Raw genomic sequence first — 107485 nt, forward strand, 5'->3', positions numbered from 1 at the left:
GGATTGATCTGTTTATATTATCACAGGCATGTCTAAGCTGATTGCACTTAGAGGATAGGCACAAACCTGCTGAGTGCTAATGTCTGAGCTCTGTAACACTTTAAGTAAACAATTAATTTTATGGCTGAGTTTGGTAATTATTTAGGATTTTTGAAAGCTGCAAAACAGAAGCCTCTTTTTACAACAGCCCAAAAGTTTATTTTTGTTAATTTTTTTTTCATTTATAGGACTGTAAATCAATAAAACATTCAAAATGAATTACAAACTGATTGCAGATTAATAACAATTAGGCTACTGTAAATAACTCTTTTAATTAATTTGTCAAATCGGTTTAATCAGCCTTATTGCATGATACCATATGGAATACTTGAATTGAATCTTTCAATTGCAACATTATTCTCACCAAATAGGCTATTACTTTGTCTCTTTTTGGGATGTGAAGCAAAGAAGAAAAACTTGAGACTTATATGCATACACTTACTATAAAACAATGCTTCAATTAAAAAAAACTTAAAATTCTCATATCTGAAACTTTATCCCATTTCCCGTTTTTACTTGATAGATTACTGATGATGTCCCTTCAAAGATGGCCGACGCATCAACTCGTGCACAAGCTGCACAAATGTATGGCGATTCGCGTTTGTTTTTGCCGCCATCTTGTGTCTCATTAGTAAACGATTGGATTGAACAATCACCTGAGATTATTTTAAACTTTGTATAGTGTCCGAATTCGTGCTATACAGTTGTTGTTTTTTTTACTCTACATAAGTCTGACTAATGGCTGTAAAGTTCATACAGGTAAGAACAGTTCCTTCCTGGTTTTATTTTCATTTAGTTGGTTGTAATTTAATGTCATTAGACATTGTTTTGGGTTGAAGACCCATGGAACACCAGTTTACCTATTAATCAAAAGGTTAAAGCATCTGAGACTTGAAATGAGTGAAAGTTGTAAATGTAAATGAACGTAAATAATCAAATCTTTGCTTTGAGTAGAATGACTACTAATAATTCTGTGAAAAAGCAGCTAATGTCTGATGTTGTAGTCACTCCAGATGTAGGCCTGTTTCTTCTTTGTCTTTGTTGACACATGCACAAAAAGAAATCCTTTATAATTTCTGTACCTGGCAGAGAATGTTTCTATTGTCTTGAGCCTTATAAGACTTAGGCCTACCTGGCACTATAATCACTGCACTGTCTGCCCTACTGATTTTTCTTTTTCATTCATCATCTACATGACAGCAGAGACTGTGTGCAAACCTAATCCTTGTTATTAATGCAGACTTGGTGATCAGTACCTTCAATGTCTAGATTTAGGGTCTTCTGGCACAACGGTGTATTTTTCCATCATTAAAAGACGTGTTGGTTCTGTCACTTCATTTGAGAAATATGATTTGGAGTTTGGTATGGCAGCTGGCAGTAGTTTTGAGGGATACAGAATTCAGTGTTGTGTGGCAATTGGCAGTAATTTTGAGGGAAAGGAATATGACACATTAATATATTGCTTTCCTTCAAGACTATTTTGAGGTTGTGCCGTGTATTTCTGTCAACTGGCAGTGAAAACGCCGTCATTGGAACATTTGTGAAGATCCGAGCAAGGCACCAGGGCAGGATTTATAAGTCACTCAGCTGTTAACATATGAATATCAGACTTTGCTGTGGTTGCAAAATTTATTGGACATAATAACTCAGCATCATAGATCAGATTATTTATTGTTACTTTTATTTATTTAATAAATACATAAATATACCTGTAAGAAAAAATATTATATTTGCATATTTTTGCTTCTGAAATAATTTAGTTTTAATTTCCATCAGAAAGTAAAAATCAAATGTGGCCATATTTTGAAAACACAGAGTTCAGATGAAAGGCCAAAGCAGCATATCCAGTTGTTATAAACAACATAAAGCAAACATTTTAGTTAAGACAGAAAAATGGATAAATAAACTCGGAAAACTTGACCACCCATGTAAATATTGAAAACAGTTTGGAAAGGTTATTTTGTAAGAATGCATTCAAGCAAATATTAGCATGTCTCCTTTTACCCTTAAACAGTCAAGTTCTCGACCTGAAACATTTTCTAATTACATTACACTCAGCGGCCACTTTATTAGGTACAATTGTTTCTAATCTGCCAATGGCAGCAACATGGTCAAGACAATCTGCTGCAGTTCAAACAGAGCATCAGAATAGGGAAGAAAGGGAGTTTAAATGACTTTGAATGTGGCATGGTTGTTGGTGCGTGACGGGATGGTCTGAGTATTTCAGAAACTGATGATCTACTGGGATTTTCACGCACAACCATTTCTAGGGTTTACAGAGATTGGTAAAAAAATTAATAATTCTGTGAGCGGCAGCTCTGTGGGCGGAAAAGCCTTGTTAATGTTAAAGGAGAAGGGCCAGACTGGTTGGAGCCGATTGAAAGGCAACAGTAACTCAAATAACCACTCATTACAACCAATGTATGCAGAAGAGCATTTCTGAACACACAACTGTCGAACCTTGAGGCGGATAGGCTACAGCAGCAGAAGACCACATCGGGTGCTACTCCTGTCAGTTAAGAACAGGAAAATGAGGATACAATTCACACAGGCTTTACAAATCTGGACAATAAAAAACTGGAAAAACGTTGCCTGGTCTAATGAGTCTCGATTTCTGCTGCGACATTCAGATGGTAGGATTAGAATTTGGTGTCAGCATCATGAAAGCATGGATCCATCCTGCCTTGTATCAATGGTTCAGGCTGGGGGTGGTAGTGTAATGGTGTGAGGGATTTTTTCTTGGCACACTTTGGGCCCATTATTATCAATTAAGCATCATGTCAATGCCACAGCCTACCTGAATATTGTTGCTGACTATGTCCATCCCTTTATGACCACGGTACCCATCTTCTGATGGCTACTTCCAGCAGGAAACAGGATCCAGCAAGTAATAAAGCACCCCAGACTGGTTTCTTAAACATGACAATGAGTTCACTATACTCAAATCGGCCTCCACATTTACCAGATCTCAATCCAATAGAGCACATTTAGGATGTGGTGGAACAGGAAATTTGCATCATGGATGTGCAGCCAACAAATCTGCAGCAACTGTGTGATGTGATCATGTCAATATGGACCAAAATCTCTGAGAAATGTTTCCAGTACCTTGTTGAATCTATGCGATAAAGGATTAAGGCAGTTCTGAAGCCAAAAGTGGGCCCAACCGGTACTTGTAGGTGTACCTAATGAAGTGGCCAGTTAGTGTATTTTCGAACATATTCATGCACACTAAGTATTTGACTTAAAGCATTTAAGTTTTATTAAATTATGTTATGCTGTATTTGCACAATTCTGCTGTTTTTGTGCAAACATAAAGCAAAACTGGTTAAAAGGCGTGCACGTGCAGTTGTGTATGTATGTACACTAATAGTGTGTGTGTGTGTGTTTCTCGCTTTACGCTTTGTTGCATCAGTGATGATAAGCTTTTTCCTCTTGTCTTCTGGCCTGAGCTCTTGTGACATCATCATTCATCGCCATCAAGATCACTGGGTCCAACGTGGGTGGGCTGGACTAGGCCAACATCTGCAGGCAGAAAGCTTCCAGGACTCTTTTCATCTTTCTTCTGTCTCATTCTCTTTTTTTCTTTTTCTCTTAATTTTCTGTTTCACTGAGTTTATATCAAATCAGAAGACATTTCTGTTCAAGCACTGGGCAAATGTCTGATGGCTTACTTTGTTAAAACTGGTTTAATGTATTCATTGAGTAATATGTGAGGTCTATTTTATTGATTATTATATTGTTTTTAATCTTTGTGACAATTTATTTATATACTTGACTGCATGCAAAATAAGATGCGCCAAACACAGACATGCAAGAAGATTTATTCCGAGATTCTTCATCCAAGACATTCTGAAACAATACATGAAAGCAAGCATAAACAATTAGTTCATTCATTTTCCTTTAGCTTAGTCCCTTATTTATCAGGGGTCACCACAGGAATAAATCGCCAACTATTCCGGCATATGTTTTATGCAGGAGATGCCCTTCCAGTCGCAACCCAGTACTGGAAACACCCATACACTCTTGCATTCACATATGCACTCATACACTAAGGCCAATTTTTATTACTCAATTCACCTATAGCACATGTCTTTGAACATAAACAATCTGTAGCGTTACTTTTAGTCATAACATGCATTGTTAACACAACTGTTTTGACATTCCTTGCAGTGCTTTGATGTTGTTACTCTGATGTGTCATCAGGTTTGGTTGTCCTATTGGTTCTTGAATTGGTGATCATTGTAGTTGAAGTCACATGAAGAAAAGTGTCTCAAATGATCTGAGCCTTGCAGAACTTTGTAGGAGGGATTTTTTTTATCACACAATAGCCATTAATCAGCTGTCGGTGAACATGCCAAACTAACGATCAAAGATCACAGATTTTAGCCTTGGATTATTGGAATCGTTAAAGTTTTAAGTAGAACCAAATTGTGGCTGAAATATACTTTGCGGCTGGAAGACTCGAGGCACTCCTCTTTAAATCGGGACATATATCAGCTTTGTGGTGCGTCATTTGTCATGTTGTGTTTGTGTGGTGTATAGGGGCACCATATGCTGATTTGCCAACTGTCATTAAATAGGAAAAAAGAAGGGCATGTTGATTTCATACAGTCAAGTGGACCATATAGTGTGTGCATGTGAATTATGAGCTTCTTGTTGAAACTGCATCCAAATCACACAGAGTCTGCCCAGCCTAAGGTATTCTTTTGTTTAGAACTCTGAAACTGTAGCATAGTTACTTGCTAGACAGCTGACTCAGCAGGCACATGTGATGAGAATGTTCTTGGTTATCTCTTTATCAAGGCCGCAAACTCTATTACAGTTTAGGTATCAAACAATCACATCTTGTAAATAATGTGTCGGATGCAGGAGAATAGGTTTGGAATAATGAGCTGAGTCACTTTGATACAGAGTTGACAACTGTCACGCATTCGGCGTGAGAGTCACGCAATTGACCGTATTCTCACGCTCTCACGCCACACATCACTTTTCTCACGCAGTAAAATCATCTCAGTTAAATATTTATTCCATTATAATGAAGACGGTTTTAAAGACTTTTATCATTATATAAAGATGTTATTCTCTATGTGCTACCGAACCAACACTGGTGAAAACAATGTAATCAAAAACAAACTGACGCATGCATGCAGAAAACATACCCGCACGCCTCTCTCAACGCTCCTGCTTGCGTTCCCTCTCCTGATATAAATACCGGTTGTGAACATGCATTTGGAAAAAAAAATATGTGCTGCTTATAGGTGCTGCTTATGCCTTGTGCTACAGGTGTTGTGCCGAGAAACGCATCCCTGCAGTAAGATGCACCCCTTTCAAACTTTTATTGAGATTCTCAGTCTACATAAAAAACAATGTAGGCCATAATTGATTAAAACGTACTGTGAATATCTTGATGGATAAAGCAAAAACAACAAGTGAAACGCATTTTAAAACGCACTAGGTTTACAATAAATGTAAAAAAAAAAAAGAATTCTGTAACCTTCTGCAAGGGAAAGGTTTACTCCCACTGGTTCACTCTCATAATGCTGGTATTAAAAAAATGTAAATTTAAGTTAATAGATTCACATTTCAGAAGGGGTGCATTTTATGGCAGAGGTAACAGCCTTTTATGTACAGTTGTCGGCACGCAGTGAGTTTTGGAAGTCATCAAAACGTCAGGAAGTTTTGACTTAATAAACCTAATTCTTAGCTATGAGTCGGGTCTAAGACAACACACAACAGATGATTTTACAAAACATATTTTTTGCGTACTATACTATCTAGAGAATTTCATTCTAATGAAGTAAATTTTAATTCATTCATTTTCCTTGTGGGGGCGTGGTTTGAGTCATAGGGCGGGGCAAAAGCCCTGCTTTGACTAGAGTCAGAGCAATAATGAAACTGATAGGCTTGTTGGTTGCAGAGGTCACAAACCGGCATATTTTGTTCATGTTGACATTTACGGTGGCCGAGAGAGATTAACGTGCTGCAATTTAAGAAAACGGGTTCAGTTACAAAAAACACCAGCAAATAGAGAAAAGATCCTCATTAGTTTGACAGCACACATGATGCAAATCGTCACAAAGCAAACATTTTTTAAAAATACGCTACATTTTTCCAGAAGATGTAAAATGTAACTAATGTAGGATATTTAGGGTATGGATATTAAGGCTAATAAATACTAAAGGCACAGAAATCGGCATACTAAAATAAACAAACAAAAAACTCACCTTTCAAAGATCACCTACAACTTCACTGAGCAATAGAGTGGAGGAACTATGATGTCAATATGTTTGCAAAAACACGGAAACGAGTTAGCATTTCAGCAATTCCAGTTCTCTCTCCCCAAAGTCGATAAGTTTTTTTGAATGAATAAACAAACTCAAGATACTTTCACGCTTTATTCTACAACATAAAACGCATCAGTTACATCACACTCTTGATTTAAAAAAAATAATGTATGCTTGTTTTAAAAGACGGTTGCTATCAAGTTGCTAAATGGAACTACAGGCGATGTCAGAGACATGATACGTCATCCATCTAAACTAGTCTATAATGCAGTCTTCGAAAAGCCTATATGGAAAAATCTTAAAGGGATTTTATTGAGGGAACAGTTTTGTGCTAGCAGCCGATTGGCCTACAAGGTGACGTCATAGTTCCTCCACTCTATAGTTGCTGCACAGCGTCACATTTTTGGGTCCCCTTGAAATATTTCCATTGTGTTCTGTTCTTTTTGTGTTGTTAGAAAATGCAGTCTGTTTCATTAATTTGTTTGCGTTGTTGCATAATGTTTCATTAATTTGTTTGCGTTGTGAGAAAATGCAGCACATTTTTTTAAGCCTATGCTTTGTGAGGATTTGCAGCACGTGAGCTGTCAAACGGATGAAAATCTTTCCTTAATTTGCTGGTGTTTTTTGTAATTGCAAATGTTTTTTTTTTAATTGCAGTACGTTAAGCTCTCTCGGCCACCATACATATTTGACACAAGCTACCTACCCAACAGTCTTCCAGACAAGTTAATACTTACACGCACATACGCACAGTGGAAGAAAGAAATTGTGTGATTACAGGAGTCGTGAGCCTTGTCTTTACATCACATGCGATCTTCCCGTATACAGTGCAAGTTAATATCATGCTGTAATCACAAAGAAGTATTGCAAAGATAATGATGTTCCCTGTTTGGATTGGTTGTGACACTGCAAAAAATTTGCATGAATAATATGATGAGGAGTTCATAGGGTTAGCCTGGCCTTCAGATTCCGCATGTAGTTCAGCATCTGTGGGATCTTGGAGTTCAAGAAGTTCGATCTCCAGCTCGCAGCCTACAAAAGGGAAAGGATTTGCAGATAATGTCTTTGTAAGATCCACCAGAGTCCATGCCTTCATGTGTCAGTGCTTTCTTGGCAGCATGAATGTATATGAGCTGATAGAAAATAACCTATTAGACCATTATATTGGAAATTTAAAACCAACATTTCTTGAATTAAGATAAATTTATGTCTACACATTCATACGGATTTAATTTTAAGGACTGATCAATAAATTATTTTACCAGTTTATCATGAGATGCCGAGCAGCTGTGAGATCAAGCATCCTGGAAGCGGGAATTTTTGCAGGCTTTTACAGTAATAAAATCAGTCTAAAATCTTTTTTTTTTTTTGCAACATATGGACCATAATAGAAAAATCATGTGCTTGTAAACATGGTCATTCTTTATAGAAACCTTTACCCAAACATTAGTTATTAGATTTAAACCATTTTTGTGAAAAATCAATCGTAAAACAGGGAGTAGAGTGGAAAGCTAAAACAAGCTTTATGTAGCAGATCTTTTTTTAATGTACTTTTCCCATAGTACAGTCACAGTGCCCCACGGTCATTGGTGAAGTCTATAAGCTGCTTTGTGAAGCCGCTTTTAAGTGCTGCGAACCCACTTATCCTCTGTATCTTGGGTAATGATGAGACTACTCATCACGGCAAATGCACGAGACTGTTTTTTGTTGTTGCAGACATTTGATCCAGGAAGAGAGGAAATGCAGTTGAAAAAACAGCACTATTTGTTCCTCATTAAGTATTATGTGTCAGCGCTGTGTGTATGGAACCACATGACACCACTGTTTCTCGCCCTGTGACCTCATGTTTGGAGCCATGCCTTTCTTTGGCTATCTGTATTGCATCACTCTCTGAAACTTGTCTGAATGGGATCATGGCACAATGAGACCGTGGCTCTTTTCTTTTTTCGCCCCATTAAAATAGGGGTATAACTGTTGTCACTCTTGCTCCATAGAGATGAGAGTAATCCATCTTTTTTATCCCTGCCAGGAAAGACATCCGTTGGCTTGCCAGTTATAGTCAGTCCTCTGTTTACACCTAACATTAAAGCTTAAGGAAGCCTCTAGTTTGTATGCAGTTAGAATGATGCATATTTTGTTTTCATTACAGTTTACATAATCTAAGCATGTAGCCTGCTTATTTTGAGTACAATATAAGTGGAGTTGTGTTCTCCATGCTGTCACTCTCTACACACGGTGTACATGTGACCATCAATTCCAACCCAGGTTATTGGAAATACGTGCTTAGGACTACATTTTTGAGAACCAACATACAGTTGAAATCAGAATTATTAGCTCCCCTTTGATTTTTTCTTTTTTTAATATTTCCCAAATTATGTTTAACAGAGCAAGAAAATTTTCACATTAATATTTGTTCTTCTGGAGAAAGTCTTATTTGTTTTATTTTGGCTAGAATAAAAACAGTTTTTAATTTTTTAAACACCATTTTAGGGGCAAAATTATTAGCCCCTTTAAGCTATATTTTTTTCGATAGTTTACAGAACAAACTGTCATTATACAATAACTTGCCTAATTACTCTAACCATTCTAGTTAACCTAGTTAAGCCTTTAAATGACACTTTAAGCTGTATAGAAGTTTCTTGAAAAATATCTAGTCAAATATTATTTACTGTCAGCATGGCAAAGATAAAATAAATCAGTTATTAGAGATGAGTTATTAAAACTATTATGTTTAGAAACATGTTGAAAAAAATCTTCTCTCTGTTAAACAGAAATTGGGGAAAAATATAAACAGGGGCTAATAATTTAGGGAGGTAATAATTCTGACTTAGGCCAGTCACGATATCTATTTTTTGTTGTATGATATATTGCACCAAAATATATTACAATAAACAATATTATTGTAATATTAAGACCTTTTTATGTCACTCATTATATAATGCCAGAATGCCAATATAATATCATCACCATGCAAGTACACTCTTCCATAGAACATATATTTCATTATTTTTAATATTTCATTTATACCCTAAATAAATAATAATAAATGTTAACAAAAAAGTAAGCAAGATAAAAAAGAAACAGGCTGCGATAACTGCTACTTGATCAATTTTCAGTTGTATTATTTTAAAATAATAAAGTAATTTATTGTAAGTACTATAGTATTTTTTAACCATACTGTCATCCCCAATATATCCAATCAGCTTAAATGTTGATAGAATTGTTTTTTTATGTATGGCCGATATTTATTACATCACCAAAAATGATTGAGGTCATGTCCATGTGTTGTGCGATAAGTCGATCTATGGATTATTGTGACAGGCCTAATAAACATTTTTTTTTCATATATTATACCACATTGATATTGACTGACCAACCCACCCCCTTACCTAAACCCAACCAATAGTGTTTCAAAAGCAAGCTAGAAAAGAAAAGCCATCTCTGTGTGCTTTTACTGTGACCTTACGCTGATTTTTGTGGGTTTCGTTTTACCTCGTTTATGAAATTGTGCTTCGCTGGACTCTTAACTCCAGTCTGCTCCACTCCACACCGCCTCCCAAATCTAGTGTCATTTGTTGTGATCTACTGAACAAACCAAGCACAATGGAAAAGCCCTGTAGCATTCATTTCACATATAAAATGCAAAATATGTACTCAGCACATAATTCTCGGTTCTCAAAAATGAACACCAGGGCACATTTTCTGCCAATGAGCCTGTGTTGACAAATTCAAAAGTAAAACCAAGTATGCATTTAAAAGCAGCTCCTTCCTTTATTTGTGGTTTATACACTATATCATTATATTAAATATAATTGCGTTACTTTGATTTGAATGAGTATGCAGAAAAGTCAAGTACACAAGCGGTGCATGTAAGTACAATGACTGGGGAGTAAAGTATTGTTTAGACGTTTTTTTAATGCTTTGTCAATATTTTATATCCACTAAGGGATACATTCTCGAAAAGGAAGGTTATATTAAATAAATCTAAAAACAATTGGCCTAAGTGCTAGAAATTGTTTTTCAAAATGACAAAAGGTAAACTAACAACTGGGGAGCATTCAGTGTGTATTGTGGAAATAAGTGTCCACAATGTTAGTGACCAACTCTGAGATTTCTCTTCTAGTGTAAGAGTTCTCAGAGTAAATCAGTTCATTCTTCTCTTTATTTCTGCCATTTACAAATCATCATTGAAGACATTTATCCAGTCAGGATGTATTATTTGATTAAAAGATTAAAGGAATAGTTCACCTAATACATTTTCTGAAGTTAAGTGTTGTTTTTTGTGATTTCTTCCGGCAACTGTTATACCTGGATTCACAAGTTGAGTTATGATGTATGAAGTGGGCTAAATGGGAAGCTGAGTTAACAATTTATATCCATACTTTCTATATTTATTAATTTGGAATTTATTAATCCACTGAGTCATGGATTACATTTAGAAAGCTGGATGTGCTTTTTAGAGCATCAAAACTGGGCACCATTCACTGCCATTACCAACAAGGGAAGAGCCAAGATGTTGTTAGTCCAATTTTGTTTGAATGAAAGAAGAAATAATTTAGGGTGAAATACTTTAGGGTGAAAAATTTACCAGATTATTTTATTATTTTATTTTGTGAATTCATTGAAGATCTAATTTCCGACGCATCAAAAAAAAAAAAAAAAGAAGAAGCAAATTTAGATTTTAAATAACCATAATTTTCTGTGACTTTTCAATTTTGTATTGATTGTTTACAAAGGGTTTACCGCAGTTTAAAGTCTGTCCTAGAGTCTTTTTACTTTGAGTGTTTTTGCTTAGTTTTTATTTTTTTAAGAGACCCTGAAAACTTATTTAGGAACTTGTACAATAGTATTACTGACACTTTCAAGGAAATTTTACTTAAAAAAACAAAAACATGTTAAACCACATTTTTAGGACTGTTACAAAACATCAGACATCATAATTAGCTAACTCAGCCTCAGCTTGGTCAAAACCTGTTTGTTTGTTTTGTTTTGTTTTTGTTGAAAACTAAAGAAGATATTTTGAAGAATGTTGGAAACCAGTAGCTATTAACTTCTTGCCGTTTATTAATTTTTTTATATTGTTGATGTTGATGGCAGTGGTTTTGAGTATTTCAAAATATCTTCTTTTGTGTTCAACAGAAGAAAAATCAAGTCATAAAGTCTGCAATTACTTGAGGAAAGGGGTGGAGGTGGTGGGTGGGTGTGGGGGGTGATTTTTTTAAAAGCTTATAAAATTAAAAAAAAAAAAAAAGAACGAACAGACCAGCACTAAAAATGCTGTTATTTAAAAACAAATACTCCAAAAATGTAGTTAAGACTATTGCTATTGTTCTTAGTGAATTTCTTACTTCCCTTGCAATTTAGGCTTAAACACTTATGTGTGAGTAATGTATGTATTCACAGGACCATACTGTAGAAATCTGATCTCAAGTGGTCAACGGAGACTCAAGATAAATGTTACTACTACCAGGTTTAAATGGTGTTATCTTCACTGACCACACATCTTTACAGCAGGTGTAAACAAGGCCTTTTTGAAGAGCCAAACCATTAAGTAAAAAGCTGTGATGTTTACATGTCTGACACTTGCAGCTGGTCAAACGGTTAAGAAAAAAAGCCTTAAACCTGATCTGTTCGAAGAGTCTCTGGTTTCAGACGGATCTGAGGTCAGCTAACCTGCTCACCTCACCCAACCTTGCTATCCACACTGATATTTATGAAAAGACCCAGACGGAGAAAAGTGAACCCTAACACCTCATTAGAGTGTTTTTTAAGGTTTAGGAATGTGTTCAAAGATTGCATTCAGAAAATATTTGCAGTATTGCCTAGAATAGATCTATTCTACAGTGAAAATCAACAACAACAAAAAAGTTATTTATTATTTTTAATTAAAATATTTTATTAAAAAAAGTGCAATCTTCTTTTGAGGTTTTTAGTTTTAGTTGTGATTCATATACTATGTTAGTAGAACAAAAAAAAATAGGTTAACAGAATAACCATTTCAAGACACTGAAACCTTTTTTTTCCAAAAAGAATCAGAATGAAAATGAGAAATAATCAGAATGAGAATGAGCAGGAAGTGCACAGAACCATGCTTAGAATGAGAATTCTGCACATCTTTTTTTTCATAATCTTAGTTCATTCTTCAATTTTGTTCGAAGTATAAGGTGTTTAGTGCCCTGCAAAGTGGACAACATAAGAAATTCGGTCATAATTCCAGTTTGAAAGAAGCTTGTTCAGTTTAAATGGTGTTAATTGTGTGAGGTGTGACTTTTTTACAAATCTCCTGATTACAATTGAAATAGCCCTTCACATGTTTGTAACAAGTTTTGCCTGCAGACACTGCATAGAGCTTCAAGTTCAGCAGAGTAGTACTTTAAGTTCAGCCGGTTGCCTGGAGAGCAGTGAATACTCTGTAGGGAGCTTGTCAAACTGAACATTTCTTCATGGAGCCGTCTTCTAAAGAGATCTAAATCTGGTCTATTAAGCTAAAGAGACATACAAAATGTTTAAATGATTTTGAATCTTTCTGCTGACAAGAGGTTTGGTTACTGTAGATCTTTCAGTCCATGTTCTCTTAAGCATCAAGATGCTACATGCTGAAATACAGATCCTTACAAGTAGGGATGCAACAATTAACCGATTTCACTATTAACCGCACTTTTATTCGTCACGGTTAATTAATCGTGAAGGCTTTTCAACACTGTGATTCTGCATGGAACAAAACTGCTGCAACTTAACAAAGTTATGCCAACTGTGTGCTAGTTTGAAGTTCGGAGCTTGTACACCACGCACACTGGATTAACTATGGCTGAGGCTATTAACTAAGAGCCAGTCACATATTGCGTTTTTGCGTGCAAGTTCGTTATTTCCAATGGAGGCGCGTGACTTGCATATATTGAGCGACGGACTCGTGCTTTCCAGACGCACCTAGTAGTTGCAAGAATGCCGTAAGTTTATTTATTTATTATATTAATTTATTTTAAAATAATTTTAAAATAATTTATTAATTTATATTAAATTAATTTATTAAATTTTTATTTATTTGTATATTTTTGTTTTTTAAATTTATTTACATTTAAGATAATTAATTAATTTAAATTTATTAAACTTTATATAAATTTATTTACATTTATTTATAGTAATTTATTTTATTTTTATATAATATTAATTATATATATTTTAATACATTTTATTTATTTATTTTCATTTTTATTTATTTTGTTAATTTTCAGTATAAAATTTTTACGTTTAAATGGCAAAACTTTTTTCACTTATTTTTAAGTCCAAAGAGAATTGGACTATTGTTTGTTTTTTATTATCATTTTGTGCCGTATTATTTGGTTACTGAGCAGCAACAAACAACACTTTAAAATATAAGGAGTTTTCATGTGATTTTCTAAACTAGCAGTATTTTGAAATGAATGCATGCATAATAATCGTGATAACCTTGATTATACCTCAGACTCAAATAGCACAACCAAAGTCTATAATCGTTGCATCCCTACTTACATGCAATTTCATCCCTTTGTCATTCAACTGAACAATCTACTGTCTGAGGGTTTCAGTCACTTTAGAACAACCGTTTTACAAAGGGAGTAAAAACTGTAAAGTTTGGCTGCCAGTTAAACAGTGTTAAGCCCAGCTCACACTGTGATTTTTAATAATCCTAAATGATTGCTGCATTTCAGACTGCATGAACATGGCTCCCTTGTCACACTGTAAGATCACAGTTGTCATTATGTCAGAATGAAGGACAAAAACACATCCGGAGTGTGACATCATCATCCCCGACACTTTCACTATCTTGGTGAAATGTTACCTCACAGTAGTATAATTTTGCCAACAGCATGCCTCATTAAAAAAAAAAAAGCTGTTTTGAAAGTTAACCACGGTGGTTTGAAGCTGTTGTATCATCAGATTTGGTGCTCCTATTAGTTCTTGGTTTGATGCACGTCACAGTTGAAATCTGTGTGAATCACAGTGAATATCTAATCACATAATCGCATAATGGCCATAATCAGCTGTCGGTGAACATGTCAAACCAACAATCAAAAACCAAAGATTTTAGCCTAAGATTAAAGGAATCTTTTATAGGTTTTCCCAAATGTGTCTAAGACAATCAAAACGTGGTTAATCAGTGTCAGGATGGCTTTAGTCAGATAATTAAGGAAAGTACCAGCAGTAACAGTAATTTCTGTGTTGTTTCATTTTTCTCAATGTTTTTCAAATATCTAATTGAAATGGTAAACAGAATATAACTTATGAAATATGCATATTATTCCCTCCTGTTTGCATGACTGCATATATGACCAAGTAGAAGTCTCAATGTAGGAAATTGTAGGTTGTTCTCTAATTTTGATCTCCACATGATTAAAGAATGTATTTGAACATAGTTCTTTCATCTCAGTGGGATCGTTTGTTTAGTTAAAATGTCAGTTTAAAGCACATATGATGGGCTGGGAGGTGAATCCTTTCCAAACCTTACAATTGGGAAATCATGGGAAAGCATTTCCAACTGTTTTCAAAACAAATCTTCAACTGACAGGTTTGTAAATATCTGTTTGATTTCATGTAGGGACTGTGTTTGTGTGTTCGCTACACACTTTGTGACCACTGTGTGATCACCTGGCTGTATCTGATGTTGTCGAATGGTTTGACCACCCACAGAGGTCATGGATAGGATTTCTAAGTCTCGGCCCACTGCTCTCCTGGAAGCAGACAAGAAGAGATTGGCGAGGACACTTTGGCTGATCTTTTTTCGTTTTATTTCCTTGAAGTGTCAGTGATCTCATTGATTTTTTTTCTACTTCTTTGAAAACATTAAATCACTTTGCACTAAAAACTGTAAATCATAATGATTATTTTCAAATGTTCCTGTCAAAGAGCATTCATTTTAGAAATGCTCAAAACAGTGTGTCAACCATACGGTATCAATAATGTTAGATAAAACAACAAAAAAATAAGAGACATAGAGTTATGGTTTGACTGTTGATTGCTTTTATAAATACATATATATTTAAAATAATACCATTTAGAAAAACTATTAAAGTGTAAACTGAATAAAAGAAAATATAATTAATAAATTAATGATTTTTTCTGGGACAATGGTGCTATAGCAAATATATTCTTGGGAAATATTAAATTTTTATTACTTCATATTTAATTGTAACAAATGTCCAATTGTGGTGTATTTATAGTTTTACTTAATTCAATTTGCATTAAAATATATTCTCAAATATTATTTCTATTTTTATAAAGTAGTATTAAGGTAGTATTAAAGTAGAAGCACCAAATTAAATTGCCTATAATAACAGCTCGTAATCAAAACAAGGCGTTGTCAGTGTTGTCACCATTTTCGGATAAAGTTAGTAGAAAAGGAATAAATCTCTGACATTAAGTTACTTCCATTGAAAGCATTATATAGTTATTTGTCTTTTAGATCTTTCAAGGTGCTTGAAGTTCAAAGCAATTGAACATGGCTGTGTTTTCTGAGCATGCTCAGTCGTTGTGCGCAGTGTTAGTTTCGTTGATGAAAAATTTCGTCATGATTTTCGTGCACATGCATTAAGTAACTGGTCCACAGTAGATGCGGGATGTGATTGCATCATCATTCATAGGGATGTCAGTCTGATTAAAATAAAATAGCAACAGCTGAGAGAAAAAGAAGATTCACATTTGATGTCAAGATAAAAAGACCGTTAACCATATGGCGAGGTAATACCTGATAAAAACAACAAATCTAAAGTGATATCAGCATGCCAGGAAATCATCCCAAAATTCATGCAAAGGTAAACTCAGACTCAGATGTTTTTTTTACCTAAGTGTCTGCTTTTGCTTAACTGAAATGGTTTAGCCACTGGCTGATTTTAAGAGAATGAACTCTGTTAGATTGTACATTAAAAGTCATTACATTGGTAAGTCTTAAATTCAAGTCTTAAAATCTTTAATGTAAGTCTTTACATTTTAATGAGACTGTTTTATAAAATTTTAAGTTAGACTATTTTGTGTAAATAAATGTATACAATATTTGAATTAAATTACACTTAAATTAAACCAAACATATTTCAGTCAGTAAATCTAGAGTAGATTTAGTCGATTAAAATCTTATGAAATTTAGTTGACTAAAACTAAAATGATTCAGAAGACTAAAATATGACTAAAACTAAAATGGATTTTTAGACAGAAGACTAAAACTAAATCAAAATTTGCTGTCAAAATTAACTGTTGGTGCCAATATAAAAATAGAGATGTGGGTTTTTTGTTAATTGCTACACCTGATCAGAGATTGTTGTCCATTCCTGTTTTCATAGTGTGGAACATCTGTGTATCTGTTGCTGAAATCTGTTTATCTAATCCAGTTAGGTGATTATTTTTGATTATGTTTTCCATTGTTTCGCTGAAAAGTAGTGCACATCCTCTCCTTTCAAAATAAATTGGTAAATGTTCTGGCAACGTAATGAGCATATTTGATTGTACTGTGCCAAGTGTGCTTGTGTGTGGCTGTCTCGCTTTGTTTATTCTTCAAGAAGTCTTTATACAGTTGGGTTAAGACTACCTTCTATAAATTCTGTGCAAATACACAACGAAGCAAACATATACTGTACAAGTTTACCAACCACAGTCACTAATATCAATCACATCAGATGCAAATTTATTATGTTAGGTCATATAAAATCAGAAGGCAATGTTGTCATTGCCAGACAGACTGTATATTTCATGCTCTTAGCACCGTCTTGGTTACTGTCAACACCTCAAAAGTGATTGAGAGATTTAATAAACATTCTCATACATTTCCAGCAGCACGAACATGTTGTGTGGCCCCAAAACCCATATACACTCACCAGCCACTTTATTGGGTACACTTTGCTTGTACTCTGCTTTAATTGTTTGTGGCATTGAATCAACAAGGTACTGGAAATATTCCTCAGATATTTTGATCCAAATTGTGATGACAGTATTCCACAGCCTCTGTAAATTTGTTGGCAGCACATCCATGATGTTAACCTCTTATTCTACTCCCTTGGATCGAGAACTAGTGACTTAGGATATTTGAGCTATGTTTATGAAACCAGTTTCAGATTATTGAAGCTCTGTTTACACCATGTGGTCATAAAGGGTCAACAACACCAAAGTCCTTTTAAGGCAAGTCATTTCACTCTGCGGCCATCATTAAAACACCTCTCGGGCAGTATGCTCGGGTTAATAAAGGACACATCAAATTCTCCAAAACTGCTTGCCAAGCTTACCATTAAATGTCATATCAGCAATCACTAATACAATTAAACAACAACTGTCACTTTAGTTTAATTTCTAAACATCCAAATCACGCAAATTCTGCAGAAACTCACGTCTGGTCCAAGCCTTTCCCCGGAGTATCGTCAGTCTGTAGCAATCGATGATTGGCTCCTGTACTATTAGGCGGGGCTTTATTCACCATTTTGTCTGTTACACTTTTCCAGATTCACAAAGATACGAGTGACACGTCTTGTGTATTCTATAGTCTTTGACAACGCTCACATAGACTCTGCATGTTTAAATAATGCTCATTTGATATTAAATAGCCGAAAGTGTGCTAAGAAAATATTCACCATGCCATTACACCAACATTAACATCCTGAAAAGTAGATCAAGTTATAACAGTTCAATACTTTCATGTTTTAGGTGTTTTTGCCAGGTTGTGACCCTAACATGCAAATGTTGCTGCTGAAATTTTCTATTCAGACGACAACTTTTTTTTTTTTTCACCTTTGTGAATTGTAGTCTCACTTTGCTTTTTTAAAATTTAGCAAAAAAAAAAAAAAAAATAGTAATCCCAAATGTGATTGTAGATGCTTTTCCTTCAGTTTCCATTAGAGCATCTTCAATCAGTGAATCCAGGTATTTTTAAAAATGATTTGATTTTCTCAAGAAAGGCTTCAAAATGCACATTAACAGCAGTTTCGGTAGGCAGCAACTATTAATCCACATTCACACAAACCACCTTTCTTCTCTATATTGATGCTCGGTTTGAACGTCTGTAAATTGTCTTGACCACGTCTATAGACGTGCCTTATTGCATTAAGTTGCTGACTTGATTGGCTAATTACACACACTCACCGACCACTTAATAGGTACACCTGTCCAACTGCTTGTTAATGCAAATTTCTAATCAGCCAATTATATGGCAGCAACTCAATGCATTTGGTCATGTAGACATGGTCAAGACGATCTGCTGCAGTTTAAACCAAACATCATGGGGAATGGGGAAGAAAGGTGATTAAGTTGACTTTGAACGTGGCTTGGTTGTTGGTGCCTGACGGGCTGGTCTGAGTATTTCAGAAACTGCTGATCTAAATGGCCGAAGAGAATGAGAATGGCCGGACTGGTTCTAGCTGATAGAAAGGCAACAGTAACTCAATAACCACTCGTTACAACTGAGAATGCAGATGAGCATCTCTGAACGCACAACACATCCGACCTTGAGGCACACCGGGTGCCTCTCCTGTCAGCTGAGAACAGGAAATTGAAGCTGCAATTCACACAGGCTAACCAAATAGATTGGAAAAACGTCGCCTGGTCTGGTGAGTCTCAGTTTCTGCTGCGATATTCAGATCGTAGGGTTAGAATTTGGCATCAACAACATGACAGCATGGATCCATCCAGCCTTATATCAGCAGATCAGGCTGGTGGTGGTGGTGTAATGGTGTGGGGGTTATTTTTTTGGCACACTTTGGGCCCATTAGTACCAATTGAGCATCATGTCAACGCCACAGCCTACCTGAGTATTGTTGCTGACCATGTCCATCCCTTCATGACCACAGTACCCATTCTGATGGTTACTTCCAGCAGGATAATGCACCATGTCAACATGCCAAACGTGAATCATTTCTTGAACATGACAATGAGTTCACTGTACTCAAATGACCTCCACAGTCACCATATTGCAATCCAATAGAGCACCTTTGGAATGTGGTGGAACGGGAAATTTGCATCATGAATGTGCAGCCGACAAATCTGCAGCAACTGCGGGATGCTAACATGTCAATATGGACCAAAATCTCTGAGGAATATTTCCAGTACCTTGTTACAATTACCATACCTATGCCATGAAGGATTAAGGCAGTTCTGAAGAATAAAGTGGTGAGTGTATTTGCATCAACAAAGCTGAACAAAGATCTTGTATCTAATAAAGTGGCCAGTGACATGCAGTATACCTTTTTTTTCTTTTTTCAATCCTGTCTGCTGCTAAGTTTCCTATCCATTTGCAATTTGCGCATAAATGAAAGCCAAGCCTAATTACTGTACAAATTATATGTTTGATATCTGTTTGGTGCTGATATGTTCATATGTGCCATCAGACATATCAAAGCAAAACTGCGGAAAGACTGTTCGTTGCTATATAATTAATATAATTAGGTACACATGTCTCCTAGCAACTAAAGACCATTTTGCACAAACATTTGGAATAATTTCACAAGTGAGTGCGAGCAATAACAGGTGAGCTCACTGGGTGTTTTTGCAATCCATGGATTGTGTTTTAGTGTTGTTTACCAGGGTTATTTCAATGCCCTGCAGTTTAGCTTAGGTTTGTCTAATGAACCAAACAAGCAATGATCTCTATGTTATAGTTGAATAATACAATTCATTAGTGAAGCGTTTCCTCACAGACACCTTTACAAGTCTATTAGGAAGGATCAAATTCATTTTCATAAAATATATGCTTACACAGAAACATTTTCAACTAAAAAAGGGAAATGTTGATGTGTTTTGGTTGCCTGAAAACAGTAACTTTTCAACATTTAGTACAATAAAAAAAGATTTATGAATGATTTTTATGAATTTATATGGGTTAAATTTAAAACAAACAAATTCAATTTTAGTAATGTTCAACTTAATTTGTTTGATTAAATTCAGTCTAAATAAATTATTTACAACCACTTAACTTAAAAAAATGAGTAAATCCAAGTAATCATCTTTGATTAATATTTTTTTCAGGGTATAAAAAAGAATGTTTTTTAAAATTATGTTTTTATTATGTCAAACAAAAATGTTTAGTAATAATTTTAATGCCATATATGTGTATCAGTCAATGTAATGTGTGAGTATTTGACGACTAAAGCAACAGTACTATACTTCAGTACTGTATATGTGCAGATGCATGGTGTTTTTTAACAAAGTGACATCTCCAAATACTGGACTGACTTGCAACACTTTAAAGGTAAAAGACTTTTTCAGCTTTGCAATGGACGTTTCATTTATTTGTGTTTTTTTTTTTTTTTTTTTTTTTTTGCTCAGTATTGTTATGGTTATAATTGGTTCTAAAATGGACTTGCACACACACACAAAAACATGTAAGATGAATGAATGGCAAATATGGGTTAATTTGTCATAAGATTTCTGCCGTCATTTTCATTCATACAAAGGAGGTTGTATTTTTTGGAGGTTGTGATCTGTTTGGTCTGTAAAGGAGTGCAAACCTATACAAAGGCACAACATAATTCTAATGTTTTGTAGATATGATCCACTTATAGCTTCAAGCAAGTTTGGCCCTTTGCTTTTTTATTATTCTGATAAATTAGTTTTTAAGGTAAATGCACTGTTTTGAAGTCAAATCTGACAAATCTGTAAAACTGACCACAATTTTTCACACACAACATAATGGGGACACCTCGTGGGCTACATGTATATTGCAGTGAATTACAGTCTCAAGCAATGCTCTATTAAATCAGCAGATGGCAGACTAAACATACACAATGAAGCATTCATAGGCACTTTATAGGCACTTTATATTCTCTATTCATAATATATGAATTTGCACTGAAATTCTTAAAAACTAAATGTGTATAAAGAAATATATGAATTGTTTAATTATATTAATTTATTAAACTACATTTTAGTAAATAACATGATTATATTACATTTTGACATTCACTCAACTGATACATAATTCATTTAATAAAGAGATGAAATTATAATAAAATACGATTCAACAACCTTTACGTATGTGTATATGTATCTGTCCTTTTCGATGGACATCAGGTCAGAACAGTTGTACTTCCCAAAAATTATGCCAACACAAAATACACACACACACACACACACACACACACACACACACATGATTGCTGGTAATCTTGAAATTTATTTTCAAAATCACAAACATTTAAGTTTCTAACATTTTTACTTTAATTTTAGGGTTTTGGTTTTATATAGAGTGTTTATAACAAACTTTCTTTATCTTCCTTGTCGCTCCACATAATGTCCACATCTGAGATATTTCCATCTGCTATATGCTCAAGAACTTCAAGATCTGTATATTTTGCGTATGAAACTTTTTCAGCAAAGAATTAGTACATTCAGTTCAAGCAGCATTACTGAAGATTTACTTTCAGTAACAGATTTTGAACCTATTGTACATTCTAATGGACAGACATATTTGACATACCAATAAACCGGAATCAAAACATTGTAAACGTGGCTTGCGTTTGTGTCTGGAATGAAGGGATGCCATGTTGGTTTTCAGTGTTCAGTTGTTGTTGTTTTTTTCCAAAATACAACATGCCGAGCCTGACTGCCATTTGATTGGATGACAATCGTCCACTCTTATGGACTGCAGGCTTTAAATTAGATGAAATGCTCAGGAACCATAGAAAACATGAGCTGTCATGCGATGTTCATTGTAATGGACACAGGGTCCGATTATTATGTGATTTATTATTCATGAATGCATTTGTTCTTATCCGTTTAACATTTGTATCTTTATTTAGATTTTCTATCAAATATTTCTATACATTTTTGTTCACTTTCAACTTTGCATATAAGCAATTTCTGTAGATAAGAATTTTTTAATGGTTAATTTTTGTTTTAAACGTCCCCATTAATATTCTGAAGAGTTATGAGTCACAACAGACCAACTCCAATGGTTCATTAGCAAATATAGTTCATTTAGAAAAATAAGCAGCAAATTTACAACATCAACCATATAATCCATATAAAGCAAGTAAGTAGTGAAATGAAGAATTCTTTGATATTTTACTGTGACTGCACCTTAAAATTGAGACAGATCTGCTGTAAAACACCTTTTATTTTGTATTATATAATTTCATCTGTCCCACATCCACCTTTCTAACCCATCTCATGGTGAATTATACTGCCAATTATACCCGCAAACCTGACCTTGGCCAAGTTACTAGATTATGATCCACAGTATCGCTCTAACTGCCGGTCCGCAGTGTTGACTAATGGCAGGTTGACCTTGTGGTGCCAATGGGCATCTGGTCAAGGCTGTGTGCTTTACCACAGATGTCTGGGATGGGAAGTGTGCAATAAATCTATAGGCTCAAAATTAGTTCAGTGAAATGCCAACCTACTGCTCTGTTTGGTTGGGCCCATTTTTTTTCTAACCGACGCTGATGTCATATCCTGGTTTGAGGTACATTTGGATATATGAATTTGGCTTCTCTATGTGTGTGTGTGTGTGTGTGTGTGTGTGTGTGTGTGTGTGTGTGTGTGTGTGTGTGTGTGTGTGTGTGTGTGTGTGTGTGTGTGTGTGTGTGTTTGTGTGTGTGTGTTTGTGTGTGTGTGTGTGTATGGCCAGGTCTAATTACAGACTGGGTAAAGAGGCCCGTTGAGGGACATAAGTAAGCTTCTAGTAGGCCTAAGGTCTCCCAGATTTACCACAGCATGAAAAGTGAGAAATAGACAGTGAGAGAGTGAGAGAGACGAGCCAAGAGAGAAAGCTGAGGAGAAATTTAAGGACTTGTGGGCGGAAAAAGGAGGAGTGTATCAGTGTCTTTATGTGTGAATCTATTCTGATCTTGTCACAGGATTCAGCACCACTGAATCAGGTTTTCTGAAACATGTCAGTATTTAAAAAATTGTTTTCACATGAAATATATATATTTTTTTGTGATATTTGTGTATACACTCTCAGAAAAAAATGGTACAATGTTGCACCAAAGAATGTACAAACCCTTGTCACTGGGGCAGTACCTTTTTTTGGAACAGAATTGCACTTTAAGACGAAGAAATAAATTTGTAACTTTGCAGTTTGTACCTTTTAAGGACATGATTTGTACTATGGGAAACCAAAATGTACCTTTGGTTTTTAAAACCTGCAGATACAATATTGTACCTTTTATCAAAGGTACAAATCTGATCCATAAAGGTACCACTGTGACAGGACACTTTGTACTTTTACAGTGTCAAATGTGTTTCTTCAAGAACTATTCAAAGGCATTTTGCTACATCCAAAATGTGTCAATTTATTTTCAGCAAATTTAAAGTTTCTTTAATTTACAATTAAAAATAAAAACAAATAATAAAAAATGTTCTCCCATTTTCTCACAATATCTTTATAATCACTCAAATATTCATTCAAATTGCTTAATTAAAAAAAAAATAGAATTATGCAAAAGTCTTGTAACGAGTTATGCACAATGTCTGATTAGCTTTACAATACTAAAATTTCTGCATATGTGGGACTTTTGCCAGCTCCCATGTTTTAATATGAAAATTATTCGTAAAATCACTTAATCCAGTCATATTTATTTTCATGGTATTGTAACAAAGAAGGAGTTGTTGATGTACCTTTTATATGAGAACAATTGTGTACCTCCATTTCAGTTGTACCGAAAAAGGTACAGAACAGTATCATAAGAGGCCTTTTAATAATTTAATATAATAAGGTACAATTTTTACAAAGGTACAAAACTGTTCTTAAAGGAACACTTTTTGTACCACTGTGAACCTTTTTTTCTGAGAGTGTTTACAGTTGAAGTCAAATTTATTATTATTATTATTATTTTCAAATATTTCCCATATGATGTTTAACAGAGCAGAAGGAAATTATTTCTATAATACTTATGTTTTAATTTGGCTAGAATAAAAACAGTATTTAATTTTTAAACGATTTTAAGTTTAGTATTATTATTTTTTTGATAGTCTACAGAACAAACTATCGTTATACAATGATTTGCCTAATTATCCTAACTTGCCTCGTTAATCTAATTAAGCCTGTAAATGTCACTTTAAGCAGAATACTAGCATCTTAAAAATATCTAGCTAAATACAATTTACTATCATCATTGCAAAGATAAAAAGAGATTGATTATTAGAAATGAGTTATTAAAACTATTATGTTTAGAAATGTGTTGAAAAAAGATCTTCTTTACATTAAACAGAAATTGGGGAAAAGATATACACGGGGAGGCTAATAATTGTATATGGAAATAATTTCACCAGAGGACTTAAATATTATAAAATTTGACTTGAATAAAATAGTTTTTTGGATGATTTGGTGATTTTTATATTTCTATCTAAAGGTGGACATCGAAAATTACAAAAGTTTACCATTTGAAAACCAACCCAGTGACAGCTCTTGTACTTTTATTCCTAAAAGAGCGTATGGAAATTGAATGTTCAACTGTAAAGTAACACTGCATATAAATAAAATCTTCCTTAAAGCTGTCTACACTGTAAACGATTTCTGTTGTTTTCACGGTATTATACTGCATTTCTCAACAGTTGTTTACTGTATAAGCTGTGCACAGTGTGTTACTGTATATATTGCTGTTTTCACAGCATGATAATGTATTCTCAACATTTCCATACTGTGAACATGATTAACAGTATGCTACTGCAGATTTTACAATGAATTTTGGGAAAAAATCAGTTACTGTGCATCTAAATACAGTACTGCAAATGACCATGAAAAACTCTACACACACTTTATATTATTATTATTATGTTTATTTTATTTTTTGACAAAGTATTTTGAGAAGAAAAATAAAATAACCAGTTTCTTCAGACTGTTCAGTGCATAAAGCTTTCCCCTGGTTTTCCATATTTGGGTGTACTGCACCTTAATTTTATAAGGTTAACATGAAAATATTAAATCATTTTTAATCAACATAACTTTGTGCTTAACCAAAACGTAAACTGGAACAAAAGTAATTGATTCATCATGAAACCAAAGTCAGCTTAAATGTCATAATGACCAGCCTGCTTTAGACGGATTCATGAGGTTAGGGCACCCGTCATCACCATGGAGGTCACATATCTCCGCATTTTCAAAACAATATTTTAAAATACCCACCATCTCTATAAATAAACCACAGACTTGAGTTTAAAACAATTACATTCCCGCATGAAAAACGGTTAAAACTAAATTTTATAACACATTCATTATAGAGCCATCTAAGACCGGGGCAAGTCTCACATGTCTAGCCGATTATAACCTCGTTTCGCCGGATACATGAGTGATGATGGACACCCTGGAGGTCAGAATCTCCGCTATCGGCAAAGCACGCTTAAAATTTATGATAGCTATAAATAAACCACAGATTTGAGTTTGTAAGAACTACATTCTCGCATGAAACACTGTTAAAATTTCATTTCGTGACATATTAAACGCAATATTTATAATATTAGCTGGGCTTTCTCATCCGCCATTAACATTTGCTTGTTGATGTGAAATGAATTCTGGGAGAATTTTTTTTTTATATATTTATATATAATTCTCAAAACACTTCAAACGAACTTTATTCTTATTGTCAAGGTCAGATATATGCAATAATTTCGCTGGTAAAGTGAATAAAAAACAATGTTACTATATTGTAATCAATATCACGTTTGCACTGGTTCGGTTCAGCACTCGAGCAACTCTGAATCGTATTGAACCGAATTGAACCGTTTGCTCGGGAATTATTTGATCACACGTGTTCACAAGCACATTCAGCAATATGCAATTAGTGTATAATTAGTGTATAAATGAGTGTGGCCAAGCAGTATAACGAAATAGTAATGAATCATATACAAAAAGGAATCGGTTTTAGGCGGATTCGATTCTTTACTGTTCACTAATGAGCCGATTCATAGAACCGAACGGACACGACTCGACATGCAGGCAACGGCTCTCCTAATTTGAAATTCACCTGTCGTCTTTCATCCAGCGAATTCATCCTCGGTAAGTGTTTTAAAGTCAAATTCTGTCCGTTAAAGGATTGTTTTGTATGTATTTCTGTGTATTGTGTGTGTAATTTAAAAGAATTAACCAAGTGACATTAGTTGTAGGTTCTTATGTTTTGTCACGCTATCCGTTAACAAACGGTATTTTAAACAAGAAATAACAGACGCCAGGCGGTCATTGTAGTGTTTGCGAGGTATTAGATACAGTGAGTTTATCTTTAGTGAGTTATTGACCATACGCTAAGTTACCTGAAAAACATAACTTTAACTTGTTGTAACTGCATTAATGAATTCTCTATTTCAGCACAACACTGAGATGAAGGCGAAGTCACCATGAAAAGTTAAACGTTTACCGTTAAGGTAAGCTCTGGTCTTCACATAGTCATTATGACTAAGCTATCATTATGGTAAAAATTTTTCAACTGTAAGTTAGTTATTTAAACTAAACTCATAATGAAATGAGTCTTAACTGTTTTATTAAATGGAGCTGAAAATTAAATGCAGTTGAATTATTTTAAGCTAACGTTAATATTAACAAAATACATATTAATTGTCTATTTCTCAATAATGTTAATGAGCTTGATGTATAATGTGTCATTAATTGTACATTTAATTTTTGGTGTTCAGGTGTACCTGAAGTGAGTGTACGTTCTGAGTACACAGATATAAGCCAAAGTCATTATCACTATATATATATATATATATCCATCCTATTCTAAGAGAAATTGATGGGGTCAGGGAATGATTTGTGTACAAATGTATTTTAACCCCATACAGATTGGTATGGTTGTACCATAGATTTAGATTAATTAATGTTAAGTCTTATTTTACTCTTATTATATTTATCTGTTTTTCAGCTACAGTAATTGATGTTGAAAAACTGATGCTACCAATCTCTCCTCACTTGATTATTCAAGGTAATGTTGATGTCTTCCTCATTTTGATTAGATTTTTAAATGTCAAGTTGTTCACAGATTTGTTGTGAGGAGTTTCATGTACAACCTCTTTTTCTTCTTCCAGCAGTTCCTAAGATAAAAAAAATCTGGTGTTAAAACAGCCACGCCTATGCTATCTGCCTACCAAGTGCTGAGTAAATATTAGACAAACATTTTTTTCTATAACTGTTGTCTTTGTGTTTATTAGCAATTTTACTGGGCGTATGTGTTTTTTTTTTTCAAACAGCCTGGAAACTGTAAGTTTAGTTCAAAATGTTATTTTATGCTATTCATTTTTTTGTTAACATAGATTGCATGGTGAAGCTATCGTTTTATAGTGGGAAAATGTAAAAGAGAATCACTGAATACAATGGCATAATGATTCTGCTTGTTCAAAGAAAGTACTTGATTTAGTTTTCCTCAAGCGATACATCAGATTTTATGACTATTGCTTGACACTTTAATTGAAGGGACAGTTCACCCCAAAATGAAAATAACAGCATCTTTGGCATCCTCCACTTGTTTCAAAATAGTTATACATTTAATTTGTTCCGTTGAACACAAACTCGTATTTTTTAAAGAAATTTGGTTCAAATATGGATGTCAATAGTTACTGTTTACTAACATTCTTCAAAATATCTGCTTTAGTGTTTAACAGAAATTTAAACGGATTTAAAACACATGGAGTAATGGTGGCAAAAAAGTAAACTATCCTTTTAAATATTTTATTCTGAGACTTATTTATATGTGTCTTGTCTTTTGCCATATTGTCTTTCTAGCTCAGATTGTGATGAACCTGGAATGTGACACCAGTTACTCTTAAGACAAGAACCGAATAAAGCACAGATGTGGAGGGATTTGCAGCCAAACTAACTGGAGGGAAGGAACCTTTAGGTAAAAACACCTACTTTATTTAGATCTGAAGTATTTTATTTGACATAGAGATTTATTGTTTTAATTCTAATTTAAAGCAAACAAGGTTGAGCACCCCTGGTCTAAAAGCTCAAAAATGCTGTTTCCGTGATAAGGTTAAATGTAGTTGAGAAATAGATTCATTAGGATCAATGCTTAAAGTAAACATTTTCTTCTCTCTGTAGACCAAACATGTTTACTATCCCTCACATTTTAATAAATTGTTTCTGTTTTTGTTTCTTACAGTGTGGGTGAACATACTACCTGGATGTCCAACAAAGGCTGCACAAGAGCTCATTTGATAGCACACATTCTGTCCTGTCTACATCTCTGATGACCTGGAAGTGCTTCGACATCAGTGAGTAATACATCTTTATATTGTCATGCATACAGGATTTCTGTAAGCTTAGCTTTAATGTTAGTTTCTAATCAGCAGTGACTGTTTTAAAAAATTAAGTATTTAAATTATTCTCAACGTTTTACTGATGCTGTGCACAGTAACGTTATGATGATTTAGTTTGAGGAAATGTCACTAGAGGGTTTGTATAAAAAAAAAAAAATAAATAAACTGTATGAAATGACTCGATAAAATGTTTATTTGTCTCGCTGACATGCCATCACTGCTGCATATTAAAATACAGTAATACGAATTGACAGCAGAATATTACCACAAACATTTCATGAAGTAGGCTAGACTGCTCTTTAGTTCTCTACTCAACTTTAACACATTTCCTCTTGTCGCTGAGCCTCTCTGCAGATTTTGCCAAAAATGAATGCTTAGTGATTTCTTTGTTTTATGCAAACCAAATATCAGTAACTCATCTTTAGCATTATTTTAAAAAATCACCCACGGCTTTCATGTTCTCTAACGCAATCTTATCTGTAAGTTAGAAGTGGATTTATACGTGTTAAAAGCCTAAAAGTATTTAATTAACATTAGTCACGTTAAATTAGATTATTTTTATTTATTTAATTTTAAATATGTAGCCTCTTAAAGTGAGAATGAACTGTGTTCACCCCTCTTAAATCCGTGGAAGCACTAGTAGTGTGATCATGGAATCAGATATTCGAGCTATACAGAGTCGGACATTAAGTTAAGATGAGACTTTATTTTTTACACACCTGTGTGGACACCTGACTAGCGATCTTCAAGAACAATGCCCGCTGATCTTTTCCCCATTAACGTTAGTGTAATTGTGAATTGACAACAAACTGTATTTCACCAACAAAAACAATTAAAAAAACTGTTATATATATTATAACTGTTATATATATTTATATATATATATAAAAACAACAGTGCAGTGTTTCGTTTCTGAATGAATTAAATGGTTTGAGGGATGATTAGTTTTTACTTCAGTGATTGATTTTGCTTGTCATTTCTGCAGGATCATCAGAAGTGCTCCTGCCCTTTTTCACTGTCCCTTTCCACATCATTTGGCCTTCATCATTTCCTGTCTTGTAGCAGTATTTTTACCTGTTTTTAAAATTGTAATAATTTTTGATGCATTAATTGTTGACTGGTTTTTATGATCAATTGTTTATTAGTGTTCTGTTGCTTTGTTATATTGAATAATTGCTACTGTTTTAGCATGGTTTACACAATAAACCTTTATTGTGAAGTTAAAGTTTCAATTTCTTTATTTTTCTTGTATTTCTTGAACAGTTAAAATAACACTTTTGCAATTTTTGAACATTTTTACCCATTATAAAGTAGCACTATTAAATAAAATAAAATAACATTTAATAACTGTAAAATACTATACAGTAATAATGAAAGTAACGTTAAAATACCGTAGTTCTTCATGGTAAAAATGTACAATAAAATACTGTTTTCAGTTTTGCAGTATGTGTATCACTACTGTAATTGGTGTTACAGTAAAAATCAACAACAGTAAAATGATGTATTACATTTTACAGTAAATGTAATACTAATGTAATTAGTATTACAGTAATGTTACTGTTTTATGAAATACAGCAGCTACTGGATAATTGTTGCCAGTAACTTACTGTTAATTTAACAAGAAATCGTTTACAGTGTATGGTTTATTAAACCTGAATGTTTTAAACTTGCTTTTTATTCCCTTTCCTTTCTTTTCTTTCTTTTTTTCCTATTTTTTTATGCAATGCAACATGTGCAAATTATATAAACATATTATGGTTAAACTTTTCGAGTAAACCACAAATCACGTTGCAAATTATGATGTCAAGTAGGAATCACGTCAATGCTGAAAAAATATACTGTGTAGTACTATGATGGTTTGACTGAGTATAATAAGGGCTTCACACCAGTGGTCAATAATTGTAATTATTTTGCTATAAAAAATTATTAGAGTTTTCATTTGAGAAGCATACGTTTGCATTTTTATTATTATTATCACACTTTCATGGAATCGCAGTTTGCAAAATATCAACTCAAGAAGTTAGATTTTTACCTTGTTTTCTGATTTATTGCATTTATCATGAAAAAGAGCTCTCACATAATGAAAACGGGTCATGCAATGCACTAAAGAACATTTATTCTCCCTCATGTTGTTTCAAATGCAGAAGAAATTGATTTATATTCGGAACACAAGTGAAGATATTTTAAATCAAATCTGAGATTTCTGTTCCTCCACTGAAGATGTGTTTGGTAAACCTCTAACGCTTCAAAAGTTCATAAAGAGATTAAAAATTCATCCATATGATTTAAGAGATTAGTTCTAAATCTTCCAGAGATATGCAATCACCTTTAATGATTAAGATTTATCTCTATTCACATAACCAAAAATAAACCATCATTAGCTTTCTGATTTTGACATGGATGCTCAAAGCTTGCTTAGGTTAGGTTTGGTTAGGTTAGGTTACTTTATTTATACCCGAAGGTGGGTTTGCAGTCAAGAGTCCTTATTTCATAACAGTTCCACACAAAAAAACTCACATGGTAACAACAACAAATGGACATAAAGACATAAAACATAAACATACAGAACACTCTTAAAAAAAAAAAATTAAATAAAACTAAACGATAAAGAATAAATAAATAATCACTTCAAGTGTCCCTCCCCCAAATAAATGTTTAAAACAATCTATAAAATGTAAAATATACAAGTCACAGAACTTGACATGAGAACCAATGAAAAACATTATCATAAATATAATTTGTTCTCTGAAGCTGAATGAATGTCTTATGAGTTTCAGTATGCATATCAGAGATTTATCTCATAGCCAAAACATAATCTCATTTACAAGTCATTTTAATTGCTGCCATTAATTTTAGGTCATTAAAAGTTATCAACTTAATTTTAAGTCATCAACTAAACACGCATCTTGGCAGTACTCTTCTTTACTGTTCCAATATACAACCTTTATTTTAAAAAGTGTGTGGGGGAATTTTGTTGGCAGGTTTTGCATAGTTTCTTATGGAATGAGGCGCCTGAAGACACAGACAATGCATGTAAATGAGTCCCACAATTCATTCTTTGTGTAATCCACCCCAGAATGCTTTGACATGGTTGTGTTTGCACACACCATATGAGTTAACTTGCTAGGCAGATAAATGACCGGTTTGTTTATATTACTTGTTTGGCACATTGACTCTACTGCATGAGAAACTGATCTCTGGTTTCAGTTTAATGTTACAGCATCTCAGCTGTGTACCGCAGCTCAGACTCAGCTCAGTAGCGCTGCTTCTCGCTAAATAGCTTTAGGGTTGGTTTAGTTTTGAATTTGGGTATTAAAGGTTTCACTGTGATTTAGATCTAACTTTTTTTTTTAATTGCATGCAGTGCATTTTCATATCATGATGCATTCATTAGAATAAAAATGCATTCAAAGCAACAGAAAAAAAGTAATTTGCCCTTGAATTTTGTACTTGTTGCAGTATTTACATGTTGTTTATTTATTTGTTTAATTGTTTATTTATTTATCTTTATTTGTTGTTTTATTGTCCTAACTTGCAGGTCACTTTTACAAAAACGAATGGTAAATGGTTAAATCAAAATGTAAAAGTATAGTATGTGTTTGTGCTTGGCATTTGCTCAATGTTAATTTTTATAAGATTTATTTTCATATATAAATTAAACCTAATTAAACCAATTTCAGCTTGCTGCCAATGTAATAATTTCTCCATTTAAATTTAGGTTAGCTTTATGTACTAAAAAATAAAAAAAAACATTAATTTGTTTTTATTAATAAATAAAATCCAACCAAAAGAAGTTAAAGAGCCCATATTATACATGAAATAGGGTCATATCTAGGTTGTAAGGGTCTCCAACAACAGTTAAATATGCATGCAAGGTCAAAAAACACTTTCATGGTCTTATAATCTGCATTTATTTTTACCTAATTATCCCAGCGACTCCTGTATGAATCGTCCAGTGATTCATTTGTTCCCAAACCCCTGCTTAGCGCGAAGCTAATCTGCGCTGATTGGACCAATGACAGTCTGTTGCGATTGGTCGACTGCCTTCAGTCAGAGAGTGAAATGCACAACAGCTAATCAGCAATATAAAAGTAATCACAGTTCATACACGCTCGATAGTTTAGGCGTGGATTTTAGCTGCCAGTGGGTCAATGTAAATACAGACTATGGACTTGAAAATACAGACGACTAACTATTTTATTGAGCAAAAACTACAAAAACAGTTGAGGAGATCTCCTAGCTTCTCACTCTGCTCTTTTCACAGACACACACACACACACACACACACACACACGCACTTAACCCTGCCCCGGACGACAACGCGCGCGCGCACACACACACACACATACACACACACACCTCCGGACGACAGCGCGCGCACACACAGACACAAACTACTCCTCGTCCACGGAGCTCCGTTAACAAAGCAGCACGCGTCACGTTTTTAACGTGACTTTGCACGCGATAAGAGAATATAGCCAGTTAACCTGATACAGTACACGCGGTTACAAGTAACAAATACCAACTAAATACATTTGCAAGCTAGAGTCAACGAGGCAACTTTAATCGCACATACTTACACTTGAGAAATGGAGGAAGAAAAATCCATCCTGACGTCCATCAGTAAGTTACTCTTTACTGATCCTTCCTTTAACAAACGCTGATGAAGTATTCTTTGTAGCATGTAGTTTCCAGAAGTTTCCAGTAGTTTCCAACTGCTTGGCTATAATGCTGAGGTTTCATCTTTGGGTAGAGACTCAATATATCCATCTGCAGTGTGACTTCAATCGACCGGCATGTTTGTGTGTGTGTGTTTGTGGGTGTGTGTGTGTGTGTGTGTGTGTCTGGGTTTCTGCGTCAGAGGGCGGGGCCTCAGGTTTGAAATCTCCCGGGTTTGCGCGTGCACGTGAATAACTTGGTTTCGTTCGTACGTCATGGCGAAACACCTAATGAATCGGTATCAAGGCGACTCGTTTGAAGCGCTATGAGTCGACTCTTTTATAGATGAATCAACCGTTTTAAACACTGTACACTAACAGATTTAAGCCTTAGCTGGATACTTCACTTCACTTAGAGCTGTGTTACACACTACATGGAGGGGAATTTTCAAAAACCCATAATATGGGCTCTTTAACAGTTTTTGTAGTTCAAGGCATCAGATGAAATACAATCTAACAAAAAGTTTTATTATTATTAATTTACTCAAAATTATTAAGCATACATTGTTCATTCATGACAGTCGCATATTCACTATGGGATTTCTCTCTATAGGAACCAAACAACAGCACTACAACAGGATGCAGCTGGAGCCTCTCTCTTTTTTTTACTGCTTTGACAATCCATTGAACAGAAAGACACACTGTAAGATGGAAGAAGTCGGAATAACGTACAGTAGATATACCATGATGCCAGAGGTTGGTGTTTTCTGATATTTGCTTAAACTAAACATAAACAAAACAAAAGCAGACTAAACCCAAATCCTGCACTTTTGACCTCCTGGCTTTAATTATATCTTTAAGCAGGGAAATTCAGTGCAAATTGTATATAATTGCTCAACAAATTATATGTTTGTCGTGCATTTAACAGTGTACACACTCACTGCTCAACAAACACAGCCAAGTGTCAAACTCTTGGAAAGTCTTCCCCTAAGCAAACTAACATAGCCACGTTTTAGTTTTAACCCAAAATACAAGCATGTGGATTTGTGGTCGCATCATGCATTCAGAGATTGAGTTGTAGACATGGATGTAATTATAAGGGAAATTGCATTGACTTGTACTAGCTTTTCTCACACATTATCAATGGCAAAGCAGTTCAGTGCTGTGATTGGTTACTGAGACTCGCTGGATCATTAAGGCATCAAGCCATTCATGAATTTAATACTTTGACGAAATGAATGGCTCGTAGATGCAGTCTGAGTGCAATTCTAGAGCTGGAGCAATTCAGGACATTTACAATGTTTTGGATTATAGTATTAAAGGAAAGCTTATTCATAATTATAAACATATTTTTTTCAGAACGTTTGAGACAGAAAGACTCAAGACAACTGTGTTTTTCTTATTGCACATGAATCAAATGTCTCATTAAATGTGTAATAAAATCTAGTCCTCAGTCTCTGCATGAAAAACATGTTCTGACATGGAGGGGCTTGCGAGGGGGTTTCTGAATCATTCAGATATACTTCTCAGGATTACAATTTCTGTGTTTTCCATTTGTCTGGAATACTGTTGCTTTTTATTTTTTTCTGTGTGCAAAAAAAAACATTTTATAGATGATATATCTGACCAGGGGGGTTGTACAGCAAAGCTAGTGTGTGTGTACAGTATAGAGCATGCATATTGTATGTATTTGCTGAAAATACTTGAACTTTTAAATATGTTTTACCTTAAAGGGGTGGTCCATAGTGTATTTTAAAGGCTTTTTTATGTTTATAAGATGCAAAGCAATGTGTGCTCATGCTTCATTTGTAGAAAATCACCTTATTTTTCATATATCTACTTTGATTATACATAGCTACTCAGCTAACAATGAAAAGACTGTCATATTTCCTAGTTCCTCTGAAAAGCCCACCCTCAAGAGGGTCTGATTGGTCAGCTAACACATTGTGCTGTGATTCGCAAATTGGCTCCATGTCACCACATCACGCACCTACAAGCACACACTTTTGCGCTGTGTAAACTGTCAGTCACTGACAAGTGTCTTTCACATAAATTCAGAATAAGCATGTGTAAGTAATATGAAATGCTATATCATTTCTTTTGCGAGTGAGTGATTTGAGATCTAGAACGCACGGAAATTGGCTGCATAGAGAGACACTGCAGCGCTGGTGAAGATTGTGAGTGTTTACAGCGGTTTGAGAGATAAATATAAATTTGTAGCTAAATTATTTGTGATGCCAAACAGCATTTCCTGTTGTTTGCATCCTCGCTACAACATACCATTAACGCTAGAAACTGTGCCTGTAGTTGATCATTCATTCATTCATTCATTAATTTATTCATTCATTATCCCTTCGTCTGTCCCCCTATTAATCTGGGGTCCCCACAGCGGAATGAACCACCTAATCATCCAGCATGTTTTTAAGCAGCGCCCCTTCCAGCCACAACCCATCACTGGGAAATGTAGTTGATCAATTTTAACTAATTAAAATACTTACAGATCGTGGCTCATAATCCACAGCTTCATCGGTTGGAAGAGTTTTTAGTATAATCCAGCACTGAACTGGGAGAGATTCTTTGTCAAATGCTAGCTATATAATTCTTTGAAACATGATTAAAATTAAACTGTAAGCACTTCTCTCTTTGTGTCGTGTTCTTTGGAAGCCCAAATACAGAAACAAAAGAAGCTCTGTGGAAAAGCAGCGTTTGGACGGCATTGTAGCTTTCTCTGCTAAAAATTTACAGTGCCTTTGGCCACACCCCTTTGCTGTGCTGGGTTTATGCACGTCGTAAATGTGCGTAACCTAAAGTGTGTGGTCACACTAGCTCGGACGTATTTTTCCGTAGTCCCCAAACTTTGTTCGTTGTAGGCTTTGCTAAGCTAACTCTGTAAAAGTTAATGTCCCTCTTTGCATTGAACTTTGAGCGTATTACATTCAGAGATGTTGCTTATGTTCATACAGCTACATTACACATCAACTAAAGTTTAAAATATAATATGGACCACCCCTTTAAATCGCTTGTCACAGTAATTTATTATTATTATAAGTTTTTGAGGAAATATCAAAATAATATCAAAGTTGCTGCTTAACTTTCTGATCCTGGTGTTCCCAGCATGCACTGCTGCATTCTTTATAGTTTTCCTTATGTATTTACTGTATACTGTTTTATTATTGCATTTTTCACTGTTAAAAATCATAAAAAGCTGATAACTTGTTACTTTAACTTCATTTAAAAAGTTGATTGGGTTTCAACTTAAGTAAAACACATTTTAACTTGATTTAAGTCAGCTTAATTGATGCAAGTTAAAATGACTATTAAAGTTACATTGGGTCAACTTAATAGTTTAAGTGTGCAACATATTTTTTAGTAAAAAAAAAAAAAATTTATTAAAAAAAACAAACGCATCAAAACAACAAGTAGTGTTACTATTGTATTGATTACAAAACATTGATTCTCCATGTTTGGATTTCTCATTATATATGTTGCATTGTTATATTATATGGTGGTATGGTGGCTCAGTGGTTAGCACTGTCACCTCACTGCAAGAAGGTCGCTGGTTCAAGTCCTAGCTGGGCCAATTAGCATTTCTGTGTGGAGCTTGCATGTTCTCCCCGTGTTTCCTCCAGGTGCTCGTGTTTCCCTCACAGTCCAAAGACATGCACTATAGGTGTATTGGGAACACAAAATTGTCTGTATGTGTGTAAAAGAGTGTATGGTTGTTTCCCAGAACTGAGTTGCGGTTGGAAGGTTATCCACTGTGTAAAAATATATGCTAGAATAGTTGGCGGTTCATTCTGCTGTGGTAACCCCTGATAAATAAGGGACTAAGCCGAAGGAAAATGAATGAAAGAATGTTATAATGTAATTTTATTTATGATAAGAAATCTATACTGTTCACTTAAATGTTTTATAAAACACATACTTTACAAGCAGTGTGTAGTTCCAAGCTACATTGTTGGAGTAAAGCTGTATTTCATTGTCGTAGTAAAACATATACAAGCAGTAAAACACTAACAAAAAACAAACAAACAAAAAAAGAGTATTGCAAAGTAAACTTCAAATGAAAGTGAACAAATAAAAACTTACTTTAGTGATTCAAATTAAACAACAAAAACAGAAAACTCTTGCGCTTATGAAATTGTTTTTAAAAATACAACAGGCATTAAATTTATAGTTAAAGGTGCAGTATGTTTGACACTTTAGGACAGGAGCGAGTGATTTAAATTGTATTGTAAATAAAAGCAACAGCACGCGATAGAAAGAATATTTACCATATTAAAAGGAGTTCTTGTTCTAACCAACACCTCGAATATATATATATATATATATATATATATATATTAAAAAGGGCTTTAAGTCTTAATTTCTTTAAGCCGAACAACAGAAAAGTATGACAATGATCACCTTAGGTACACCTCATGTGCTTTATTCAGTGTTAAAGGCTAACAATGTGAGTTTTAATGCCATTTTAGATGACATTTATTGCCATACTATTGAAAGCAGCAGCAGATAGTTCACCTCAGATCTTGAAATTGAACTTTAGAACTAAACACGTGATTCAGCATTTACGTTAAAGAGGGTTAATATGGATTAAATAGATTATAAACCTTTCCATTTCGTGAGTGAGTGCATATTCTGTCCTTCTGAATGGCTGTATTTACATTTCTGTCATGATCGTCTGGTGCCAAATTGCTTATGGCTGCGTATTATGACACGCGGTTACAGTGTAACCTGCTCACCTAATGTTTACGTTCGTGATATTTATATTATTAGTTAATTAACAACCTCTTGTGGAACTGAATCGTTCATATGTTCATATGATATTGTCCAGCCGAGGTCGCATTTCCGTCACGGGTGCATGCTTTCAGATCCTTTCTGAATGAATGAATGAATGAATGAATGAAGGAAGGAAGGAAGGAAGGAAGGAAGGAAGGAAGGAAGGAAGGAAGGAAGGAAGGAAGGAACAAACGAAGGAACGAACAAACGAGCGGTTTTCTACCAAGGCAACCCGGAGTGCTGAAATATAATTGGCTAAACTGGCATTGGACAGGTTAAAAGAACATAAACAAAGAGAGCGTTAAGGCACAAAAGCAGAATATCTAACTTCAGCATTGTTATTAGATAAACAGGAATGTTCACTCGGCATGGTTCTTCAATTTCTGCAAACATGTTATTGTATTTTTATGCTTTAAAAGAGTCAAAAACTTACATACAGCACCTTTAAATGCTACACTTTTAATTAACTGTTAGCATATTTTGCGATTCCCAAGTTATTTCTGTTTTTTTAAGGTTGTGAATTTCATTATGGGACCTTGATCTGTGCTCTGTCGAATTTTTTTTTAATGTTTAATGTTTACATTTAATGTTTACATTTACCTTTACATTTAATGTTGACAATTAAATTCTACAGTTTAACAAATGGGAGAAACGCAATTTCAGTCTGCTGTGTAATGTACTGTTGCATGGTTTGATTGACAATAAAGTTGACTTTATTGACATTTTAGTAGTTTGAAATAATAAAATGTAAGCAATAATATATAGAGAAATAAGTCTGTAAAATAACAGGAAATATACTGACAACACAGACTCAGACAATGTATCACTTCAAACTATTAATAATGTTAAAAAAGTCACTTTTTTGAACTTTTTAAGATTAAAAGTTGTTGGTAGAAAGATCAAAGTCTTATATTGCAATTCAAATGCATAAATAATTAGATATTTTTTAGTGTTTAATTAAAGTTTATAAAGTTATTAGGTAAGGCCGTGCAGATTTTCATTTAAACACATCATCAGGTCATTTTTATTCTTTTCATTCTTTTTTTGGTGTGTGTGTTCGTGTCTGCAACTGATTGCTTTTGCATTGACAGACTCTAAAGGAAACTGTATAGAGAAGGCATTGGCAGATATAGAGAGACTGTTTGTATACAGTCTAAAAAAGACAGAGCATGTGTTACACTTGTGGTTTGCTCTTTCCAATTTTTTTTCTTCCAGATTAATCAGCGCCCACAAGAGGTGAACCCTTTTCCACGTAAACATGGCATGGTGGTGCGACACGGCTCATTAGCAAAGAAAATGGTGTATCCAGAGCAATGTGATTGTGGCTTTCTGTTAAGAGCTCACATATTTACAGGCCCCAGCATCGCGGTGCCAGCCGCAAATAATGTTTACACTTAATCATCCAACAGAATTAGCGCTCACAGGGCTAAAATAGTAAATTACGGGCTGATTACAGAAGGACTGAACATGTGGAGAAAAACGCAAGCAGTCATTAGCTGGACGAATGGAGCATTTAGCTTGTGTTGGTGTGCTGTTTGAAAAGGCATGATTTGCTTGAGTTTAACGTGTAAACACGTGTTGTTGGATGAGGAAAGTGTCTGTCATTATCTTCTGCTAGTTTTCTTTCACTAGCGATACATGCAGAGTTTGTTGATTTTGTCAGATAGATTAGCAATTTTCATGGAAAATATTTTGTTCTGATTTGGAACATTTAAACATGGTTTGTTTTTTGGTAAATATTTACAAATAATCATTTGTTCTATGCCGAAGGATACTCTGAGTCTGCATAATGTGTAATCACTATCATATTTATGTGTATAAACACTATTAAATTACACGATTAAACACTATAAATTACAATATAAACACTATTGATTTACGTGTCTCACGCTGGGAAAGGAATTAAACTTTCAATTAAATTTAATAATGTTACTAATTATGTTGGTTTTGTTACCAATTATAACACACAATGTTTGAATTAAAATGTAAATTATATATGTACTGTGAAATAGGGAGCCTATAGTGCACGGCTGCAGTATTATAACAAAAATCATTGTTGATATTGTAATAATAATCCATGCTGGAGTTATGCAAAACTTCTGGTATTGAAGAAGTAAAATGAATTTCTTTTTTACAATGTTTCAGCACTTTGTTGTTTATAATGAGAGGATTCAGGAGAGTGCAGGATTCAGTCAGTAAGTGTAAACACTCAACACTTCAGCGGTTTAATTTTCAATGACTAATCAAAACAGTTCTAACTGGCCCTTGTGTTCATAAGCTCAACAGAAACATATCTGATTGGATAATCATCAATTAGGGATGTAACGGTATCAGAATTTCACGGTGCGATAATACCTCGGTATGAATGGCACGGTACGGTATTTATTGAATAATTTACAGGAAAAACAAAACTAATGAAAAGACTCGGAAAAAAGTGCCAAAAGTGTTTATTTACCTTAGCACTGAACATATCAATGACATACAAATTAGCCATCTATCTGTAAGTTTCGAAACAGGAACTTCAATTTTTCAATTTTAATATCAAAAACTATTAAACCATATAAAAAAAAATTGTTTCAATTTAGTATTGTTGAAAACTCATCACATTCAACATTTTATCACTCACTCACTTAGATAGAGATGGGTTATTTAAGGAAAATTATCATATAACTATAATCTGGTAAAAGCTGGGATCTCTGGGCATGTCCACTGTTTTTTTTTTTTTTTTTTTGCAAAAACAAAAACCCTCTCATTTGGGACTGAGGTTTCTGGGACAGAGAGTTATGATTTAGCCAAGGTTGACAGCAGTGGGTAACGTTGTGCATTGTTTTACCACCACTTGAGAGGACAAGCCATGTGTGAGATAGAGGTCTCTTTGCGCTACAAGTCAATGTCTGCATCAATCTAACAAGTGTGCTGTGTTCGGCAGTCCCCATGACTGTTTTTAGTCGTATTCCCTGACTTATATTTCACCACAGTCTGGCAGTGTCTGCATATTATTTTTTTTCTTTGTCTGTAACCTTTTCTCCTTTTTCATATCTTTTTAGAAAGAAACCGAAATGCTTTCACATATCCGATTTAAAACCCGCTTTAGGTTCGATCATTTCCAGCTCTTTTTCTTCCCTGCTACTAGCGACACACTCCATTTCTGCATTACTGGTTCTGTAGTGACAACAGATCGCAAAGGATGATGGCCACGCCTAGGCTGATGGGAATTGTAGTTCCCGCTACCTCCTGTTCGCTTCATTCGCCTTAGCAAACTTTTCTCAGAAATATAGTTTTATTGAGTCATGTCCCTACGGTAATATTGAAAAAAATTACTGTTGCGGTATGATGGTATTTACAATATTATTACATCCCTACAATCAATCAATCAATAAATCAATCAATCAATCAATCAATCAATCAATCAATCAATCAATCAATCAATCAATCAATCAATCAATCAATCAATTGAACTTAAGGATGCAACATAATAGACATAAACTTATTTTGGCATATTAACTATATATCTAAGACATTCACCGGACACTATATTAGGTGCACCTGTCCAAAAGCAAATTTCTAATCAGCCAATCACATGGCAGCAACTAAATGCATTTAGGCATGCAGACATGTTCAAGACGATCTGCTGCAGTTCAAACTGGGCATCAGAATGTGGAAGAAAGGTGATTTAAGTGACTTGGCATGGTTGTTGTTGCCAGACAGGCTGGTCTGAGTATTTCAGAAACTGCTGAACTACTGGGATTTTCACGCACAACCATCTCTAGGGTTTACAGAGAATGGTTTAAAAAAGAGAAAATATCCAGTGAGCGGCAGTTCTGTGGGCGCAAATGCTTTCTTCATGCCAGAGGTCAAAGGAGAATTGCCAGAGCGGTTCGAGCTGAAAGTAACTCAAATAACCACTCGATACAACCGAGGTCTGCAGAAGAGCATCTCTGAGCACACAACACGTCAAACCTTAAGGCAGATGGGCTACAGCAGCAGAATACCACAATGGGTGCCACTCCTGTCAGCATAGATACATCCTGCCTTGTATCGACGGTTTAGGCTTGGGGTGGTGGTGTAATGGTGTGGGGGATATTTTCTTGGCCAAAGTTGGGCCTTTTAGTACCAATTCAATTTGCCACAGCCTACAGCCTTGAGTATTGTTGCTGACCATATCTGCCCCTTTATGACCACAGTGTGCCCATGTTCTGATGGCTACTTCCAGCAGAATAACGCGTCATAAAGTGCAAATCATCTCAGACTGGTTTCTTGAACATGACAATGAGTTCACTGTACTCAAATGGCCTCCACAGTCTCCAGATCTCAATCCAATAGAGCACCTTTGAGATGTGGTGGAATTGAAGACAAATCTGCAGCAACTATGAGATACTATCATGTCAATATGAACCATAATCTCCAAGGAATGTTGCCAGTACCTTGTTGAATTTATGGCACGAAAGATTAAGGCAGTTCTAAAGTCAAAAGGGGTTTCACAGTACTAGTAAGGTGTGTCTAATAAAGTGGCCAGTAAGTATATATGCTGTCGATGAGAAACTGTTTTTCTTTTCTTTTTTTTTTGTTTTTGTTCTTGTACAAACCCAAGGGGTCTTGTTTATGAGCTTTTTTTATTTTATTTTATTTTTTTAGAAAAAACAATCGACAATTTTAATTGCTGTTTTTTTTACCCTAAATATCTATCTTGGACCTGGCTACTGGGGTTGAATGCATTAATTTGACTTTAACGTAGAGTTTGGACCGTCACAAATGCTGTACGGGATGCAATGCAATGTATGGGATATTTTCATTTGCATTAGATGGAGAAAAATCACAGTATGTTTTACTCCAAAGCCTTAATTCATGGGAAGGAGTAAAACAAAACATGAACTATGAAAACTGCATCACAATTGTTGAGCATCAAATCAGCTTGTCATCTTGTGACTGAAGACTGGAGTATGAGTATTTTTTAAAACTGTATTTCAGATCAGGCTAGATGACTATAAAATATATATACTTATTGCAAAAACATTAACATATAATAATTTGAATGGGATACACAAAAGTTAAAGTTAATATTAAAGGATGTTTAGGCACCTATTTAAAGATTACCTAGGTTTTAACCAATATGTCATTCTTTTAAGTTTAAAACCTTACCATTATAAACATTTTTATTTTAGCAGTGAATATCAAATTATGTCACTAAATATTCAATTCAGCCTCAGGCATAATCGGCAGTTTGACAGTGTTTGCCCTTCACAGTAAGCAGACTTTTTTTTTTAACAAGCAAATCCTAAATCTGTAATTCTCTAAGGAAAATTTTTCCATAGAACAGCACTGAGATAATGTGTCCTTTATGGTTTGGTATGTGAGTCTCGGTGCCTGTATTTTAGTAATGAACAAGAACGATCCAGAAATTGAGATTGATGCCGCCCTGAATCCCAGCAAGGAATATTCTGAGATTGTGTCTGTTAAAAACATATGCATGAAAATCATTAGCGTCAACTCTGTGGCTAAAATGTTCAGAGATGAAACAGAATAAAAAAAGGTTATGCCAATACAAAACCCATAGGCAAAGTAAAACGTAGTTTAAGATGTCGGCCATTGCTTGAAGAATTTAATAGGAGAAGGAAAGCCATTAAATCATAGGATGTCGACTTCACTTTTCTGAATTATTTCTAATATTAGAACAACATGTCGTGCTGGAGGTACAGAGCGAAGCTGGAGTAGCCGGCAACAATTCTTCATTTTCAGCGTCTAACATATGCCAGTACTACTTTTTTTTGTGGCCACCAGAAACAAATTCGAAGACAAAGTCTATAGACTCTGCATGGAATACATTAGTCTCAGCTTGTGTCATGAGCGCAGTCGCTTTGTCTGTACAGTCTCAATCAGATACTCTGAAATGTATTAAAACACATGCAGGGAGCTCTAGACTGGATGCTATTGATTGAGACACTGATAGCCACTAAACTTTGTGAACAAGAATTTAATTTAAATTTATTGTAGCACAGCTAAACTGATATCATAGCTAATGATTTAATAAATGGATTTTTCAATGTAATAGATGGCATTTAGTGAATTTAATTATAAAGTAGATCAGGAAAGAAATGAAGTAGTACTGTACATAACAGTATAAAGGAAAACAAACAAAGGTGGGGAACCTTGATATTTTAAAACTATTAAGGGTCCAAGCATTAAATGTTTTTAAAAGTTACATACAAATTAATATTCATTTAGTTACAGTAATTGCAATTAGGGTAATTTGCTATCGAATAAATGCAAATTTAGAACAAGGTTCTATTTATTAAAACTATAAAACTACATTATTTAACAAGAAAAAATACATTTCAACTTAATGTATTAGTAAATGTTAAATGCATTAGAGCAATATGACAATAATCAGCTATGCTTTTTATCTAATCTTATCAAACCTTAATGAACACTGAAACAAATGAATTGCTTTTTGATAATGTTAAATATTATAAAATGGTATTTTAGGGCTGGGTGATATGGCAAAAATGGAATCTCCATAATTATTTTCCATATTGCACGATGATGATGATGATGATGTGTGTGTGTGTGTGTGTGTGTGTGTGTGTGTGTGTGTGTGTGTGTGTGTGTGTGTGTGTGCACAATTCCATGCAAATGTCAACCTTGCCATGAAAAAAAAAAAAATTTCACCAAAATATCGACACCGTTTCTGCCTTTTTTTTTTTGTTGTGCAAGCAAGTATTTTACAGTGCTTTAAAAATACTAAAAAAGGTCTCTGTTAATATTTTCAAACTATTATATTTGATTTACCAAAATCACACAAGTGCTAATTTCACATATGTCACATCCATAACGGAGAGGTGTTACATCTATAACGTCACTTTTTCCTCATAATTGTATAAAAAATGTCAAATAAAATAAAATCAATAATTTTTGTTCTATAGAGAGAACGCATCCTTTTGATGAACATTGTTTGTTTTGGGTTTTGCAGTTTAATTCGCAGAATTTCTACAAAGTATGTTGTAGACTGTAAACTTGCGTACTTTTTTTGTCGCATCCATAACGCATGTTTATTTCCCTCATTTAAAATAAAAATAACATGTTTACAGATTGAAAATTTTCTGCTCCCATAACTCTGTGGTTAGTTGTTTTGGAAAATATAAACAGATATTTCAATATAATGTTCACATTTACTTTCATTGTGAATTTATGTTTTGAGATTTTACTGCAAATGCCACATACATAGCGCTGGAATTGCTCATTGGCTCTTTGATCAAAAGTCCAGAGCTATTGACATAATTTTTATTGTGATTCAAAATAATATCGTTTATTACTCCAGACCTAAGGGTATTTGAAACAATTACTCAATTCTAAATGCTTAATTTTAAATCTGAATAGATGGTTAGATTTAGTGGTTGAACAAGCTATTTTAATTATTAAATAAAATCAACAATCAGCATTAACACATTGAATTAACCATACCATGGTTAAAACACTGAAATAGTATTATAATATTATTGTTTTATTTGCCGTTTTGAAAGTTTTAGTATTAGTATTTAATTTTAGAAATTAAATCATTGTACATGCACACACAACCCTCATGTATGACAATAACTTAAAAGAATCTCAAAGTGTTCAGGAATTAATCATGTGACACCATTTTTGTTTTTTAATAGCTTCACAAAGACTTCTATAAAGTGGCTCAAGCATAGCAGAGATTTCTGAGGGCTCTATATTCCCTCAGTCTTTGTGTGTTAATATGAAACGCATCACTTCCTCCTCCTTCGACTCCTTTTATCCTCTCATTACAAAGCAGCACACATTACACTGAACCCACTCGTAGTATCCTATTGGAAATGTCTGTCTGAGGTCTGGCATTAACAGATACCAGAGTTAGCGGTTTCGTCTCCGTGCTCCTTTTCCACTGCGCTAATGAACGTCACGGGGCCTTGTAAAAATAGAACGTGTTTAAAAATGAACAGAATGAAATGACGTGAAAATGACAATGTATAGCATGACAAACAGATACAATATGGTATTAAACATATAGTTCAGTCATCTTCATCTTCTGCTGAACACAAAAGAAGATATTCTGTTGGATATCAATAACCAGTGATATCTGTAGTCAATGTCTACCATTTCACAAAGTTCTTCAAAATAACTTTTTGTGTTCGACAAAACAAATAAGAAAAATACTAATATCAAATTCTGAAAAAGAAAAACATTTTAAACAAAGATGGTGAACCTACAATATATATTTTTAAGTACATGTTAGTTATGTTAGTATTTATATTTTGAAACAAATTTGGATGCATTGAAATGTTGCAATTGCAGTGGATGTAATTTTTGACAGAGTATTGATTACACTTTAAAAAAATATTAAAACATTAAAAACATTATAAAACATTATAAAAAATATTAACAAATACATCCTCTGATTTTAAAAAGGTCTAGTAAATACACTCTTTTTTGCTGCTTGTTCAAACTACTTACAGTTGAAATCAGAATTATTAGACCCCTTTTGAATTTTTTTCTTTATAAATTTTTCCCAAATGATGTTTAACAGAGCAAGGAAATTTTCACAGTATGTCTGACAATATTTTTTCTTCTAGAGAAAGTCTTATTTGTTTTATTTCAGCTAGAATAAAAGCAGTTTTAATTAAAAAAAAAAATTTAAGGTAAAAATTGTTAGCCCCTTTAAACTATATATTGGTTCGATAGTCCACAGAACAAACCATCGTTATACAATAACTTTCCTAATTACCCTAACCTGCCTAGTTAACCTAATTAACCTAGTTAAGCCTTTAAATGGCACTTTAAGCTGTATAGAAGTGTCTTGAAAAAATCTAAATATTATTTACTGTCATCATGACAAAGAGAAAATAAATCAGTTATTAGAAATGAATTATTAAAATGAATATGTTAAAATCTACTCTCCGTTATGCAGAAATTAGGGGAAAAATAAACAGGGGAGGTAATAATTCAAGGGGTTTAATAATTCTAATTTTCAACTATATTTAAAAGGAGCTGAATCAATACAAGTCTTCAGTTTTTTTGAGGACAACTTAATTGTTATGTTCAATCCACTTAAATTTGTAAAAACAATTTAGTTAACTTAAACAATTTATGTTAGGAGGACATGAATGAATTGTGTGCAACCCTGCATTTTTACAGTGTAATGCACTTGAGTTATCAATTAATGTTGACAAATTAATACATGCACTAAATTAGCTAATGTTAACTAATGCTGATATAATAAACTAATGTTATAGACATAACTATAAAAAAGATGATATTTTAAAGAATAATGAAAACCTGTAGTAATTGTCATTAATTTAAAAAAAGTAAATACCATGGAAATCAATTGCTGCAACATTCTTCATAATATCTTCTTTTGTGTTCAATAGAAGAAAAAAAACCTCAAACAATTCTGAAACTAATAGAGGGAGAGTAAAAAATTACAGAATTTTCTTTTTTTTTTGCCTGAACTATCCCTTTAAATAACAAATATGTGATGCTAAGCTATCATTTAAACTCCCAATTATCTCCCAAAAACAACGGTAATAAAATCCCGGAAAAAAATATCGCTCTATTTTAACAATCATCTGTCTGGTTTTCCTCTCGTTCATGTCTGATTGACTCCGACAGGCTGGAGAGGCCTCTTCGAAATCTGACAAAAATCTAATAAGCATTAGGCTGTCAGACAAGCTCAACCTTCTGTCACACATTTAAGAACTGGCCACCAGGTGAGAGGAGTCACCTGCAGAAAATCCCTTCTCCTTCGGGACCTGTCAAATTAGCGGTTCACTATTACAGAGGCTTACGGAGGAGAAAAGGAGAGACTCTTATAACCGCTCGGAGGCCGGAGGGCAATGACATGGCGCAGGGTCTGAGGCAAAAACCGAAACCATATGAACATTAATACGCACCCGGGGGCCATTCTCAGAGATTACTTTACATAACGACTAATTGGCCTAATTTGTTAAATAAACACTATATTTTCTTTTGAAGCTTAATACAGGACCACTGGACATAGCAGTCAGTCTGAGCCGAGCTGCAACACCCACATTGGATTTTTGGTGGTCTGTTAAAGTCATTTCCCCTCGAAATGAAGCTAATTTCCTTTCTGGGTTCAGGCTCATGTGCGTGTTTGGTTCACCGCAGTCATCTAAATGTAGAGATAGTGCTGAATGTAAAAGACGCTTGGTTGAGACGGTGATGTTTTTGAATAGCAACATTCAGGGGTGAATACAGAGCCGCTAATGGTGTATTGTGTGAAATATGGTGGAAGGATGGGTGGAAAGTCTACAGCTTTTTTTATATATTTGATTTATTTTTATTATATTTTTGCACCAGCTGAGCTACACCAATCATAAAAGTGCTAAATTACCAGTCTGAGTTCTGGATTCAATAAAACTGGGGGGAAAAGTGTTTTTATCTTCAGAACAATTGCAATTTTTTAATTAAATGTACAGCAAAGTAATCATGTACAAAAGATGAAATGATTCTGATAAACAATGGACTTGCCGCAAGCCTATATTAATGATTATTTTATTAGACTGTTGAAAGAAGATTAAACCGTTTTATTTCCATTCTGTCAGCTTTTTTTGTAAGTGCAGTGCATTCACGAGTGGCACTTTCTTCAAGTTTCCACCACATAAAAAACAAGATCCTTTATGATCTCTGCATTGCTGAGAGTTGTTATTTCATTGTGGTTAAAATCTATAAAGTGAAATTAAAAAATAAATGGTTCTTTCAATCATTTTATTTCGCAGCTTGAACACTGAATAAAAGTCAATAAAATAGGTTTTGTTTTCAGTAATATGTTCGTTAAAATATATCATTTTCCCTGTACTGTTAACTTGGAGTTTTCACGACAAGCAAATATGCCTTTTTAAAGGTCCTGGGAGAGAAATATGGTTTTCCATTTAAGAAATACAAATAGGAATGAACAGCATCTGTGTTCTCAAGATTTTTATTTTTTTATTTTTTTTTTGCAAGTGACCAGCGTATCTATTTCTAGACAGATTTATAGAAATCTGCATATAGTTTTATGTCTGTTACAGCAAGTCCAGCTTGCCATTTGGATTAGTGACAGATTTTTGCAACACATTCTGAATTATTGCAGAGTAGACAGACTGTCAGTATTGAATTTGATTAACTGTTTTAATTTAAAATAAAAATTGCCATTTTATCCAAAACATAAAAATATTTCTTTTAGCAGTTTTACGTAGACAAGAAGTTCTGTTAAATGCCATTGGATATGCCTTTTTGCAACATTTTTTTGCTGGAAAATAATCCTCTTTAAAGTCATAAAGCATTGCTTGGATTTCATGGTGCACTGTAAAACCTAAAAAGTTAAGGTAACTCAAACTGTTTGAGGAAACAAATTGCAACAAACCATTTAAGTTCAAAAACTAATCCTTCTGAGTATTGTATACTTAATCCATTTCAGTAAACGAAGCAATCTGAGCACCTTAAAACCCAATAAATGAACAGAACTCAAACCAACTGAGTACTGTGAAACCCAATAAGTTAAGGCAACTCAAAACATTTTAGGAGACCAATTGCTACAAACCATTTGAGTTCTATTTGAGTACTGTGAACTTACACCATTTAAGTTGAAGTAATGACATATTTAAGTAACTCATTACATTCAACACTGATTTCAAAACTCGTTTCAAATGAGTATAATGAACTTTCAGTAAATTAACTAAATGAGTTAACTACACTCATTTCATTTGATAAAGTTCACTGTTATGTTTTACAGTGTGCTAACAGGTGAGTGGGCTTGACAAACCACCTGTAGACAGGGGCGTACTTTACCAATAAGCTAGGTAAGTGGCCGCTTAGGGCCCCGGGGAATTAGGGGGCCCCAACCAATGCCAAGAAGCTTGTATTAATCATATAGCTCTTTTAGTAATTTTATATCATATGTTGTAAAGTCCGTCTATAACCGTTGAAATTTTAACGTTATTACTTCTTTTTAAAATCGGGTGCCTCCATGAATAGTGGATCTCTCCTTCCATACTGCACATACAAATATTAAAACATAATCACAGATATGACTAATTAACTGTACATAGTTAGTTTTAATAGTTTGTTCATAGTTGTTTTTTAATTGTGAATTTATTGGTTAATTTTACATTAAGAAGATTTCCAAAGACATGTGCTAGGTGAATTAAATAATATAAATTGGCCGTGCGTGTGTGCGTGTGTGTGTGCGTGCGTGCGTGCGTGCGTGCGTGTGTGTGTGTGTGTGTGTGGAAGGCCATACGCTGCATAAAACAAATCCTGGACAAGTTGACGGTTTATTCCGCAATTGTGACCCTAGATTAATAAAGGGACTAAGCTGAAAAGAGAATGAATGAATGAATGAAAGAGAACATTTTGAGTTTCAATGCTATAGGGCCCCATACCTGGAATTGCTTAAGGCGCCATAATCACTAAGTCCACACTTTTCTGTAGAAAACACAATCTTTCATCTCTCTGACATTATAACTGACACTTGCACCATCTTTGCACATTTGTATGTTCTTACAATCAACACATGCACAATAAAAAAACACTGTGCATTTATGAAGTGTGCTTCACACAGGTTAGTGGGCTTGACAAACCACCTGTACAAACTTCTCTTTCTCTTTAAAAAAAAAACACTCGCCATTTACACTAGCAGCGACTTTGTAGCTGCCTGTCGCTCTTGGTGGCGATCTGCTGAATACACAGGTCTTTGTATGTTTATACAGCACAAATACAACCGGCATCTGAGCGAGCTGAGAGAGCATCACATGAGCTCTACTGGTGCTCCTATTGGCTTTTGCGCAAGAAAGTCGCTCCTCATTTGCATAAAGTTGAAGGATTGTCAACTTCTCAACACTGTCGCTCACGTACGCAGAGGTTGTCGGAAGTCGATTGCTCTCCTTTGAAATGAATGGTCGCTTGTTGCTTTGCCACTGCGAGTCACTCGTAGTGTGAATGATTCTTTACTCTAACAGTTTGTGTGTATAATTAGCACTTCTTGTGTGCGCATTGCCTCTTATTGAATCACTGAATGCCTCCTCGTTTTTTAATCATTTTAAACAAAAGCGCCTACTAAATGACTAAATGTAAAGGTAGCTAGGAAGATGATTTTAGGTAAACACATTGACACCAGATAGCACCCCTCACCCCATCCTCCATCCCTTCCTTCAAACCCCCATAACCCCTTCCTTCATGCTCACTCTTTAGCTGCTTATGCAACTCCTCATTTCTTAGAAAAAGCATCCATGAGATCGAATAGCCCGAGTCCAAAATATCGCACCCCCCTTCCTCCATTTTCGTGAGCCCGGAACTACTTGGCTGGCCTCAGATTTATTGTACCTTGCTGTTCTAGAGGAAGATTGTATGCATGTGGTCAGTAGCGACCCAACCTCCCTCTCATGTTACGCCCTATATATAACATCCATTCCTCCAGCACCGCCGTTCAACCCCCCCTCCCTCGTTCCCTCGCTCCAACTCCACTTCTCCAGCAGTGCAGTCTCCACTTGGGCCCCGACAGCTCTGTCTATTTCTCTCTTTCTCTCTCTCTCTCTCTCTCTCTACCCTCGTCTGTCACCCGAGCTTCCTCTTTCGCAGGGTGTGTGTGTGCGTGTGTGTTTACCCTCTTTTTCGGCCTGGCAACGGGGCTGCATGCTCAGGATTACCGGAGGCCTTGCCTTTCATCGCCCTCTTCCTTTCGCCTGGACTACGGCGGCCACGGGTGCGAGGCTGTGTGTTTTCTGTGGATCTGTAGATCATGGATCACTCTCTGTTCGGATGCCTTCGAAACCCGCATGCCCCGTCTCAAGCTCTGCACCCGGCGTTCACCCAGGCACTCCATGGCCGCTCTGATCACATCTCCTACCCCGACCTCCCGGGACCTTCACCGCCCTGCAGCTACGCCGGGGAGGAGAGCAGTTTTGGAGGAGCTCATCACAGAGTTCACCCCGCTCCGCAGCATCCACACCACCCGCAGCATCATCAGTGGCACGTCCCACAGATGCCGTCTATAGAGAGTGAGCGGCACGGGCTCTGTCTGCCGCACCCGGACGCTGCTGCTCCAGAACTGTGCGGCACTGGAGCGGGTTCGCAGGGCATGTGCGCCGGTAACCCAACACTCACTGGAAGTGACCCTTCTGGGGTGTCATGCGTGCCTGGAGAGTACGGGAGACAGAACATGTCACCTGTTGAGCCGGAAAGAAGGAGCAGCAAAGGAAAGAGCGACAGTTCAGGTACGTGGACCACAGTGTTGTCTTTCTCGTTCTTTTGCATTCAGAAGAAAAGAAGTGGTTTAGTAAATGTGAAATATTTAGCGTCTTTTAAAATTTTTAGAAACTTGTTACATTTATTATTTATTATTAGTGTCCAAGTCATGACTCGAGAAGTGAATTTCAATTCTAATTAAACTTGATCAGAATAGTTTAGGACTCTCATTTTGGTCAGGAATTTGATTGATTTACCAAATATTTATGATTCTAAAAACAATTTCCAAAAGTATAAATTATTACAGAAAAAAATATAAAAAAAAATATTATCGAGTGTTTGCTCAAACATTTGCTGCTTTTTTTTCAGGAAACTATGGATGCACTATTTCATATCATAGTTAAAGTCAGAATTATTAGCCCCCCTAATCATTAGTTTCACTGTTTATTTTTCCCCAATTTCTGTTTAACAAAGAGAAGATTTTTTTCGACACATTTCTAAACATAATAGTTTTAATAAAGTTTTAATTTTTATTAACTGAATTCTATTATTTTTTGCTAAGATGACAGAACATGATATTTGACTAAATATTTTTCAAGACACTTCTATACAGCTTAAAGTGACATTTAAAGGCTTAACTAGATTAACTAGGCTGGTTAGGGTAATTTGGCAAGTTATTTTATAACAATTGTTTGCAGACAATCAAAAAAATATAGCTTAAAGGGGCTACAATTTTTGACCTTAAAATGTTTATTAAAAAATTAAAACTACTTTTATTCTAGCCGTAATAAAACAAATAAGACTTTCTCCATAAGAAAAAATATTATTAGACATACTGTGAAAATTTCCTTGCTCTGTTAAACATCATTTTCAAATATTTAAAAAAGAAAAAAAAATCAAAGGGGGAATCCATATTCATTGTTAATGTTTCAAAAATGTATAAAATATGAATGGAAAATGTATACTTTTGCTAAATTATGTTTAATATAACAGAAACATTAGACAATTGTGTTTAGTTTAGTCAAGTTTAGTCAACCTTTATATTTTGACATCAAATTATTTTGAATTATTTAAACGAATTGTAACGGATTGAAGTCTACTTTCAAAATTTAAAATTTAAATAAAATATATTTTATATATTTGTTCACAATTTGTACAGTATCTAGACACACTGAAAAATTATGTTGCAAACTATTTATTTTTGTTGAATTTAACCAAACTAATTAAATTTAGTATTGTTCAACTTAATTTGTTCGTTTAAATTCAGCCCAAATAAATAGTTTCAGCCACTTAACTTAAAAAAAGGTAAATCCCAGGAATCATCTTTGAATAATTTTTTTAGTGCAGTTAAGCAAAAATGTTAAATAGAGTAAATAGATTTGTTTTAATATTAGAATATTAAACTCACAATAAGTAGAGAATCAACTGTAGCTTTTAAGTCAAATTTAAAGTTGTTAAAGCGAAAGTCAGCATGTATGAAATGAAACTGCAATTCATTTTACATATCTGACATAAGGATCATATTTACACACACACACACACACACAAACTGTTCCACACATTTGCTCTATAGCGAAGCGTGCAATGTTTAAAATGAATTGAATTGTAGCAGTTTTCTCAGTTAGGTTTATCATTTATGTATAGATATTGTTTCTTGAATTAGAAATATCAAATTTAGCCAAAAAGAGAAGAAAGTTCTGTCTGTGCGGGATGAGGCGCAGTGGTGTTTTAATGGCAGGGTCTGGTGCGCCGAGGCAGCCTTGGTTCTTTCTCTCATCAGTCTCAGAGGTGTAAGTCACTCTGGCATTTACCCTCAGGTCTTTAATAGAGCACAGGTGAAAGCCGCTGTTAAACTCTCTCACTGCCCGCAGCTGCGCTTTTGATACACACACACACACACACACACACACAGCATTTACGGCTGGAGAAAACAGTCAGATCTGCAGCTGGAGACTTTTTTTTTTTAATTGTGACCCTTAAATTTCAAGAACAATAGAAAAAGTAACACCTGGTGATCTATGTGGCTTAAAATTGATATAATTGATAAATTTATATAAATAATAAACCTGTGTTGAACACCAAGATTTTTCCTTAGGAAAAAAAATGAACAGTTTTTCTGTTTAAAGTCAATAGATTCTGAGCTAATGAGTGATTTTTGCCGTCTTTATACTGTAGTTGAAGTAAATTACTCTAGCTTCTCCTGTACATCAGAGACGAGTCCTGCATGTAGTTTTTCATCTAGGTGTCTGTAATTTATTACATGATGGCCTACTAATGGATATGCCCAATGGTTGTTGAAGTTTCCAGAAGGCTCCTGTTGGAAGTTGCTGTGCCTTTATACCAAATCCAATTTCCTCCAGTCTGTTGGCAGTTATCAAAAGCAGTGTGGTTTCCATTTAGAGTGGTGTCACGTGTCGAGATGTAGCAGCGATAGGCCCAACAGATCTTAGATTATTATTCCGAAAAGTGATGTCGGATTGAAATATGACTTTCAAAGCTCATAATCTTGTGTAATGTAAAAACACTTGGATTTCTAGGGCAGCTGTGTTTTTAAAGGAGACAAAAATTTGATGTCTAAATCACACCCATCTACTGAAAGGAAAGCCAAAAGATATTTATTGGAAACTCTTACAGATAATGACCTTTTTATTTTTAAAATATATTTATTTAAAATTTTACACTGTAAAAGAAATCATGACAAAAAGTCAAGGTTACAAACATTTTTACGTTGCTTTAACTTATTAAAATAAGTTAATCAGGTTTTAAAGTTACTTAATGTTAAGTTTGGCTTAATATTGTGAGTCAGTTTGATTGATGTAAGTTGAAGTGATTAGAAAAGTTCATTTGATTCAACTAAAGAATTTAAAGCAGCAACTTTTCTATTTATTTCTACTTGATAGATTCTTTGAATTTAGTTTTGTATAAAACTAAATGTAAAAAATAGAATCAAATGATTTGAGTGTTTTTTAATAATTTGTTGTTGTTTTAACAGTAAATGATTTGGCATAATTTTGTTTAATTAAATGAATACCAAATAAATTCTTTGCTCTGGATTTTACAGTTGAAGTCAGAATATTAGCCCTCTTTTATTTTTTTTCTGTTTTAAACAATTTCTAAATGATGTTTAATAGAGCAAGGAAATTTTCACAGTATGTCTTATAATATTTTTTCTTCTAGAGAAAGTCTTATTTTCTTTATTTCAGTTAGAAAATTTTTAATAATAAAAAAAACATTTTAAGGTCAAAATTATTAGCCCCTTTAAGCTACATTTTTTTCGATAGTCTACAGAACCATCGTTATACATCATTATTACTTGGCTAAATATTTTAACCTGCCTAGTCAACCTAGTTAACCTAGTTGAACTAAATGCCTTAAAATATATCTAGTAAGTTATTATTTACTGTCATCATGGCAAAGCTAAAATAAATCAGTTATTAGAAATGAGTTATTAAAACTATTATGTTTAGAAATGTGTTGAAAAAAATCTTCTCTACATTAAACAGAAACTGGGAGAAAAAATAAACAGGGTGGCTAATTATTCAGGGGGGCTAATAATTCAATTGACTTCCACTGTACATACTGTGCTCTCCTAAACTATTCAATTTCATTATTACTTAAAAAAACTGTAAAGAAACTGGCCAGGCTGTATAATTTTCTATTTCGTTTCCTTTTAAATTAGTCTTTAAAATCCTCTCCTGATTTTGCAGATTACTTGCATTAACAATACTAAAGACAATACAACTTTATGTACTGCTATAACTGCTATAATGATTTAACCTTGATATACTGTATAGCAAGCTTCAATCAATTGTGATCCAATTTTTGAAAAAACAAAATGTAATAATAGACACACCATAACTAAATATTGCTGTAACTTTATGTACTGCTATAACTGCTATTGCTTTAACTGTAATATACTGTGTAACAAACTTCAATCAATTTGTTCTTATTAGTGCATTTTTTAAAAACCTCAATTATAAAGACACATCATAACTTCAGAAATTGCTACAACATGTAATGTGTAATAAGCTGTTTTTAACTTTTCCTCAGCAATAAAGACACACAATAATTTCATATTGTACTTTTAACTATGATGTATTTTAGAAAATAAAATTGGTTCCTATTTTTGCTGAATTTAGTTGTACCTCATAATATGATATATCATAACTATTTCTGTAACTATAATAAATAAAGTAAGAAACTTTAGTCAACCCGGTTACAATGAGGGTTGAAGTTGACAATTACTGGACCAATCAGAAATGTTCCTTCAATGAATTCTATTAAAGGAGCCATGTGTGGAAATCGAAGGGTAAATTGATCTGATTGTTGGAGAGTGTGAACGAAGCCCTGGTGATTCAGGCCAGATTTGAGAGCATGTGCTGGGCTTTCTGGCTCCGTCTCTGCTTGCTAAAAAACCCCACCGCCGTATCGCCATAATAAAGCCTGATTGGCAGGCCAAATTGTTCCGCTTTCATTTTTATTTTTGTTCGTTTATTTTATTTCAGAGCCCTGCAGTTTATCACACCATCTTATTTTTTTCACCCTTTTTTTTGCTTTTTTTCCCCCCTTCTTTTTCTGTGCATTTACAGCGGCTGGAAAGTGATCTGTTTTTCATTTCAGATTCCCAGGATGGGAGCTATAAGTCAGACGTGAGCAGTAAACCTAGGAAGGAGCGCACGGCGTTCACCAAGGAACAGATTCGAGAGCTGGAGTCAGAATTCGCTCACCACAACTATCTGACACGGCTTAGACGTTACGAAATCGCTGTCAACCTTGACCTCACAGAGAGACAAGTACGTTGAGCTGCTTTTGCATGTTATCTGGAGACATAACACTGGCACTTCCATTGGCTTTAAAAATATGGAGGAATAAAATAGGCTGACTCCTGACAATAGGCTGACTTGAAGTGATTAAGTTGTACAAAGTGATAAACACAATGCTTTATGTTATACTGTAAAAGCAATTGCTTTCAATCGTGAAGTTGGATCAAGTTACCGTTGAACAACTTTTAAATTGCATTGCTTTAAACGGACTTATCACCTCTTATATGACTTAAATTGTTAAATTGAATAATGATTAAAGGGATAGTACACCCAAAAATGAAAATTTACTTATTTTCTCACTCTCTTGTGCCAAACCTTTGAGTTTGTTTGTTTGTTTCTGATGAACACAGAAGAAGATATTCAGAAAAGTTGGATACTTGTCACCAACGACATAAAAATATTACACAAGTCAATGGGTAATGGTTTCCGAAATTCTTCAAAGTATTTTTTCTGTGTTCAACAGAAGACAATCAAATAGGTTTGCAGTATTGGATGAGCAAATGATGACAGAAATGTAAGTTTTACGTGAAGTATCCCTTTATCTCATGTCTTTAATAGTTGTTTTTGTTTAATTATTATCATAGGTTTTATTAGATAAGAGAGAGGGAAAATGACAGAGAGAAAGAGGGACAACAGTACTGAAAAATGCTTCAAGCAGGAATGTCAAAAATTTAATTCAGAGGCATCAGATTTTCCCATCTGCCAGTTAGCTGCAATGATATAAACCTTTAAAATAGTGACTTTAAAATGCATACAGAGGAGAAGTCACTTGGTAAGTTTAGTGTCTTAGTATCTTGCTAAAATGACTTTAATATAAATCAAAAGTAAAACAAATAGGTTTAAAATAACTGAGTATTGCAGTATTTGTTGTTGCATTTTTCAATTTATGTTGAAAAGCCAGAATTTTTTCAAACTTTCAGCTTTGCTGTAAAAATATTACAATATGTCTGATTAAGTTATATGTCTAATCTAACCTTTTTCTTCTTCAAAAAAAAAGAAGAAAAAAATTATGAGTATCCTGATTTACAAAATAGGTCATCTTTCATTTTATTTTGTTTTGTTAACATTTTTAGAGAAGACCTCCTCTAACATGTCATTCGGTGTAGAAATAGTACCAACACATCTTGTGAGGCATATAGAGAACCATCATGTAATAAAATCCATTAATCAACACAATGCAGCCCAAAAATACTAACTAATACTCATTTTGCATCTCTGTACTTTGTCACTATCTTTTTTTTTTTATTTAACTATTTTTCAGCAAGGAGGTTTTTAATAATTCAAAATATAAAAACATTTAGCATGATAACCTACTCTATAACCTATTCTTGCTTTTAACTCCTTAAAAACATTTAAAACTAAACCATGTTGAAGTTCACTGTACAAATGCTTTCTTCAAAATGGCCCACAGATCCCACACACCCATTCCTGAGTTTAAGATCATTCAAGCTGAGTCCTGACCTAAAATCAATCCCTACTGCATGTTCAACTCACATAAGATTTGCATTTTTGTGTTTCATTCCCATTTCTTCTTTGTATACTCCTCCACACAAATGCTTCCTATCCAAAGACTCAAATCCAATAAATCTGTGGACGTGGGTTGATCTTAGATCCCAAAGTATGAAAAACTTCCCTTTTGGAGATGTGCTATTTTGGTAGGGGAATCAAATAGGTTTACAAATCTGTATTTTATTAAAAGTAAAGCTTATTAAATGCGAATAATGCCTAAATTAATGCTTCAAATAATGTTTGTGAAAATTAAATGTCAAAACAAGAGTAAAATGTGTGAAAATGTAACAGATATATTCATGTAAAAATTAAACTACGTACTTACTCTAAGCTGTGCTTTTTAAATATGCATAAAATAAAATGTGATGGTACTGAATTTTCTGATTTTTTTAGTAATTAAAAACTGACAAATGGGATGATTAAATGAAGTCTTTTAATATTTTATCAAAAAAAAAAAAAAAAAAATATATATATATATATATATATATATATATATATATATATATATATATATATATATATATATATATATATATATATATATATATATATATATATATATATATATATACACCAATGTTCCAAATATACACATTTTTCTAAATATGTCATTCTCCTTTTTTTTCTGCCCAAAAAATTAAAGCAAATTACACTTTTTGATACTTAAACCTGTTTTATTTTTGTTTTTTAACAGCATATTTAATAAGTATCTATTTTGTCAAAATAATTGTGTAAACAATTACGAATTCCATTAATATCTTTGTATTTGTTGTTTATTGTTAAATAAATTGGTAACACTTCATCATAAGGTTGTATTAGTTAATGTTATTTAATGTATTTACTAGCATGAGCAAACAATGAACAATGCATTTATTACTATATGTATTTATCTTTGTTTACATTAGTTAATGTTTTTATAGTTGTTTAATGCTTGATGTGTTAACTCACAGTGTGTATTAGCTAATATAAACAAGCATGAATTCGGGTTTTAATAATCCATTAGCAAATGTTGAACTATCTTTAATAAATACTTTACATGCATTGTTCATTCATTAACAAACATTAAGTAAAATTAACTGATGAAATATTATGACCAATAAATGTATCTGTAGGACTGAATAATGATAATGTTATTTCACCAATATCTTACCATTTTACATGATTTTAAACATTAAAGCAGATCTTTTAAAATATATGAGTAAGTATTTGATGCTCACAAGCCTCATTTCACCCTCGTTATTCCTCCAATCAGCTGAACAGAAATCATTTCTCACCGCTCAATCAAAAAAATGTGTCATGTAAGGAAATCTGCTGACTCATGTAGGAGCTCGGTCTAAAATACCTGCGCTGCGCTTCCTAAAATAACCCCATCAGGCTTGAAATATAATATAAATATAACTGTCAGGCGCCGCCGCTCGCTCCACATCCCATCAGCCCGTTTTAGGCAGCAGCTCGATCATCCCAGAGCCGACCAGAGTGTCAAGTCAGGATCTGGAACGAGGGCCAGCGGGTCACCAGGAGCTTCACATCAGCACATTACTGACCAGGTGGAAATAGACCAGTGAGCCAATGCTGGAGCCAATCATCTACAAACTTCCCAGAAACCTGCTTCAGAAAAGAATAACACTGATCTGCAGTTACTTTGCCCATGCAGTAAATAAAATATACTTTCAAATACATTTCAAACAATACAAATAACAGCCCAAAAAGATTATATTTGATAAATTGTTTTAAAAATATATAATTATACAGTGCTTAGCATATATAAGTACAACCCTCACAAATCTATCTTTTAAGTTCTTTTTTTTTTTTTTACTAACCCTAACACAGGGCTTCCGCGGGGTCTTAAAAAAACTTAATGTCTTAGATCCCAAAATCAAAATTTTAGGCCGTAAAGGTCTTTAATTTACTGAAATATTGTGTTGTAGATCCTAAATCTTTTTTAAACAGGTCTTAATTTTTCCTTTATTCATGTACAGCTACTCAATCTGGCAAAACCCATTCAATCACCAACAATCCATCTCAATAAATTTAATTAATTTGCTTACAATAACATTTGTTTAAAAGTGCTCCATGTATTTACTGCTGAGGATACCGACCTGGGGTGCGTTTCCCAAAACCATCATTAGCCAACTAAGGTCGCAAGTTCTGTCGTTACAAACATAGTTTGTGTATTTGCCGTTTCCCAAATCTGTCGCTCCAACAAACATTCGCAAACTGCGTCGCAAACTTGAGCACTGGCAACTATACCTTTAGGGCTGTAGTTCGAAACATAGTTCCTGCCTGTGTTCTATTTCCACTTATCCACCCTATGCCCTATTCATTTAAAACATTCTAACATTCAAAGTTGTAATTATGAAAAGTAAAAAAGCATTAATGTCATCTCTCTTAGGTGTAATTTGCTTTATAACTATTTTTACAGTTCAGTTTTAGCGATCTTCATGTTTATAATTGTGCTCCCTTCGCAGTGCACTTTGAAAACATTGATGTCATTTTGAACACAGCCTTATGACGAAAACTATAGGTGACCTGTTATTTAAAAATGGAATTTATGTTACGTTAAAAAGCATATACGTTAATTCTTTTAATTTATAGTGGGTTATTCATTAAGTATCTGTACTGTTTATGACATGGGCCTGCTGGTTAGAACTTTCTGCAGTGGTTTAAAAGTGTAAATTGTAAAAGTAGACTTTTCTAAAAAAAATAATAAAATAAACAATATCCTACTTAATAATAATAATATAATAATAACAATCATCATCATTAATATTAAAATCAAAAAATAATTTTTCATGTCTAATACATAATAATTATTAAATTTTATTTCTTGATAAATCGCCTTATTATTTAGACATATTTATTTATATGATTTATATATAATTTTAGAACGTGTTTGCTTTTGTAAGTGATTTTATGTTTTAGAATATGATATGTCATTCTCAATAATATTTGTAAAGCAAACATAGGCCCTATATGTGCCATCAATTTGAATTAATATGGAAAGCGAGTGCATGTTTTTTACCAAATCTATTATTGGATTTTATTTTAAATGCATGTTTGTGTAAAACAATATAATTTGCACAAAGAAATGATTGGGTTCTTCTCTAAAGAAGTTACTCCACCCAGTTTAGAGCATCATTATGGTCGTTTTACTTTATAACTAACATGGTTCAAGCGATGGATCTGCGACAGAGAAACTATGCATTTTGGGAAACACTAGTCACTACATCGTTCTTTTCCCAAACGATGCATCGTACCATGATAATTCAGCTGGGAGTTAAGTCGTTGTTTGGGAAACGCATTTCTGGACAGATTGTTGTGTATACATTTAGTTTATTCTGGTTTTTAAAACAGTTATTAGGGACCGAGCACCGAAACGGTGCGTAGGCCCTATTGGAATTGCTCTGTTTATTAGGGACCGAGCACCGAACGGTGCAAGGCCCTATTGGAATTGCTCCGTTTATTAGGGACCGAGCACCGAAACGGTGCGTAGGCCCTATTGGAATTGCTCCGTTTATTATTATTATTATTATTATTATTATTATTATTATTCTCCTCCGGAATGAATCGCGATTTTGAGGGGCTAAACATGCCCGAAAACTCACGGAACTTTGCACACGCCTCAGAAGTGGCGAAAATTTACGTTTATTATGGGTCTCGGTAGTGGGTGTGGCAAAATGACTCGACAGCGCCACCTAGAAAAATTAAACGGACGAGCCCCCGATCTACGAATCACGCACATGCACGAAAAATGGCACACACCTCAAACATGCCAAAACATACGAAAAAGTCTCTTGGAGCCATATCTCAAACCCAACAGGAAGTCGGATATTTTTGACTTCCTGCGGCGAAAAAGTGGCGTTTTTGCCATTTCCAGGCGTTGTATTTTAACGAACTCCTCCTAGGGATTTTATCCGATCGACACCAAAATTGGGTTTTGTCATCTAAAGGCCTTGGCGATGTTAAATTGCGAAGCTTTAGAGTTTTCATCGATGGGCGTGTCCGTGGCGGCCTCGCAAAGTTTGACGATTCGCCACAAAATAGGAAGTCGTTATAACTCAGGCATGCATTATCAGATCTGCCTCAAAATTCACACGCTTGATAAGAGTCCTGACCTGAACACGTTTACATGCGGATATCTATATACAGATATAGCGCCACCTGCTGGCCACAGGAAATGTAATGATTTACAGAGTAATAAACTCCTCCCACAAATTTTTTTCGTATCAGCACCAAATTTGGGTTGTGTTATCTGAAAGCTCTAGCGATGATATATTGTGAAGATCTAGAGTTTTGGCAGAGGGGCGTGTCCGTGGCGGCATGACAAACCTCAACGCTTCGCCATGGAATAAGAAGACCTTATAACTCAACCACACAAAGTCCGATCTGCCTGAAACTTCACATGGTTGATAAAAGTCCTCTCCTGAACACATCCCCATAACAATATTGAAGTGGGCGTGGCAAAATGACTCGACAGCGCCACCTAGAAAAATTAAACGGACAAGCCCCTGATCTACGAATCACGCACATGCACGAAAATTGTCACACACCTCAAACACGGCAAAACATACGAAAAAGTCTCTTGGAGCCATATCTCAAACCCAACAGGAAGTCGGATATTTTTAACTTCCTGCGGCAAATAAGTGGCATTTTTGCCATTTCCAGGCGATGCATCTTAACGAACTCCTCCTAGGGATTTTATGCTATCGACACCAAAATTGGGTTTTGTCATCTAAAGGCCTTGGCGATGTTAAATTGCGAAGCTTTAAAGTTTTTGTCGATGGGCGTGTCCGTGGCGGCCTCGCAAACTTTGATGATTCGCCACAAAACCGGAAGTCATTATAACTCAGGCATGCATTATCCGATCTGCCTTAAAATCCACACGTTTAATAAGAGTCCATACCAGAACACATTTACATGCCAATATCCAGATACAGTTATAGCGCCACCTGCTGGCCACAGGAAATTACATGATTTACAGAGTAATAAACTCCTCCCACAAATTTTTTTCGTATCAGCACTAAATTTGGTTGGTTGTTATCTGAAAGCTCAAGCGATGATATATATTGTGAAGATTTAGAGTTTTTGCGGAGGGGCGTGTATGTGGTGGCATGACAAACCTCAACGCTTCGCCATGAAACAGGAAGTCCTTATACCACAACCACACAATGTCCGATCTGCCTGAAACTTCACATGGTTGATTAAATTCCCCTCTTGAACATATCCCCTACCTATATTGAGTCACAGTCATAGCGCCACCTGCTGACAGAAGGAATTTTACCTTATAACTTAACCACACAATGTCTGATCTGCCTGAAACTTTACATTGTGGATAAAAGTCATCTCCTAAACACATCTACATAATAATATTGAGTCTGTCATAGCGCCACCTGCTGGCAGAATGTAGTTTGGCTTATAACTCAGCCACACAATCTCTGATCTGCCTGAAACTTCAAATGGTTGATTAAATTCCTCTCCTGAACACATCCACATAACATAATTGAGTCAGTCATAGCGCCACCTGCTGGCAGAAGGTAGTTTGGCTTATAACTCAGCCAAAAAATGTCCGATCTGCCTGAAAAATCTCACGGTTGATAAGACTCTTCTACTGAAGGCATCTACATAACAATCTTTAGTCACAATTATAGCGCCACCTGCTGACAGGAGGAAGTTCGGCATAAATCTGTGATTTTCTCTGGTTATTTATATATATCGGCTTAAATTAATGTTGTTCGCTGTTCTCTGTCATCCTGAAGCCACCGGGCGGCGGTGAGCCCGGGTGCGAGGTCCCTATCATCGCTGCTTGCAGCTTTAATTATTATTATTATTATTATTATTATTATTCCGCCCCCTATCGGGGCACTTTTGAGGGTCTAAACATGCCCGAAAACTCATGAAAATTTGCACACACACCAAACGCGGTGTAAATAGCAGGTTGATATGGGTCTCGGAAGTGGGCGTGGCAAAATGACTCGACAGCGCCACCTAGAAAAATTAAACGGACGAGCCCCCGATACACGAATCACGCACATGCACGAAAATTGGCACACACCTGAAACATGCCAAAACATACGAAAAAGTCTCTTGGAGCCATATCTCAAACCCAACAGGAAGTCGGATATTTTTAACTTCCTGCGGCAAAAAAGTGGCATTTTTGCCATTTCCAGGCGTTGTATTTTAACGAACTCCTCCTAGGGATTTTATCCGATCGACACCAAAATTGGGTTTTGTCATCTAAAGGCCTTGGCGATGTTAAATTGCGAAGCTTTTGAGTTTTCATCGATGGGCGTGTCCGTGGCGGCCTCGCAAACTTTGACGATTCGCCACAAAACAGGAAGTCGGTATAACTCAGGCATGCATTATCCGATCTGCCTCAAAATGCACACATTTGATAAGAGTCCTGACCTAAACACGTTTACATGCCGATATCTAGATACAGATATAGCGCCACCTGCTGGCCACAGGAAATGACATGTTTTACAGTGTAACAAACTCCTCCCACAATTTTTTTCGTATCAGCACCAAATTTGGGTTGTGTTATCTGAAAACTCTAGCGATGATATATTGTGAAGATCTAGAGTTTTCGCAGAGGGGCGTGTTCGTGGCGGTATGACAAACCTCAACGCTTCGCCATGGAAGAGGAAGTCCTTATAACTCAACCACACAATGTCCGATCTGCCTGAAACTTCACATGGTTGATAAACGTCATCTCTTGAACACATCTTAATAACAATATTGAAGTGGGGGTGGCAAATTTACTCGACAGCGCCACCTAGAAAAATTAAACGGACGAGCCCCCGATCTACGAATCACGCACATGCACAAAAATTGGCACACACCTCAAACACACCAAAACATACGAAAAAGTCTCTTGGAGCCATATCTCAAACTCAACAGGAAGTCAGATATTTTTAACTTCCTGCGGCGAAAAAGTGGCGTTTTTGCCATTTTCAGGCGTTGTATTTTAACGAACTGCTCTTAGGGATTTTATCCGATCGACACCAAAATTGGGGTTTGTCATCTAAAGGCCTTGGTGATGTTAAATTGCGAAGCTTTAGAGTTTTCATCGATGTGCGTGTCTGTGGCGGCCTCGCAAACGTTGATGATTCACCACAAAATAGGCAGTCGTTATAACTCAAGCATGCATCATCCGATCTGCCTCAAAATTCACACGTTTAATAAGAGTCCTGACCTAAAAACCTTTACATGCCAATATCCATATACAGAAATAGCGCCACCTACTGGCCACAGGAAATGACATGTTTTACACTGTAACAAACTCCTCCCACAAATTTTATGGTATCAGCACCAAAATTGAGTGGTGTCATCTGAAAGCTCTATCGGTGATATATTATAAAGATCTAGAGTTTTTGCAGAGGGGGGTGTCCGTGGCGGTATGACAAACCTCAACGCTTCGCCATGGAACAGGAAGTCCTCATAACTCAACCACACAAAGTCTGATCAGCCTGAAACTTCATATGGTTGATATACGTCATCTCTTGAACACATCCTCATAACAATATTGAAGTAGGCGTGGCAAAATGACTCGACAGCGCCACCTAGAAAAATTAAACGGACGAGCCCCTGATCTACGAATCACGCACATGCGCGAAAATTGGCACACACCTCAAACACGCCAAAACATACGAAAAAGTCTCTAGGAGCCATATCTCAAACCCAACAGGAAGTCGGATATTTTTAACTTCCTGTTGCAAATAAGTGGCATTTTTGCCATTTCCAGGCGTTGTATCTTAACAAACTCCTCCTAGGGATTTTATGCTATCGACACCAAAATTGGGTTTTGTCATCTAAAGGCCTTGGCGATGTTAAATTGCGGAGCTTTATAGTTTTTGTCGATGGGCGTGTCCGTGGCGGCCCCGCAAACTTTGACGATTCGCCACAAAACCGGAAGTCATTATAACTTAGGCATGCATTATCCGATCTGCCTCAAAATTCACATGTTTAATAAGAGTCCAGACCAGAACACGTTTACATGCCAATATCCAGATACAGTTATAGCGCCACCTGCTGGCCACAGGAAATGTCATGATTTACAGAGAAATAAACTCCTCCCACTATTTTTTTTGTATCAGCACCAAGTTTGGTGGGTTGTTATCTGAAAGCTTAAGTGATGATATTTTGTCAAGATCTAGAGTTTTTGCAGAGGGGCGTGTCCGTGGCGGCATGACAAACCTCAACACTTCGCCGTGGAACAGGAAGTCCTCATAACTCAACCACACAAAGTCAGATCAGCCTGAAACTTCACATGGCTCATAAAAGTCCTCTTCTGAACACATCCCCAAAACAGTAATGAGTCAGTCATAACGCCACCTGCTGGCAGAAAGTAGATAGGCTTATAACTCAGCCAAACAACATCCGATCTGCCTGAAACTTCACATGGTTGAATAAATTCCATTACTGAAGGCATCTACATGCCAATCTTAAGTCACAGTTATAGCGCCACCTGCTGGCAGATGGTAGTTTGCATTATAACTCAACCACACAAAGTCCGATCTGCCTGAAAGTTCACATGGTTGATAAAAGTCCTCTCCTGAACACATCTACATAACAACATTGAGTCTATCGTAGCGCCACCTGCTGACAAAAGGCAGTTTGGCTTATAACTCAGCTAAACAATGTTCGATCTGCCTGAAACTTCACATGGTTGGCGTTTTTGCCATTTCCAGGCGTTGTACTTTAACGAACTCCTCCTAGGGATTTTATCTGATCGACACCAAAATTGGGTTTTGACATCTAAAGGCCTTGGCAATGTTAAATTGCGAAGCTTTAGAGTTTTCGTCGATGGGCGTGTCCGTGGCGGCCTCGCAAACTTTGACGATTCGCCACAAAACAGGAAGTCGTTATAACTCAGGCATACATTATCCGATCTGCCTCAAAAGTCACACGCTTGATAAGAGTCCTGACCTGAACACGTTTACCTGCCAATATCCAGATACAGTTATAGCGCCACCTGCTGGCCACAGGAAATGACATGATTTTTGGAGTAATAAACTCCTCCCACAATTTTTTTCGTATCAGCACCAAAATTGGGTAGTGTTATCTGAAAGCTCTAGCTATGATATATTGTGAAGATCTAGAGTTTTCGCAGAGGGGCGTGTCCGTGGCGGTATGACAAACCTCAACGCTTCGCCATGGAACAGGAAGTCCTTATAACTCAACCACACAATGTCCGATCTGCCTGAAACTTCACATGGTTGACAAACGTCATCTCTTGAACACATCCACATAACAATATTGAAGTGGGCGTGGCAAAATGACTCGACAGCGCCACCTAGAAAAATTAAACGGACGAGCCCCTGAGCTACGAATCACGCACATGCACGAAAATTGGCACACACCTTAAACATGCCAAAACATACGAAAAAGTCTCTTGGAGCCATATCTCAAACCCAACAGGAAGTCGGATATTTTTAACTTCCTGCGGCGAAAAAGTGGCATTTTTGCCATTTCCAGGCGTTGTATCTTAACAAACTCCTCCAAGGGATTTTATGCTATCGACACCAAAATTGGGTTTTGTCATCTAAAGGCCTTGGCGATGTTAAATTGCGAAGCTTTAGAGGTTTTGTCGATGGGCGTGTCTGTGGCGGCCTCACAAACTTTAACGATTCGCCACAAAACCGGAAGTCATTATAACTCAGGCATGCATTATCAGATCTGCCTCAAAATTCACACGCTTGATAAGAGTCCTGACCTGAACACGTTTACATGCCGATATCTATATACAGATATAGCGCCACCTGCTGGCCACAGGAAATGAAATGATTTACAGAGTAATAAACTCCTCCCACAAATTTTTTCGTATCAGCACCAAATTTGGGTTGTGTAATCTGAAAGCTCTAGCAATGATATATTGTGAAGATCTAGAGTTTTGGCAGAGGGGCGTGTCCGTGGCGGCATGACAAACCTCAACGCTTCGCCATGGAATAAGAAGACCTTATAACTCAACCACACAAAGTCCGATCTGCCTGAAACTTCATATGGTTGATAAAAGTCCTCTCCTGAACACATCCCCATAACAATAATGAAGTGGGCATGGCAAAATGACTCGACAGCGCCACCTACAAAAATTAAACGGATAAGCCCCTGATCTACGAATCACACACATGCACGAAAATTGTCACACACCTCAAACACGGCAAAACATACGAAAAAGTCTCTTGGAGCCATATCTCAAACCCAACAGGAAGTCGGATATTTTTAACTTCCTGCGGCAAATAAGTGGCATTTTTGCCATTTCCAGGCGTTGCATCTTAACGAACTCCTCCTAGGGATTTTATGCTATCGACACCAAAATTGGGTTTTGTCATCTAAAGGCCTTGGCGATGTTAAATTGCGAAGCTTTAGAGTTTTTGTCGATGGGCGTGTCCGTGGCGGCCTCGCAAACTTTGATGATTCGCCACAAAAACGGAAGTCATTATAACTCAGGCATGCATTATCCGATCTGCCTTAAAATCCACACGTTTAATAAGAGTCCAGACCAGAACACATTTACATGCCAATATCCAGATACAGTTATAGCGCCACCTGCTGGCCACAGGAAATTACATGATTTACAGAGTTATAAACTCCTCCCACAAATTTTTTTCGTATCAGCACTGAATTTGGTTGGTTGTTATCTGAAAGCTCAAGCGATGATATATATTGTGAAGATTTAGAGTTTTTGCGGAGGGGCGTGTATGTGGTGGCATGACAAACCTCAACGCTTCGCCATGAAACAGGAAGTCCTTATACCTCAACCACACAATGTCCGATCTGCCTGAAACTTCACATGGTTGATTAAATTCCCCTCTTGAACATATCCCCATACCTATATTGAGTCACAGTCATAGCGCCACCTGCTGACAGAAGGAATTTTACCTTATAACTTAACCACACAATGTCTGATCTGCCTGAAACTACACATGGTTGATTAAATTCCTCTTCTGAAGACATTTAAAAGCCAATATTGAATCTGTCATAGTGCCACCTGCTGGCAGATGGTAGTTTGGCTTATAACTCAGCCACACAATGCCTGACCTGCCTGAAACTTTACATTGTGGATAAAAGTCATCTCCTAAACACATCTACATAATAATATTGAGTCTGTCATAGCGCCACCTGCTGGCAGAATGTAGTTTGGCTTATAACTCAGCCACACAATCTCTGATCTGCCTGAAACTTCAAATGGTTGATTAAATTCCTCTCCTAAACACATCCACATAACATAATTGAGTCAGTCATAGCGCCACCTGCTGGCAGAAGGTAGTTTGGCTTTTAACTCAGCCAAACAATGTCCGATCTGCCTGAAAAATCACACGGTTGATAAGACTCTTCTACTGAAGGCATCTACATAACAATCTATAGTCACAATTATAGCGCCACCTGCTGACAGGAGGAAGTTCGGCATAAATCTGTGATTTTCTCTGGTTATTTATATATATCGGCTTAAATTAATGTTGTTCGCTGTTCTCTGTCATCCTGAGGCCACTGGGCGGTGGTGAGCCCGGGTGCGAGGTCCCTATCATCGCTGCTTGCAGCTTTAATTATTATTATTATTATTATTATTATTATTCTCGTCCGGAATGAATCGCGGTTTTGAGGGGCTAAACATGCCCGAAAACTCACGCAACTTTGCACACGCCTCAGAAGTGGTGAAAATTTACGTTTATTATGGGCTTCGGAAGTGGGCGTGGCAAAATGGCTCGACAGCGCCACCTAGAAAAATTAAACGGACGAGCCCCTGATCCACGAATCACGCACATGCACGAAAATTGACACACACCTCCAACATGCCAAAACATACGAAAAAGTCTCTTGCAGCCATATCTCAAACCCAACAGGAAGTCAGATATTTTTAACTTCCTGTGGCGAAAAAGTGGCGTTTTTGCCATTTCCAGGCGTTGTATTTTAACGAACTCCTCCTAGGGATTTTATCCGATCGACACCAAAATTGGGTTTTGTCATCTAAAGGCCTTGGCGATGTTAAATTGCGAAGCTTTAGAGTTTTCATCGATGGGCGTGTCCGTGGCGGCCTCGCAAACTTTGACGATTCGCCACAAAAGAGGAAGTCGTTATAACTCAGGCATGCATTATCAGATCTGCCTCAAAATTCACATGTTTGATAAGCGTCCTGACCTGAACACGTTTACATGCCAATATCCAGATACAGTTACAGCGCCACCTGCTGGCCACAGGAAATGACATGTTTTACGGAGTAACAAACTCCTCACACAAAATTTTTCGTATCAGCACCAAATTAGGGTTGTGTTATCTGAAAGCTCTAGCGATGATATATTGTGAAGATCTAGAGTTTTCGCAGAGGGGCGTGTCCGTGGCGGCATGACAAACCTCAACGCTTCGCCATGGAACAAGAAGTCCTTATAACTCAACCACACAATGTCAGCTCTGCCTGAAACTTCACATGGTTGATAAAAGTCCTCTCCTGAACACATGCCTATAAAATTATTAAAGTGGGCGTGGCAAAACGACTCGACAGCGCCACCTATAAAATTTTAACGGTCGAGCCCCCGATCTACGAATCACGCACATGCACGATAATTGGCACACACCTCAAACATGCCAAAACATACGAAAAAGTCTCTTGGAGCCATAACTCAAACCCAACAGGAAGTCGGATATTTTTAACTTCCTGCGGTGAAAAAGTGGCATTTTTGCCATTTCCAGGCGTTGTATTTTAACGAACTTCTCCAAGGGATTTTATCCGATCAACACCAAAATTGGGTTTTGTCATCTAAAGGCCTTGGCGATGTTAAATTGCGAAGCTTTTGAATTTTCATCGATGGGCGTGTCCGTGGCGGCCTCGCAAACTTTGATGATTCGCCACAAAACAGGCAGTCGTTATCACTTAGGCATGCATTATCCGATCTGCCTCAAAATTCACACGCTTGATAAGCGTCCTGACCTGAACACGTTTACATGCCGATATCCACATAGAGTTATAGCGCCACCTGCTGGCCACAGGAAATGACATGATTTACACTGTAATAAACTCCTCCCACAAACTTTATCGTATCAGCGCCAAATTTGAGGGGTGTCATTTGAAAGCTCTATCAGTGATATATTGTGAAGATCTAGAGTTTTCACAAAGGGGCGTGTCCGTGGCGGCATGACAAACCTCAACGCTTCGCCATGGAACAGGAGGTCCTTCTAACTCAACCACACAATTTCCGATCTGCCTGAAACTTCACATGGTTGATAAAAGTTCTCTCCTGAACATAACTACATGCTAATATTGAGTGACAGTCATAGCGCCACCTGCTGGCAGAAGGAATTTTGGCTTATAACTTAACCACACAATGTCTGATCTGCATGAAACTACACATGGTTAATTAAATTCCTCTCCTGAAGACATTTAAATGCCAATACTGAATCTGTCATAGTGCCACCTGTTGGCAGAAGATAGTTTGGCTTATAACTCAGCCAGACAATGTCCGATCTGCCTGAAACTTCACATGGTTAATTAAAATCCACTCCTAAATACATCTACATGCCAATATTGATTGACAGTCATAGCGCCACCTGCTGACAGAAGGAATTTTGGCTTATAACTCAGCCATACAATGTCTGACCTGCCTGAAACTTCACATTGTGGATAAAAGTCCTCTCCTGAAGACATCTACAAAACAGTATTGAGTCATAGTCATAGCGCCACCTGCTGGCAACCAGAAGTTTGGCTTATAACTCAGCCAAACAATATTCGATCTGCCTGAAAATTTACATGGTTGATAAGATTCCTTTACTAAAGGCATCTACATAACAATCTTGAGTCACAGTTATAGCGCCACCTGCTGACAGGAGGAAGTTCGGCATAAATCTGTGATTTTCTCAGGTTCTTTATATATATCGGCTTAAATTAATATTGTTCGCTGTTCTCTGTCATCCTGAGGCCACCGGGCGGCGGTGAGCCCGGGTGCGAGGTCCCTATCATCGCTGCTTGCAGCTTTAATTAGGGACCGAGCACCGAAACGGTGCGTAGGCCCTATTGGAATTGCTCCGTTTATTATTAGGGACCGAGCACCGAAACGGTGCGTAGGCCCTATTGGAATTGCTCCGTTTATTATTATTATTATTATTAGGGACCGAGCACCGAAACGGTGCGTAGGCCCTATTGGAATTGCTCCGTTTTTTATTATTATTATTATTATTATTATTATTCCGCCCCCTATCGGGGCACTTTTGAGGGTCTAAACATGCCCGAAAACTCATGAAAATTTGCACACACACCAAACGCGGTGTAAATAGCAGGTTGATATGGGTCTCGGAAGTGGGCGTGGCAAAATGACTCGACAGCGCCACCTAGAAAAATTAAACGGACGAGCCCCCGATACACGAATCACGCACATGCACGAAAATTGGCACACACCTCAAACATGCCAAAACATACGAAAAAGTCTCTTGGAGCTATATCTCAAACCCAACAGGAAGTCGGATATTTTTAACTTCCTGCGGCGAAAAAGTGGCGTTTTTGCCATTTCCAGGCGTTGTATTTTAACGAACTCCTCCTAGGGATTTTATCCGATCGACACCAAAATTGGGTTTTGTCATCTAAAGGCCTTGGCGATGTTAAATTGCGAAGCTTTAGAGTTTTTGTCGATGGGCGTGTCTGTGGCGGCCTCGCAAACTTTGACGATTCGCCACAAAACAGGAAGTCGTTATAACTCAGGCATGCATTATCAGATCTGCCTCAAAATTCACACGCTTGATAAGCGTCCTGACCTGAACACGTTTACATGCCAATATCCAGATATAGTTATAGCGCCACCTGCTGGCCACAGGAAATGACATGATTTACGGAGTAATAAACTCCTCCCACAAATTTTTTCGTATCAGCACCAAAATTGGGTGGTGTTGTTTGAAAGCTCTAGCGATGATATATTGTGAAGATCTAGAGTTTTCGCAGAGGGGCGTGTCTGTGGCGGTATGACAAACCTCAACGCTTCGCCATGGAACAGGAAGTCCTTATAACTCAACCACACAATGTCCGATCTGCCTGAAACTTCACATGGTTGATAAAAGTCCTCTCCTGAACACATCCTCATAACAATAATGAAGTGGGCGTGGCAAAATGACTCGACAGCGCCACCTATAAAAATTAAACGGACGAGCCCCTGATCTACGAATCATGCACATGCACGAAAATTGGCACACACCTTAAACATGCCAAAACATACGAAAAAGTCTCTTGGAGCCATAACTCAAACCCAACAGGAAGTCAGATATTTTTAACTTCCTGCGGCAAATAAGTGGCATTTTTGCCATTTCCAGGCTTTGTATCTTAACGAACTCCTCCTAGGGATTTTATGCTATCGACACCAAAATTGGGTTTTGTCATCTAAAGGCCTTGGCGATGTTAAATTGCGGAGCTTTATAGTTTTTGTCGATGGGCGTGTCCGTGGCGGCCCCGCAAACTTTGACGATTCGCCACAAAACCGGAAGTCATTATAACTTAGGCATGCATTATCCGATCTGCCTCAAAATTCACATGTTTAATAAGAGTCCAGACCAGAACAAGTTTACATGCCGATATCCAGATACAGTTATAGCGCCACCTGCTGGCCACAGAAAATGTCATGATTTACAGAGTAATTAACTCCTCCCACAATTTTTTTGTGTATCAGCACCAAGTTTGGTGGGTTGGTATCTGAAAGCTTAAGTGATGATATATTGTCAAGATCTAGAGTTTTTGCAGAGGGGCGTGGCCGTGGCGGCATGACAAACCTCAACACTTCGCCGTGGAACAGGAAGTCCTTGTATCTCAACCACACAAAGTCAGATCAGCCTGAAACTTCACATGGCTCATAAAAGTCCTCTTCTGAACACATCCCCAAAACAGTTATGAGTCAGTCATAACGCCACCTGCTGGCAGAAGGTAGATAGGCTTGTAACTCAGCCAAACAACATCCGATCTGCCTGAAACTTCACATGGTTGATTAAATTCCATTACTGAAGGCATCTACATGCCAATCTTAAGTCACAGTTATAGCGCCACCTGCTGGCAGATGGTAGTTTGCATTATAACTCAACCACACAAAGTCCGATCTGCCTGAAAGTTCACATGGTTAATAAAAGTCCTCTCCTGAACACATCTACATAACAACATTGAGTCTGTCGTAGCGCCACCTGCTGACAAAAGGCAGTTTGGCTTGTAACTCAGCTAAACAATGTTCGATCTGCCTGAAACTTCACATGGTTGATAAGATTCCTCTCCTGGTGACATCTACATGCCAATCTTGAGTCACAGTCATAGCACCACCTGCTGAGAGGAGGAGGTTTGGCATAAATCGGTGATTTTCTCCGATTTTTTAAACATATCGGCTTAAATTATTACTGTTCGCTGTTCTCTGTCATCCTGAGGCCACCGGGTGGCGGTGAGCCCGGGTGCGAGGTCCCTATCATCGCTGCTTGCAGCTTTAATTATTATTATTATTATTCTTCTCTCCAATGAATCGCGATTTAGAGGGGCTAAACATGCCCGAAAACTCACGCAACTTTGCACACGCCTCAGAAGTGGCGAAAATTTACGTTTATTATTGGCCTCGGAAGTGGGCGTGGCAAATTGACTCGACAGCGCCACCTAGAAAAATTAAACGGACGAGCCCCCGATCCACGAATCACGCACATGCACGAAAATTGGCACACACCTCAAACACGCCAAAACATACGAAAAAGTCTCTTGGAGCCATATCTCAAACCCAACAGGAAGTCGGATATTTTTAACTTCCTGCGGCGAAAAAGTGGCATTTTTGCCATTTCCAGGCGTTGTATTTTGACGAACTCCTCCTAGGGATTTTATCCGATCGACACCAAAATTGGGTTTTGTCATCTAAAGGCCTTGGCGATGTTAAATTGCGAAGCTTTTGAGTTTTCGTCGATGGGCGTGTCCGTGGCGGCCTCGCAAACTTTGACGATTCGCCACAAAACAGGAAGTCGTTTTTACTCAGGCATGCATTATCCGATCTGCTTCAAATTTCACACGCTTGATAAGAGTCCAGACCTGAACACATTTACATGCCAATATTCAGATACAGTTATAGCGCCACCTGCTGGCCACAGGAAATGACATGTTTTACAGGGTAACAAACTCCTCCCACAAATTTTATCGTATCAGCACCAAAATTGGGTTGTGTTATCTGAAAACTCTAGCGATGATATATTGTGAAGATCTAGAGTTTTCGGAGAGGGGCGTGTCCGTGGTGGCATGACAAACCTCAACGCTTCGCCATGGAACAGGAAGGCTTTATAACTCAACCACACAATGTCCGATCTGCCTGAAACTTCACATGGTTGATTAAAGTCCTCTCCTGAACACATCCACATAACAATATTGAAGTGGGCGTGGCAAATAGACTCGACAGCGCCACCTACAAAAATTTAACGGACGAGCCCCTGATATACGAATCACGCACACGCACGAAAATTGGCACACATCTCAAACATGCCAAAACATACGAAAAAGTCTCTTGGAGCCATATCTCAAACTCAACAGGAAGTCAGATATTTTTGACTTCCTGCTGTAAAAAAGTGGCGTTTTTGCCATTTCCAGGCGTTGTATTTTAACGAACTCCTCGTAGGGATTTGATCCAATCAACACCAAAATTGGGTTTTGTCATCTAAAGGCCTTGGCGATGTTAAATTGCGAAGCTTTAGAGTTTTTGTCGATGGGCGTGTCCGTTGCAGCCTCGCAAACTTTGACAATTCGCCACAAAACAGGAAGTCATTGTAACTCAGGCATGCATTATCAGATCTGCCTCAAAAATCACACGTTTTTTGACATAAACCTGACATGAACACGTTAACATGCCAATATCCAGTTACAGTTATAGCGCCACCTGCTGGCCACAGGAAATGACATTATTTACAGAGTAATAAACTCCTTCACCAAATTTTATCGTATTAGCACCAAAATTGGGTGGTGTCATCTGAAAGCTCTAGCGATGATATATTGTAAAGATCTAGAGTTTTTGCAGAGGGGCGTGTCCGTGGTGGCATGACAAACCTCAACGCTTCGCCATGGAACAGGAAGTCCTTATAACTCAACCACACAATGTCCGATCTGCCTGAAACTTCACATGGTTGATAAGATTCCTCTCCTGAACACATCCACATAACAATATTGAGACAGTCATAGCGCCACATGCTGGCAGAAGGCAGTTTGGCTTAAAACTCAGCCACACAATGTCTGATCTACCTGAAACTTCACATGGTTGATTAAAATCCTCTCCTGAAGACATCAACATAACAATATTGAGTCACAGTCATAGCGCCACCTGCTGGCAGAAGGAAGTTTGGCTTATAACTCAGCCAAACAACGACCGATCTGCCTGAAAATTCGCATGGTTGATAAGACTCTTCTACTGAAGGCATATACATAACAATCTTGAGTCACAGTTATACCGCCACTTCCTGACCGGAGGAAGTTCGGCATAAATCTGTGATTTTCTCTGGTTCTTTATATATATCGGCTTAAATTAATATTTTATCAGATCTGCCTCAAAATTCACACGCTTGATAAGCGTCCTGACCTGAACACGTTTACATGCCACTATCCAGATACAGTTACAGCGCCACCTGCTGGCCACAGGAAATGACATGATTTACGGAGTTATAAACTCCTCCCACAAATTTTTTCGTATCAACACCAAAATTGGGTAGTGTTATCTGAAAGCTCTAGCGATGATATATTGTGAAGATCTAGAGTTTTCGCAGAGGGGCGTGTCCGTGGCAGTATGACAAACCTCAACGCTTCGCCATGGAACATGAAGTCCATATAACACAACCACGCAATGTCCGATCTGCCTGAAACTTCACATGGTTGATAAATGTCATCTCTTGAACACATCCACATAACAATATTGAAGTGGGCGTGGCAAAATGACTCGACAGCGCCACCTAGAAAAATTAAACGGACGAGCCCCCGATCTACGAATCACGCACATGCACAAAAATTGGCACACACCTCAAGCATGGCAAAACATACGAAAAAGTCTCTTGGAGCCATATCTCAAACCCAACAGGAAGTCGGATATTTTAACTTCCTGTGGCGATAAAGTGGTGCTTTTGCCATTTTCAGGCGTACTATTTTAACGAACTCCTCCTAGGGATTTTATCGGATAAACACCAAAATTGAGTTTTGTCATCTTAAAGCCTTGGTGATGTTAAATTGCGAAGCTTTAGAGTTTTCATCGATGGGCGTGTCCGTGGCGGCCTTGCAAGCTTTGATGATTCGCCACAAAACAGGAAGTCTTTATGACTCTGGCATACAATATTCGATCTGCCTCAAAATTCACACATTTAATAACAGTCCTGACCTGATCAGGTTTACGTGCCGATATCTAGTTACAGTTATAGCGCCACCTGCTGGCCACAGGAAATAACATGTTTGACACTCTAACAAACTCCTCCCACAAACTTTCCCGTATCAGCACCAAAATAGAGTGGTGTCATCTGAAAGCTCTAGCGATGATATATTGTGAAGATCTAGAGTTTTTGCAGAGGGGCGTGTCTGTGGTGGCATGACAAACCTCAACGCTTCGCCATGGAACAGGAATGCCTTATAACTCAACCACACAATGTCTGATCTGCCTGAAACTTCACATGATTGATAAAAGTCCTCTCCTGAACACATCCACATAACAATATTGAGTCTGCTGGCAGAAGGTAGTTTGGCTTATAACTCAGCCACACAATGTCCCATGTGCCTGAAACTTCACATGGTTGATAAGATTCCTGTCCGGAAGACATCTACATGCCAATCTTAAGTCACAGTTATAGCGCCACCTGCTGACAGATGGTAGTTTGCAGTATAACTCAACCACACAAAGTCTGATCTGGCTGAAACTTCACAAGTTTGATAAGAGTCCTCTCCTGAAAACATCTACATAACAACATTGAGTCTGTCATAGCGCCACCTGCTGACAAAAGGCAGTTTGGCTTATAACTCAGCCAAACAATGTCCGATCTGCCTGAAACTTCACATGGTTGATAAGTTTCCTCTCCTGAAGACATCTACATGCCAATCGTGAGTCACAGATATAGCGCCACCTGCTGACAGGAGGAAATTTGGCATAAATCTGTGATTTTCTCAGATTTTTTTTATATATCGGCTTAAATTATTACTGTTCGCTGTTCTCTGTCATCCTGAGGCCACCGGGCGGCAGTGAGCCCGGGTGCGAGGTCCCTATCATCGCTGCTTGCAGCTTTAATTATTATTATTCTTCTCTCCAATGAATCGCGATTTTGAGGGGCTAAACATGCCCGAAAACTCACGCAACTTTGCACACACCTCAGAAGTGGCGAAAATTTACGTTTTTTATGGTCTTCGGAAGTGGGCGTGGCAAAATGACTCGACAGCGCCACCTAGAAAAATTAAACGGACGAGCCCCTGATCCACGAATCACACACATGCACGAAAATTGGCACACACCTTAAACATGCCAAAACATACGAAAAAGTCTCTTGGAGCCATATCTCAAACCCAACAGGAAGTCGGATATTTTTGACTTCTTGCGGCGAAAAAGTGGCGTTTTTGCCATTTCCAAGCGTTGTATTTTAACGAACTCCTCCCAGGGATTTTATCCGATCGACACCAAAATTGGGTTTTGTCATCTAAAGGCCTTGGCGATGTTAAATTGCGAAGCTTTAGAGTTTTCGTCGATGGGCGTGTCCGTGGCGGCCTCGCAAACTTTGACAATTCGCCACAAAACAGGAAGTCGTTATAACTCAGGCATGCATTATCCGATCTGCCTCAAAATTCACACGCTTGATAAGAGTCCTGACCTGAACACGTTTACATGCCAATATCCAGATACAGTTATAGCGCCACCTACTGGCCACAGGAAATGACATGTTTTACACTGTAACAAACTCCTCCCACAAATTTTATGGTATCAGCACCAAATTTGAGTGGTGTCATCTGAAAGCTCTATCGGTGATATATTGTAAAGAACTAGAGTTTTTGCAGAGGGGCGTGTCCGTGGCGGCATGACAAACCTCAACGCTTCGCCATGGAACAGGAAGTCCTCATAACTCAACCACACAAAGTCTGATCAGCCTGAAACTTCATATGGTTGATATACGTCATCTCTTGAACACATCCACATAACAATATTGAAGTGGGCGTGGCAAAATGACTCGACAGCGCCACCTAGAAAAATTAAACGGTCGAGCCCCTGATCTACGAATCATGCAAATGCGCGAAAATTGGCACACACCTCTAACACGCCAAAACATACGAAAAAGTCTCTTGGAGCCATATCTCAAACCCAACAGGAAGTCGGATATTTTTAACTTCCTGCTGCAAATAAGTGGCATTTTTGCCATTTCCAGGCGTTGTATCTTAACGAACTCCTCCTAGGGATTTTATGCTATCGACACCAAAATTGGGTTTTGTCATCTAAAGGCCTTGGCGATGTTAAATTGCGAAGCTTTAGAGTTTTCATCGATGGGCGTGTCCGTGGCGGCCTCGCAAACTTTGACGATTCGCCACAAAACAGGAAGTCGTTATAACTCAGGCATGCATTATCCGATCTGCCTCAAAATTCACACATTTGATAAGAGTCCTGACCTGAATACGTTTATATGCTGATATCCAGATAGAGTTATAGCGCCACCTGCTGGCCACAGGAAATGACATGTTTTAAATTGTAATACACTCCTTCCGCAAACTTTATTATATCAGCAGCAAATTTGAGTGATGTTATTTAAAAGCTCTAGCGATGATATATTGTAAAGATCTAGAGATTTTGCAGAAGGGCGTGTCCGTGGCGGCATGACAAACCTCAACGCTTCGCCATGGAACAGGAAATGCTTATAACTCAACCACACAATGTCCGATCTGCCTGAAACTTCACAAGGTTGATCATATTCCTCTCCTGAACACATCCACATAACAATATTGAGTCTGTCATAGCGCCACCTGCTGGCAGAAGGTAGTTTGGCTTGTAACTCGGCCACACAATGTCCGATCTGCCTGAAACTTCACATGGTTGATTAAATTCCTCTCTTGAAGACATCTACATTGCAATATTGAGTCACAGTCATAGCGCCACCTGCTGGCAGAAGATAGTTTGGCTTATAACTCAGCCACACAAAGTCTGACCAGCCTGAAAATTTACATGGTTGATTAAAATCCTCTGCTGAAGACATCTACATGCCAATATCGAGTCACAGTCATAGCGCCACCTGCTGGCAACAGGAAATTACATATAACTCAGCCAAACAATGTCCGATCTGGCTAAAAATTCACATGGTTGATAAGATTCCTCTACTGAAGGCATCTACATGCAAATCTTGAGTCACAGTCATAGCGCCATCTACTGACAAGAGAAAGTTTGGCATAAATCTGTGATTTTCTCAGGTTCTTTATATAAATCGGCTTAAATTAATATTGTTCGCTGTTCTCTGTCATTCTGAGGCCAACGGGCGGCGGTGAGCCCGGGTGCGAGGTCCCTATCATCGCTGCTTGCAGCTTTAATTATTCTTCTTCTTCTTCTTCTTCTTCCGCGGAATGAATCGCGGTTTTGAGGGGCTAAACATGCCCGAAAACTCACGCAACTTTGCACACGCCTCAGAAGTGGCGAAAATTTACGTTTGTTATGGGCTTCGGAAGTGGGCGTGGCAAAATGACTCGACAGCGCCACCTAGAAAAATTAAACGGACGAGCCCCCGATCCACGAATCACGCACATGCACGAAAATTAGCACACACCTCAAACATGCCAAAACATACGAAAAAGTCTCTTGGAGCCATATCTCAAACCCAACAGGAAGTCGGATATTTTTAACTTCCTGCGGCGAAAAAGTGGCGTTTTTCCCATTTCCAGGCGTTGTATTTTAACGAACTCCTCCTAGGGATTTTATCCGATCGACACCAAAATTGGGTTTTGTCATCTAAAGGCCTTGGCGATGTTAAATTGCGAAGCTTTAGAGTTTTCATCGATGGGCGTGTCCGTGGCGGCCTCGCAAACGTTGACGATTCGCCACAAAAGAGGAAGTCGTTATAACTCAGGCATGCATTATCCGATCTGCCTCAAAATTCACACGCTTGATAAGCGTCCTGACCTGAACACGTTTACATGCCAATATCCAGATATAGTTATAGCGCCACCTGCTGGCCACAGGAAATGACATGATTTACGGAGTTACAAACTCCTCCCACAAATTTTATCGTATCAACACCAAAATTGAGTGGTGTTATCTGAAAGCTCTAGCGATGATATATTGTGAAGATGTAGAGTTTTCGCAGAGGGGCGTGTCCATGGCGGTATGACAAACCTCAACGCTTCGCCATGGAACAGGAAGTCCTTATAACACAACCACACAATGTCCGATCAGCCTGAAACTTCACATGGTTGATAAACGTCATCTCTTGAACACATCCACATAACAATATTGAAGTGGGCGTGGCAAAATGACTCGACAGCGCCACCTAGAAAAATTAAACGGACGAGCCCCCGATCTACGAATCACGCACATGCACAAAAATTGGCACGCACCTCAAACATGGCAAAAAATATGAAAAAGTCTCTTGGAGCCATATCTCAAACCCAACAGGAAGTCGGATATTTTTAACTTCCTGTGGCAAAAAAGTGGCGCTTTTGCCATTTTCAGACGTTGTATTTTAACGAACTCCTCCTAGGGATTTTATCTGATAAACACCAAAATTGGGTTTTGTCATCTTAAAGCCTTGGTGATGTTAAATTGCGAAGCTTTAGAGTTTTCATCGATGGGCGTGTCCGTGGCGGCCTCGCAAACTTTGATTCGCCACAAAACAGGAAGTCGTTATAACTCTGGCATGCAATATTCGATCTGCCTCAAAATTCACACATTTAATAACAGTCCTGACCTGATCAGGTTTACGTGCCTATATCCAGTTACAGTTATAGCGCCACCTGCTGGCCACAGGAAATGACATGTTTGACACTGTAACAAACTCCTCCCACAAACTTTCCCGTATCAGCACCAAAATAGAGTGGTGTCATCTGAAAGCTCTAGCGATGATATATTGTGAAGATCTAGAGTTTTTGCAGAGGGGCGTGTCTGTGGTGGCATGACAAACCTCAACGCTTCGCCATGGAATAGGAAGTCCTTATAACTCAACCACACAATGTCCGATCTGCCTGAAACTTCACATGATTGATAAAAGTCCTCTCCTGAACACATCTACATAACAATACTGAGTCAGTCATAGCGCCACCTGCTGGCAGAATGTAGTTTGTCTTAAAACACAATCTCCACACAATCTCTGATCTGCCTGAAACTTCACATGGTTGATAAGATTCCTCTCCGAAAGACATCTACATGCCAATCTTAAGTCACAGTTATAGCGCCACCTGCTGACAGGAGGAAGTTTGGCATAAATCTGTGATTTTCTTAGATTTTGTTTTTATATATCGGCTTAAATTATTATTGTTCGCTGTTCTCTGTCATCGTACGGTCACCGGGCGGCGGTGAGCCCGGGTGCGAGGTCCCTATCATCGCTGCTTGCAGCTTTAATTAGGGACCGAGCACCGAACGGTGCAAGGCCCTATTGGAATTGCTCCGTTTATTATTATTATTCTTCCGACTTCTTCCGCGGAATGAATTGCAGTTTTGAGGGGCTAAACATGCCTGAAAACTCACGAAACTTTGCACACGGCTCAGAAGTGGCGAAAATTTACGTTTGTTATGGGCTTCGGAAGTGGGCGTGGCAAAATGACTCGACAGCGCCACCTAGAAAAATTAAATCGACGAGCCCCCGATCCACGAATCACGCACATGCACGAAAATTGGCACACACCTCAAACACACCAAAACATACGAAAAAGTCTCAAGGAGCCATATCTCAAACCCAACAGGAAGTCGGATATTTTTAACTTCCTGCGGCGAAAAAGTGGCATTTTTGCCATTTCCAGGCGTTGTATTTTAACGAACTCCTCCTAGGGATTTTATCCGATCGACACCAAAATTGAGTTTTGTCATCTAAAGGCCTTGGCGATGTTAAATTGCGAAGCTTTAGAGTTTTCGTCGATGGGCGTGTCCGTGGCGGCCTCGCAAAATTTGACGATTCGCCACAAAACAGGAAGTCGCTATAACTTAGGCATGCATTATCCGATCTGCCTCAAAATTCACACGTTTGATAAGCGTCCTGACCTGAACACGTTTACATGCCAATATCCAGATACAGTTATAGCGCCACCTGCTGGCCACAGGAAATGACATGTTTTACACTGTAACGAACTCCTCCCACAAATTTTATCGTATCAGCACCAAATTTGAGTGGTGTCATCTGAAAGCTCTAGCGATGATATATTGTGAAGATCTAGAGTTTTCGCAGAGGGGCGTGTCTGTGGCGGCATGACAAACCTCAACGCTTCACCATGGAACTGGAAGTCCTTATACCTCAACCACACAATGTCCGATCTGCCTGAAACTTCACAGGGTTGATAAAAGTCCTCTCCTGAACACATATACGTGCCAATATTGAGTCAGTCATAGCGCCACCTATTGACAGAAGGTAGTTTTGCTTATAACTCAGCTACACAATGTCCAATCAGCCTGAAACTTAACAAGGTTCATTAAATTCCTCTCCTGAAGACATCTACATGCCAATATTGAGTCACAGTCATAGCGCCACCTGCTTGCAACAGGTAGTTTTGCTTATAACTCAGCTACACAATGTCCGATCTGCCTGAAACTTCACATGGTTGATAAAAGTCTTCTCCTGAACACATCTACATAACATTATTGAGTCAGTCATTGCGCCACCTGCTGACAGAAGGTAGTTTGGCTTATATTTCAGCCACACAATGTCTGATCTGCCTGAAACTTCACATGGTTGATTAAATTCCATTACTGAAGGCATCTACATGCCAATCTTAAGTCACAGTTACAGCGCCACCTGCTGGCAGATGGTAGTTTGCATTGTAACTCAACCACACAAAGTCCGATCTGCCTGAAACTTCCCATGGTTGATAAAAGTCCTCTCTTGAACACATCTACATAACAATAATGAGTCTGGCATAGCGCCATCTGCTGGCAGAAGGAAGTTTGCCTTATAACTCAGCCACACAATGTCAGAACTGCCTGAAAATTCACATGGTTGATAAGATTCCTCTCCTGAAGACATCTAAATGCCAATCTTGAGTCACATTTATAGCGCCACCTGCTGACAGGAGGAAGTTTGGCATAAATCTGTGATTTTCCCAGGTTCTTTATATATATTGGCTTAAATTATTGTTGTTCGCTCTTCTCTGTCATCTTGAGGCCACTGAGCGGCGGTGAGCCCGGGTGCGAGGTCCCTATCATCGCTGCTTGCAGCTTTAATTAGGGACCGAGCACCGAACGGTGCAAGGCCCTATTGGAATTGCTCCGTTTATTATTATTATTATTATTATTATTATTCTTTTCCGGAATGAATCGCAATTTTGAGGGGCTAAACATGCCCGAAAACTCACGGAACTTTGCACACGCCTCAGAAGTGGCGAAAATTTACGTTTATTATGGGTCTTGGAAGTGGGTGTGGCAAAATGACTCGACAGCGCCACCTAGAAAAATTAAACGAACGAGCCCCCGATCTACGAATCACGCACATGCACGAAAATTAGCACACACCTCAAACATGCCAAAACATACAAAAAAGTCTCTTGGAGCCATATCTCAAACCCAACAGGAAGTCGGATATTTTTGACTTCCCGCGGCGAAAAAGTGGCGTTTTTGCCATTTCCAGGCGTTGTATTTTAACGAACTCCTCCTAGGGATTTTATCCGATCGACACCAAAATTGGGTTTTGTCATCTTAAAGCCTTGGCGATGTTAAATTGCGAAGCTTTAGAGTTTTCGTCGATGGGCGTGTCTGTGGCGGCCTCGCAAAATTTGACGATTCGCCACAAAACAGGAAGTCGTTATAACTCAGACATGCATTATCCGATCTGCCTCAAAACTCACACATTTAATAACAGTCCTGACCTGAACACGTTTACATGCCAATATCCAGATACAGTTACAGCGCCACCTGCTGGCCACAGGAAATGACATGTTTTAGAGAGTAACAAACTCCTCCCACAAATTTTATCGTATCAGCACCAAAATTGGGTAGTGTTATCTAAAAGCTCTAGTGATGATATATTGTGAAGATCTAGAGTTTTCGGAGAGGGGCGTGTCCATGGCGGCATGACAAACCTCAATGCTTCGCCATTGACCAGGAAGGCTTCATAACTCAACCCCACAATGTCTGATCAGCCTGAAACTTCACATGGTTGGTAAAAGTCTTCTCCTGAACACATCCACATAACAATATTGAAGTGGGCGTGGCAAATCAACTCGACAGCGCCACCTAAAAAAATTAATTGGATGAGCCCCTGATATACGAATCACGCACATGCACGAAAATTGGCACACACCTCAAACATGCCAAAACATACGAAAAAGTCTCTTGGTGCCATATCTCAAACTCAACAGGAAGTCGGATATTTTTAACTTCCTGCTGAAAAAAAGTGGCGTTTCTGCCATTTCCAGACGTTGTATTTTAACGAACTCCTCCTAGGGATTTTATCCGATCGACACCAAAATTGGGTTTTGTCATCTAAAGGCCTTGGCGATGTTAAATTGCGAAGCTTTAGAGTTTTCATCGATGGGCGTGTCCGTGGCGGCCTCACAAACTTTGATGATTCGCCACAAAACAGGAAGTCGTTATAACTCAGGCATGCATTATCAGATCTGCCTCAAAATTCACACGATTGATAAGCGTCCTGACCTGAACACGTTTACATGCCACTATCCAGATACAGTTACAGCGCCACCTGCTGGTCACAGGAAATGACCTGATTTACGGAGTTATAAACTCCTCCCACAAATTTTATCGTATCAACACCAAAATTGAGTGGTGTTATCTGAAAGCTCTAGCGATGTTATATTGTGAAGATCTAGAGTTTTCGCAGAGGGGCGTGTCCGTGGCGGTATGACAAACCTCAACGCTTCGCCATGGAACAGGAAGTCCTTATAACACAACCACACAATGTCCGATCTGCCTGAAACTTCACATGGTTGATAAACGTCATCTCTTGAACACATCCACATAACAACATTGAAGTGGGCGTGGCAAAATGACTCGACAGCGCCACCTAGAAAAATTAAACGGACGAGCCCCCGAACTACGAATCACGCACATGCACAAAAATTGGCACACACCTCAAACATGGCAAAACATACGAAAAAGTCTCTTGGAGCCATATCTCAAACCCAACAGGAAGTTGGATATTTTTAACTTCCTGTGGCGAAAAAGTGGCGCTTTTGCCATTTCCAGGCGTTGTATTTTAACGAACTCCTCCTAGGGATTTTATCTGATAAACACCAAAATTGGGTTTTGTCATCTTAAAGCCTTGGTGATGTTAAATTGCGAAGCTTTAGAGTTTTCATCGATGGGCATGTCCGTGGCGGCCTCGCAAACTTTGATGATTCGCCACAAAACAGGAAGACGTTATAACTCTGGCATGCAATATTCGATCTGCCTCAAAATTCACACATTTAATAACAGTCCTGACCTGATCAGGTTTACGTGCCGATATCCAGTTACAGCTATAGCGCCACCTGCTGGCCACAGGAAGTGTCATGTTTGACACTGTAACAAACTCCTCCCACAAACTTTCCCGTATCAGCACCAAAATAGAGTGGTGTCATCTGAAAGCTCTAGCGATGATATATTGTGAAGATCTAGAGTTTTTGCAGAAGGGCGTGTCTGTGGTGGCATGACAAACCTCAACGCTTCGCCATGGAACAGGAATTTCTTATAACTCAACCACACAATGTCTGATCTGCCTGAAACTTCACATGATTGATAAAAGTCCTCTCCTGAACACATCCACATAACAATATTGAGTCAGTCATAGCGCCACCTGCTGGCAGAAGGTAGTTTGGCTTGTAACTCGGCCACACAATGTCCGATCTGCCTAAAATGTCACATGATTGATGAAAGTCCTCTCCTAAACACATCTACGTAATAATATTGAGTCTTTCATAGCGCCACCTGCTGGCAGAATGTAGTTTGTCTTAAAACACAATCTCCACACAATCTCTGATCTGCCTGAAACTTCACATGGTTGATAAAAGTCCACTCCTGAACACATCCACATAACAATATTGAGTCAGTCATAACGCCACCTGCTGGCAGAAGGTAGTTTGGCTTATAACTCAGCCACACAATGTCCCATGTGCCTGAAACTTCACATGGTTGATAAGATTACTCTCCGGAAGACATCTACATGCCAATCTTGAGTCACAGTTATAGCGCCACCTGCTGACAGGAGGAAATTTGGCATAAATCTGTGATTTTCTTTGATTTTTAAAAATATATTGGCTTAAATTATTATTGTTCGCTGTTCTTTGTCATCGTAAGGTCACCGGGCGGCGGTGAGCCCGGGTGCGAGGTCCCTATCATCGCTGCTTGCAGCTTTAATTATTATTATTCTTCTCTCCAATGAATCGCGATTTTGAGGGCCTTACCATGCCCGAAAACTCACGCAACTTTGCACACGCCTCAGAAGTAGCGAAAATTTACGTTTTTTATGGGCTTCGGAAGTGGGCGTGGCAAAATGACTCGACAGCGCCACCTAGAAAAATTAAACGGACGAGCCCCCGATCCACGAATCACGCACATGCACGAAAATTGGTACACACCTCAAACACACCAAAACATACGAAAAAGTCTCTTGGAGCCATATCTCAAACCCAACAGGAAGTCGGATATTTTTGACTTCCTGCCGCGAAAAAGTGGCGTTTTTGCCATTTCCAGGCGTTGTATTTTAACGAACTCCTCCTAGGGATTTTATCCGATCGACACCAAAATTGGGTTTTGTCATCTAAAGGCCTTGGCGATGTTAAATTGCGAAGCTTTAGAGTTTTTGTTGATGGGCGTGTCCGTGGCGGCCTCGCAAACTTTGACGATTCGCCACAAAACAGGAAGTCGTTATAACTCAGGCATGCATTATCAGATCTGCCTCAAAATTCACACGTTTGATAAGAGTCCTAACCTGAACACGTGTACTTGCCGATATCCAGATACAGTTATAGCGCCACCTGCTGGCTACAGGAAATGACATGTTTTACATCGTAACAAACTCCTCCCACAAATTTTTTCGTGTCCGCACCAAATTTGAGTGGTGTTATCTGAAAGCCCTAGCGATGATATATTGTGAAGATCTAGAGTTTTTGCAGAGGGGTGTGTCCGTGGCGGCATGACAAACCTCAACGCTACGCCATGGAACAGGAAGTTATTATAACTCAACCACACAATGTCCAATCTGCCTAAAACTTCAGATGGTTGATAAAAGTCCTCTCCTGAACACATCCCCATAACAAAATTGAAGTGGGCGTGGCAAAATGACTCGACAGCGCCACCTATAAAAATTAAACGGACGAGCCCCTGATCTACGAATCACGCACATGCACGAAAATTGGCACACACCTCAAACACGTCAAAACATACGAAAAAGTCTCTTGGAGCCATATCTCAAACCCAAGAGGAAGTCGGATATTTTTAACTTCCTGCGGCAAATAAGTGGCATTTTTGCCATTTCCAGGCTTTGTATCTTAACGAACTCCTCCTAGGGATTTTATCCTATCGACACCAAAATTGGGTTTTGTCATCTAAAGGCCTTGGCGATGTTAAATTGCGAAGCTTTAGAGGTTTTGTCGATGGGCGTGTCCGTGGCGGCCTCGCAAACTTTGACGATTCGCCACAAAACCGGACGTGATTATAACTCAGGCATGCATTATCCGATCTGCCTCAAAATTCACATGTTTAATATAAGTCCAGACCAGAACATGTTTACATGCCAATATCCAGATACAGTTATAGCGCCACCTGCTGGCCACGGGAAATGTCATGATTTACAGAGTAATAAACTCCTTCCACAAATTTTTTCGTATCAGCACCAAATTTGGGTTGTGTTATCTGAAAGCTCAAGCGATGATATATTGTGAAGATCTAGAGTTTTTGAAGAGGGGCGTGTCCGTGGCGGCATGACAAACCTCAACGCTTCGCCATGGAACAGGAAGTTCTTATAACTCAACCACACAATGTCTGATCTGCCTGAAACTTCACATGGTTGATAAAAGTCCTCTCCTGAACAAATATACATAACAATATTGAGTCAGTCATAGCGCCACCTGCTGGCAGAAGGTAGTTTGGCTTATAACTCAGCCACACAATGTCCGATCTGCCTGAAACTTCACATGGTTGATAAAAGTCCTCTCCTGAGCACATCTACATAATAATATTGAGTCTTTAATAGCGCCACCTGCTGGCAGAATGTAGTTTGTCTTATAACACAATCTCCACACAATCTCATATCTGCCTGAAACTTCACATGGTTGATAAAAGTCCACTCCTGAACACATCCACATAACAATATTGAGTCAGTCATAGCGCCACCTGCTGGCAGAAGGTAGTTTGGCTTATAACTCAGCCACACAATGTCCGATCTGCCTGAAAATTCACAGGTTAGATGAGATGCCTCTCCTAAAGACATCTACATGCCGATCTTGAGTCACAGTTATAGCGCCACCTGCTGACAGGAGGAAGTTTGGCATAAATCTGTGATTTTTCTCAGGTTCTTTATATATATCGGCTGAAATTAATATTGTTCGCTGTTCTCTGTCATCCTGAGGCTACCGGGTGGCGGTGAGCCTGGGTGCGAGGTCCCTTTCATCGCTGCTTGCAGCTTTAATTAGGGACCGAGCACCGAAACGGTGCGTAGGCCCTATTGGAATTGCTCCGTTTATTATTATTATTATTATTATTATTATTATTAGGGACCGAGCACCGAACGGTGCAAGGCCCTATTGGAATTGCTCCGTTTATTATTATTATTATTCTTCTCTCCAATGAATCGCGATTTTGAGGGGCTAAACAAGCCCGAAAACTCACGCAACTTTGCACACGCCTTAGAAGTGGCGAAAATTTACGTTTTTTATGGTCTTCGGAAGTGGGCGTGGCAAAATGACTCGACAGCGCCACCTAGAAAAATTAAACAGACAAGCCCCCGATCCACGAATCACGCACATGCACGAAAATTGGCACACACCTCAAACATGCCAAAACATACAAAAAAGTCTCTTGGAGCCATATCTCAAACCCAACAGGAAGTTGGATATTTTTGACTTCCTGCGACGAAAAAGTGGCGTTTTTGCCATTTCCAGGCGTTGTATTTTAACGAACTCCTCCTAGGGATTTTATGCTATCGACACCAAAATTGGGTTTTGTCATCTAAAGGCCTTGTCGATGTTAAATTGCGAAGCTTTAGAGTTTTCGTCGATGGGCGTGTCTGTGGCGGCCTCGCAAACTTTGACGATTCGCCACAAAACAGGAAGTCTTTATAACTCTGGCATGCATTATCAGATCTGCCTCAAAATTCACACGTTTGATAAGAGTCCTGACCTGAACAAGTTTACATGCCAATATCCAAATACAGTTATAGCGCCACCTGCTGGCCACAGGAAATGACATGTTTTACATCGTAACAAACTCCTCCCACAAATTTTTTTTGTATCAGCACCAAATTTGGGTTGTGTTATCTAAAAGCCCTAGCGATGATATATTGTGAAGATCTAGAGTTTTTGCAGAGGGGCGTGTCCGTGGCGGCATGACAAACCTCAACGCTTCGCCAAGGAACAGGAAGTCCTTATAACTCAAGCACACAATGTCCGATCTGCCTGAAACTTCACATGGTGGATAAAAGTCTTCTCCTGAACACATCCTCATAACAATAATGAAGCGGGCGTGGCAAAATGACTCGACAGCGCCACCTATAAAAATTAAATGGACGAGCCCCTAATCTACGAATCACGCACATGCACGAAAATTGGCACACACCTCAAACATGCCAAAACATACGAAAAAGTCTCTTGGAGCCATATCTCAAACCCAACAGGAAGTCGGATATTTTTAACTTCCTGCGGCAAATAAGTGGCATTTTTGCCATTTCCAGGCTTTGTATCTTAACGAACTCCTCCAAGGGATTTTATGCTATCGACACCAAAATTGGGTTTTGTCATCTAAAGGCCTTGGCGATGTTAAATTGCGAAGCTTTAGAGGTTTTGTCGATGGGCGTGTCCGTGGCGGCCTCACAAACTTTAACGATTCGCCACAAAACCGGAAGTCATTATAACTCAGGCATGCATTATCCGATCTGCCTCAAAATTTACATGTTTAATAAGAGTCCAGACCAGAACAAGTTTACATGCCGATATTCAGATACAGTTATAGCGCCACCTGCTGACCACAGGAAATGTCATGATTTACAAAGTAATAAACTCATCCCACAAATGTTTTTATATCAGCACCAAATTTGGTTGGTTGTGTATCTGAAAGCTCAAGCGATGATATATTGTGAAGATCTAGAGTTTTTGCAGAGGGGCGTGTCCGTGGCGGCATGACAAACCTCAACGCTTCGCCATGAAAAAGGAAGTCCTTATAACTCAACCACACAATGTCTGATCTGCCTGAAACTTCACACGGTTGATTAAATTCCTCTCCTGAAGACATCTAAATGCCAATATTGAGTCAGTCATAGCGCCACCTAGTGACAGAAGGTAGTTTTGCTTATAACTCAGCCACACAATGTCCAATCAGCCTGAAACTTCACAGGGTTGATAAAAGTCCTCTCCTGAAGACATCTACATGCCAATATTGAGTCACAGTCATAGCGCCACCTGCTGGCAACAGGTAGTTTGGCTTTTAACTCAGCCACACAATGTCCGATCTGCCTGAAACTTCACATGGTTGATAAAAGTCTTCTCCTGAAGACATCTACATGACAATACTGTCACAGTCATAGCGCCACCTGCTGACAGGAGGAAGTTTGGCATAAATCTGTGGATTTCTCAGGTTTTTTTATATTTATCGGCTTAAATTGTTATTGTTCACTGTTCTCTGTCGTCCTGAGGCCACCGGGCGGCGGTGAGCCCGGGTGCGAGGTCCCTATCATCGCTGCTTGCAGCTTTAATTATTATTCTTCTTCTTCTTCTTCCGCGGAATGAATCGCGGTTTTGAGGGGCTAAACATGCCCGAAAACTCACGAAACTTTGCACACACCTCAGAAGTGGCGAAAATTTACGTTTGTTATGGGCTTCGGAAGTGGGCGTGGCAAAATGACTCAACAGCGCCACCTAGAAAAATTAAACGGACGAGCCCCCGATCCACGAATCACGCACATGCACGAAAATTGGCACACACCTCAAACACGCTAAAACATACGAAAAAGTCTCTTAGAGCCATATCTCAAACCCAACAGGAAGTCGGATATTTTTGACTTCCTGCGGCGAAAAAGTGGCTTTTTTGCCATTTCCAGGCATTGTATTTTAACGAACTCCTCCTAGGGATTTTATCCGATCGACACCAAAATTGGGTTTTGTCATCTAAAGGCCTTGGCGATGTTAAATTGCGAAGCTTTAGAGTTTTCATCGATGGGCGTGTCCGTGGCGGCCTCGCAAACTTTGACGATTCGCCACAAAACAGGAAGTCGTTATAACTCAGGCATGCATAATCCGATCTGCCTCAAAATTCACACGTTTGATAAGAGTCCTGACCTGAACACGTTTACATGCCAATATCCAGATACAGTTATAGCGCCACCTGCTGGCCACAGGAAATGACATGATTTACGGAGTTATAATCTCCTCCCACAAATTTTATCGTATCAACACCAAAATTGGGTTGTGTTATCTGAAAGCTCTAGCGATGATATATTGTGAAGATCTAGAGTTTTCGCAGAGGGGCGTGTCCGTGGCGACATGACAAACCTCAACGCTTCGCCATGGAACAGGAAGTCCTTATAACTCAACCACACAATGTCCGATCTGCCTGAAACTTCACATGGTTGATAAACGTCATCTCTTGAACACATCCACATAACAATATTGAAGTGGGCGTGGCAAAATGACTCGACAGCGCCACCTAGAAAAATTAAACGGACAAGCCCCCGATCCACGAATCACGCACATGCACAAAAATTGGCACACACCTCAAACATGGCAAAACATACGAAAAAGTCTCTTGGAGCCATATCTCAAACCCAACAGGAAGTCGGATATTTTTAACGTCCTGTGGCGAAAAAGTGGCGCTTTTGCCATTTTCAGGCGTTGTATTTTAACGAACTCCTCCTAGGGATTTTATCTGATAAACACCAAAATTGGGTTTTGTTATCTTAAAGCCTTGGTGATGTTAAATTGCGAAGCTTTAGAGTTTTCATCGATGGGCGTGTCCGTGGCGGCCTCCCAAACTTTGATGATTCGCCACAAAACAGGAAGTCTTTATAACTCTGGCATGCAATATTCGATCTGCCTCAAAATTCACACATTTAATAACAGTCCTGACCTGATCAGGTTTACGTGCCGATATCCAGTTACAGTTATAGCGCCACCTGCTGGCCACAGGAAATGACATGTTTGACACTATAACAAACTCCTCCCACAAACTTTCCCGTATCAGCACCAAAATAGAGTCGTGTCATCTGAAAGCTCTAGCGATGATATATTGTGAAGATGTAGAGTTTTTGCAAAGGGGCGTGTCTGTGGTGGCATGACAAACCTTAACGCTTCGCCATGGAACAGGAAGTCCTTATAACTCAACCACACAATGTCCGATCTGCCTGAAACTTCACATGATTGATAAAAGTCCTCTCCTGAACATATCTACATAACAATATTGAGTCAGTCATAGCGCCACCTGCTAGCAGAAGGTAGATTGGCTTGTAACTCGGCCACACAATGTCCGATCTGCCTAAAATGTCACATGGTTGATGAAAGTCCTCTCCTAAACACATCTACATAATAATATTGAGTCAGAGTCATAGCACCATCTGCTGGCAGAAGAAATTTTGGCCTGTAACTCGGCCACACAATGTCAGATCTGCCTAAAATGTCACATGGTTGATGAAAGTCCTCTCCTAAACACATCTACATAATAATATTTAGTCTTTCATAGCGCCACCTGCTGGCAGAAGGTAGTTTGGCTTATAACTCAGCCACACAATGTACCATGTGCCTGAAACTTCACATGGTTGATAAGATTCCTCTCCGGAAGACATCTACATGCCAATCTTAAGTCACAGTTATATCGCCACCTGCTGACAGGAGGAAGTTTAGCATAAATCTGTTATTTTCTTAGATTTTTTTAATATATTGGCTTAAATTATTATTGTTCGCTGTTCTCTGTCATCGTAAGGTCACCGGGCGGCGGTGAGCCCGGGTGCGAGGTCCCTATCATCGCTGCTTGCAGCTTTAATTATTGTTATTTTTTTATTTTAAAGAAAGTTTATTTTGAAAAAAAAAGTGTGTGGATACAAGTAGAGCTTGCTTGTTTTTACACAATGTTTTAAATCTTTTGCTAAGAAATGTCTCAAATATATATTTTTTTAAATTCAATTATTCTTGTACTATTAAATGTATTTTTTAATATATTAATTTAATATTTTTTTGATAGGTCAAATAACAATCTAGGCGACGCTGTGGCGCAGTAGGTAGTGCTGACGCCTCACAGCAAGAATGTCGCTGGGTTGCTGGTTCGAGCCTCCGCTCAGTTGGCGTTTCTGTGTGGAGTTTGCATGTTCTCCCTGCGTTAGCGTGGGTTTCCTCAGGGTGCTCTGGTTTCCCCCACAGTCCAAAGACATGCGCTACAGGTGAATTGGGTAGGCTAAATTGTCTGTAGTGTATGAGTGTTTGTGTGGATGTTTCCCAGAGATGGGTTGCGGCTGGAAGGTCATCCGCTGCGTAAAAACGTGCTGGATAAGTTGGCGGTTCATTCCGCTGTGGCGACCCCTGATTAATAAAGGGACTAAGCCGACAAGAAAATGAATGAATGAAAATAACAATCTTTTCCTTCTGGGCTGTTTTATAATGGCCTTGAAAATGTCTTTAAAAGTCCTAAATTTAACTTGGTGAAACCTGCAGAAACCCTGTAATAGGAAGCTATACAATATTATGTTTGTGCATATACTATAGTTTAGTCAGTACTGAAGCCAAATCTGGAATTTATCTAACAAAATAACTTACAAAAACGGTCTAAAAACTATTACTATAAAAATTTATATGTAATAAAAAAATATTAAATACAAATTTAAAAAAGAGAAAAATCAAGAAAAAAGGAAAGAAATTGAAAAATTCACATGAGATTTGTCATTAGTTTTTGCAATATTATGCTCGAATTTAATTGTTTTAATGTTTTATCTATCAATTTCTAAATATGTTTGGTAAATAAAATATTATTTTAACAAATATATCTGTTTAATAAATCTGTTTTGTTTAAATGCATGAAAAAAACATTGCCTGCATTTACTGAGAAATGGATAAACATTCATTATTTATTTTCAAAACGGGGTATAGTCAGTTATGCTGAGCAACTTATTTAAATATTCTACAAAAAAAAGAAAAAAAAACATTCATGCCATGTAATTATTTAGAAGAAAATACATTAATGTAATAATTGAAGAAAATCTTATTTGATGTCCGAAATATTTGAAGCAAAAATAAAAAATAAAGAAAAGTCATTTTATCAGACAAAAATGAGACAAATAATATTATATATTTCTGTTACCTCAAACTATTTTAGACTGGAATTAGTTTAGATCATGTTTTATTTTATATAATGGATACTTTAGATCTTAATCTACATTGTTTTCTTGACCCTGAAATGCATTTTAAAATAGCTGATGGGTGTATACAGTGCTCAGCATATATAAGTACAGCCCTCACAAATCTATTTTTTAAATTCATATTTTTAATAGGAAGCTATACAATATTATATCTGTGCATATACATTAGCCAAATCTGGAGCTAATCTAATGAAATAACTTATGATAACGGTCCAAAAATCTGTACACCCAAATTTGTGTTATAGAAAAAATATTTAATACACATTTTAAAAAGAGGGAAAAAAATTATTGAAATTGTGTTTTTTTTTCAATATTTTGCTTGAATTTAGTTGTAGTATCTTTCAATTTCAAAATATGTTTGTTGACTAAAATATTATTTTAATAAATATATCTGTTTAATAAATCTGTTTTGTTTAAATGCAGATTGCCTGCATTCACTGAGAAATTGATAAAAATATTCATTTTCAAAACGGGGTGTACTCAATATGCTGAGCACTTTATATGTATATTCTACAAAAGAAAAAAAAAAAAAAACACTTATGGCCATGTCTTTTTTTTTTAAATACGTATTTAATAATATGTATTTAGCCAAATTATTTCTATAAAAATACATTTGAAGAAAATCTTTTTTAATGTCCGAAATATTTAAAGCAAAAATAAAAATAGGAAAGGTCATTTTTAACAGACAAAATCGGCTGTATTTTAAAATCCGTACATAACATAGGCTGAAAGTAACATATTTTTTATTATTTGAAAAAAAGCTGTCACAGCACAAATTTATTAATCGTCTTTACAAAAAGTAGATTCAACAAGTAGATTCAATATAAACGATTAAGTTGTCCTCCCAAAAAATCGTAAGAATTGTGTCGTTTCTACTCATTTTAAACAAGTAGTTTGAACAAGCACCAAAAGTCTTTGAGTTCATTGAGCCTCACAGTTTAAAATATACTTAGCATATATTTTAGCCAGGATAAAAAACAAAAAAGTACCATATGGGGAAGCTTAAAGATTAAAAGCAGATCTGAAATGAGGTGTTTTACTTGGTTTATGTATGTGGTCTGTATGTGTGGGATCTGAGTGCTGTGTTGGCAAAAGCTTTAAATCTGTCACTCATCCAATCTGATACACATGCACACGTATGAAGATACAGAGGGGCTCGATGGTGGTTTTAGAGCGGGGTCTGTGTGCCAAAACAAGTCTTTCTGGAAAGTGCTATAACACACACCCTAACATGCGGTCGCACAAAGTGGCGTTGAGTTTCCCTGATGCAGATCTTGGACGTCTGCGTTGCTAAGATACTCAAGTCATGTAAACATTGTGTGTAATTGACTACTGAATAACAGCTCTGCCAAACATTTTGAAAAAAAAATTAATAATTCAAAAACTTCTATTTGTCTATTATTTGTCATATTGTTTGCTGATAACCTTATGTTAGCAATAAATACATAATAAATGATCAAATAAAAATATGACAATAAAATATATTAAATTTATGCAAAATATAATAAAATATATGCAAAATTATATTATCATTTTTTTAATTAGTTCAATTATTTAATTGAATTTAAGTTATGTTTGCTACTTGCTTATCAATAAATCTAAAATAACAAAAACTCAACAAAACGTATTAAATGCCAATAAAGTGTCAATTTTAATGTTCAGGGTAACCGGAAAATTATGTAACAGTTAAAATATAAAAAATTATACACACTTATTCTTACCTGTACTTAAATATATATATATATATATATATATATATATATATATATATATATATATATATATATATATATATATATATATATATATATATATATATATATATATATATATTTACATTTAGGAAAATGTGATCATATTGTATTATATAATAAATTACATATAATATATAATAAATCATTCAAAGTGTCAAGTATAAAGATTTAAAATCATACAATGTCAGTGAATTTATTTGTTTGAGATTGTACTGGGATCCTTAAGAGCATTAATATACAGTTGCAATCAAAATTATTAGACCCCCTATTTATTTTGTTCCCCAATTTCTGTTTAAGGGAGAGATTTTTTTTCAACACATTTCTAAACATAATGGTTTTAATAAATTATTTCTTATAACTGATTTATTTTATCTTTTTCATGATGACAGTACATAATATTTTACTAGATGTTTTTCAAGAGACTTTTATACAGCTTAAAGTGACATGCTTCATTAGGTTAATTAGGTTAACGATGGTTTGTTCTGTAGACTATTGAAAAAATATAGCCTAAAGGGGCTAATAATTTTGACATTAAAATGTTTTTTTTTTATTTTATTAAAAAATTGTTTTTATTTTAGCCAAAATAAAACAATTAAGACTTTCTCCAGAAGAAAAGATATTATCAGACATACTGTGAAAATTTCCTTGCTCTGTTAAACATCATTTGGGAAATATTTAACAAAGAAAAATAGAAATAAAAGGGGGCTTAATAATTGTGATTTCAACTGTATCACACATATGACTCTAAATATGCCTGACGAAACATTCTGTTATATAAACTCTTGGTAAACTCTTTGTGTAAAAACTTGTTTTCAGTAATTCATGGTAAAATGTACTAGGCATTATTTTTCCTTTTCTTTGTCTTTGACATGATGACAGTACATTATATTTTACTAGCTACTTTGCAAGACACCAGTATTCAGCTCAAAGTGCAATTGCATATTATTCTAAACATACCTAACATATAATATAAACTGTAAAAATGTAATAATTTAGTCTGTATATTTACGGTAAAATTGGTAAAAAGTACCCCCCCACACACACACACCTGAGAAACTCAATGCATTACAATGAATTATGAAAACAAAATCAATTTTAATGTTTCTTAGAATTTAGTTTTATTTTAATTCTGCCTATTAGAGTTCAGCCATCTTAACCTTTTTCTACACTTTCTGTGACCACATTAACATCATTTGCTCTGCACGTAGGTGAAGGTCTGGTTCCAGAACAGACGGATGAAGTGGAAGCGGGTGAAAGGAGGTCAACAGGGAGCCGCCGCTAGAGAGAAAGAGCTGGTGAACGTAAAGAAAGGGACTCTCTTACCCTCTGAATTCTCCCCGATGGTGGGACTCCATCATCCTATCGGCTCTCCCAGCAATGAGGACGACAGTCACGACAGCGATCAGAGCTCCGATCATGCACATTTATGATGCCCGCAAGTCTGGACAATCTCCTCAGGAATCAGCTGTGTTGGTTCTCCATTAACAACGAGCACAGGTTATTTCAGTCTGAGTGATTTCGGGTTTGTTCTTGGTCTGTGAAACAGATGCTCGCAGGGTCTTAATTTGGTAGATTAGTCGAGTTAAAAGGGGGTTTAATGGTGGTCGTACTTTTGAAGAGACTTTGGGTTTTATACACGTTTGATTCTTGAGATTGACTTTGTAAATAAATGTAAGGTTGGATGTTGTAAACATTCCATACGAGTGCCTTAAAGAGGATTTTTTGCACTGTTTTATTTTTAGTTGTTTTTCCTTAACTGATTGCTACTGTATTTAGACAGTTTTTTTGATAAAACCTATTACCATGATTGCCAAAATCACATTTTTACATAATCTGTGACAGCATAGGTGAAGTATTTTCCTAGTCTGTTTGTAAAGAAACAAAGGAAAATGCAAATTGCAGCATATTTTTGTGTTTACTGATGGAGTCATTTTTAGACTCCCACAGATTTCATTTTTTGATTAGTTTTCCACAATATTGGTGCATTTGGGTTTAGTTTACTGTAGATGGACAGTAGGGGGGAAATTATATAGAATGGGTATATTTTCACTTACCTTGCCGAAGACTTGTTTACTTACTGACTGCAAATGTTCAATGATCACTGAGTTATTAAAAAAACATTACAAATCAACACTTGGTTGGATTTTTTTAAAGGGTTTTACAGTAAAATGCAAAACAGACAGACACATTATAATAGGTTTTCTGCTATTTTCATATAAATAATTAAAGATTACAAAAAGAGAGTTTACAGTGATTCTTTTACGGAACTTTTATTTTTAAGAGTTTAGCTTGAAGCATCAAGGAATATTTATTATTATTATTATTACAAAAAAAAATTCTTTTACTTTTGATGAACAGTTCAAAGGAACAGCATATATTTAAAAAAAAATATGACATTATAATTGTCTTTAACTTTATTGAATAACCGAATGCAAATATACTGAAGAAATGCATTTTAAGTAAAATTTAACTTAAAAACACTGACCCCAGACTATTGAATTGTATTGTACAGTTGAAGTCAAAATTATTAGCCCTCTTGTGAAATTCTAATTAGTTTAAAAATATTTCATAAGTGCTGTTTAATGGAGAGAAGATTTCAAACAAGGTCCAAAGACATGCGCTATAGGTGAATTGGATGAACTAAATTGGCCGTAGTGTATAAGTGTGTGTGTGAATGGGAAAGTGTATGGGTGTTTCCCATTACGGGGTTGTGGCTGTAAGGGCATCCACTGCTGAAAAACATATGCTGAATTAGTTGGCAGTGCATTCTACTGTGGTGACCTGTGATAATTAGAGACTAAGCCAAAGGGAAATTAATGAATTCATTTCTTTGTCTTTAGCATGATGACAATACATAATATTTCACCAGGTATTAGTATTCAGCTTAAAGTGCAGTTTAAAAGCTTATAGATTAATTAGGTTAACTAGGTAAGTTAGGTTTATTAGGTGTCATTGGACAAAAGCGGTTTGTTGTGTAGCTAATCCCCCCCAAAAAATACTAATTCTTTAGCCGAGGCTTATAATATTGACCTTCAAAATTGTTTTTAAACTTTTAAAACTGCTTTTATTCCAGCCAGACTATAAAAGAAATAAGACTTTCTCCAGAAGAAAAAATGTTAACTGTTTTTTGCTCTGTTAAACAGCACTTACTGTAGAAAATTTCACAGAAGGGCTAATCATTTTGCCTTCAACTGTATTAATGAACTCTAAGTTCAAGTTGAGTTTTTTCAGATGAAGTTTACAACATAGTTCATGTCTCTTATTTACCTTGTATAAACAAAAGTTTTCATGAATTTTTATGACTTTCTGGATTAAATTTCTCAATTAAGTGCACAAAAAGAATACATTTAATAAAAAAAATTAGCTTTAATATTCAGTACTGACAAATCAAACTCAAGTAAAAGTACCATTACTCGCTTAAAAATGTAGTGCAAGTAGAGTAAAAGTATGTTTTAATTAAATATTACTGAAAGTATGAATAAAAGCAGAACTTTCATACTCAAGAGTAGTGAGTTTTTCGCTGTAAAAAGCTGATGCATTTACATGTAATTTGTGGACGTGTGTAAACGTAACATTCTGTAGTGCATTTAGTGATTGCCCAGAAGGCACACAATATAATAAGATGTTAATATTAGGTTAGATTTAGGTTGTGATGTCAGGTGACCAGAAGTCAAAGTCTAGTCCGCGTCGAAAGACAATGTTATTTTAATGTCCTAAAAACGTCGAATGATGTTGATATTTGGTTGATTTTAGGTTGTGTTGTAAAGTGACCAAAATCCAACGTTGCCAATGTCTTAAACCAACATCATATTGACGTCAAATACTGACATTTATTCATCAGGTATGGCTACCAAAATTCAGCATGTGATAGTGGTAATGTTGACACATCGTCAAGCTGTAATGTCATTAGATGTTCATATTTGGTTGATTTTAGGTTGGCTGTTGGACATTGATGTCAGCCTGACATTCAATTGTGACGTAAAACGATTTTCATTTCCAAACAAAATGCAACATCCTCACGACATTGGGTTACAATGTCAATCTGATGCCATATTGACGTCTTGTGCCTGCTGGGTGTTTAAGGCCATTTTAGTCAACATAAAGTAAACATCTGTCGTCATCTTATCAGTGACATGCATCTAAACACTCTCTGGGTCAATGATTGTAAAAATTTTGGACATCTTCTTGGACACTTTTAATACTTCCAAACAGTTTGCTGCTATTATAAATGGCTCACGTCTTGAGGTAGTTCATTATGATGCGATTTGCCTTCTATGTGCTATTTGATTGGACAGGAATCACACGACAGATTTTCTTATCCCCATAGACACTAAATAATAATGTAGTGACTTCAGGTTCAAGGGAAAGTAAAAGTACACAATTTTAAAACTACTTAGTGAATTACAATTCATGAGAAAAACTATTCAGTTAATTTAAGTATTTGTAATTTGTTAATTTACACCACTGTTTACAATGTAAATCCTACCAAAACGCTGAAGAGGATCATGTGATGTAAATGTTATGGAAAGCCATGTCGAAGGACTAATATTATGGTTTGGCTATCTGTGAAGAGCACGTGAGTTAGCATTTTAATTTCTGGGCTGACGCTTTATCGTGTCGGCCAACTTCTGGAGCGTCTTCGGTCATATAAGAGAGCAGCTGGTGATTCGATAGCTGCAGAAGTTTGGACTGGTTTGATTTGTGGCTTCGCCGTTCCCCTTGACACATAGGCAAAACCCAGGCTAAGTGGATTTGTTTTCAGTTGTGGTCGAAGCCAGCCATGCATTTTCCCTCTGTGGAAGACGTTTTTGATTAGCCATCCGATTTAGATGTTTGTGTATGATATACTGTGATCAAAGTGAGACGAAGAACGATCCCCTTGGGGAAACAATTCGTGGCTTTGCGAAATGAATGGGAAATATATTTATGACCCCCTCAAACCCTGCCAAGCACCCAGCTGCACTGATCACAGCCGTGTCTAAACAACACATGATGAATGTAGCCCGTCAAATGCGCTCCCAAACAGACAAATCAATAAAAACACGAGCAAATAAACACAAATCAGGACAAACATGACTTAGGTATGAAAAATACACCACGGATCGCAAACAAAGCAGAGCGCAGACTAGCACAGGTAAACAAGGAAGACTCTTTTATGATTTTTCTGTCCAAACAAACACAGCTTTCTTATGATTTTGGTTGATTTGCTGCTCAAATGATGTTTCTTTCTTTACAACCACTTTAAAAACATGTGTAAAGGAGGAGGATTTCGAAAATATTTACTCCACTTCATGTCAGTCCAAACCTTTGTGATTGATTTTTCCTTTGTGGAACAAAAGTAAAGCATGTTGGTAATTTAATCAAGTTTCGAATCCCATAGACTTTCATTTGCATAGTTTTAAAAAAGATGTAAATGGGAGCCAAATTTATACCAACAGATTGAAAATATTTGGAACGAAATGATTGTAAAAGATGACCTTTTTTATTTTTGAGAGGACTGTTACTGTTAACTCAAATTTACTGACCCTTGTGGCGTTCTAGTTGAAAACAAAATAAGATATTTGGAAAAATGTTGTAAACAAAGCAGTTTCGATTCCAGCTTTCTTCCACTGTATATGGTCTAAAATATAATGGAAATCAATACGAATCTGCACTGTTTGATTACCAACATTCTTTAAGATATTGTCATTATTTATGGAATAATTTATTATTATTATTATTGGGTGGCACCTTAAACAAATCTAACAATAATTGTTCTCCACATTGAACAAAAAGAGAAGCTATTTTGGAAAATGTACTTATGCAGAAAAGAATGATCATCAATAGCAACCTAATGTGTTGGTTAGTGTTGACATTTTCATTTATTCTTGTTCCTTCAGTTTAGTCCCTTTATTCATCAGGGGTTTGCCACAGCGGAATGAACCGCCGTTGACATATTTATTCACAGAATTTTTATTGTGTATGGATTATTCCTTTACTCACCCTTTCTTAGTTATTCATTTTGTTTACTCTTTAGTGGGACATTCCCATAGACTTTGTATGGTCAACTTAGAGTGTTCCATTAGTTAATGTAATTTATGTTCTAGCATGAACGGCATGAAAGATATATTCAACTCAGTTCAATATAAACTCGTCATTTTACAAAAAAGGCTAAATTCTTATGTAGAAACTAGCAAAGTGAGAAAGTCAGAATTGACAGCTAAAAGGTATTTGTATTATTTATATTAATAGTATTTCTATGGTGGAGTATTCAATGGGAATCTGAGCTGGTTGGTTATTTGAAATATGTTTTGTTTTTGCAAAAAAGGGTCATACTTTAAAAGAAATTGATAAACACTGTAAAAAAATACACGTAAATTAACATTTATTAATGCTTTTGAATTGCGTTATGTGAACTTCATCCTTGTCCAACAAATTTTGATATTGCAAACTTCAAGTTTTTAATAGCTTGACGTGATATGTTGTTTGGGTTGGTATCGTAAATTACAGTAAAAACTAAGCTGTAAAACTACACAGTAAAAAAAATAATGGTTGCTGTACATTTTCAAGCTGAATCAAATAACCTTTATGAGTCATTTGAATTTATATTATGTTAAACTGACTTAAAAGAACTTTGTTAACTCATTCAATTAAGTTGGAACATGACAAACCCAGTTTAATAAGTTATAAATTAAGGCTGTAGCACAGTGGGTAGCATGTTTGCCCTACAGTAAGAAGGTTGCTGGTTCGAGCCTTGGCTGGGTCAGTTGGCGTTTCTGTGTGGAGTTTGCATGTTCTCCTAGTGTTCGCGTGGGTTTTCTCGGGGTGCTCCGGTTTCCCCCACAAGTTCAAAAGGCATGTGGTATAGGTGAAGTGGGTAGGCTTAATTGTCCGTAGTGTATTTGTTTAAATGAGAGTGTATGGATGTTTCCCAGTGATGGGTTGCGGCTGAAAGGGCAACATGTAAAGCATGAGCTGGATAAGTTTATGTTTCATTCCGCTGTGGCGACCCCAGATTAATAAAGAGACAAAGCTGAAAAGAAAATAAATGAATGAATGAGTTACAATTAACCAAAATCATATGTTGTCAGCTGGGGTGTCGGAACAAAAGGTAAAATAATGAAAGCTAAATTACAGAAATTTACCATAAAATCACGGACGTTAAGGAAATAATTTGTACAATTTAGTACGCTTTGCTTATCCCTCTATGACAGTTAGGGGTGGGGTTTGGTGCCACACCTCTTTTTAAAAAACTGCACATTTTCGTACTACTGAACCTGTACAAATTTGTACACTGTAAAAAATAAATCCATAATTTTATGGGTTTTTTTCCGGCAGCTGGGGTGTCAGAAAAAAAAAAAAAAGTTAAATAACGACCACTAAATTACAGAAATTTACTTCAAAATAACAGACATTAATTGCAGGAATTTTCTGTAAATTAACGTCTGTAATATTACAGTAAATTTCTGTAATTTAATGTCTGTTATTTTACAGTAATTTTCTGTAATTTAATGTCTGTTATTTTACAGCAATTTTCAGTGATTTAATGTCTTTTATTTTAAAGTAATTTTCAGTGATTTTAATGTCTGTTTTTTTCAGTAATTTTCAGTGATTTTAATGTCTGTTTTTTTCAGTAATTTTCAGTGATTTAATGTCTGTTATTTTACAGTAATTTTCAGTGATTTAATGTCTTTTATTTTAAAGTAATTTTCAGTGATTTTAATGTCTGTTTTTTTCAGTAATTTTCAGTGATTTTAATGTCTGTTTTTTTCAGTAATTTTCAGTGATTTAATGTCTGTTATTTTACAGTAATTTTCAGTGATTTAATGTCTGTTATTTTACTGTAACTTTCAGTAATTTAATGTCTGTTATTTTACAGTAATTTTCAGTAATTTAATGTCTGTTATTTTACAGCAATTTTCAGTAATTTAATGTCTGTTATTTCACTGTAATTTTCAGTAATTTATTGCCTGTTATTTTACTGTAATTTTCAGGAATTTAACGTCTGTTATTTTACAGTAATTTTCAGTCATTTAATGTCTGCTATTTGATGGTAATTTTCAGTCATTTAAGGTCTGTTATTTTACAGTAACTTTCAGTAATTTAATGTCTGTTATTTTACAGTAGTTTTCAGTAATTTAATGTCTGTTATGTTACAGCAATTTTCAGTAATTTAATGTTTGTTATTTACAGTAATTTTCAGTAATTTGATGTCTGTTATTTTACTGTAATTTTTTAGTAATTTAATGCCTGTTATTTTACTGTAATTTTCAGGAATTTAACGTCTGTTATTTTACTGTAATTTTCAGGAATTTAACGTCTGCTATTTTACAGTAATTTTCAGTCATTTAATGTCTGTTATTTTATGGCAATTTTCAGTCATTTAATGTCTGTTATTTGACAGTAATTTTCAGTAATTTAAAGTCTATTATTTTACAATTATTTTCAGTAATTTAATGTCTGTTATTTTACGGCAATTTTCAGTCATTTAATGTCTGTTATTTTACAGTTATTTTTTAGTAATTTAATGTCTGTTATTTTACAGTAATTTTCAATAATTTAATGTCTGTTATTTTACAGTAATTTTCAGTAATTTAATGTCTGTTATTTTACGGCAATTTTCAGTAATTCAAAGTCTGTTATTTTACAGTAATTTTCAGTAATTTAAAGTCTGTTATTTTACAGTAATTTTTTAGTCATTTTAAAGCTGTTATTTAACTTATTTTTCCGGCACCCCAGCTGCCAGAAAAAAACTGCACATTTATGGATTTTTTTTTTAGAGTATACCAAAAATGTAAAATTGCGTTTCCTTTTGAGATCATCCTGGTTTTATTCACAAAAGCAATTCTAAATATTTTACTTATTCAAGAATATAAGCAGGTTTATATTGTTCTCCTGATCGTCTAGAAACTTTTCAGTGAATGTGTAAGTCGCAAGAGGAAGATTGTCTCTCTTTTTCACAAAAACAAAACTAAAAAGCATGTTGTTTTGGAATACCTTGGGTTTGATCCTGAATGAACCCTTTACCTTGACCCCACAGGGAACAACTTTCCTTTAGCAGGAAGGGTAATGTTGTCATTTCTCCATGCCATGCCAAGAAAAACAAGGCCCAACTGAAGAGTTTTCCACACCGGCTCTCAGTGTCTGCTCAGCCTCCTTGCAAAAAGTGATTTAGGATCATTTTCAGCGCAACCATAGGTGTTGATGGATGATGTTCACTGTGTGCCTGTTGTTATTTTCCTTCTGGTGGCTGAACGTCTTTCATTAAGGAAACAAAAGCAGTGGTTGTGCAGGTAATGAAACGCTGGCATTTTTATATGCTGTTCTCTGGCTTGGTGAAAGACATGTCTAGAGATTTAAATCAGTACGGATACGTCTGCTCCGAATTTGTCAGTTTCTGCTAAGCGTTTGGGTCAAGGCCAGGTCACAATGCATGTGGGACACATTAAAAAAGGGCCATCTGTGAAAAGTCGACAACTCGTGCATGTTTATTTAGGTAATTAGAAACAACTTTTGAATTAAAGCTACATAAAACGTTTACAAGTGCTCTGGGTTTGAATTATTGTGAATATCTATTCAAATTGTAATGTTATAAACAAAAGTATTCTTATAAAAGTTTCAAATAA

The 107485-nt window shown here is 36.7% G+C and overlaps 1 protein-coding gene across 3 annotated transcripts; it reads left to right on the forward strand.

Annotated features, from left to right (window-relative positions):
• The first annotated feature begins 421 nt into the window (after positions 1–421).
• On the forward strand, positions 422–100011 carry meox2b (mesenchyme homeobox 2b). Of its 3 annotated transcripts, XM_087294745.1 has the most exons (6): positions 425–798; positions 6981–7093; positions 33792–33934; positions 51705–52182; positions 56774–56946; positions 99089–100011. In XM_087294745.1, exons 3-6 carry the CDS (start codon positions 33818–33820, stop codon positions 99308–99310), a joined length of 990 nt encoding a protein of 329 aa, XP_087150871.1. In that variant the 5' UTR covers positions 425–798; positions 6981–7093; positions 33792–33817; the 3' UTR covers positions 99311–100011. The 3 variants fall into 3 exon arrangements, with proteins under 3 accessions (XP_087150870.1, XP_087150871.1, NP_001038589.1); XM_087294744.1 differs by lacking the exon at positions 6981–7093 and having other exon boundaries at positions 422–798; NM_001045124.1 differs by lacking the exons at positions 425–798; positions 6981–7093; positions 33792–33934 and having other exon boundaries at positions 51708–52182; positions 99089–99310.
• Positions 100012–107485: the final 7474 nt, after the last annotated feature.

This window comes from Danio rerio, chromosome 19 (assembly GCF_052040795.2).
Source record: "Danio rerio strain M-AB ecotype USA chromosome 19, GRCz13ab, whole genome shotgun sequence".
NCBI classification, from domain to species: Eukaryota; Metazoa; Chordata; class Actinopteri; order Cypriniformes; family Danionidae; genus Danio; species Danio rerio.

Coding starts and splice junctions, on each gene's coding strand:
- meox2b (XM_087294744.1), top strand. CDS start 33,818: ATGCAGCTGGAGCCTCTCTCTTTTTTTTACTGCTTTGACAATCCATTG. Junction 52,183..56,773: donor AGGAAAGAGCGACAGTTCAG/GTACGTGGACCA, acceptor TTTTCATTTCAG/ATTCCCAGGATGGGAGCTAT. Junction 56,947..99,088: donor TTGACCTCACAGAGAGACAA/GTACGTTGAGCT, acceptor CTCTGCACGTAG/GTGAAGGTCTGGTTCCAGAA.